Consider the following 121,896-nt stretch of genomic DNA (forward strand, 5'->3'; position numbering starts at 1 on the left):
TCTGCCATTTCCCGCACGCCGGCTCCTTTCTATAAACCTGTAACCTCTCCCCCCCGCCCCCACCCCCCACCCCCCCTTGGCCTTCCTGACCCTGGGCCGAGTTCCTTCCTCTGTCCCCAGTTCTTACCCCTTTTCCCTGACGTGCCGTCCACCTTCCAGGTCTTTCTTTCTCATACAGGCTCTCATCCCCACCCCCACCAAAGAGAAACCACAGTTAAAAGCATATCAAAACTCCAAAGGCTTCTTATTATTCATCTCTTAACCTCTACTAACATTTATTGTTTTATTGTTTTTAAATCTACCAGAATAAATAGAGGAACTTACATCTATCTGTCTACGTGTGGAAGCTTATCTGTCTACGTGTGGAAACATATCTGTCTATCTACGTGGGGAAACGTATTATCTGTCTGTCTACAGCTGGTAACCAAAGTGGCACCAACAGTCCTATCAGCTCTTACATGACGTAGCCATAGTAGTCGGCTGTTCCCATTTCCTTTTCCCTCCCGACGAAAAACTGTAGTTTCCCCGCACAGGTGTATTTGGCAGCATCCTCCCGCTCTCGTTGAGCCCGCCTCTTCATAGCCTCCCGCTCTGGCCTCTGCTCTTCGGGGTGATGGGCTTTGACATGAGTGGTCCAGAAATACTGGGTTTCCTCCATGGACGGGGTTGGAAGCAGGGTTCTTGGGGTGGAAGCTGGGTTTGAGGCTTGGGTGGAGGCTCGTGCTGGGGCCCAGCAGTGGGAAGGGGCTCCTGCTGGAGGGAAGTGCGAGATAATGTTCTGTAGGGTGCAGGTCTAGAGGCAGCGGTCTGGGTGACCCTGGGCCGGGTGGAGTCGGTCCGGTGTGGCTGGGTTGAGTTGGTCTGGACTGGACCCAGAGATGAGCAGGCAGGACCCGTCAAAGATGCACGTGCTTGCCGGGACGAACCGACTGCAGTAGGTTGAGCGGCGTCAGTAGACCCAGGCCGGGCAGAGGAAGGCAAAGCTGGCCGGCGTGAGGCCAGAGACTGTGGCCTCCGAGGAACTCGGCGAGCTTGAGGCCTGTCCTCAGTCAGAAAAGGCAGAGGCACCAACTTGACCTTCCCAGGAGGTGGCCGTTCATCCTGGGATGGAGATGGACACTCTCTTTTGACACTGCCATCTGGTTTCCGGGCTCTGGCATGAGTCTTCCCAAGGCCTTTACCGTCATGTGGAGTGTTCAGCCACGGTTTGCTGGCCGGGGGTGGCTGGGGGTCTTTGGGGTTGCTTGAATTTCCCAAGGCCTGGGAAGAAGAGAATCGAGTTTCCTTATCAGCCGCCTTCCCCAGTGCATGAAAAACCTGCACAGGCTCCAGCAGGTGCATGCCCAGCGTGCTTCGATGTTTTTTAAAGTTCTCTTGGCTGAGCTCAGGTTGGTTTTTCTTGCGCTTCATCCTGGGCATGGTCGGCTTTTCCTCTGCCCGGACTTTGCTCCTGGACGGCTTACCCTCCTCAGCTTGCTTGGAGTTGCCTTTTCTCTGTCCTCTCCCCCTACTTCTCTTTTCACCTGGTTTAGATAGAACACTTCAGAATGTGTGGATATTACTTTTTAAACATCATTAACTTAAAACATAATAAATTTGAAACACTAATGGAGGGAGGCCACTACAGGTGATACATCTCAGTGTATCCTGCCAGTTTTCTACACCGCCTTGTTTTCTCTGTTTCTGTGGAAACACTTTCAAGATGCCTCTGACTTCATTTTCTACATGGGTGCCCTTTAAGACTCAATATTGGAAAAGAAAGGGACCAGAGAGAACCAATCTGCCATCCTAATGTAACAGAAGAGCAAAATCCAGATTTTCTTGGAGAGTCAGTGACTTGTCCAAAGTCACACAGCTAGTAAATGTCAAAGTCAAAAGTGTAGCTAGGTCTCCAGATTTCTACTTCAACACTTTCTACCATTATTTCATGCTATTTTAAACCTGCTACTAAATTTAGGTTCAAAAACATGTAATGAAAATCTTTTAAGAGTTTCTTTCCTTACCTGACATGGTCAGAGAAGAAGAGGAAACACCAACTGTAGATCCCAGAGATGAGGAGAAGATGCTAGAGGATGTCTGAGTGGCTGAAGCCAAAGAGTACGTGTGTGTCCGGCACGAAGATTACCGGTCACTGGTCACTTGCCGTGCTCCAAGTCTGTTTACAGACAACTCCGTGGAAACCCCAAGGTTCTACTGGTGGTGATAGGTCGGTGGGAGAATGATGTCGCGAGCAGGCAGTTTAAAGGTACGAGGTAGCCAATAGGGAGGTCAGGTTCTCACCAAGAAACCAGGATTGGGTGGAGGCAGTAGTAGGTGAGCTAAAAGAACACCTAAATGGCTGAGCTCTGTGAAGGGGGACTCCGACAGGACAGGTGTGACAGCCCCCCTGTCCCCCAGGATCTTATGTTAGGGAAATCATCCCAACATTTCTTACAGATGTTCATTGATATAAAAAACTAGTACTTATTTATAATGTATTTTATAACATATCGTACCCATTTTTAATTATATGTATGGTAAACTAATGTTCTTAGGAAGGAGCAACGTTTAGGATGAACAGTTACATTTGTTCTGAAATCATATCAGTTGATCCGTTTAATGAACTTGTCCCTTTCTAGGAGCACAAGAAGGGATTAAGGAGGTCTTTTTGTAACTTGGTTCAAGAATCAGGTGAATTTATTGAGTGCACCTTGTGAGGAAAGATGTGGTACGAGGATCTTTCTTTCCATTTGGTTTCCTCTCCTTGACTCCTATCTTCCTTGGGCTGGGCTGTCAAAGCCAGGTTGCACTTGCATCTCTCTTCTGCTTTCCTTATTTTCTTCATTATTGGCATTGTTTGGTGGACAAGCCTTGACCTGGCGTCCCCCATAGCCCATTATTGCAGTCACTGTCCGTCAGCGTAGTACGATTCCACAGAGTCACTGTTTGTCTCACGTGTGCTACGCTTTCTTCCTCATGATCCGCCCCCCCACGCCATGTGTACCCTAATCATAATATGCCCCATCCCCGTCGCCCTCCCTCCCCACCAGCCCTGCCCCACCTCTCCCCTCCCCTTTGGTAACCGCTAGTCCCTTCCTGGGGTCTGTGAGCCTAATGCTCTTCTGTTCCTTCAGTTTTGCTTTGTTGTTATACTCCATAGATGAGGGAAATCATTTGGTATTTGTCTCTCTCTGCCTAACTTACTTCACTGAGCGTAATACCCTCTAGCTCCATCCATGTTGTTGCAAATGGTAGGATTTGTTTTCTTGTTATGGCTGAATCATATTCCATTGTGTACATGCACCACATCTTCTTTATCCCTTCATCTACTGATGGACACTTAGGTTGCTTCCATTTCATGGCTACTGTAAGTAGTGCTGCGATCAACATAGGGGTGCATCTGTCTATTTCAAACTGGGCTGGGCTCCTGCATTCTTAGGGTAAATTCCTAGGAGTGGAAATCCTGGGTGAAACGGAATTTCTATTTTGAGCTGTTTGAGGAACCTCCATACTGCTTTCCACAGTGGTTGAACTAATTTACATTCCCACCTGGGTGTGCAGTGTAGGAGGGTTCCCCTTTCTCCACATCCTCGCCACCATTTGTTGTTGTCTGTCTTTTGGATGTTGGCCATCCTAACTGGTTTGAGGTGGTATCTCATTGTGGTTTTAATTTTCATTCCTCCGATGATTAGCAATGTGGAGCATCTTTTCACCTGCCTGTTGGCCATCTGAACTTCTTCTTCGGAGAAGTGTCTTTTCAGCTCCTCCGCCCATTTTTTAATTGGTTTATTTGCTTTCTTTCTGCTGGTGCGCAAGCTGTTTATATAATTTGGATGTCAAACCCTTATCGGATACGTCACTAATAAATACATTCTCCCGTAGCGTAGGACGCTTTTTTGTTCCACTGATGATGTCCTTTGATGTACAGAAGCGTTTTACTTTGATATAATCCCACTTGTTTGTTTTTGCTTTTGCTTCCCTTGCCCAGGTAGATATGTTCAGGAAGAAGCTGCTCATGTTTATGTCCAAGAGATTTTTGCCTATGTGTTTCTCTAAGAGTTGTATGGTTTTATGACTTACATTCAGGTCTTTGATGGTAGAGCCACACAATGGGGTATTATAAAGTCATAAAAAGGAATGGAAATACTGACAAAATACTGGTATAACATGGATGAGTTCTGGGAACATTAGGCTAAGTGAAAGCAGCCAGACACAAAAGCCACGTACTGTATCATTTCATATATATGAAATGTCCATACAAGCAAATCCACACACCGAGAAAACAGAGTAGAGGCTGCCTGGGTGTGCAGAGAGGAGGGAATGAGGAGTGCCTGCGAATGTGTCAGGGGTGGTTCTTCGGGGAATGATGGAAATGCTGTGGGTTAGATAATGATGATGGTTGCACAAGCTTGTGAATGTGCTGAGTGCCACTGATTTTACTAAAGTTTCTAGAGGTGAATTTTATGGTTCGTGAATTACATCTCAATAACTTTTGTAATGTAAATCACCAATTTTCCCAAGGTGAGATTACCTGCTGTTCTCCTCTCCCCTTCCCCGCACTCCATTCCCTTTTCCTGTCTAGTCCCGTGCCCTCCCTGTGGCTGCCCCAAGGGGGGCCTTCGCCTAAGTAGCGCCTCTGGACCATCCTGAGCCTCGGGCCTCCAGTTGGTGGCAGGGCAACCCAGCACGCGCACACTCCCATCGCTCACACCTGGAAGAAGTGGGTGCTTCCAGGGAGATACTTCTTGTGGGCTTAGGTGGTTAGTGATGTTTAGAGCAGGCTGCGCGTGCCAGGGTTGACGGAGGAGGACTGTTCCTGTCAAGTGAACATTTAGGCCCGTCCGAAGTTTCGTCAGGTCCGCCATGGGGCTCCGGGTGCCGTGCCCTGGAAGCCAGGTTGGCCACCTCAGGGCGCCTGAAATACCAAGGACTTCGGAGGCATATGGGCCTCAGATTGAGGCCCTGCCCCTCCCCATGCAGTGTGACCTCAGTCCATGGCTGAACCTCACTAGTGAAGTGGCACAGTGATACAGACAGTAGTGTGCTCTCGGGCCTGGTGCGCAGGAGTTGAGTAAACGGTGATTTAAATCCCAGGCCCTGCCCTGGCTGGGGCTCCTGCCGCAGCAGTTCGCTGGGCTCAGCCCCTGTTACCAGCTGCCCCCAGGATAGCTCTGAGCCCCTGCCATTCGTCTGGCAGATCCTTCTCTGATTTGTACTCGCCTCTCCTGGATTAGGCAGCCCAAAGTTTTGGAGTTGTGTCCTGAATCCCTTGTTTTCTAAACTACTTACCTGGTGGTCATGAGACATGATGTCAGCCCTCAAGAGAGACTTTTTACATTTCTCCTGGTCAACCTAGACGCATCTCCTGCCATCTTCAACTATTCAAAGGTTGACCCTGACCCTTAGCCCTGATGCGCTTCTTTCTTCTGCCATTTCCCGCACGCCGGCTCCTTTCTATAAACCTGTAACCTCTCCCCCCCGCCCCCACCCCCCACCCCCCCTTGGCCTTCCTGACCCTGGGCCGAGTTCCTTCCTCTGTCCCCAGTTCTTACCCCTTTTCCCTGACGTGCCGTCCACCTTCCAGGTCTTTCTTTCTCATACAGGCTCTCATCCCCACCCCCACCAAAGAGAAACCACAGTTAAAAGCATATCAAAACTCCAAAGGCTTCTTATTATTCATCTCTTAACCTCTACTAACATTTATTGTTTTATTGTTTTTAAATCTACCAGAATAAATAGAGGAACTTACATCTATCTGTCTACGTGTGGAAGCTTATCTGTCTACGTGTGGAAACATATCTGTCTATCTACGTGGGGAAACGTATTATCTGTCTGTCTACAGCTGGTAACCAAAGTGGCACCAACAGTCCTATCAGCTCTTACATGACGTAGCCATAGTAGTCGGCAGTTCCCATTTCCTTTTCCCTCCCGACGAAAAACTGTAGTTTCCCCGCACAGGTGTATTTGGCAGCATCCTCCCGCTCTCGTTGAGCCCGCCTCTTCATAGCCTCCCGCTCTGGCCTCTGCTCTTCGGGGTGATGGGCTTTGACATGAGTGGTCCAGAAATACTGGGTTTCCTCCATGGACGGGGTTGGAAGCAGGGTTCTTGGGGTGGAAGCTGGGTTTGAGGCTTGGGTGGAGGCTCGTGCTGGGGCCCAGCAGTGGGAAGGGGCTCCTGCTGGAGGGAAGTGCGAGATGATGTTCTGTAGGGTGCAGGTCTAGAGGCAGCGGTCTGGGTGACCCTGGGCCGGGTGGAGTCGGTCCGGTGTGGCTGGGTTGAGTTGGTCTGGACTGGACCCAGAGATGAGCAGGCAGGACCCGTCAAAGATGCACGTGCTTGCCGGGACGAACCGACTGCAGTAGGTTGAGCGGCGTCAGTAGGTCCAGGCCGGGTAGAGGAAGGCAAAGCTGGCCGGCGTGAGGCCAGAGACTGTGGCCTCCGAGGAACTCGGCGAGCTTGAGGCCTGTCCTCAGTCAGAAAAGGCAGAGGCACCAACTTGACCTTCCCAGGAGGTGGCCGTTCATCCTGGGATGGAGATGGACACTCTCTTTTGACACTGCCATCTGGTTTCCGGGCTCTGGCATGAGTCTTCCCAAGGCCTTTACCGTCATGTGGAGTGTTCAGCCACGGTTTGCTGGCCGGGGGTGGCTGGGGGTCTTTGGGGTTGCTTGAATTTCCCAAGGCCTGGGAAGAAGAGAATCGAGTTTCCTTATCAGCCGCCTTCCCCGGTGCTTGAAAAACCTGCACAGGCTCCAGCAGGTGCATGCCCAGCGTGCTTCGATGTTTTTTAAAGTTCTGTTGGCTGAGCTCAGGTTGGTTTTTCTTGCGCTTCATCCTGGGCATGGTCGGCTTTTCCTCTGCCCGGACTTTGCTCCTGGACGGCTTACCCTCCTCTGCTTGCTTGGAGTTGCCTTTTCTCTGTCCTCTCCCCCTACTTCTCTTTTCACCTGGTTTAGATAGAACACTTCAGAATGTGTGGATATTACTTTTTAAACATCATTAAATTAAAACATAATAAATTTGAAACACTAGTGGAGGGAGGCCACTACAGGTGATACATCTCAGTGTATCCTGCCAGTTTTCTACACCGCCTTGTTTTCTCTGTTTCTGTGGAAACACTTTCAAGATGCCTCTGACTTCATTTTCTACATGGGTGCCCTTTAAGACTCAATATTGGAAAAGAAAGGGACCAGAGAGAACCAATCTGCCATCCTAATGTAACAGAAGAGCAAAATCCAGATTTTCTTGGAGAGTCAGTGACTTGTCCAAAGTCACACAGCTAGTAAATGTCAAAGTCAAAAGTGTAGCTAGGTCTCCAGATTTCTACTTCAACACTTTCTACCATTATTTCATGCTATTTTAAACCTGCTACTAAATTTAGGTTCAAAAACATGTAATGAAAATCTTTTAAGAGTTTCTTTCCTTACCTGACATGGTCAGAGAAGAAGAGGAAACACCAACTGTAGATCCCAGAGATGAGGAGAAGATGCTAGAGGATGTCTGAGTGGCTGAAGCCAAAGAGTACGTGTGTGTCCGGCACGAAGATTACCGGTCACTGGTCACTTGCCGTGCTCCAAGTCTGTTTACAGACAACTCCGTGGAAACCCCAAGGTTCTACGGGTGGTGATAGGTCGGTGGGAGAATGATGTCGCGAGCAGGCAGTTTAAAGGTACGAGGTAGCCAATAGGGAGGTCAGGTTCTCACCAAGAAACCAGGACTGGGTGGAGGCAGTAGTAGGTGAGCTAAAAGAACACCTAAATGGCTGAGCTCTGTGAAGGGGGACTCCGACAGGACAGGTGTGACAGCCCCCCTGTCCCCCAGGATCTTATGTTAGGGAAATCATCCCAACATTTCTTACAGATGTTCATTGATATAAAAAACTAGTACTTATTTATAATGTATTTTATAACATATCGTACCCATTTTTAATTATATGTATGGTAAACTAATGTTCTTAGGAAGGAGCAACGTTGAGGATGAACAGTTACATTTGTTCTGAAATCATATCAGTTGATCCGTTTAATGAACTTGTCCCTTTCTAGGAGCACAAGAAGGGATTAAGGAGCTCTTTTTGTAACTTGGTTCAAGAATCAGGTGAATTTATTGAGTGCACCTTGTGAGGAAAGAATGTGGTACGAGGATCTTTCTTTCCATTTGGTTTCCTCTCCTTGACTCCTATCTTCCTTGGGCTGGGCTGTCAAAGCCAGGTTGCACTTGCATCTCTCTTCTGCTTTCCTTATTTTCTTCATTATTGGCATTGTTTGGTGGACAAGCCTTGACCTGGCGTCCCCCATAGCCCATTATTGCAGTCACTGTCCGTCAGCGTAGTACGATTCCACAGAGTCACTGTTTGTCTCACGTGTGCTACGCTTTCTTCCTCATGATCCGCCCCCCCCACGCCATGTGTACCCTAATCATAATATGCCCCATCCCCGTCGCCCTCCCTCCCCACCAGCCCTGCCCCACCTCTCCCCTCCCCTTTGGTAACCGCTAGTCCCTTCCTGGGGTCTGTGAGCCTAATGCTCTTCTGTTCCTTCAGTTTTGCTTTGTTGTTATACTCCATAGATGAGGGAAATCATTTGGTATTTGTCTCTCTCTGCCTAACTTACTTCACTGAGCGTAATACCCTCTAGCTCCATCCATGTTGTTGCAAATGGTAGGATTTGTTTTCTTGTTATGGCTGAATCATATTCCATTGTGTACATGCACCACATCTTCTTTATCCCTTCATCTACTGATGGACACTTAGGTTGCTTCCATTTCATGGCTACTGTAAGTAGTGCTGCGATCAACATAGGGGTGCATCTGTCTATTTCAAACTGGGCTGGGCTCCTGCATTCTTAGGGTAAATTCCTAGGAGTGGAAATCCTGGGTGAAACGGAATTTCTATTTTGAGCTGTTTGAGGAACCTCCATACTGCTTTCCACAGTGGTTGAACTAATTTACATTCCCACCTGGGTGTGCAGTGTAGGAGGGTTCCCCTTTCTCCACATCCCCGCCACCATTTGTTGTTGTCTGTCTTTTGGATGTTGGCCATCCTAACTGGTTTGAGGTGGTATCTCATTGTGGTTTTAATTTTCATTCCTCCGATGATTAGCAATGTGGAGCATCTTTTCACCTGCCTGTTGGCCATCTGAACTTCTTCTTTGGAGAAGTGTCTTTTCAGCTCCTCCGCCCATTTTTTAATTGGTTTATTTGCTTTCTTTCTGCTGGTGCGCAAGCTATTTATATCATTTGGATGTCAAACCCTTATCGGATACGTCATTTATAAATACATTCTCCCGTAGCGTAGGACGCTTTTTTGTTCCACTGATGATGTCCTTTGATGTACAGAAGCGTTTTACTTTGATATAATCCCACTTGTTTGTTTTTGCTTTTGCTTCCCTTGCCCAGGTAGATATGTTCAGGAAGAAGCTGCTCATGTTTATGTCCAAGAGATTTTTGCCTATGTGTTTCTCTAAGAGTTGTATGGTTTTATGACTTACATTCAGGTCTTTGATGGTAGAGCCACACAATGGGGTATTATAAAGTCATAGAAAGGAATGAAAATACTGACAAAATACTGGTATAACAAGGATGAGTTCTGGGAACATTAGGCTAAGTGAAAGCAGCCAGACACAAAAGTCACATACTGTATCATTTCATATATATGAAATGTCCATACAAGCAAATCCACACACAGAGAAAACAGAGTAGAGGCTGCCTGGGTGTGCAGAGAGGAGGGAATGAGGAGTGCCTGCTAATGTGTCAGGGGTGGTTCTTTGGGGAATGATGGAAATGCTGTGGGTTAGATAATGATGATGGTTGCACAAGCTTGTGAATGTGCTGAGTGCCACTGATTTTACTAAAGTTTCTAGAGGTGAATTTTATGGTTCGTGAATTACATCTCGATAACTTTTGTAATGTAAATCACCAATTTTCCCAAGGTGAGATTACCTGCTGTTCTCCTCTCCCCTTCCCCGCACTCCATTCCCTTTTCCTGTCTAGTCCCGTGCCCTCCCTGTGGCTGCCCCAAGGGGGGCCTTCGCCTAAGTAGCGCCTCTGGACCATCCTGAGCCTCGGGCCTCCAGTTGGTGGCAGGGCAACCCAGCACGCGCACACTCCCATCGCTCACACCTGGAAGAAGTGGGTGCTTCCAGGGAGATACTTCTTGTGGGCTTAGGTGGTTAGTGATGTTTAGAGCAGGCTGCGCGGGCCAGGGTTGACGGAGGAGGACTGTTGCTGTCAAGTGAACATTTAGGCCCGTCCGAAGTTTCGTCTGGTCCGCCATGGGGCTCCGGGTGCCGTGCCCTGGAAGCCAGGTTGGCCACCTCAGGGCGCCTGAAATACCAAGGACTTCGGAGGCATATGGGCCTCAGATTGAGGCCCTGCCCCTCCCCATGCAGTGTGACCTCAGTCCATGGCTGAACCTCACTAGTGAAGTGGCACAGTGATACAGACAGTAGTGTGCTCTCGGGCCTGGTGCGCAGGAGTTGAGTAAACGGTGATTTAAATCCCAGGCCCTGCCCTGGCTGGGGCTCCTGCCGCAGCAGTTCGCTGGGCTCAGCCCCTGTTATCAGCTGCCCCCAGGATAGCTCTGAGCCCCTGCCATTCGTCTGGCAGATCCTTCTCTGATTTGTACTCGCCTCTCCTGGATTAGGCAGCCCAAAGTATTGGAGTTGTGTCCTGAATCCCTTGTTTTCTAAACTACTTACCTGGTGGTCATGAGACATGATGTCAGCCCTCAAGAGAGACTTTTTACATTTCTCCTGGTCAACCTAGACGCATCTCCTGCCATCTTCAACTATTCAAAGGTTGACCCTGACCCTTAGCCCTGATGCGCTTCTTTCTTCTGCCATTTCCCGCACGCCGGCTCCTTTCTATAAACCTGTAACCTCTCCCCCCCGCCCCCACCCCCCACCCCCCCTTGGCCTTCCTGACCCTGGGCCGAGTTCCTTCCTCTGTCCCCAGTTCTTACCCCTTTTCCCTGACGTGCCGTCCACCTTCCAGGTCTTTCTTTCTCATACAGGCTCTCATCCCCACCCCCACCAAAGAGAAACCACAGTTAAAAGCATATCAAAACTCCAAAGGCTTCTTATTATTCATCTCTTAACCTCTACTAACATTTATTGTTTTATTGTTTTTAAATCTACCAGGATAAATAGAGGAACTTACATCAATCTGTCTACGTGTGGAAGCTTATCTGTCTACGTGTGGAAACATATCTGTCTATCTACGTGGGGAAACGTATTATCTGTCTGTCTACAGCTGGTAACCAAAGTGGCACCAACAGTCCTATCAGCTCTTACATGACGTAGCCATAGTAGTCGGCAGTTCCCATTTCCTTTTCCCTCCCAATGAAAAACTGTAGTTTCCCCGCACAGGTGTATTTGGCAGCATCCTCCCGCTCTCGTTGAGCCCGCCTCTTCATAGCCTCCCGCTCTGGCCTCTGCTCTTCGGGGTGATGGGCTTTGACATGAGTGGTCCAGAAATACTGGGTTTCCTCCATGGACGGGGTTGGAAGCAGGGTTCTTGGGGTGGAAGCTGGGTTTGAGGCTTGGGTGGAGGCTCGTGCTGGGGCCCAGCAGTGGGAAGGGGCTCCTGCTGGAGGGAAGTGCGAGATGATGTTCTGTAGGGTGCAGGTCTAGAGGCAGCGGTCTGGGTGACCCTGGGCCGGGTGGAGTCGGTCCGGTGTGGCTGGGTTGAGTTGGTCTGGACTGGACCCAGAGATGAGCAGGCAGGACCCGTCAAAGATGCACGTGCTTGCCGGGACGAACCGACTGCAGTAGGTTGAGCGGCGTCAGTAGGTCCAGGCCGGGCAGAGGAAGGCAAAGCTGGCCGGCGTGAGGCCAGAGACTGTGGCCTCCGACTCCGAGGAACTCGGCGAGCTTGAGGCCTGTCCTCAGTCAGAAAAGGCAGAGGCACCAACTTGACCTTCCCAGGAGGTGGCCGTTCATCCTGGGATGGAGATGGACACTCTCTTTTCACACTGCCATCTGGTTTCCGGGCTCTGACATGAGTCTTCCCAAGGCCTTTGCCGTCATGTGGAGTGTTCAGCCACGGTTTGCTGGCCGGGGGTGGCTGGGGGTCTTTGGGGTTCCTTGAATTTCCCAAGGCCTGGGAAGAAGAGAATCGAGTTTCCTTATCAGCCGCCTTCCTCGGTGCATGAGAATCCTGCACAGGCTCCAGCAGGTGCATGCCCAGCGTGCTTCGATGTTTTTTAAAGTTCTCTTGGCTGAGCTCAGGTTGGTTTTTCTTGCGCTTCATCCTGGGCATGGTCGGCTTTTCCTCTGCCCGGACTTTGCTCCTGGACGGCTTACCCTCCTCAGCTTGCTTGGAGTTGCCTTTTCTCTGTCCTCTCCCCCTACTTCTCTTTTCACCTGGTTTAGATAGAACACTTCAGAATGTGTGGATATTACTTTTTAAACATCATTAACTTAAAACATAATAAATTTGAAACACTAGTGGAGGGAGGCCACTACAGGTGATACATCTCAGTGTATCCTGCCAGTTTTCTACACCGCCTTGTTTTCTCTGTTTCTGTGGAAACACTTTCAAGATGCCTCTGACTTCATTTTCTACATGGGTGCCCTTTAAGACTCAATATTGGAAAAGAAAGGGACCAGAGAGAACCAATCTGCCATCCTAATGTAACAGAAGAGCAAAAACCAGATTTTCTTGGAGAGTCAGTGACTTGTCCAAAGTCACACAGCTAGTAAATGTCAAAGTCAAAAGTGTAACTAGGTCTCCAGATTTCTACTTCAACACTTTCTCCCATTATTTCATGCTATTTTAAACCTGCTACTAAATTTAGGGGCAAAAACATGTAATGAAAATCTTTTAAGAGTTTCTTTCCTTACCTGACATGGTCAGAGAAGAAGAGGAAGCACCAACTGTAGATCCCAGAGATGAGGAGAAGATGCTAGAGGATGTCTGAGTGGCTGAAGCCAAAGAGTACGTGTGTCCGGCACGAAGATTACCGGTCACTGGTCACTTGCCGTGCTCCAAGTCTGTTTACAGACAACTCCGTGGAAACCCCAAGGTTCTAGGGGTGGTGATAGGTCGGTGGGAGAATGATGTCGCGAGCAGGCAGTTTAAAGGTACGAGGTAGCCAATAGGGAGGTCAGGTTCTCACCAAGAAACCAGGACTGGGTGGAGGCAGTAGTAGGTGAGCTAAAAGAACACCTAAATGGCTGAGCTCTGTGAAGGGGGACTCCGACAGGACAGGTGTGACAGCCCCCCTGTCCCCCAGGATCTTATGTTAGGGAAATCATCCCAACATTTCTTACAGATGTTCATTGATATAAAAAACTAGTACTTATTTATAATGTATTTTATAACATATCGTACCCATTTTTAATTATATGTATGGTAAACTAATGTTCTTAGGAAGGAGCAACGTTGAGGATGAACAGTTACATTTGTTCTGAAATCATATCAGTTGATCCGTTTAATGAACTTGTCCCTTTCTAGGAGCACAAGAAGGGATTAAGGAGCTCTTTTTGTAACTTGGTTCAAGAATCAGGTGAATTTATTGAGTGCACCTTGTGAGGAAAGATGTGGTACGAGGATCTTTCTTTCCATTTGGTTTCCTCTCCTTGACTCCTATCTTCCTTGGGCTGGGCTGTCAAAGCCAGGTTGCACTTGCATCTCTCTTCTGCTTTCCTTATTTTCTTCATTATTGGCATTGTTTGGTGGACAAGCCTTGACCTGGCGTCCCCCATAGCCCATTATTGCAGTCACTGTCCGTCAGCGTAGTACGATTCCACAGAGTCACTGTTTGTCTCACGTGTGCTACGCTTTCTTCCTCATGATCCGCCCCCCCCACGCCATGTGTACCCTAATCATAATATGCCCCATCCCCGTCGCCCTCCCTCCCCACCAGCCCTGCCCCACCTCTCCCCTCCCCTTTGGTAACCGCTAGTCCCTTCCTGGGGTCTGTGAGCCTAATGCTCTTCTGTTCCTTCAGTTTTGCTTTGTTGTTATACTCCATAGATGAGGGAAATCATTTGGTATTTGTCTCTCTCTGCCTAACTTACTTCACTGAGCGTAATACCCTCTAGCTCCATCCATGTTGTTGCAAATGGTAGGATTTGTTTTCTTGTTATGGCTGAATCATATTCCATTGTGTACATGCACCACATCTTCTTTATCCCTTCATCTACTGATGGACACTTAGGTTGCTTCCATTTCATGGCTACTGTAAGTAGTGCTGCGATCAACATAGGGGTGCATCTGTCTATTTCAAACTGGGCTGGGCTCCTGCATTCTTAGGGTAAATTCCTAGGAGTGGAAATCCTGGGTGAAACGGAATTTCTATTTTGAGCTGTTTGAGGAACCTCCATACTGCTTTCCACAGTGGTTGAACTAATTTACATTCCCACCTGGGTGTGCAGTGTAGGAGGGTTCCCCTTTCTCCACATCCCCGCCACCATTTGTTGTTGTCTGTCTTTTGGATGTTGGCCATCCTAACTGGTTTGAGGTGGTATCTCATTGTGGTTTTAATTTTCATTCCTCCGATGATTAGCAATGTGGAGCATCTTTTCACCTGCCTGTTGGCCATCTGAACTACTTCTTCGGAGAAGTGTCTTTTCAGCTCCTCCGCCCATTTTTTAATTGGTTTATTTGCTTTCTTTCTGCTGGTGCGCAAGCTATTTATATCATTTGGATGTCAAACCCTTATCGGATACGTCATTTATAAATACATTCTCCCGTAGCGTAGGACGCTTTTTTGTTCCACTGATGATGTCCTTTGATGTACAGAAGCGTTTTACTTTGATATAATCCCACTTGTTTGTTTTTGCTTTTGCTTCCCTTGCCCAGGTAGATATGTTCAGGAAGAAGCTGCTCATGTTTATGTCCAAGAGATTTTTGCCTATGTGTTTCTCTAAGAGTTGTATGGTTTTATGACTTACATTCAGGTCTTTGATGGTAGAGCCACACAATGGGGTATTATAAAGTCATAGAAAGGAATGAAAATACTGACAAAATACTGGTATAACAAGGATGAGTTCTGGGAACATTAGGCTAAGTGAAAGCAGCCAGACACAAAAGTCACATACTGTATCATTTCATATATATGAAATGTCCATACAAGCAAATCCACACACAGAGAAAACAGAGTAGAGGCTGCCTGGGTGTGCAGAGAGGAGGGAATGAGGAGTGCCTGCTAATGTGTCAGGGGTGGTTCTTTGGGGAATGATGGAAATGCTGTGGGTTAGATAATGATGATGGTTGCACAAGCTTGTGAATGTGCTGAGTGCCACTGATTTTACTAAAGTTTCTAGAGGTGAATTTTATGGTTCGTGAATTACATCTCGATAACTTTTGTAATGTAAATCACCAATTTTCCCAAGGTGAGATTACCTGCTGTTCTCCTCTCCCCTTCCCCGCACTCCATTCCCTTTTCCTGTCTAGTCCCGTGCCCTCCCTGTGGCTGCCCCAAGGGGGGCCTTCGCCTAAGTAGCGCCTCTGGACCATCCTGAGCCTCGGGCCTCCAGTTGGTGGCAGGGCAACCCAGCACGCGCACACTCCCATCGCTCACACCTGGAAGAAGTGGGTGCTTCCAGGGAGATACTTCTTGTGGGCTTAGGTGGTTAGTGATGTTTAGAGCAGGCTGCGCGGGCCAGGGTTGACGGAGGAGGACTGTTGCTGTCAAGTGAACATTTAGGCCCGTCCGAAGTTTCGTCTGGTCCGCCATGGGGCTCCGGGTGCCGTGCCCTGGAAGCCAGGTTGGCCACCTCAGGGCGCCTGAAATACCAAGGACTTCGGAGGCATATGGGCCTCAGATTGAGGCCCTGCCCCTCCCCATGCAGTGTGACCTCAGTCCATGGCTGAACCTCACTAGTGAAGTGGCACAGTGATACAGACAGTAGTGTGCTCTCGGGCCTGGTGCGCAGGAGTTGAGTAAACGGTGATTTAAATCCCAGGCCCTGCCCTGGCTGGGGCTCCTGCCGCAGCAGTTCGCTGGGCTCAGCCCCTGTTATCAGCTGCCCCCAGGATAGCTCTGAGCCCCTGCCATTCGTCTGGCAGATCCTTCTCTGATTTGTACTCGCCTCTCCTGGATTAGGCAGCCCAAAGTATTGGAGTTGTGTCCTGAATCCCTTGTTTTCTAAAATACTTACCTGGTGGTCATGAGACATGATCTCAGCCCTCAAGAGAGACTTTTTACATTTCACCTGGTCAACCTAGACGCATCTCCTGCCATCTTCAACTATTCAAAGGTTGACCCTGACCCTTAGCCCTGATGCGCTTCTTACTTCTGCCATTTCCCGCACGCCGGCTCCTTTCTATAAACCTGTAACCTCCCCCCCCCGCCCCCACCCCCCACCCCCCCTTGGCCTTCCTGACCCTGGGCCGAGTTCCTTCCTCTGTCCCCAGTTCTTACCCCTTTTCCCTGACGTGCCGTCCACCTTCCAGGTCTTTCTTTCTCATACAGGCTCTCATCCCCACCCCCACCAAAGAGAAACCACAGTTAAAAGCATATCAAAACTCCAAAGGCTTCTTATTATTCATCTCTTAACCTCTATTAACATTTATTGTTTTATTGTTTTTAAATCTACCAGAGTAAATAGAGGAACTTACATCTATCTGTCTACGTGTGGAAGCTTATCTGTCTACGTGTGGAAACATATCTGTCTATCTACGTGGGGAAACGTATTATCTGTCTGTCTACAGCTGCTAACCAAAGTGGCACCAACAGTCCTATCAGCTCTTACATGACGTAGCCATAGTAGTCGGCAGTTCCCATTTCCTTTTCCCTCCCGACGAAAAACTGTAGTTTCCCCGCACAGGTGTATTTGGCAGCATCCTCCCGCTCTCGTTGAGCCCGCCTCTTCATAGCCTCCCGCTCTGGCCTCTGCTCTTCGGGGTGATGGGCTTTGACATGAGTGGTCCAGAAATACTGGGTTTCCTCCATGGACGGGGTTGGAAGCAGGGTTCTTGGGGTGGAAGCTGGGTTTGAGGCTTGGGTGGAGGCTCGTGCTGGGGCACAGCAGTGGGAAGGGGCTCCTGCTGGAGGGAAGTGCGAGATGATGTTCTGTAGGGTGCAGGTCTAGAGGCAGCGGTCTGGGTGACCCTGGGCCGGGTGGAGTCGGTCCGGTGTGGCTGGGTTGAGTTGGTCTGGACTGGACCCAGAGATGAGCAGGCAGGACCCGTCAAAGATGCACGTGCTTGCCGGGACGAACCGACTGCAGTAGGTTGAGCGGCGTCAGTAGACCCAGGCCGGGCAGAGGAAGGCAAAGCTGGCCGGCGTGAGGCCAGAGACTGTGGCCTCCGACTCCGAGGAACTCGGCGAGCTTGAGGCCTGTCCTCAGTCAGAAAAGGCAGAGGCACCAACTTGACCTTCCCAGGAGGTGGCCGTTCATCCTGGGATGGAGATGGACACTCTCTTTTGACACTGCCATCTGGTTTCCGGGCTCTGGCATGAGTCTTCCCAAGGCCTTTGCCGTCATGTGGAGTGTTCAGCCACGGTTTGCTGGCCGGGGGTGGCTGGGGGTCTTTGGGGTTCCTTGAATTTCCCAAGGCCTGGGAAGAAGAGAATCGAGTTTCCTTATCAGCCGCCTTCCCCGGTGCATGAGAAACCTGCACAGGCTCCAGCAGGTGCATGCCCAGCGTGCTTCGATGTTTTTTAAAGTTCTCTTGGCTGAGCTCAGGTTGGTTTTTCTTGCGCTTCATCCTGGGCATGGTCGGCTTTTCCTCTGCCCGGACTTTGCTCCTGGACGGCTTACCCTCCTCAGCTTGCTTGGAGTTGCCTTTTCTCTGTCCTCTCCCCCTACTTCTCTTTTCACCTGGTTTAGATAGAACACTTCAGAATGTGTGGATATTACTTTTTAAACATCATTAAATTAAAACATAATAAATTTGAAACACTAGTGGAGGGAGGCCACTACAGGTGATACATCTCAGTGTATCCTGCCAGTTTTCTACACCGCCTTGTTTTCTCTGTTTCTGTGGAAACACTTTCAAGATGCCTCTGACTTCATTTTCTACATGGGTGCCCTTTAAGACTCAATATTGGAAAAGAAAGGGACCAGAGAGAACCAATCTGCCATCCTAATGTAACAGAAGAGCAAAATCCAGATTTTCTTGGAGAGTCAGTGACTTGTGCAGAGTCACACAGCTAGTAAATGTCAAAGTCAAAAGTGTAGCTAGGTCTCCAGATTTCTACTTCAACACTTTCTCCCATTATTTCATGCTATTTTAAACCTGCTACTAAATTTAGGGGCAAAAACATCTAATGAAAATCTTTTAAGAGTTTCTTTCCTTACCTGACATGGTCAGAGAAGAAGAGGAAACACCAACTGTAGATCCCAGAGATGAGGAGAAGATGCTAGAGGATGTCTGAGTGGCTGAAGCCAAAGAGTACGTGTGTGTCCGGCACGAAGATTACCGGTCACTGGTCACTTGCCGTGCTCCAAGTCTGTTTACAGACAACTCCGTGGAAACCCCAAGGTTCTACGGGTGGTGATAGGTCGGTGGGAGAATGATGTCGCGAGCAGGCAGTTTAAAGGTACGAGGTAGCCAATAGGGAGGTCAGGTTCTCACCAAGAAACCAGGATTGGGTGGAGGCAGTAGTAGGTGAGCTAAAAGAACACCTAAATGGCTGAGCTCTGTGAAGGGGGACTCCGACAGGACAGGTGTGACAGCCCCCCTGTCCCCCAGGATCTTATGTTAGGGAAATCATCCCAACATTTCTTACAGATGTTCATTGATATAAAAAACTAGTACTTATTTATAATGTATTTTATAACATATCGTACCCATTTTTAATTATATGTATGGTAAACTAATGTTCTTAGGAAGGAGCAACGTTGAGGATGAACAGTTACATTTGTTCTGAAATCATATCAGTTGATCCGTTTAATGAACTTGTCCCTTTCTAGGAGCACAAGAAGGGATTAAGGAGCTCTTTTTGTAACTTGGTTCAAGAATCAGGTGAATTTATTGAGTGCACCTTGTGAGGAAAGATGTGGTACGAGGATCTTTCTTTCCATTTGGTTTCCTCTCCTTGACTCCTATCTTCCTTGGGCTGGGCTGTCAAAGCCAGGTTGCACTTGCATCTCTCTTCTGCTTTCCTTATTTTCTTCATTATTGGCATTGTTTGGTGGACAAGCCTTGACCTGGCGTCCCCCATAGCCCATTATTGCAGTCACTGTCCGTCAGCGTAGTACGATTCCACAGAGTCACTGTTTGTCTCACGTGTGCTACGCTTTCTTCCTCATGATCCGCCCCCCCACGCCATGTGTACCCTAATCATAATATGCCCCATCCCCGTCGCCCTCCCTCCCCACCAGCCCTGCCCCACCTCTCCCCTCCCCTTTGGTAACCGCTAGTCCCTTCCTGGGGTCTGTGAGCCTAATGCTCTTCTGTTCCTTCAGTTTTGCTTTGTTGTTATACTCCATAGATGAGGGAAATCATTTGGTATTTGTCTCTCTCTGCCTAACTTACTTCACTGAGCGTAATACCCTCTAGCTCCATCCATGTTGTTGCAAATGGTAGGATTTGTTTTCTTGTTATGGCTGAATCATATTCCATTGTGTACATGCACCACATCTTCTTTATCCCTTCATCTACTGATGGACACTTAGGTTGCTTCCATTTCATGGCTACTGTAAGTAGTGCTGCGATCAACATAGGGGTGCATCTGTCTATTTCAAACTGGGCTGGGCTCCTGCATTCTTAGGGTAAATTCCTAGGAGTGGAAATCCTGGGTGAAACGGAATTTCTATTTTGAGCTGTTTGAGGAACCTCCATACTGCTTTCCACAGTGGTTGAACTAATTTACATTCCCACCTGGGTGTGCAGTGTAGGAGGGTTCCCCTTTCTCCACATCCTCGCCACCATTTGTTGTTGTCTGTCTTTTGGATGTTGGCCATCCTAACTGGTTTGAGGTGGTATCTCATTGTGGTTTTAATTTTCATTCCTCCGATGATTAGCAATGTGGAGCATCTTTTCACCTGCCTGTTGGCCATCTGAACTTCTTCTTCGGAGAAGTGTCTTTTCAGCTCCTCCGCCCATTTTTTAATTGGTTTATTTGCTTTCTTTCTGCTGGTGCGCAAGCTATTTATATCATTTGGATGTCAAACCCTTATCGGATACGTCATTTATAAATACATTCTCCCGTAGCGTAGGACGCTTTTTTGTTCCACTGATGATGTCCTTTGATGTACAGAAGCGTTTTACTTTGATATAATCCCACTTGTTTGTTTTTGCTTTTGCTTCCCTTGCCCAGGTAGATATGTTCAGGAAGAAGCTGCTCATGTTTATGTCCAAGAGATTTTTGCCTATGTGTTTCTCTAAGAGTTGTATGGTTTTATGACTTACATTCAGGTCTTTGATGGTAGAGCCACACAATGGGGTATTATAAAGTCATAAAAAGGAATGAAAATACTGACAAAATACTGGTATAACATGGATGAGTTCTGGGAACATTAGGCTAAGTGAAAGCAGCCAGACACAAAAGTCACATACTGTATCATTTCACATATATGAAATGTCCATACAAGCAAACCCACACACAGAGAAAACAGAGTAGAGGCTGCCTGGGTGTGCAGAGAGGAGGGAATGAGGAGTGCCTGCTAATGTGTCAGGGGTGGTTCTTTGGGGAATGATGGAAATGCTGTGGGTTAGATAATGATGATGGTTGCACAAGCTTGTGAATGTGCTGTGAGTGCCACTGATTTTACTAAAGTTTCTAGAGGTGAATTTTATGGTTCGTGAATTACATCTCGATAACTTTTGTAATGTAAATCACCAATTTTCCCAAGGTGAGATTACCTGCTGTTCTCCTCTCCCCTTCCCCGCACTCCATTCCCTTTTCCTGTCTAGTCCCGTGCCCTCCCTGTGGCTGCCCCAAGGGGGGCCTTCGCCTAAGTAGCGCCTCTGGACCATCCTGAGCCTCGGGCCTCCAGTTGGTGGCAGGGCAACCCAGCACGCGCACACTCCCATCGCTCACACCTGGAAGAAGTGGGTGCTTCCAGGGAGATACTTCTTGTGGGCTTAGGTGGTTAGTGATGTTTAGAGCAGGCTGCGCGGGCCAGGGTTGACGGAGGAGGACTGTTGCTGTCAAGTGAACATTTAGGCCCGTCCGAAGTTTCATCTGGTCCGCCATGGGGCTCCGGGTGCCGTGCCCTGGAAGCCAGGTTGGCCACCTCAGGGCGCCTGAAATACCAAGGACTTCGGAGGCATATGGGCCTCAGATTGAGGCCCTGCCCCTCCCCATGCAGTGTGACCTCAGTCCATGGCTGAACCTCACTAGTGAAGTGGCACAGTGATACAGACAGTAGTGTGCTCTCGGGCCTGGTGCGCAGGAGTTGAGTAAACGGTGATTTAAATCCCAGGCCCTGCCCTGGCTGGGGCTCCTGCCGCAGCAGTTCGCTGGGCTCAGCCCCTGTTATCAGCTGCCCCCAGGATAGCTCTGAGCCCCTGCCATTCGTCTGGCAGATCCTTCTCTGATTTGTACTCGCCTCTCCTGGATTAGGCAGCCCAAAGTATTGGAGTTGTGTCCTGAATCCCTTGTTTTCTAAAATACTTACCTGGTGGTCATGAGACATGATCTCAGCCCTCAAGAGAGACTTTTTACATTTCACCTGGTCAACCTAGACGCATCTCCTGCCATCTTCAACTATTCAAAGGTTGACCCTGACCCTTAGCCCTGATGCGCTTCTTACTTCTGCCATTTCCCGCACGCCGGCTCCTTTCTATAAACCTGTAACCTCTCCCCCCCGCCCCCACCCCCCACCCCCCCTTGGCCTTCCTGACCCTGGGCCGAGTTCCTTCCTCTGTCCCCAGTTCTTACCCCTTTTCCCTGACGTGCCGTCCACCTTCCAGGTCTTTCTTTCTCATACAGGCTCTCATCCCCACCCCCACCAAAGAGAAACCACAGTTAAAAGCATATCAAAACTCCAAAGGCTTCTTATTATTCATCTCTTAACCTCTATTAACATTTATTGTTTTATTGTTTTTAAATCTACCAGAGTAAATAGAGGAACTTACATCTATCTGTCTACGTGTGGAAGCTTATCTGTCTACGTGTGGAAACATATCTGTCTATCTACGTGGGGAAACGTATTATCTGTCTGTCTACAGCTGCTAACCAAAGTGGCACCAACAGTCCTATCAGCTCTTACATGACGTAGCCATAGTAGTCGGCAGTTCCCATTTCCTTTTCCCTCCCAATGAAAAACTGTAGTTTCCCCGCACAGGTGTATTTGGCAGCATCCTCCCGCTCTCGTTGAGCCCGCCTCTTCATAGCCTCCCGCTCTGGCCTCTGCTCTTCGGGGTGATGGGCTTTGACATGAGTGGTCCAGAAATACTGGGTTTCCTCCATGGACGGGGTTGGAAGCAGGGTTCTTGGGGTGGAAGCTGGGTTTGAGGCTTGGGTGGAGGCTCGTGCTGGGGCACAGCAGTGGGAAGGGGCTCCTGCTGGAGGGAAGTGCGAGATGATGTTCTGTAGGGTGCAGGTCTAGAGGCAGCGGTCTGGGTGACCCTGGGCCGGGTGGAGTTGGTCCGGTGTGGCTGGGTTGAGTTGGTCTGGACTGGACCCAGAGATGAGCAGGCAGGACCCGTCAAAGATGCACGTGCTTGCCGGGACGAACCGACTGCAGTAGGTTGAGCGGCGTCAGTAGACCCAGGCCGGGCAGAGGAAGGCAAAGCTGGCCGGCGTGAGGCCAGAGACTGTGGCCTCCGACTCCGAGGAACTCGGCGAGCTTGAGGCCTGTCCTCAGTCAGAAAAGGCAGAGGCACCAACTTGACCTTCCCAGGAGGTGGCCGTTCATCCTGGGATGGAGATGGACACTCTCTTTTGACACTGCCATCTGGTTTCCGGGCTCTGGCATGAGTCTTCCCAAGGCCTTTGCCGTCATGTGGAGTGTTCAGCCACGGTTTGCTGGCCGGGGGTGGCTGGGGGTCTTTGGGGTTCCTTGAATTTCCCAAGGCCTGGGAAGAAGAGAATCGAGTTTCCTTATCAGCCGCCTTCCCCGGTGCATGAGAAACCTGCACAGGCTCCAGCAGGTGCATGCCCAGCGTGCTTCGATGTTTTTTAAAGTTCTCTTGGCTGAGCTCAGGTTGGTTTTTCTTGCGCTTCATCCTGGGCATGGTCGGCTTTTCCTCTGCCCGGACTTTGCTCCTGGACGGCTTACCCTCCTCAGCTTGCTTGGAGTTGCCTTTTCTCTGTCCTCTCCCCCTACTTCTCTTTTCACCTGGTTTAGATAGAACACTTCAGAATGTGTGGATATTACTTTTTAAACATCATTAAATTAAAACATAATAAATTTGAAACACTAGTGGAGGGAGGCCACTACAGGTGATACATCTCAGTGTATCCTGCCAGTTTTCTACACCGCCTTGTTTTCTCTGTTTCTGTGGAAACACTTTCAAGATGCCTCTGACTTCATTTTCTACATGGGTGCCCTTTAAGACTCAATATTGGAAAAGAAAGGGACCAGAGAGAACCAATCTGCCATCCTAATGTAACAGAAGAGCAAAATCCAGATTTTCTTGGAGAGTCAGTGACTTGTGCAGAGTCACACAGCTAGTAAATGTCAAAGTCAAAAGTGTAGCTAGGTCTCCAGATTTCTACTTCAACACTTTCTCCCATTATTTCATGCTATTTTAAACCTGCTACTAAATTTAGGGGCAAAAACATCTAATGAAAATCTTTTAAGAGTTTCTTTCCTTACCTGACATGGTCAGAGAAGAAGAGGAAACACCAACTGTAGATCCCAGAGATGAGGAGAAGATGCTAGAGGATGTCTGAGTGGCTGAAGCCAAAGAGTACGTGTGTCCGGCACGAAGATTACCGGTCACTGGTCACTTGCCGTGCTCCAAGTCTGTTTACAGACAACTCCGTGGAAACCCCAAGGTTCTACGGGTGGTGATAGGTCGGTGGGAGAATGATGTCGCGAGCAGGCAGTTTAAAGGTACGAGGTAGCCAATAGGGAGGTCAGGTTCTCACCAAGAAACCAGGACTGGGTGGAGGCAGTAGTAGGTGAGCTAAAAGAACACCTAAATGGCTGAGCTCTGTGAAGGGGGACTCCGACAGGACAGGTGTGACAGCCCCCCTGTCCCCCAGGATCTTATGTTAGGGAAATCATCCCAACATTTCTTACAGATGTTCATTGATATAAAAAACTAGTACTTATTTATAATGTATTTTATAACATATCGTACCCATTTTTAATTATATGTATGGTAAACTAATGTTCTTAGGAAGGAGCAACGTTGAGGATGAACAGTTACATTTGTTCTGAAATCATATCAGTTGATCTGTTTAATGAACTTGTCCCTTTCTAGGAGCACAAGAAGGGATTAAGGAGCTCTTTTTGTAACTTGGTTCAAGAATCAGGTGAATTTATTGAGTGCACCTTGTGAGGAAAGATGTGGTACGAGGATCTTTCTTTCCATTTGGTTTCCTCTCCTTGACTCCTATCTTCCTTGGGCTGGGCTGTCAAAGCCAGGTTGCACTTGCATCTCTCTTCTGCTTTCCTTATTTTCTTCATTATTGGCATTGTTTGGTGGACAAGCCTTGACCTGGCGTCCCCCATAGCCCATTATTGCAGTCACTGTCCGTCAGCGTAGTACGATTCCACAGAGTCACTGTTTGTCTCACGTGTGCTACGCTTTCTTCCTCATGATCCGCCCCCCCACGCCATGTGTACCCTAATCATAATATGCCCCATCCCCGTCGCCCTCCCTCCCCACCAGCCCTGCCCCACCTCTCCCCTCCCCTTTGGTAACCGCTAGTCCCTTCCTGGGGTCTGTGAGCCTAATGCTCTTCTGTTCCTTCAGTTTTGCTTTGTTGTTATACTCCATGGATGAGGGAAATCATTTGATATTTGTCTCTCTCTGCCTAACTTATTTCACTGAGCGTAATACCCTCTAGCTCCATCCATGTTGTTGCAAATGGTAGGATTTGTTTTCTTGTTATGGCTGAATCATATTCCATTGTGTATATGCACCACATCTTCTTTATCCCTTCATCTACTGATGGACACTTAGGTTGCTTCCATTTCATGGCTACTGTAAGTAGTGCTGCGATCAACATAGGGGTGCATCTGTCTATTTCAAACTGGGCTGGGCTCCTGCATTCTTAGGGTAAATTCCTAGGAGTGGAAATCCTGGGTGAAACGGAATTTCTATTTTGAGCTGTTTGAGGAACCTCCATACTGCTTTCCACAGTGGTTGAACTAATTTACATTCCCACCTGGGTGTGCAGTGTAGGAGGGTTCCCCTTTCTCCACATCCTCGCCACCATTTGTTGTTGTCTGTCTTTTGGATGTTGGCCATCCTAACTGGTTTGAGGTGGTATCTCATTGTGGTTTTAATTTTCATTCCTCCGATGATTAGCAATGTGGAGCATCTTTTCACCTGCCTGTTGGCCATCTGAACTTCTTCTTCGGAGAAGTGTCTTTTCAGCTCCTCCGCCCATTTTTTAATTGGTTTATTTGCTTTCTTTCTGCTGGTGCGCAAGCTATTTATATCATTTGGATGTCAAACCCTTATCGGATACGTCATTTATAAATACATTCTCCCGTAGCGTAGGACGCTTTTTTGTTCCACTGATGATGTCCTTTGATGTACAGAAGCGTTTTACTTTGATATAATCCCACTTGTTTGTTTTTGCTTTTGCTTCCCTTGCCCAGGTAGATATGTTCAGGAAGAAGCTGCTCATGTTTATGTCCAAGAGATTTTTGCCTATGTGTTTCTCTAAGAGTTGTATGGTTTTATGACTTACATTCAGGTCTTTGATGGTAGAGCCACACAATGGGGTATTATAAAGTCATAAAAAGGAATGAAAATACTGACAAAATACTGGTATAACATGGATGAGTTCTGGGAACATTAGGCTAAGTGAAAGCAGCCAGACACAAAAGTCACATACTGTATCATTTCACATATATGAAATGTCCATACAAGCAAACCCACACACAGAGAAAACAGAGTAGAGGCTGCCTGGGTGTGCAGAGAGGAGGGAATGAGGAGTGCCTGCTAATGTGTCAGGGGTGGTTCTTTGGGGAATGATGGAAATGCTGTGGGTTAGATAATGATGATGGTTGCACAAGCTTGTGAATGTGCTGTGAGTGCCACTGATTTTACTAAAGTTTCTAGAGGTGAATTTTATGGTTCGTGAATTACATCTCGATAACTTTTGTAATGTAAATCACCAATTTTCCCAAGGTGAGATTACCTGCTGTTCTCCTCTCCCCTTCCCCGCACTCCATTCCCTTTTCCTGTCTAGTCCCGTGCCCTCCCTGTGGCTGCCCCAAGGGGGGCCTTCGCCTAAGTAGCGCCTCTGGACCATCCTGAGCCTCGGGCCTCCAGTTGGTGGCAGGGCAACCCAGCACGCGCACACTCCCATCGCTCACACCTGGAAGAAGTGGGTGCTTCCAGGGAGATACTTCTTGTGGGCTTAGGTGGTTAGTGATGTTTAGAGCAGGCTGCGCGGGCCAGGGTTGACGGAGGAGGACTGTTGCTGTCAAGTGAACATTTAGGCCCGTCCGAAGTTTCATCTGGTCCGCCATGGGGCTCCGGGTGCCGTGCCCTGGAAGCCAGGTTGGCCACCTCAGGGCGCCTGAAATACCAAGGACTTCGGAGGCATATGGGCCTCAGATTGAGGCCCTGCCCCTCCCCATGCAGTGTGACCTCAGTCCATGGCTGAACCTCACTAGTGAAGTGGCACAGTGATACAGACAGTAGTGTGCTCTCGGGCCTGGTGCGCAGGAGTTGAGTAAACGGTGATTTAAATCCCAGGCCCTGCCCTGGCTGGGGCTCCTGCCGCAGCAGTTCGCTGGGCTCAGCCCCTGTTATCAGCTGCCCCCAGGATAGCTCTGAGCCCCTGCCATTCGTCTGGCAGATCCTTCTCTGATTTGTACTCGCCTCTCCTGGATTAGGCAGCCCAAAGTATTGGAGTTGTGTCCTGAATCCCTTGTTTTCTAAAATACTTACCTGGTGGTCATGAGACATGATCTCAGCCCTCAAGAGAGACTTTTTACATTTCACCTGGTCAACCTAGACGCATCTCCTGCCATCTTCAACTATTCAAAGGTTGACCCTGACCCTTAGCCCTGATGCGCTTCTTACTTCTGCCATTTCCCGCACGCCGGCTCCTTTCTATAAACCTGTAACCTCTCCCCCCCGCCCCCACCCCCCACCCCCCCTTGGCCTTCCTGACCCTGGGCCGAGTTCCTTCCTCTGTCCCCAGTTCTTACCCCTTTTCCCTGACGTGCCGTCCACCTTCCAGGTCTTTCTTTCTCATACAGGCTCTCATCCCCACCCCCACCAAAGAGAAACCACAGTTAAAAGCATATCAAAACTCCAAAGGCTTCTTATTATTCATCTCTTAACCTCTATTAACATTTATTGTTTTATTGTTTTTAAATCTACCAGAGTAAATAGAGGAACTTACATCTATCTGTCTACGTGTGGAAGCTTATCTGTCTACGTGTGGAAACATATCTGTCTATCTACGTGGGGAAACGTATTATCTGTCTGTCTACAGCTGCTAACCAAAGTGGCACCAACAGTCCTATCAGCTCATACATGACGTAGCCATAGTAGTCGGCAGTTCCCATTTCCTTTTCCCTCCCAATGAAAAACTGTAGTTTCCCCGCACAGGTGTATTTGGCAGCATCCTCCCGCTCTCGTTGAGCCCGCCTCTTCATAGCCTCCCGCTCTGGCCTCTGCTCTTCGGGGTGATGGGCTTTGACATGAGTGGTCCAGAAATACTGGGTTTCCTCCATGGACGGGGTTGGAAGCAGGGTTCTTGGGGTGGAAGCTGGGTTTGAGGCTTGGGTGGAGGCTCGTGCTGGGGCACAGCAGTGGGAAGGGGCTCCTGCTGGAGGGAAGTGCGAGATGATGTTCTGTAGGGTGCAGGTCTAGAGGCAGCGGTCTGGGTGACCCTGGGCCGGGTGGAGTCGGTCCGGTGTGGCTGGGTTGAGTTGGTCTGGACTGGACCCAGAGATGAGCAGGCAGGACCCGTCAAAGATGCACGTGCTTGCCGGGACGAACCGACTGCAGTAGGTTGAGCGGCGTCAGTAGACCCAGGCCGGGCAGAGGAAGGCAAAGCTGGCCGGCGTGAGGCCAGAGACTGTGGCCTCCGACTCCGAGGAACTCGGCGAGCTTGAGGCCTGTCCTCAGTCAGAAAAGGCAGAGGCACCAACTTGACCTTCCCAGGAGGTGGCCGTTCATCCTGGGATGGAGATGGACACTCTCTTTTGACACTGCCATCTGGTTTCCGGGCTCTGGCATGAGTCTTCCCAAGGCCTTTGCCGTCATGTGGAGTGTTCAGCCACGGTTTGCTGGCCGGGGGTGGCTGGGGGTCTTTGGGGTTCCTTGAATTTCCCAAGGCCTGGGAAGAAGAGAATCGAGTTTCCTTATCAGCCGCCTTCCCCGGTGCATGAGAATCCTGCACAGGCTCCAGCAGGTGCATGCCCAGCGTGCTTCGATGTTTTTTAAAGTTCTCTTGGCTGAGCTCAGGTTGGTTTTTCTTGCGCTTCATCCTGGGCATGGTCGGCTTTTCCTCTGCCCGGACTTTGCTCCTGGACGGCTTACCCTCCTCAGCTTGCTTGGAGTTGCCTTTTCTCTGTCCTCTCCCCCTACTTCTCTTTTCACCTGGTTTAGATAGAACACTTCAGAATGTGTGGATATTACTTTTTAAACATCATTAAATTAAAACATAATAAATTTGAAACACTAGTGGAGGGAGGCCACTACAGGTGATACATCTCAGTGTATCCTGCCAGTTTTCTACACCGCCTTGTTTTCTCTGTTTCTGTGGAAACACTTTCAAGATGCCTCTGACTTCATTTTCTACATGGGTGCCCTTTAAGACTCAATATTGGAAAAGAAAGGGACCAGAGAGAACCAATCTGCCATCCTAATGTAACAGAAGAGCAAAATCCAGATTTTCTTGGAGAGTCAGTGACTTGTCCAGAGTCACACAGCTAGTAAATGTCAAAGTCAAAAGTGTAGCTAGGTCTCCAGATTTCTACTTCAACACTTTCTCCCATTATTTCATGCTATTTTAAACCTGCTACTAAATTTAGGGGCAAAAACATCTAATGAAAATCTTTTAAGAGTTTCTTTCCTTACCTGACATGGTCAGAGAAGAAGAGGAAACACCAACTGTAGATCCCAGAGATGAGGAGAAGATGCTAGAGGATGTCTGAGTGGCTGAAGCCAAAGAGTACGTGTGTGTCCGGCACGAAGATTACCGGTCACTGGTCACTTGCCGTGCTCCAAGTCTGTTTACAGACAACTCCGTGGAAACCCCAAGGTTCTACGGGTGGTGATAGGTCGGTGGGAGAATGATGTCGCGAGCAGGCAGTTTAAAGGTACGAGGTAGCCAATAGGGAGGTCAGGTTCTCACCAAGAAACCAGGACTGGGTGGAGGCAGTAGTAGGTGAGCTAAAAGAACACCTAAATGGCTGAGCTCTGTGAAGGGGGACTCCGACAGGACAGGTGTGACAGCCCCCCTGTCCCCCAGGATCTTATGTTAGGGAAATCATCCCAACATTTCTTACAGATGTTCATTGATATAAAAAACTAGTACTTATTTATAATGTATTTTATAACATATCGTACCCATTTTTAATTATATGTATGGTAAACTAATGTTCTTAGGAAGGAGCAACGTTGAGGATGAACAGTTACATTTGTTCTGAAATCATATCAGTTGATCCGTTTAATGAACTTGTCCCTTTCTAGGAGCACAAGAAGGGATTAAGGAGCTCTTTTTGTAACTTGGTTCAAGAATCAGGTGAATTTATTGAGTGCACCTTGTGAGGAAAGATGTGGTACGAGGATCTTTCTTTCCATTTGGTTTCCTCTCCTTGACTCCTATCTTCCTTGGGCTGGGCTGTCAAAGCCAGGTCGCACTTGCATCTCTCTTCTGCTTTCCTTATTTTCTTCATTATTGGCATTGTTTGGTGGACAAGCCTTGACCTGGCGTCCCCCATAGCCCATTATTGCAGTCACTGTCCGTCAGCGTAGTACGATTCCACAGAGTCACTGTTTGTCTCACGTGTGCTACGCTTTCTTCCTCATGATCCGCCCCCCCACGCCATGTGTACCCTAATCATAATATGCCCCATCCCCGTCGCCCTCCCTCCCCACCAGCCCTGCCCCACCTCTCCCCTCCCCTTTGGTAACCGCTAGTCCCTTCCTGGGGTCTGTGAGCCTAATGCTCTTCTGTTCCTTCAGTTTTGCTTTGTTGTTATACTCCATGGATGAGGGAAATCATTTGATATTTGTCTCTCTCTGCCTAACTTATTTCACTGAGCGTAATACCCTCTAGCTCCATCCATGTTGTTGCAAATGGTAGGATTTGTTTTCTTGTTATGGCTGAATCATATTCCATTGTGTACATGCACCACATCTTCTTTATCCCTTCATCTACTGATGGACACTTAGGTTGCTTCCATTTCATGGCTACTGTAAGTAGTGCTGCGATCAACATAGGGGTGCATCTGTCTATTTCAAACTGGGCTGGGCTCCTGCATTCTTAGGGTAAATTCCTAGGAGTGGAAATCCTGGGTGAAACGGAATTTCTATTTTGAGCTGTTTGAGGAACCTCCATACTGCTTTCCACAGTGGTTGAACTAATTTACATTCCCACCTGGGTGTGCAGTGTAGGAGGGTTCCCCTTTCTCCACATCCTCGCCACCATTTGTTGTTGTCTGTCTTTTGGATGTTGGCCATCCTAACTGGTTTGAGGTGGTATCTCATTGTGGTTTTAATTTTCATTCCTCCGATGATTAGCAATGTGGAGCATCTTTTCACCTGCCTGTTGGCCATCTGAACTTCTTCGGAGAAGTGTCTTTTCAGCTCCTCCGCCCATTTTTTAATTGGTTTATTTGCTTTCTTTCTGCTGGTGCGCAAGCTATTTATATCATTTGGATGTCAAACCCTTATCGGATACGTCATTTATAAATACATTCTCCCGTAGCGTAGGACGCTTTTTTGTTCCACTGATGATGTCCTTTGATGTACAGAAGCGTTTTACTTTGATATAATCCCACTTGTTTGTTTTTGCTTTTGCTTCCCTTGCCCAGGTAGATATGTTCAGGAAGAAGCTGCTCATGTTTATGTCCAAGAGATTTTTGCCTATGTGTTTCTCTAAGAGTTGTATGGTTTTATGACTTACATTCAGGTCTTTGATGGTAGAGCCACACAATGGGGTATTATAAAGTCATAAAAAGGAATGAAAATACTGACAAAATACTGGTATAACATGGATGAGTTCTGGGAACATTAGGCTAAGTGAAAGCAGCCAGACACAAAAGTCACATACTGTATCATTTCACATATATGAAATGTCCATACAAGCAAACCCACACACAGAGAAAACAGAGTAGAGGCTGCCTGGGTGTGCAGAGAGGAGGGAATGAGGAGTGCCTGCTAATGTGTCAGGGGTGGTTCTTTGGGGAATGATGGAAATGCTGTGGGTTAGATAATGATGATGGTTGCACAAGCTTGTGAATGTGCTGTGAGTGCCACTGATTTTACTAAAGTTTCTAGAGGTGAATTTTATGGTTCGTGAATTACATCTCGATAACTTTTGTAATGTAAATCACCAATTTTCCCAAGGTGAGATTACCTGCTGTTCTCCTCTCCCCTTCCCCGCACTCCATTCCCTTTTCCTGTCTAGTCCCGTGCCCTCCCTGTGGCTGCCCCAAGGGGGGCCTTCGCCTAAGTAGCGCCTCTGGACCATCCTGAGCCTCGGGCCTCCAGTTGGTGGCAGGGCAACCCAGCACGCGCACACTCCCATCGCTCACACCTGGAAGAAGTGGGTGCTTCCAGGGAGATACTTCTTGTGGGCTTAGGTGGTTAGTGATGTTTAGAGCAGGCTGCGCGGGCCAGGGTTGACGGAGGAGGACTGTTGCTGTCAAGTGAACATTTAGGCCCGTCCGAAGTTTCATCTGGTCCGCCATGGGGCTCCGGGTGCCGTGCCCTGGAAGCCAGGTTGGCCACCTCAGGGCGCCTGAAATACCAAGGACTTCGGAGGCATATGGGCCTCAGATTGAGGCCCTGCCCCTCCCCATGCAGTGTGACCTCAGTCCATGGCTGAACCTCACTAGTGAAGTGGCACAGTGATACAGACAGTAGTGTGCTCTCGGGCCTGGTGCGCAGGAGTTGAGTAAACGGTGATTTAAATCCCAGGCCCTGCCCTGGCTGGGGCTCCTGCCGCAGCAGTTCGCTGGGCTCAGCCCCTGTTATCAGCTGCCCCCAGGATAGCTCTGAGCCCCTGCCATTCGTCTGGCAGATCCTTCTCTGATTTGTACTCGCCTCTCCTGGATTAGGCAGCCCAAAGTATTGGAGTTGTGTCCTGAATCCCTTGTTTTCTAAAATACTTACCTGGTGGTCATGAGACATGATCTCAGCCCTCAAGAGAGACTTTTTACATTTCTCCTGGTCAACCTAGACGCATCTCCTGCCATCTTCAACTATTCAAAGGTTGACCCTGACCCTTAGCCCTGATGCGCTTCTTACTTCTGCCATTTCCCGCACGCCGGCTCCTTTCTATAAACCTGTAACCTCTCCCCCCCGCCCCCACCCCCCACCCCCCCTTGGCCTTCCTGACCCTGGGCCGAGTTCCTTCCTCTGTCCCCAGTTCTTACCCCTTTTCCCTGACGTGCCGTCCACCTTCCAGGTCTTTCTTTCTCATACAGGCTCTCATCCCCACCCCCACCAAAGAGAAACCACAGTTAAAAGCATATCAAAACTCCAAAGGCTTCTTATTATTCATCTCTTAACCTCTATTAACATTTATTGTTTTATTGTTTTTAAATCTACCAGAGTAAATAGAGGAACTTACATCTATCTGTCTACGTGTGGAAGCTTATCTGTCTACGTGTGGAAACATATCTGTCTATCTACGTGGGGAAACGTATTATCTGTCTGTCTACAGCTGCTAACCAAAGTGGCACCAACAGTCCTATCAGCTCTTACATGACGTAGCCATAGTAGTCGGCAGTTCCCATTTCCTTTTCCCTCCCAATGAAAAACTGTAGTTTCCCCGCACAGGTGTATTTGGCAGCATCCTCCCGCTCTCGTTGAGCCCGCCTCTTCATAGCCTCCCGCTCTGGCCTCTGCTCTTCGGGGTGATGGGCTTTGACATGAGTGGTCCAGAAATACTGGGTTTCCTCCATGGACGGGGTTGGAAGCAGGGTTCTTGGGGTGGAAGCTGGGTTTGAGGCTTGGGTGGAGGCTCGTGCTGGGGCACAGCAGTGGGAAGGGGCTCCTGCTGGAGGGAAGTGCGAGATGATGTTCTGTAGGGTGCAGGTCTAGAGGCAGCGGTCTGGGTGACCCTGGGCCGGGTGGAGTCGGTCCGGTGTGGCTGGGTTGAGTTGGTCTGGACTGGACCCAGAGATGAGCAGGCAGGACCCGTCAAAGATGCACGTGCTTGCCGGGACGAACCGACTGCAGTAGGTTGAGCGGCGTCAGTAGACCCAGGCCGGGCAGAGGAAGGCAAAGCTGGCCAGCGTGAGGCCAGAGACTGTGGCCTCCGACTCCGAGGAACTCGGCGAGCTTGAGGCCTGTCCTCAGTCAGAAAAGGCAGAGGCACCAACTTGACCTTCCCAGGAGGTGGCCGTTCATCCTGGGATGGAGATGGACACTCTCTTTTGACACTGCCATCTGGTTTCCGGGCTCTGGCATGAGTCTTCCCAAGGCCTTTGCCGTCATGTGGAGTGTTCAGCCACGGTTTGCTGGCCGGGGGTGGCTGGGGGTCTTTGGGGTTCCTTGAATTTCCCAAGGCCTGGGAAGAAGAGAATCGAGTTTCCTTATCAGCCGCCTTCCCCGGTGCATGAGAATCCTGCACAGGCTCCAGCAGGTGCATGCCCAGCGTGCTTCGATGTTTTTTAAAGTTCTCTTGGCTGAGCTCAGGTTGGTTTTTCTTGCGCTTCATCCTGGGCATGGTCGGCTTTTCCTCTGCCCGGACTTTGCTCCTGGACGGCTTACCCTCCTCAGCTTGCTTGGAGTTGCCTTTTCTCTGTCCTCTCCCCCTACTTCTCTTTTCACCTGGTTTAGATAGAACACTTCAGAATGTGTGGATATTACTTTTTAAACATCATTAAATTAAAACATAATAAATTTGAAACACTAGTGGAGGGAGGCCACTACAGGTGATACATCTCAGTGTATCCTGCCAGTTTTCTACACCGCCTTGTTTTCTCTGTTTCTGTGGAAACACTTTCAAGATGCCTCTGACTTCATTTTCTACATGGGTGCCCTTTAAGACTCAATATTGGAAAAGAAAGGGACCAGAGAGAACCAATCTGCCATCCTAATGTAACAGAAGAGCAAAATCCAGATTTTCTTGGAGAGTCAGTGACTTGTCCAGAGTCACACAGCTAGTAAATGTCAAAGTCAAAAGTGTAGCTAGGTCTCCAGATTTCTACTTCAACACTTTCTCCCATTATTTCATGCTATTTTAAACCTGCTACTAAATTTAGGGGCAAAAACATCTAATGAAAATCTTTTAAGAGTTTCTTTCCTTACCTGACATGGTCAGAGAAGAAGAGGAAACACCAACTGTAGATCCCAGAGATGAGGAGAAGATGCTAGAGGATGTCTGAGTGGCTGAAGCCAAAGAGTACGTGTGTCCGGCACGAAGATTACCGGTCACTGGTCACTTGCCGTGCTCCAAGTCTGTTTACAGACAACTCCGTGGAAACCCCAAGGTTCTACGGGTGGTGATAGGTCGGTGGGAGAATGATGTCGCGAGCAGGCAGTTTAAAGGTACGAGGTAGCCAATAGGGAGGTCAGGTTCTCACCAAGAAACCAGGACTGGGTGGAGGCAGTAGTAGGTGAGCTAAAAGAACACCTAAATGGCTGAGCTCTGTGAAGGGGGACTCCGACAGGACAGGTGTGACAGCCCCCCTGTCCCCCAGGATCTTATGTTAGGGAAATCATCCCAACATTTCTTACAGATGTTCATTGATATAAAAAACTAGTACTTATTTATAATGTATTTTATAACATATCGTACCCATTTTTAATTATATGTATGGTAAACTAATGTTCTTAGGAAGGAGCAACGTTGAGGATGAACAGTTACATTTGTTCTGAAATCATATCAGTTGATCCGTTTAATGAACTTGTCCCTTTCTAGGAGCACAAGAAGGGATTAAGGAGCTCTTTTTGTAACTTGGTTCAAGAATCAGGTGAATTTATTGAGTGCACCTTGTGAGGAAAGATGTGGTACGAGGATCTTTCTTTCCATTTGGTTTCCTCTCCTTGACTCCTATCTTCCTTGGGCTGGGCTGTCAAAGCCAGGTTGCACTTGCATCTCTCTTCTGCTTTCCTTATTTTCTTCATTATTGGCATTGTTTGGTGGACAAGCCTTGACCTGGCGTCCCCCATAGCCCATTATTGCAGTCACTGTCCGTCAGCGTAGTACGATTCCACAGAGTCACTGTTTGTCTCACGTGTGCTACGCTTTCTTCCTCATGATCCGCCCCCCCACGCCATGTGTACCCTAATCATAATATGCCCCATCCCCGTCGCCCTCCCTCCCCACCAGCCCTGCCCCACCTCTCCCCTCCCCTTTGGTAACCGCTAGTCCCTTCCTGGGGTCTGTGAGCCTAATGCTCTTCTGTTCCTTCAGTTTTGCTTTGTTGTTATACTCCATGGATGAGGGAAATCATTTGATATTTGTCTCTCTCTGCCTAACTTATTTCACTGAGCGTAATACCCTCTAGCTCCATCCATGTTGTTGCAAATGGTAGGATTTGTTTTCTTGTTATGGCTGAATCATATTCCATTGTGTACATGCACCACATCTTCTTTATCCCTTCATCTACTGATGGACACTTAGGTTGCTTCCATTTCATGGCTACTGTAAGTAGTGCTGCGATCAACATAGGGGTGCATCTGTCTATTTCAAACTGGGCTGGGCTCCTGCATTCTTAGGGTAAATTCCTAGGAGTGGAAATCCTGGGTGAAACGGAATTTCTATTTTGAGCTGTTTGAGGAACCTCCATACTGCTTTCCACAGTGGTTGAACTAATTTACATTCCCACCTGGGTGTGCAGTGTAGGAGGGTTCCCCTTTCTCCACATCCTCGCCACCATTTGTTGTTGTCTGTCTTTTGGATGTTGGCCATCCTAACTGGTTTGAGGTGGTATCTCATTGTGGTTTTAATTTTCATTCCTCCGATGATTAGCAATGTGGAGCATCTTTTCACCTGCCTGTTGGCCATCTGAACTTCTTCTTCGGAGAAGTGTCTTTTCAGCTCCTCCGCCCATTTTTTAATTGGTTTATTTGCTTTCTTTCTGCTGGTGCGCAAGCTATTTATATCATTTGGATGTCAAACCCTTATCGGATACGTCATTTATAAATACATTCTCCCGTAGCGTAGGACGCTTTTTTGTTCCACTGATGATGTCCTTTGATGTACAGAAGCGTTTTACTTTGATATAATCCCACTTGTTTGTTTTTGCTTTTGCTTCCCTTGCCCAGGTAGATATGTTCAGGAAGAAGCTGCTCATGTTTATGTCCAAGAGATTTTTGCCTATGTGTTTCTCTAAGAGTTGTATGGTTTTATGACTTACATTCAGGTCTTTGATGGTAGAGCCACACAATGGGGTATTATAAAGTCATAAAAAGGAATGAAAATACTGACAAAATACTGGTATAACATGGATGAGTTCTGGGAACATTAGGCTAAGTGAAAGCAGCCAGACACAAAAGTCACATACTGTATCATTTCACATATATGAAATGTCCATACAAGCAAACCCACACACAGAGAAAACAGAGTAGAGGCTGCCTGGGTGTGCAGAGAGGAGGGAATGAGGAGTGCCTGCTAATGTGTCAGGGGTGGTTCTTTGGGGAATGATGGAAATGCTGTGGGTTAGATAATGATGATGGTTGCACAAGCTTGTGAATGTGCTGTGAGTGCCACTGATTTTACTAAAGTTTCTAGAGGTGAATTTTATGGTTCGTGAATTACATCTCGATAACTTTTGTAATGTAAATCACCAATTTTCCCAAGGTGAGATTACCTGCTGTTCTCCTCTCCCCTTCCCCGCACTCCATTCCCTTTTCCTGTCTAGTCCCGTGCCCTCCCTGTGGCTGCCCCAAGGGGGGCCTTCGCCTAAGTAGCGCCTCTGGACCATCCTGAGCCTCGGGCCTCCAGTTGGTGGCAGGGCAACCCAGCACGCGCACACTCCCATCGCTCACACCTGGAAGAAGTGGGTGCTTCCAGGGAGATACTTCTTGTGGGCTTAGGTGGTTAGTGATGTTTAGAGCAGGCTGCGCGGGCCAGGGTTGACGGAGGAGGACTGTTGCTGTCAAGTGAACATTTAGGCCCGTCCGAAGTTTCATCTGGTCCGCCATGGGGCTCCGGGTGCCGTGCCCTGGAAGCCAGGTTGGCCACCTCAGGGCGCCTGAAATACCAAGGACTTCGGAGGCATATGGGCCTCAGATTGAGGCCCTGCCCCTCCCCATGCAGTGTGACCTCAGTCCATGGCTGAACCTCACTAGTGAAGTGGCACAGTGATACAGACAGTAGTGTGCTCTCGGGCCTGGTGCGCAGGAGTTGAGTAAACGGTGATTTAAATCCCAGGCCCTGCCCTGGCTGGGGCTCCTGCCGCAGCAGTTCGCTGGGCTCAGCCCCTGTTATCAGCTGCCCCCAGGATAGCTCTGAGCCCCTGCCATTCGTCTGGCAGATCCTTCTCTGATTTGTACTCGCCTCTCCTGGATTAGGCAGCCCAAAGTATTGGAGTTGTGTCCTGAATCCCTTGTTTTCTAAAATACTTACCTGGTGGTCATGAGACATGATCTCAGCCCTCAAGAGAGACTTTTTACATTTCTCCTGGTCAACCTAGACGCATCTCCTGCCATCTTCAACTATTCAAAGGTTGACCCTGACCCTTAGCCCTGATGCGCTTCTTACTTCTGCCATTTCCCGCACGCCGGCTCCTTTCTATAAACCTGTAACCTCTCCCCCCCGCCCCCACCCCCCACCCCCCCTTGGCCTTCCTGACCCTGGGCCGAGTTCCTTCCTCTGTCCCCAGTTCTTACCCCTTTTCCCTGACGTGCCGTCCACCTTCCAGGTCTTTCTTTCTCATACAGGCTCTCATCCCCACCCCCACCAAAGAGAAACCACAGTTAAAAGCATATCAAAACTCCAAAGGCTTCTTATTATTCATCTCTTAACCTCTATTAACATTTATTGTTTTATTGTTTTTAAATCTACCAGAGTAAATAGAGGAACTTACATCTATCTGTCTACGTGTGGAAGCTTATCTGTCTACGTGTGGAAACATATCTGTCTATCTACGTGGGGAAACGTATTATCTGTCTGTCTACAGCTGCTAACCAAAGTGGCACCAACAGTCCTATCAGCTCTTACATGACGTAGCCATAGTAGTCGGCAGTTCCCATTTCCTTTTCCCTCCCAATGAAAAACTGTAGTTTCCCCGCACAGGTGTATTTGGCAGCATCCTCCCGCTCTCGTTGAGCCCGCCTCTTCATAGCCTCCCGCTCTGGCCTCTGCTCTTCGGGGTGATGGGCTTTGACATGAGTGGTCCAGAAATACTGGGTTTCCTCCATGGACGGGGTTGGAAGCAGGGTTCTTGGGGTGGAAGCTGGGTTTGAGGCTTGGGTGGAGGCTCGTGCTGGGGCACAGCAGTGGGAAGGGGCTCCTGCTGGAGGGAAGTGCGAGATGATGTTCTGTAGGGTGCAGGTCTAGAGGCAGCGGTCTGGGTGACCCTGGGCCGGGTGGAGTCGGTCCGGTGTGGCTGGGTTGAGTTGGTCTGGACTGGACCCAGAGATGAGCAGGCAGGACCCGTCAAAGATGCACGTGCTTGCCGGGACGAACCGACTGCAGTAGGTTGAGCGGCGTCAGTAGACCCAGGCCGGGCAGAGGAAGGCAAAGCTGGCCGGCGTGAGGCCAGAGACTGTGGCCTCCGACTCCGAGGAACTCGGCGAGCTTGAGGCCTGTCCTCAGTCAGAAAAGGCAGAGGCACCAACTTGACCTTCCCAGGAGGTGGCCGTTCATCCTGGGATGGAGATGGACACTCTCTTTTGACACTGCCATCTGGTTTCCGGGCTCTGGCATGAGTCTTCCCAAGGCCTTTGCCGTCATGTGGAGTGTTCAGCCACGGTTTGCTGGCCGGGGGTGGCTGGGGGTCTTTGGGGTTCCTTGAATTTCCCAAGGCCTGGGAAGAAGAGAATCGAGTTTCCTTATCAGCCGCCTTCCCCGGTGCATGAGAAACCTGCACAGGCTCCAGCAGGTGCATGCCCAGCGTGCTTCGATGTTTTTTAAAGTTCTCTTGGCTGAGCTCAGGTTGGTTTTTCTTGCGCTTCATCCTGGGCATGGTCGGCTTTTCCTCTGCCCGGACTTTGCTCCTGGACGGCTTACCCTCCTCAGCTTGCTTGGAGTTGCCTTTTCTCTGTCCTCTCCCCCTACTTCTCTTTTCACCTGGTTTAGATAGAACACTTCAGAATGTGTGGATATTACTTTTTAAACATCATTAAATTAAAACATAATAAATTTGAAACACTAGTGGAGGGAGGCCACTACAGGTGATACATCTCAGTGTATCCTGCCAGTTTTCTACACCGCCTTGTTTTCTCTGTTTCTGTGGAAACACTTTCAAGATGCCTCTGACTTCATTTTCTACATGGGTGCCCTTTAAGACTCAATATTGGAAAAGAAAGGGACCAGAGAGAACCAATCTGCCATCCTAATGTAACAGAAGAGCAAAATCCAGATTTTCTTGGAGAGTCAGTGACTTGTCCAGAGTCACACAGCTAGTAAATGTCAAAGTCAAAAGTGTAGCTAGGTCTCCAGATTTCTACTTCAACACTTTCTCCCATTATTTCATGCTATTTTAAACCTGCTACTAAATTTAGGGGCAAAAACATCTAATGAAAATCTTTTAAGAGTTTCTTTCCTTACCTGACATGGTCAGAGAAGAAGAGGAAACACCAACTGTAGATCCCAGAGATGAGGAGAAGATGCTAGAGGATGTCTGAGTGGCTGAAGCCAAAGAGTACGTGTGTGTCCGGCACGAAGATTACCGGTCACTGGTCACTTGCCGTGCTCCAAGTCTGTTTACAGACAACTCCGTGGAAACCCCAAGGTTCTACGGGTGGTGATAGGTCGGTGGGAGAATGATGTCGCGAGCAGGCAGTTTAAAGGTACGAGGTAGCCAATAGGGAGGTCAGGTTCTCACCAAGAAACCAGGACTGGGTGGAGGCAGTAGTAGGTGAGCTAAAAGAACACCTAAATGGCTGAGCTCTGTGAAGGGGGACTCCGACAGGACAGGTGTGACAGCCCCCCTGTCCCCCAGGATCTTATGTTAGGGAAATCATCCCAACATTTCTTACAGATGTTCATTGATATAAAAAACTAGTACTTATTTATAATGTATTTTATAACATATCGTACCCATTTTTAATTATATGTATGGTAAACTAATGTTCTTAGGAAGGAGCAACGTTGAGGATGAACAGTTACATTTGTTCTGAAATCATATCAGTTGATCCGTTTAATGAACTTGTCCCTTTCTAGGAGCACAAGAAGGGATTAAGGAGCTCTTTTTGTAACTTGGTTCAAGAATCAGGTGAATTTATTGAGTGCACCTTGTGAGGAAAGATGTGGTACGAGGATCTTTCTTTCCATTTGGTTTCCTCTCCTTGACTCCTATCTTCCTTGGGCTGGGCTGTCAAAGCCAGGTCGCACTTGCATCTCTCTTCTGCTTTCCTTATTTTCTTCATTATTGGCATTGTTTGGTGGACAAGCCTTGACCTGGCGTCCCCCATAGCCCATTATTGCAGTCACTGTCCGTCAGCGTAGTACGATTCCACAGAGTCACTGTTTGTCTCACGTGTGCTACGCTTTCTTCCTCATGATCCGCCCCCCCACGCCATGTGTACCCTAATCATAATATGCCCCATCCCCGTCGCCCTCCCTCCCCACCAGCCCTGCCCCACCTCTCCCCTCCCCTTTGGTAACCGCTAGTCCCTTCCTGGGGTCTGTGAGCCTAATGCTCTTCTGTTCCTTCAGTTTTGCTTTGTTGTTATACTCCATGGATGAGGGAAATCATTTGATATTTGTCTCTCTCTGCCTAACTTATTTCACTGAGCGTAATACCCTCTAGCTCCATCCATGTTGTTGCAAATGGTAGGATTTGTTTTCTTGTTATGGCTGAATCATATTCCATTGTGTACATGCACCACATCTTCTTTATCCCTTCATCTACTGATGGACACTTAGGTTGCTTCCATTTCATGGCTACTGTAAGTAGTGCTGCGATCAACATAGGGGTGCATCTGTCTATTTCAAACTGGGCTGGGCTCCTGCATTCTTAGGGTAAATTCCTAGGAGTGGAAATCCTGGGTGAAACGGAATTTCTATTTTGAGCTGTTTGAGGAACCTCCATACTGCTTTCCACAGTGGTTGAACTAATTTACATTCCCACCTGGGTGTGCAGTGTAGGAGGGTTCCCCTTTCTCCACATCCTCGCCACCATTTGTTGTTGTCTGTCTTTTGGATGTTGGCCATCCTAACTGGTTTGAGGTGGTATCTCATTGTGGTTTTAATTTTCATTCCTCCGATGATTAGCAATGTGGAGCATCTTTTCACCTGCCTGTTGGCCATCTGAACTTCTTCTTCGGAGAAGTGTCTTTTCAGCTCCTCCGCCCATTTTTTAATTGGTTTATTTGCTTTCTTTCTGCTGGTGCGCAAGCTATTTATATCATTTGGATGTCAAACCCTTATCGGATACGTCATTTATAAATAAATTCTCCCGTAGCGTAGGACGCTTTTTTGTTCCACTGATGATGTCCTTTGATGTACAGAAGCGTTTTACTTTGATATAATCCCACTTGTTTGTTTTTGCTTTTGCTTCCCTTGCCCAGGTAGATATGTTCAGGAAGAAGCTGCTCATGTTTATGTCCAAGAGATTTTTGCCTATGTGTTTCTCTAAGAGTTGTATGGTTTTATGACTTACATTCAGGTCTTTGATGGTAGAGCCACACAATGGGGTATTATAAAGTCATAAAAAGGAATGAAAATACTGACAAAATACTGGTATAACATGGATGAGTTCTGGGAACATTAGGCTAAGTGAAAGCAGCCAGACACAAAAGTCACATACTGTATCATTTCACATATATGAAATGTCCATACAAGCAAACCCACACACAGAGAAAACAGAGTAGAGGCTGCCTGGGTGTGCAGAGAGGAGGGAATGAGGAGTGCCTGCTAATGTGTCAGGGGTGGTTCTTTGGGGAATGATGGAAATGCTGTGGGTTAGATAATGATGATGGTTGCACAAGCTTGTGAATGTGCTGTGAGTGCCACTGATTTTACTAAAGTTTCTAGAGGTGAATTTTATGGTTCGTGAATTACATCTCGATAACTTTTGTAATGTAAATCACCAATTTTCCCAAGGTGAGATTACCTGCTGTTCTCCTCTCCCCTTCCCCGCACTCCATTCCCTTTTCCTGTCTAGTCCCGTGCCCTCCCTGTGGCTGCCCCAAGGGGGGCCTTCGCCTAAGTAGCGCCTCTGGACCATCCTGAGCCTCGGGCCTCCAGTTGGTGGCAGGGCAACCCAGCACGCGCACACTCCCATCGCTCACACCTGGAAGAAGTGGGTGCTTCCAGGGAGATACTTCTTGTGGGCTTAGGTGGTTAGTGATGTTTAGAGCAGGCTGCGCGGGCCAGGGTTGACGGAGGAGGACTGTTGCTGTCAAGTGAACATTTAGGCCCGTCCGAAGTTTCATCTGGTCCGCCATGGGGCTCCGGGTGCCGTGCCCTGGAAGCCAGGTTGGCCACCTCAGGGCGCCTGAAATACCAAGGACTTCGGAGGCATATGGGCCTCAGATTGAGGCCCTGCCCCTCCCCATGCAGTGTGACCTCAGTCCATGGCTGAACCTCACTAGTGAAGTGGCACAGTGATACAGACAGTAGTGTGCTCTCGGGCCTGGTGCGCAGGAGTTGAGTAAACGGTGATTTAAATCCCAGGCCCTGCCCTGGCTGGGGCTCCTGCCGCAGCAGTTCGCTGGGCTCAGCCCCTGTTATCAGCTGCCCCCAGGATAGCTCTGAGCCCCTGCCATTCGTCTGGCAGATCCTTCTCTGATTTGTACTCGCCTCTCCTGGATTAGGCAGCCCAAAGTATTGGAGTTGTGTCCTGAATCCCTTGTTTTCTAAAATACTTACCTGGTGGTCATGAGACATGATCTCAGCCCTCAAGAGAGACTTTTTACATTTCACCTGGTCAACCTAGACGCATCTCCTGCCATCTTCAACTATTCAAAGGTTGACCCTGACCCTTAGCCCTGATGCGCTTCTTACTTCTGCCATTTCCCGCACGCCGGCTCCTTTCTATAAACCTGTAACCTCTCCCCCCCGCCCCCACCCCCCACCCCCCCTTGGCCTTCCTGACCCTGGGCCGAGTTCCTTCCTCTGTCCCCAGTTCTTACCCCTTTTCCCTGACGTGCCGTCCACCTTCCAGGTCTTTCTTTCTCATACAGGCTCTCATCCCCACCCCCACCAAAGAGAAACCACAGTTAAAAGCATATCAAAACTCCAAAGGCTTCTTATTATTCATCTCTTAACCTCTATTAACATTTATTGTTTTATTGTTTTTAAATCTACCAGAGTAAATAGAGGAACTTACATCTATCTGTCTACGTGTGGAAGCTTATCTGTCTACGTGTGGAAACATATCTGTCTATCTACGTGGGGAAACGTATTATCTGTCTGTCTACAGCTGCTAACCAAAGTGGCACCAACAGTCCTATCAGCTCTTACATGACGTAGCCATAGTAGTCGGCAGTTCCCATTTCCTTTTCCCTCCCAATGAAAAACTGTAGTTTCCCCGCACAGGTGTATTTGGCAGCATCCTCCCGCTCTCGTTGAGCCCGCCTCTTCATAGCCTCCCGCTCTGGCCTCTGCTCTTCGGGGTGATGGGCTTTGACATGAGTGGTCCAGAAATACTGGGTTTCCTCCATGGACGGGGTTGGAAGCAGGGTTCTTGGGGTGGAAGCTGGGTTTGAGGCTTGGGTGGAGGCTCGTGCTGGGGCACAGCAGTGGGAAGGGGCTCCTGCTGGAGGGAAGTGCGAGATGATGTTCTGTAGGGTGCAGGTCTAGAGGCAGCAGTCTGGGTGACCCTGGGCCGGGTGGAGTCGGTCCGGTGTGGCTGGGTTGAGTTGGTCTGGACTGGACCCAGAGATGAGCAGGCAGGACCCGTCAAAGATGCACGTGCTTGCCGGGACGAACCGACTGCAGTAGGTTGAGCGGCGTCAGTAGACCCAGGCCGGGCAGAGGAAGGCAAAGCTGGCCGGCGTGAGGCCAGAGACTGTGGCCTCCGACTCCGAGGAACTCGGCGAGCTTGAGGCCTGTCCTCAGTCAGAAAAGGCAGAGGCACCAACTTGACCTTCCCAGGAGGTGGCCGTTCATCCTGGGATGGAGATGGACACTCTCTTTTGACACTGCCATCTGGTTTCCGGGCTCTGGCATGAGTCTTCCCAAGGCCTTTGCCGTCATGTGGAGTGTTCAGCCACGGTTTGCTGGCCGGGGGTGGCTGGGGGTCTTTGGGGTTCCTTGAATTTCCCAAGGCCTGGGAAGAAGAGAATCGAGTTTCCTTATCAGCCGCCTTCCCCGGTGCATGAGAAACCTGCACAGGCTCCAGCAGGTGCATGCCCAGCGTGCTTCGATGTTTTTTAAAGTTCTCTTGGCTGAGCTCAGGTTGGTTTTTCTTGCGCTTCATCCTGGGCATGGTCGGCTTTTCCTCTGCCCGGACTTTGCTCCTGGACGGCTTACCCTCCTCAGCTTGCTTGGAGTTGCCTTTTCTCTGTCCTCTCCCCCTACTTCTCTTTTCACCTGGTTTAGATAGAACACTTCAGAATGTGTGGATATTACTTTTTAAACATCATTAAATTAAAACATAATAAATTTGAAACACTAGTGGAGGGAGGCCACTACAGGTGATACATCTCAGTGTATCCTGCCAGTTTTCTACACCGCCTTGTTTTCTCTGTTTCTGTGGAAACACTTTCAAGATGCCTCTGACTTCATTTTCTACATGGGTGCCCTTTAAGACTCAATATTGGAAAAGAAAGGGATCAGAGAGAACCAATCTGCCATCCTAATGTAACAGAAGAGCAAAATCCAGATTTTCTTGGAGAGTCAGTGACTTGTCCAGAGTCACACAGCTAGTAAATGTCAAAGTCAAAAGTGTAGCTAGGTCTCCAGATTTCTACTTCAACACTTTCTCCCATTATTTCATGCTATTTTAAACCTGCTACTAAATTTAGGGGCAAAAACATGTAATGAAAATCTTTTAAGAGTTTCTTTCCTTACCTGACATGGTCAGAGAAGAAGAGGAAACACCAACTGTAGATCCCAGAGATGAGGAGAAGATGCTAGAGGATGTCTGAGTGGCTGAAGCCAAAGAGTACGTGTGTCCGGCACGAAGATTACCGGTCACTGGTCACTTGCCGTGCTCCAAGTCTGTTTACAGACAACTCCGTGGAAACCCCAAGGTTCTACGGGTGGTGATAGGTCGGTGGGAGAATGATGTCGCGAGCAGGCAGTTTAAAGGTACGAGGTAGCCAATAGGGAGGTCAGGTTCTCACCAAGAAACCAGGACTGGGTGGAGGCAGTAGTAGGTGAGCTAAAAGAACACCTAAATGGCTGAGCTCTGTGAAGGGGGACTCCGACAGGACAGGTGTGACAGCCCCCCTGTCCCCCAGGATCTTATGTTAGGGAAATCATCCCAACATTTCTTACAGATGTTCATTGATATAAAAAACTAGTACTTATTTATAATGTATTTTATAACATATCGTACCCATTTTTAATTATATGTATGGTAAACTAATGTTCTTAGGAAGGAGCAACGTTGAGGATGAACAGTTACATTTGTTCTGAAATCATATCAGTTGATCCGTTTAATGAACTTGTCCCTTTCTAGGAGCACAAGAAGGGATTAAGGAGCTCTTTTTGTAACTTGGTTCAAGAATCAGGTGAATTTATTGAGTGCACCTTGTGAGGAAAGATGTGGTACGAGGATCTTTCTTTCCATTTGGTTTCCTCTCCTTGACTCCTATCTTCCTTGGGCTGGGCTGTCAAAGCCAGGTCGCACTTGCATCTCTCTTCTGCTTTCCTTATTTTCTTCATTATTGGCATTGTTTGGTGGACAAGCCTTGACCTGGCGTCCCCCATAGCCCATTATTGCAGTCACTGTCCGTCAGCGTAGTACGATTCCACAGAGTCACTGTTTGTCTCACGTGTGCTACGCTTTCTTCCTCATGATCCGCCCCCCCACGCCATGTGTACCCTAATCATAATATGCCCCATCCCCGTCGCCCTCCCTCCCCACCAGCCCTGCCCCACCTCTCCCCTCCCCTTTGGTAACCGCTAGTCCCTTCCTGGGGTCTGTGAGCCTAATGATCTTCTGTTCCTTCAGTTTTGCTTTGTTGTTATACTCCATGGATGAGGGAAATCATTTGATATTTGTCTCTCTCTGCCTAACTTATTTCACTGAGCGTAATACCCTCTAGCTCCATCCATGTTGTTGCAAATGGTAGGATTTGTTTTCTTGTTATGGCTGAATCATATTCCATTGTGTACATGCACCACATCTTCTTTATCCCTTCATCTACTGATGGACACTTAGGTTGCTTCCATTTCATGGCTACTGTAAGTAGTGCTGCGATCAACATAGGGGTGCATCTGTCTATTTCAAACTGGGCTGGGCTCCTGCATTCTTAGGGTAAATTCCTAGGAGTGGAAATCCTGGGTGAAACGGAATTTCTATTTTGAGCTGTTTGAGGAACCTCCATACTGCTTTCCACAGTGGTTGAACTAATTTACATTCCCACCTGGGTGTGCAGTGTAGGAGGGTTCCCCTTTCTCCACATCCTCGCCACCATTTGTTGTTGTCTGTCTTTTGGATGTTGGCCATCCTAACTGGTTTGAGGTGGTATCTCATTGTGGTTTTAATTTTCATTCCTCCGATGATTAGCAATGTGGAGCATCTTTTCACCTGCCTGTTGGCCATCTGAACTTCTTCTTCGGAGAAGTGTCTTTTCAGCTCCTCCGCCCATTTTTTAATTGGTTTATTTGCTTTCTTTCTGCTGGTGCGCAAGCTATTTATATCATTTGGATGTCAAACCCTTATCGGATACGTCATTTATAAATAAATTCTCCCGTAGCGTAGGACGCTTTTTTGTTCCACTGATGATGTCCTTTGATGTACAGAAGCGTTTTACTTTGATATAATCCCACTTGTTTGTTTTTGCTTTTGCTTCCCTTGCCCAGGTAGATATGTTCAGGAAGAAGCTGCTCATGTTTATGTCCAAGAGATTTTTGCCTATGTGTTTCTCTAAGAGTTGTATGGTTTTATGACTTACATTCAGGTCTTTGATGGTAGAGCCACACAATGGGGTATTATAAAGTCATAAAAAGGAATGAAAATACTGACAAAATACTGGTATAACATGGATGAGTTCTGGGAACATTAGGCTAAGTGAAAGCAGCCAGACACAAAAGTCACATACTGTATCATTTCACATATATGAAATGTCCATACAAGCAAACCCACACACAGAGAAAACAGAGTAGAGGCTGCCTGGGTGTGCAGAGAGGAGGGAATGAGGAGTGCCTGCTAATGTGTCAGGGGTGGTTCTTTGGGGAATGATGGAAATGCTGTGGGTTAGATAATGATGATGGTTGCACAAGCTTGTGAATGTGCTGTGAGTGCCACTGATTTTACTAAAGTTTCTAGAGGTGAATTTTATGGTTCGTGAATTACATCTCGATAACTTTTGTAATGTAAATCACCAATTTTCCCAAGGTGAGATTACCTGCTGTTCTCCTCTCCCCTTCCCCGCACTCCATTCCCTTTTCCTGTCTAGTCCCGTGCCCTCCCTGTGGCTGCCCCAAGGGGGGCCTTCGCCTAAGTAGCGCCTCTGGACCATCCTGAGCCTCGGGCCTCCAGTTGGTGGCAGGGCAACCCAGCACGCGCACACTCCCATCGCTCACACCTGGAAGAAGTGGGTGCTTCCAGGGAGATACTTCTTGTGGGCTTAGGTGGTTAGTGATGTTTAGAGCAGGCTGCGCGGGCCAGGGTTGACGGAGGAGGACTGTTGCTGTCAAGTGAACATTTAGGCCCGTCCGAAGTTTCATCTGGTCCGCCATGGGGCTCCGGGTGCCGTGCCCTGGAAGCCAGGTTGGCCACCTCAGGGCGCCTGAAATACCAAGGACTTCGGAGGCATATGGGCCTCAGATTGAGGCCCTGCCCCTCCCCATGCAGTGTGACCTCAGTCCATGGCTGAACCTCACTAGTGAAGTGGCACAGTGATACAGACAGTAGTGTGCTCTCGGGCCTGGTGCGCAGGAGTTGAGTAAACGGTGATTTAAATCCCAGGCCCTGCCCTGGCTGGGGCTCCTGCCGCAGCAGTTCGCTGGGCTCAGCCCCTGTTATCAGCTGCCCCCAGGATAGCTCTGAGCCCCTGCCATTCGTCTGGCAGATCCTTCTCTGATTTGTACTCGCCTCTCCTGGATTAGGCAGCCCAAAGTATTGGAGTTGTGTCCTGAATCCCTTGTTTTCTAAAATACTTACCTGGTGGTCATGAGACATGATCTCAGCCCTCAAGAGAGACTTTTTACATTTCACCTGGTCAACCTAGACGCATCTCCTGCCATCTTCAACTATTCAAAGGTTGACCCTGACCCTTAGCCCTGATGCGCTTCTTACTTCTGCCATTTCCCGCACGCCGGCTCCTTTCTATAAACCTGTAACCTCTCCCCCCCGCCCCCACCCCCCACCCCCCCTTGGCCTTCCTGACCCTGGGCCGAGTTCCTTCCTCTGTCCCCAGTTCTTACCCCTTTTCCCTGACGTGCCGTCCACCTTCCAGGTCTTTCTTTCTCATACAGGCTCTCATCCCCACCCCCACCAAAGAGAAACCACAGTTAAAAGCATATCAAAACTCCAAAGGCTTCTTATTATTCATCTCTTAACCTCTATTAACATTTATTGTTTTATTGTTTTTAAATCTACCAGAGTAAATAGAGGAACTTACATCTATCTGTCTACGTGTGGAAGCTTATCTGTCTACGTGTGGAAACATATCTGTCTATCTACGTGGGGAAACGTATTATCTGTCTGTCTACAGCTGCTAACCAAAGTGGCACCAACAGTCCTATCAGCTCTTACATGACGTAGCCATAGTAGTCGGCAGTTCCCATTTCCTTTTCCCTCCCAATGAAAAACTGTAGTTTCCCCGCACAGGTGTATTTGGCAGCATCCTCCCGCTCTCGTTGAGCCCGCCTCTTCATAGCCTCCCGCTCTGGCCTCTGCTCTTCGGGGTGATGGGCTTTGACATGAGTGGTCCAGAAATACTGGGTTTCCTCCATGGACGGGGTTGGAAGCAGGGTTCTTGGGGTGGAAGCTGGGTTTGAGGCTTGGGTGGAGGCTCGTGCTGGGGCACAGCAGTGGGAAGGGGCTCCTGCTGGAGGGAAGTGCGAGATGATGTTCTGTAGGGTGCAGGTCTAGAGGCAGCAGTCTGGGTGACCCTGGGCCGGGTGGAGTTGGTCCGGTGTGGCTGGGTTGAGTTGGTCTGGACTGGACCCAGAGATGAGCAGGCAGGACCCGTCAAAGATGCACGTGCTTGCCGGGACGAACCGACTGCAGTAGGTTGAGCGGCGTCAGTAGACCCAGGCCGGGCAGAGGAAGGCAAAGCTGGCCAGCGTGAGGCCAGAGACTGTGGCCTCCGACTCCGAGGAACTCGGCGAGCTTGAGGCCTGTCCTCAGTCAGAAAAGGCAGAGGCACCAACTTGACCTTCCCAGGAGGTGGCCGTTCATCCTGGGATGGAGATGGACACTCTCTTTTGACACTGCCATCTGGTTTCCGGGCTCTGGCATGAGTCTTCCCAAGGCCTTTGCCGTCATGTGGAGTGTTCAGCCACGGTTTGCTGGCCGGGGGTGGCTGGGGGTCTTTGGGGTTCCTTGAATTTCCCAAGGCCTGGGAAGAAGAGAATCGAGTTTCCTTATCAGCCGCCTTCCCCGGTGCATGAGAAACCTGCACAGGCTCCAGCAGGTGCATGCCCAGCGTGCTTCGATGTTTTTTAAAGTTCTCTTGGCTGAGCTCAGGTTGGTTTTTCTTGCGCTTCATCCTGGGCATGGTCGGCTTTTCCTCTGCCCGGACTTTGCTCCTGGACGGCTTACCCTCCTCAGCTTGCTTGGAGTTGCCTTTTCTCTGTCCTCTCCCCCTACTTCTCTTTTCACCTGGTTTAGATAGAACACTTCAGAATGTGTGGATATTACTTTTTAAACATCATTAAATTAAAACATAATAAATTTGAAACACTAGTGGAGGGAGGCCACTACAGGTGATACATCTCAGTGTATCCTGCCAGTTTTCTACACCGCCTTGTTTTCTCTGTTTCTGTGGAAACACTTTCAAGATGCCTCTGACTTCATTTTCTACATGGGTGCCCTTTAAGACTCAATATTGGAAAAGAAAGGGATCAGAGAGAACCAATCTGCCATCCTAATGTAACAGAAGAGCAAAATCCAGATTTTCTTGGAGAGTCAGTGACTTGTCCAGAGTCACACAGCTAGTAAATGTCAAAGTCAAAAGTGTAGCTAGGTCTCCAGATTTCTACTTCAACACTTTCTCCCATTATTTCATGCTATTTTAAACCTGCTACTAAATTTAGGGGCAAAAACATGTAATGAAAATCTTTTAAGAGTTTCTTTCCTTACCTGACATGGTCAGAGAAGAAGAGGAAACACCAACTGTAGATCCCAGAGATGAGGAGAAGATGCTAGAGGATGTCTGAGTGGCTGAAGCCAAAGAGTACGTGTGTCCGGCACGAAGATTACCGGTCACTGGTCACTTGCCGTGCTCCAAGTCTGTTTACAGACAACTCCGTGGAAACCCCAAGGTTCTACGGGTGGTGATAGGTCGGTGGGAGAATGATGTCGCGAGCAGGCAGTTTAAAGGTACGAGGTAGCCAATAGGGAGGTCAGGTTCTCACCAAGAAACCAGGATTGGGTGGAGGCAGTAGTAGGTGAGCTAAAAGAACACCTAAATGGCTGAGCTCTGTGAAGGGGGACTCCGACAGGACAGGTGTGACAGCCCCCCTGTCCCCCAGGATCTTATGTTAGGGAAATCATCCCAACATTTCTTACAGATGTTCATTGATATAAAAAACTAGTACTTATTTATAATGTATTTTATAACATATCGTACCCATTTTTAATTATATGTATGGTAAACTAATGTTCTTAGGAAGGAGCAACGTTGAGGATGAACAGTTACATTTGTTCTGAAATCATATCAGTTGATCCGTTTAATGAACTTGTCCCTTTCTAGGAGCACAAGAAGGGATTAAGGAGCTCTTTTTGTAACTTGGTTCAAGAATCAGGTGAATTTATTGAGTGCACCTTGTGAGGAAAGATGTGGTACGAGGATCTTTCTTTCCATTTGGTTTCCTCTCCTTGACTCCTATCTTCCTTGGGCTGGGCTGTCAAAGCCAGGTCGCACTTGCATCTCTCTTCTGCTTTCCTTATTTTCTTCATTATTGGCATTGTTTGGTGGACAAGCCTTGACCTGGCGTCCCCCATAGCCCATTATTGCAGTCACTGTCCGTCAGCGTAGTACGATTCCACAGAGTCACTGTTTGTCTCACGTGTGCTACGCTTTCTTCCTCATGATCCGCCCCCCCACGCCATGTGTACCCTAATCATAATATGCCCCATCCCCGTCGCCCTCCCTCCCCACCAGCCCTGCCCCACCTCTCCCCTCCCCTTTGGTAACCGCTAGTCCCTTCCTGGGGTCTGTGAGCCTAATGCTCTTCTGTTCCTTCAGTTTTGCTTTGTTGTTATACTCCATGGATGAGGGAAATCATTTGATATTTGTCTCTCTCTGCCTAACTTATTTCACTGAGCGTAATACCCTCTAGCTCCATCCATGTTGTTGCAAATGGTAGGATTTGTTTTCTTGTTATGGCTGAATCATATTCCATTGTGTACATGCACCACATCTTCTTTATCCCTTCATCTACTGATGGACACTTAGGTTGCTTCCATTTCATGGCTACTGTAAGTAGTGCTGCGATCAACAAAGGGGTGCATCTGTCTTTTTCAAACTCGGATGATCCATTCTTAGTGTTAATTTTTATGTGTGGAATTCCTGGATCAAATGGTATTTCTATTTGTAGTTTTTTGAGGAACCTACATATTGCTGTCCACTATGCTTGGACGAGTTTACATTCCCACCAGCAGTGTTGGAGGGTTTCCCTTTCTCCACATCCTCGCGAACATTTGTTCTTGTTTGTCTTTTGAATGGTGGACATCGTAAGTTGTATGAGGTCTCATTGTGGTTTTAATTTGCATTTCTCTGATGATTAGAGTTGTGGATGGTCTCAAATACTTTTATCTGGGGAATATTCAAACGTTCAAGGCCAAGTTGCTCTTCAACTTTTGAACTTGAACTGATTAACTCATTAACTCTGAGGCTTTTCTGGATTTCTTGTTTTCATTTCTTAACTGAGTCCTTTCTAATGCGCTTTACTATCCCTGTTCTCCTTCTACCCAGCTCATATCTATTTTTTTGCCTAACAAAGGTGAAGAGATTCCAGGCTTGGTATCAGATAGTTGTGTGACCATCTACAAGTCAGTCAGTAATTCCGGTCTTTCTTCATCTGGTAAGATTGAAGAGGCGGAAACAAAAGCGAAAACGGCAAAGGACACCATCAGTAGAACAATAAGACATACTACAGGTATGGGAAAATATATTCTTAAATTTCAAATGCAATAAAGTGTTGACATCCAAAATATATAAAGAGCTCATGCACCTCAACAAATGAAAAGCATATAAGCGAATTAAAAAATGGGCAGAGGATCCGAACAGACATTTCTCCAAGTAAGAAAGTCAGTTTGCCAACAGGCATATGAAAAGATGCTGCACATCACTAATCATCAGAGAAATGCAAATTCAAACCACGATGAGATATCACCTCACACCAGTGAGGATGGCCACCATCCAAAAGACAAACAACAAGAAATGTTGGCAAACATGTGGAGAAAGGAGAACCCTACTACACTGCTGGTGGGAATGTCAATTTGTTCAACCATTGTGGAAAGCAGTATGGAGGTTCCTTAGAAATCTAAAAATAGAAATCCCATTTGACCCAGGAATTCCACACCTTGAAATTACCAAAAGAGTGCAGCAGCCCTGTTTGACAAAAGACATTGCACCCCTATGCACCTGCATGTTTATCTCAGCACTATTTACAATAGCCATGAAAAGGAAGCAACCTAAGTATCCATTAGTACATGAATGGATAAAGAAGAGGTGGTACATGTACACAATGGAATATGATTCAGCCATAAAAAGAAAACAAATCCTACCATTTGCAGCAACATGGATGGAGCTAGAGGGCTTTAAGCTCAATGAAATAAGCCAGTCGGAAAAAGACAAGTATCAAATGATTTCATTCATCTGTGGAGTACAAGAACAAAGAAAAAGACTTAAGGAACAAAACAGCAGCAGCGGACTCACAGAACCGAAGAATGTACTAACAGTTACCAAAGTGAAACGGACTGGGGAGGGTGGGAGGGAAGGGAGGGAGAAGGGGGGGAAAGGGGCATTATGATTAGCACACATAATGGGTGGGGAGGGTTTCACGGGGAAGGCAGTACAGCCCAGAGAAGACATGTAGTGATTCTATAGCATCTTAGTACGCTGATGGACAGTGACTGTAATGCGGTATGTGGTGGGTACTTGATGATGTGGGGAGTCTAGTAACCATAGTGTTGCTCATGTAATTGTAGATTAATGATAAAAATGCAGATTCAAGACCAGAGAACGATGAGCCCCAGGAAGAAAAAAAAAGTTTTAAGCGGCTAGCAGCAGCAGTTTGAGCTACTGCCGGGCGTCCTGCTTATCCCCCCGGAGCTGCCCGGTGCTCTGTCGCCGTCGAACCGCAGGGCTTCCTCGCTCTCCTCTTAACGCGCTGCGCCCCACGCTGACCCCGGGTCATTCTCCCACAGCGCCTGCGCGGCAGCTCCGCCGGCCCTTCTGCTAACGCGCACCAGCATGCACCCTCCCGCCCTCTCAACCCCGAGGGAGCGTTGGCTGCCGAGCTCCTGCTGCCTGGGCCCATGTCCAGAGCGAGCTCCGGGCACCTCTAGGCAGGGGCGGCAGCGGAGCGGGGGGCTGGGGGTCAACGGAATGAGCAGGCGCGGGTTCGGGGACCACGCGATGGAAGTCCCCCCGGCCCAGCCTTGCCCAGACGCCCGCGCCTCCTTTCCCAGGAAGGCCGCCTCCCCGCCCGCGCTGCCGCCGCCGAGGTTCCCTGAAGGCCTTCCCCTGTCGGCGAGAGCACAGCCACCGGGGCTTCCCTGCAGCGAGCGGCCGCCCCTCTCCGCAGCTTGGCACCGCCCGGGGCGTCCTCAACCCTGCCCGCGCCCACCTCCGAATGTCGGGCCTATAATTGTAAGTATTCAAGTGCTGCTAGATAATTCTATAATTATGGTTTTTTTCATTGAGATATATTGACATATCTCATTGTGTTAGTTTTTGCTGTAAGACATAATGATTTGGTATACGCGTTATACATTGTGCATTGGTTGCAACAGTAAGTTTAGTTAGCATCCATTACTATGTATAGTTAGGAGTCTTTTCTTCTTGGGAAGAGAACTTTTAATATCTACACTCTCAACATTTAAATATACAAGTACAACATTGTTAACTATATTCAACATGCTATACATTATATCCCAGGACTTAGGCATCTGGTAACTGGAAGCTCGTAACTCTTGACCTTCACCCATTGGGCCTATACCCTACCCCTCACCCCCGCCTTGTCTGGTATTCACAAATCTGTTTTGTATATGTATGAATTCTTTCTTTTTGTTTTGTTTTAGCTTCCAAATGTAAGTGATATCATACAGTATTTGACTTATTTCACTTAAGGTACATCCATGTTGTTACAAATGGTAGAATTTCCATTTTTGTGGAACTGAATAATATCCAATTGTGTGATATATGTACAACATTTTCTTTATCCATTCATCTATCAGTGGGCACTTAGATTGTTTCTATGTCCTGGCTGTTGTAAACAATGCTGCAGTGAACAGAGCCCATATTTTAAGACTGTAATTTCACCTCTTTTGGATAAATACTGAGAAGTGGAATTGCAGGATCATGTGGTAGTTCCATTTTTTATTTTTTATTGAAGCTCCATACTGTTTTAGATAGTAACAGAACCAATTTACATTCTAACAGTGCACCGAAAGGGAACCCTTTTCTCCACATCCTCGCCAACACTTGGTATAACTTGCCTTTGTGATAATAGACATTCTAACAGGTATGAGGTGATACCTCATTGCGGTTTTGATTTGTATTTCCTTGATGATTGGTGATGTGGAGCACTTTTTCATGTACCCATTGACTATTTGTATATGTTCTTTGGAAAAATGTCTATTTACATCCCTGCCCATTTTGTAATTGGGTTGTTTGGTGGGTTTTCTCCCCTACTGAATTGTAATTAATTTTTCCTGTATTTTAGGTATTAATCCCTTATCAGATACGTGACTTGAAAATATTTTCTCTCAATCTGTAGACTGTCTTTATTTTGTTGATTGCTTCCTTTGCTGTACAGAAGTCTTTTAGTTGATATAATCCTACTTTTTCTTTTTACTTTTGTTGCCTTTCACTCTTGGTGTCAAATTCGAAAAACCATCAGCAAGACCAGTGCCAGTGAGCCTACCCTCTATGTTTTCTTCTATGAACTTTATTATTTCAGGTTTTAATGTTTCAGTCTTTGATACATTTTGACCTGATTTTTATGTATGGTATACAGTTTTTCTCTGAGCCCTCTATTCTGTTCCGTGGCTCTCAGTGTCTGTACTGTAGTGTTTTGATTATTATAGCTTTATTAATATAGTTTGAAATCAGGGAGCTTGATGCCTCCAGCTTTGTCGTTCTTTCTCAAGATTGCTTTGGCTATTCAGGCTTTTGTGGTTCCATACGCATTTTAGGTTTGTTCTAGTTCCATGAAAAGTGCCACTGGAGTTTTGATAAGGGGTTACTTTGAATCTGTGGATTGCTTTTTGTGTGTGATGATAATTGTTTCAGGCTATGAGCACAGACTCTTTCCATTTCCTTACATATTCTTCAGCTTCTTTCATCACTGTCTGACAGTTCTCAGAATACAGATTTTTCACCTCATTTGTTAGATTTATTTGTGGGTATTTTATTCTTTTCAATGCAAGTATGAATGGGAGTATTTTCTTAATATCTTTTTCGATTGTTCACTGTTAGTGTGTAGAAACACAGATGAGTTTTGTGAATTGATTTTACATTCTCAGTATTATTGACTTGATTCAGTTGTAACAGCTTTTTGACTCTTCAGGATTTTATTTATATAATATGTCATACACAGATAATGACGGTTTTGCTTTTTTTGTTCTGATTTGGATGCCTTTTGTTTCTTTTTCTTGTCTAAAATTGTCCTGGCTAGGATTTCTAGTACTTTGTTGAAAAGAAATTCAGGAGTGGTGCCCTTGTCTTGTTCCTGATCTTAGAGGAAAAGCTTTTAGTTTTTCACATTGTTGATGATGTTAGGTGTTGTCTTACCACATATGACTATTATGATGAGGTATATTCTGCTATACGTACATTGTTGAGAGCTTTTGTCATGAATAGATGTTAAAGCATTTCTCAAATGCTTTTTCTGTACCTCTTGAGATGATCATATGATATTTATCATTCACTTTCTGAACATGGTGTGTAACATTGATTTGTGGATGTGGAACCATCTTTGCATTGCTGGAATAAATCCAACTTGATTATGCTATGTGATCCTTTTAATGTATAGTTGAATTCATTTTGCTAGCATTGTGGGCGGTTTGCATCTATGTTCATTAGGGATATTGGCTTGCAGTTTTCTGGGTGTCAGGCCTCTTCAAATGAGTTGAGAAGTGTTTCTCCTCTTCTACTTTTGTGGAGTGTGAGAATGTCCTGTATTAATTCTTCTTTAAGTGTTTGGTGGATCTCATCAATGAAGCCATCTGTGCCTGACATTTTGTTTGTCAGGAGGTTTGAGGGTCTTTGATATTTCAGATATGAAAAGAAGATCTCATGTATCCCACTGTATTCTGGTTAAATTCCCTTAGGGATTCCCAGAGTATTTAGAAAATTCTGACAGTCCTTTATAGTGTGGGTAAAAAGGATCCTAGTTACAAGTGTTTCCTTATTGAATCTATATGTCATTGTTTCTGCATATGGCTGAAACTCCAGAAATATGTACTGATACCATATTAGTGTTTACAAATAGGGTTTATGATTTTAATATGTTATTACATCTAAAAATTCCTCTTTGATAAAGATAAATAACCATGAAAATTGAGAATGGAGTTAGACAATAATGCAGTTTCATTCTCTTGCATGTAGCTGTCCAGTTTTTCCACCACCAGTTTTTGAAGAGGCTGTCATTTCTCCATTGTATGTCCATAGCTCCTTTATTGTATATTAATTGAGACTATAGGTGTGGATTTATATCAGGGCTCTCTAGTCTGTTCCACTGGTCTATGGTCTGTTCTTGTGCCACTAGCAAATTGTCTTGATTACTGTGGCTTTCTAGTAGAGCTTGAAGTTGAAGAGCGTAATTCCCCGAGCCTTATTCTTCTTTGTCAGGATTGCTTTGGCTCTTTGGGTTCTTTTGTCGCTCCATATGAATTTTAGAACTATTTTTCCCAGTTTGTTGAAGAATGCTGTCAGTATTTTGATAGGGATTGCATTGAATCTGTAGATTGCTTTAGGCGGGATGGCCATTTTGACAATATTTTCATTCTTCATATCCATGAGCATGGGATGTATTTCCATTTGTTGTTGTCTCACTTAATTTTTCATGATTGCCTTGTAGTTTTCCGGGTATACATTTTTCACTTCCTTTGTTACATCTATTCCTATGTATTTTGTTCTTTTTGAGGCAATTGTGAATGGAATTGTTTTCTTGATTTCTCTTTCTACTAGTTCATCATTAGTGTATAGGAAAGCAACAGATTCGTGTGTATTACTTTTGCATCCTGGAACTTTACTGAATTCAGATATTAGTTCTAGTTGTTTTGGAGTGGAATCTTTAGGGTTTTTTACATACAATATCATGTCATCTGCAAATAGTGACAGTTGGACTTCTTCTTTATCAATCTGGATGCCTTGTTATCTCTTAGTTTTGTTTTATTGCTGTCGCTTAGAACCTCCAGTATTATGTTGAATCAAGGTGGGGAGAGTGGGCATCCCTATCTGGTTCCCGATCTTAGGTGAAAAGATTTCAACTTCTCACTGTTAAGTATTATGTTGTCTGTCAGTTCGTCGTATATGACCTTTATTATGTTAAGGTAAGTGCCCTGTATACCCATTTTCTTGAGAATTTTTATCATGAATGGGTGCTGAATTTTGTCTAATGCTTTTTCAGCATCTATGGAGATGATCATGTGATTTTGTCCTTTTTATTGATGTAGTGGATGATGTTGATGGATTCTGCAATGATGTACCATCCTTGTATCCCTGGTATGAATCCCACTTGATCATGATGTATGAACCTGTTTTTGTATTTGGTTTGGTAATATTTTGTTGACTATTTTGCATATATGTTCATCAGGGATATTGGTGTGTAATTTTCTCTTTTTTTGGTGTCTTTGCCTGCTTTTGGTATTAGAGTGATGCTGGCTTCATAGAATGAGTTTGGAAGTATTCCGTCCTCTCCAATTTTCTGGAAAACTTTTAAGGAGAATGGATAGTATGTCTTCTCTATGTGTCTGATAAAATTCAGTGTTGAATCCATGTGGCCCAAAGTTTTGTTGTTGGGTAGTTTTTTGAGTACCGATTCAATTTCCTTGTTGCTAATTGTTCTGTTTTGATTTTCTGTTTTATCCTTGGTCAGTCTTGGGAGGTTGTATTTTTCTAGGAGTTGTCCATTTCTTCTAGGTTTTCCAGCTTGTTAGCATATAGGTTTTCATAGTATTCTCTAGTAATTCTTTCTATTTCTGTTGTGTCCATCATGATTTTCCTTTCTCATTTCTGATTCTGTTTATGTGTGTAGATTCTTTTTTTCTTTTAATAAGTCTGACTAGGGATTTGTCTATTTCACTTACTTTCTCAAAGAACCAGCTCCTGGTTTTACTGAATTTTTTCTCTTGTTTTATTCATCTCAATTTTATTTATTTCTTCTCTTATCTTTGTTATGTCCCTACTTCTACTGAATTTGGACCTCATTTGTTTTTCTTTTTCCAGTTTCAATAATTGTGAATCGAGGCTATTCATTTGGGATTGTTCTTCCTTCTTTAAATTGGCCCGGATTGCTATAGACTTTTCTCTTAGAACTGCCTTCACTGTGTCCCACAGAAGTGGGGGCATGGTGCTGTTGTTTTCATTTGTCTCCATATAGTGTTTGATCTGTTTTTTAATGTGGTCATTGATTCACTGATTATTATGAGCATGTTGTTATGCTTTCATTTTTTTGTGGGCCTTTTGTTTTCTTTGTAAATTTTTTCCCAGAGTCATACCTTTGTGCTCTCTGAAGTTGGTTGGTATGATTTCAATCTCTTTGAATTTGCTGAGGCTCTTTTTGCATCCTAATATGTGGGCTCTTATGAAAAATGTTCCACATGCATTTGAGAAGAATGTGTATCCTGCTGCTTTTGGTTGGAATGTTCCATAGATGTCTCTTAGGTCCATCAGTTGTAGTATGTTGTTCAGGGCCTCTGTCTCCTTACTTATTTTCTGTCTGGTTGATCTATTCTTTGAAGTGAGTGGTATGTTGAAGCCTCCTAAAATGAATGCATCCAATTCTATTTCCCCCTTTAATTCTGTTAGTATTTGTTTCACATCTGTAGGTGCTCCTCTGTTGGGTGCATAGATATCCATAACGGTTATATCCTCTTGTTGAACTGACCCCTTTATCATTGTGCAATGTTCTTCTTTGTCTCTTGTGACTTTCTTTGTTTTGCAGTCTATTTTGTCTAATACAAGTACTGCAACTCCTGCTTTTTCTCCCTGTTAGTTGCATGAAATATCTTTTTCTGTCCCTTCACGTTTAGTCTGTGTATGTCTTTGGGTTTGAAGTGAGTGTCTTGTAGGCAACATGTAGACAGGTCTTGTTTTTATTTAACCATTCAGTGACTCTGTGTGTTTTGATTGGTGCATTCAAACCATTTACATTTAGGGTGATTACTGATAGGTATATGAGTATTGCCATTGTGGCTTAAGGTTAGTGGTTACCAAGGGTTTGGGGGTAACTTCTTTACTATTTAACAGTCTAATTTAACTTACTTAGTATGTTATTACAAACACAATCTAATGGTTCTTTTTTCCCCTCCTTTTTCTTCCTCCTCCATTCTTTGTATATTAGGTATCATATTCTGTACTCTTTGTCTATCCCTTGACTGACTTGGGGGTAGTTGATTTGATTTTGCATCTGCTTAGTACTTAATTGGTGTACTTCCATTACTGTGGTTTTGTTTCCTCTGGTGACAGCTATTTAGCCTTAGGAGCACTGCTATCTATATCAGTCCCTCAAAAATACACTATAGAGATGGTTTGTGGGAGATAAAATCTCTCAGCTTTTGCTTATCTGGAAATTGTTTAATCCCTCCTTCAAGGTTAAATGATAATCGTGTCAGCCAGAGTATTCTTGGTTTGTGGTCCTTCTCCTTCATTGCATTAGATGTGTCATGTCTGTTGAGAAATCTGATGATAGTCTGATGGGTTTTCCTTTGTAGGTGGTCTTTTTTATCTCTCTGGCTGCTTTTAATATTCTGTCCTTATCCGTCATGTTTGCCATTTTAATTATTCTATGCCTTTATGTTGTCTTCCTTGGGTTCCTTGTGTTGGAAGATATGTACACCTTCATGGGGACTTATCTCCTTCCCCAGATTGGAGCGGTTTTCAGCATTTACCTCCCCAAAGATACTTTCTATCCCTTTTTCTCTCTCTCCTTCTCCTGGTACCTCTGTAATGCGAATATTATTCCGTTTGGATTGATCACACAGTTTTGTCTCTATTCTTTCATTCCCAGAGACCCTTTTTTTTCTCTCTGTGCCTCAGCTTCTTTGTATTGCTTTTCTCTAATTTCTGTTCCATTTACTGTCTCCTCCACTATATCTAATGTGCTTTTCAGTGCCTCCATTGTATTTTTCTCTTCAGATATTGCATTCCTTAATGATTGAGTCTGCATCCAGAATTCTTCCCTGAGTTCTTGAATGTTTTTCTGTACCTCCGTGAACATGCTTATGATTTGTATTTTGAAATCTCTTTGAGGAAAATTGATGAGTTCAGTTTCACTTGGCCCTTTTTTCTGGTGTTTATGGGATTTGGCTTTGTACCTGGTTCCTTTGACGTTTCATATTTGTATGTGGCACCCTCTCGTGCCCAGAAGCTCTACTCTCTGGAGCTGCTCAGCCCCTGATGCAATGTCTGGGGTAGCAGGGCAGCGGCGCTGGTGCCCTGTTCCGTGAGGTCTGTTGTTTTCTCTAGGTTTATGCAATGTGGTGCAGCGTTCTTTCCTGGTTGCTGTTTCAGGATTTGTTTTATTAATTATATTTTCATATTCTAATTTATATTTTCTGTGGTTTGGGAAGGAGGTCTCTCTCTCACCTCTCATGCCACCATCTTTACTCCTGAAAAAGCTACTGTTTTTAAATTTAATTTCTCTATATATTTTAAGTGATAGACTAAGTAATACGCTGGCATACTTAGAGAAATCTTAGATTTGATTCTAGTCTTTGTTCTGTTTGCCTACAGCGTAGCTTGCACCTACATTTTTCCAAGTCTTGGGTTTTCATCATAAAATAGTAAAAGGGGTATCCACTTGGATACTTCTCGGGGCACAGGGGTCTCTGGCGGTTTGGGAGCTGCTGGTGAGAAGAGGAGTGGGAGCACCTTGGGGCCTGAAGGGAGCACTGCAGGAGCTGTTATTTTTAACACTCAGCATCAAAAGTGAGGGCATTCCATTTGTGTCACTAACAGTATTTCATTCTTCTTCTAGCTTGTTTGTTTTTCTCTAGTCCCTTTTCCTCTTCTTAAATCAATTACTGATGGACAATCCCTATTAAGACAGATGGGTTTGTCTCAGTATGGTTTAGCTGTGTGGACTGGATCAGGCCTTCCCCCGTCTATACACTTGAATCTAACTGGGGGCTCTGCACAATTTCCCACAGGCAGGGAATTTTGACTTGCGTTAAATAATTCTTTATAGTATGTTTGTTAAAAAATACACTCCTCTTCAAAGGTGCTCCTTTTCATGATAGTGGTAGTATTGTGTGACTAAGAAACATTACCTCAGAAAAGTGCGTCACTTGTTGGTAGTGTGTCGACTCGACTTTTTTAAAATTCTGTTCCCTGTTTTAGAGACAAACTTACTGGTGTCCACTGTACCCATGGTGTAAACAGGACGGGCTACCTCATCTGCAGGTGAGTTGCCAACTGTGAGAGGCAGACCCTATTTGAGTTGTTTGGTTTGCAATAGTAATGTAAGCTAGTTGCAAAACCCAGTGGAGAAGTTTATGAAGGAGAAAGCAGTCTTAAGCCCACCCAGAGACACTACCAGTGATTGTTTCACCTGTTTTTTAGACTTTAAAAATGCCTACATAAGCATATACATGTTCTTAGATAATTATTTTTTATTGAAGGGTAGTTGACGCACAGTATTACATTACATTAGTTTCAAGTGTACAACACAGTGATAAAACATTTATATACATAATTCTAGGTTCCAGCTATCACCCTACCAAGCTGTTACAGTATCTTGACTATATTCCTTATGCTATACATTACATCCCGGTTACTTATTTATTTTACCATTGTAAGTCTGTCCTCTTTTTTTTTTTTTTTGTGAGGGCATCTCTCATATTTATTGATCAAATGGTTGTTAACGACAATAAAATTCTGTATAGGGGAGTCAATGCTCAATGCACAATCATTAATCCACCCCAAGCCTAATTTTCATCAGTCTCCAATCTTCTGAGGCATAACAAACAAGTTCTTACATGGAGAACAAATTTTTACATAATGAATAAGTTACATAGTGAACAGTACAAGGGCAGTCATCACAGAAACTTTCGGTTTTGCTCATGCATTATGAACTCTAAACAGTCAGTTCCAATATGAATACTCATTTGGTTTTTATACTTGATTTATATGTGGATACCACATTTCTCTCTTTATTATTATTATTTTTAATAAAATGCTGAAGTGGTAGGTAGATACAAGATAAAGGTAGAAAACAAAGTTTAGTGTTGTAAGAGAGCAAATGTAGATGATCAGGTGTGTGCCTGTAGACTATGTGTTAATCCAAGCTAGACAAGGGCAATAAAACATCCACGTATGCAGAAGATTTCTCTCAGAACGGGGGGGTGAGGTTCTAAGCCTCACCTCTGTTGATCCCCAATTTCTCACCTGATGGCCCCCTGCGACTGTGCCTGTCTTAGGTTGTTCCTCCCTTGAGGAATCTTACCCGTCTCTGGCTAACCAGTCATCTTCCGGGGCCATACAGGGAAATGTGAAGTTGGTAAGTGAGAGGGAAGCCTTATTGTTTGAAAAGGTTAGCTTTTTACTTCTTTGCATATTTATGCCCTGTGGCTTCTATGCCCAGCATTTGTCTTGAGGTATCTTTACCACTTGGAGGAGTTATGATACTCGGTAAATTTGATATGAGGCACGAATTCTATTTAAGGGTTGTAATTAGGAAGGAAGAAGAAAAGCTATAGAAGTAGCAGGTGGAAGAAAACATGGGAAGATTGATTATTTCTTTGACATATCTTCTTGTAGAGTAACTTCAGCATATATAGGTTTTAAGCTACTACTTAAATTGCACACACACATTAACATAATAGGAGTATAGTTACATAACCAAAGCATATCTGTAATTACCAGCCATCTCCAGTGAAACCAAGAAAACCATTAAGGCACCTTAGGCATTTGTGAGAACTTATCTATGATATGGTGGATATTGTCCAACTGAACTTGAACAGTCTGAGAGAAATCAGACAAATTAAAACAACCCATTCCTGGGGACTGTTCACATCCCATATATTCTTTTAACAGTAAATAGTCTGTAGTTGTAAGATTTTGGAGCGCTACAATTTGCACTTCTCCTAATTCTTGGTTGAGTTCCAACAGTATAGATCCAGTCAAATTTGTTGTTTTACTGTATGCACAGGCCAGCTTAGATATCTCCTTCTTCATTCCCATGGCAAGTCCAGGAACCGGTGGGATGAGTGCATCTACAGCTGTAGCAGTGCGTGGATCTTTGTTGGGGTTTTTTGATGATCATCTTCTGGCATGAGTCTTCCAGAGAGTGCTGATGTTGGAAGTTCTCTTTCATATCGTATCTTAGTTCATTTTCGGGGTAGCCCAATTAGGCTTTGATCTTCTGTATAAACGCAAACAGACCCTTTGCCTACACTTTTATATGCCCTTTATACCCTTGTGTAGAACTCATTGGAGGTTACCACACAGGAACTGCCTTTTTTTTTTTTGGTATCACTAATCTACACTTACCTGACGAATATTATGTTTACTAGGCTCTCCCCTATACCAGGTCCCTCCTATAAACCCCTTTACAGTCACTGTCCATCAGCATAGCAAAATGTTGTAGAATCACTACTTGCCTTCTCTGTGTTGTACAGCCCTCCCCTTTCTCCCACCCCCCATGCATGCTAATCTTAATACCCCCCTACTTCTCCCCCCCCTTATCCCTCCCTACCCACCCATCCTCCCCAGTCCCTTTCCCTTTGGTACCTGTTAGTCCATTCTTGAGTTCTGTGATTCTGATGCTGTTTTGTTCCTTCAGTTTTTCCTTTGTTCTTATATTCCATAGATGAGTGAAATCATTTGGTATTTCTCATTCTCCGCTTGGCTTGTTTCACTGAGCATAATACCCTCCAGCTCCATCCATGTTGCTGCAAATGGTAGGATTTGCCCTTTTCTTATGGCTGAGTAGTATTCCATTGTGTATATGTACCACATCTTCTTTATCCATTCATCTATCGATGGAAATTTAGGTTGCTTCCAATTCTTGGCTATTGTAAATAGTGCTGTGATAAACATAGGGGTGCATTGGTCTTTCTCATACTTGATTGCTGCATTCTTAGGGTAAATTTCTAGGAGTGCAATTCCTGGGTCAAATGGTAAGTCTGTTTTGAGCATTTTGATGTACCTCCATACTGCTTTCCACAATGGTTGAACTAGTTTACATTCCCACCAGCAGTGTAGGAGGGTTCCCCTTTCTCCACAGCCTCGCCAACATTTGTTGTTGTTTGTCTTTTGGATGGCAGCCATCCTTACTGGTGTGAGGTGATACCTCATTGTACTTTTTTTTTTTTAAATAATTATTTTTTATTAAAGGGTAGTTGACACACAGTATTACATTACATGAGTTTCAAGTGTACAACACAGTGGTAGAACATTTATATACATAATTCTAGGTTCCAGCTATCACCCTACCAGGCTGTTACAATATCTTGACTATATTCCTTATGCTATACATTACATCCCGGTTACTAATTTATTTTACCATTGGAAATCTGTCCTTTTTTTTTTTTTTTTTTTTTGTGAGGGCATCTCTCATATTTATTGATCAAATGGTTGTTAACGACAATAAAATTGTGTATAGGGGAGTCAATGCTCAATGCACAATCATTATTCCACCCCAAGCCTAATTTTTGTCAGTCTCCAATCTTCTGAGGCATAACAAACAAGTTTTTACATGTAGAACAAATTCTTACATAATGAATAAGTTACATAGTGAACAGTACAAGGGCAGTCATCACAGAAACTTTCGGTTTTGCTCATGCATTATGAACTATAAACAGTCAGTTCAAATATGAATACTGATTTGGTTTTTATACTTGATTTATATGTGGATACCACATTTCTCTCTTTATTATTATTATTTATAATAAAATGCTGAAGTGGTAAGTAGATACAAGATAAAGGTAGAAAACATAGTTTAGTGTTGTAAGAGAGCACATGTAGATGATCAGGTGTGTGCCTGTAGATTATGTGTTAATCCAAGCTAGACCAGGGCAATAAAACATCCACGTATGCAGAAGATTTCTCTCAGAACGGGGGGGGGGGGGTGAGGTTCTAAGCCTCACCTCTGTTGATCCCCAATTTCTCACCTGATGGCCCCCCTGCGACTGTGCCTGTCTTAGGTTGTTCCTCCCTTGAGGAATCTTACCCGTCTCTGGCTAACCAGTCATCTTCCGGGGCCATACAGGGAAATGTGAAGTTGGTAAGTGAGAGAGAAGCCTTATTGTTTGAAAAAGTTAGCTTTTTACTTCTTTGCATATTTATGCCCTGTGGCTTCTATGCCCAGCATTTGTCTTGAGGTATCTTTACCACTTGGAAGAATTATGATACTCGGTAAATTTGATATGAGGCACGAATTCTATTTAAGGGTTGTAATTAGGAAGGAAGAAGAAAAGCTATAGAAGTAGCAGGCGGAAGAAAACATGGGAAGATTGATTATTTCTTTGATATATCTTCTTGTAGAGTAACTTCAGCATGTATAGGTTTTAAGCTACTACTTAAATTGCACACACACATTAACATAATAGGAGTATAGTTACATAACCAAAGCATATCTGTAATTACCAGCCATCTGCAGTGAAACCAAGAAAACCAGTTAGGCACCTTAGGCATTTGTGAAAACTTATCTATGATATGGTGGATATTGTCCAAATGAACTTGAACAGTCTGAGAGAAATCAGACAAATTAAAACAACCCATTCCTGGGGACTGTTCACATGCCATATGTTCTTTTAACAATAAATAGTTTGTAGTTGTAAGACTTTGGAGCGCTACAATTTGCACTTCTCCAAATTCTTGGTTGAGTTCCAACAGTATAGATCCAGTCCAATTTTGTTGTTTTACTGTATGCACAGGCCAGCTTAGATATCTCCTTCCTTATTCCCATGGCAGGTCCAGGAACTGGTGGGATGAGTGCATCTACAGCTGTAGCAGTGCGTGGATCTTTGTTGGGGTTTTTTGATGATCATCTTCTGGCATGAGTCTTCCAGAGGGTGCAGATGTTGGAAGTTCTTTTTCATATCATATCTTAGTTCATTTTCGGGGTAGCCCAATTAGGCTTTGATCCTCTGTATAAACACAAACAGACCCTTTGCCTATACTTTTATATGCCCTTTATACCCTTGTGTAGAACTCGTTGGAGGTTACCACACAGGAACTGCCCTTTTTTTTTTTTTTTTTTTTTTTTGCTATCACTAATCTACACTTACATGACGAATATTATGTTTACTAGGCTCTCCCCTATACCAGGTCTCCCCTATAAACCCCTTTACAGTCAGTGTCCATCAGCATAGCAAAATGTTGTAGAATCACTACTTGCCTTCTCTGTGTTGTACAGCCCTCCCTTTTCTCCTACCCCCCCATGCATGTTAATCTTAATACCCCCCTACTTCTCCCCCCCTTATCCCTCCCTACCCACCCATCCTCCCCAGTCCCTTTCCCTTTGGTACCTGTTAGTCCATTCTTGAGTTCTGTGATTCTGCTGCTGTTTTGTTCCTTCAGTTTTTCCTTTGTTCTTATATTCCACAGAGAAGTGAAATCATTTGGTATTTCTCATTCTCCGCTTGGCTTGTTTCACTGAGCATAATACCCTCCAGCTCCATCCATGTTGCTGCAAATGATTGGATTTGCCCTTTTCTTATGGCTGAGTAGTATTCCATTGTGTATATGTACCACATCTTCTTTATCCATTCATCTATTGATGGACATTTAGGTTGCTTCCAATTCTTGGCTATTGTAAATAGTGCTGCAATAAACATAGGGGTGCATCTGTCTTCCTCAAACTTGATTGCTGCGTTCTTAGGGTAAATTCCTAGGAGTGCAATTCCTGGGTCAAATGGTAAGTCTGTTTTGAGCATTTTGATGTACCTCCATACTGCTTTCCACAATGGTTGAACTAACTTACATTCCCACCAGCAGTGTAGGAGGGTTCCCCTTTCTCCACAGCCTCGCCAACATTTGTTGTTGTTTGTCTTTTGGATGGCAGCCATCCTTACTGGTGTGAGGTGATACCTCATTGTAGTTTTAATTTGCATTTCTCTGATAATTAGCGATGTGGAGCATCTTTTCATGTGTCTGTTGGCCATCTGTATTTCTTTTTTGGAGAACTGTCTGTTCAGTTCCTCTGCCCATTTTTAAATTGGGTTATTTGTTTTTTGTTTGTTGAGGCGTGAGAGCTCCTTATATATTCTGGACGTCAAGCCTTTATCGGATGTGTCATTTTCAAATATATTCTCCCATACTGTAGGGATCCTTCTTGTTCTATTGATGGTGTCTTTTGCTGTACAGAAGCTTTTCAGCTTAATATAGTCCCACTTACTCATTTTTGCTGTTGTTTTCCTTGCCCGGGGAGATATGTTCAAGAAGAGGTCACTCATGTTTATGTCTAAGAGGTTTTCGCCTATGTTTTCTTCCAGGAGTTTAATGGTTTCATGGCTTACATTCAGGTCTTTGATCCATTTTGAGTTTACTTTTGTATATGGGGTTAGACAATGGTCCAGTTTCATTCTCCTACATGTAGCTGTCCAGTTTTGCCAGCACCACCTGTTGAAGAGACTGTCATTTCGCCATTGTATGTCCATGGCTCCTTTATCAAATATTAATTGACCATATATGTCTGGGTTAATGTCTGGATTCTCTAGTCTGTTCCATTGGTCTGTGGCTCTGCTCTTGTGCCAGTACCAAATTGTCTTGATTACTATGGCTTTATAGTAGAGCTTGAAGTTGGGGAGTGAGATCCCCCCTACTTTATTCTTCTTTCTCAGGATTGCTTTGGCTATTCGGGGTCTTTGGTGTTTCCATATGAATTTTTGAATTATTTGTTCCAGTTCATTGAAGAATGTTGCTGGTAGTTTCATAGGGATTGCATCAAATCTGTATATTGCTTTGGGCAGGATGGCCATTTTAACGATATTAATTCTTCCTAGCCACGAGCATGGGATGAGTTTCCATCTGTTAGTGTCCCCTTTAATTTCTCTTAAGAGTGACTTGTAGTTTTCAGAGTATAAGTCTTTCACTTCTTTGGTTAGGTTTATTCCTAGGTATTTTATTTTTTTTGATGCAATTGTGAATGGAGTTGTTTTCCTGATTTCTCTCTCTGTTGGTTCATTGTTAGTATATAGGAAAGCCACAGATTTCTGTGTGTTGATTTTGTATCCTGCAACTTTGCTGTATTCCGATATCAGTTCTAGTAGTTTTGGGGTGGAGTCTTTAGGGTTTTTTATGTACAGTATCATGTCATCTGCAAATAGTGACAGTTTAACTTCTTCTTTACCAATCTGGATTCCTTGTATTTCTTTATTTTGTCTGATTGCCGTGGCTAGGACCTCCAGTACTATGTTAAATAACAGTGGAGAGAGTGGGCATCCCTGTCTAGTTCCCGATCTCAGAGGAAATGCTTTCAGCTTCTCGCTGTTCAATATAATGTTGGCTGTGGGTTTATCATAGATGGCCTTTATTATGTTGAGGTACTTGCCCTCTATTCCCATTTTGCTGAGAGTTTTTAACATGAATGGATGTTGAACTTTGTCAAATGCTTTTTCAGCATCTATGGAGATGATCATGTGGTTTTTGTCTTTCTTTTTGTTGATGTGGTGGATGATGTTGATGGACTTTCGAATGTTGTACCATCCTTGCATCCCTGGAATGAATCCCACTTGGTCATGGTGTATGATCCTTTTGATGTACTTTTGAATTCGGTTTGCTAATATTTTGTTGAGTATTTTTGCATCTACGTTCATCAGGGATATTGGTCTGTAGTTTTCTTTTTTGGTGGGGTCTTTGCCTGGTTTTGGTATTAGGGTGATGTTAGCTTCATAGAATGAGTTTGGGAGTATCCCCTCCTCCTCTATTTTTTGGAAAACTTTAAGGAGAATGGGTATTATGTCTTCCCTGTATGTCTGATAAAATTCCGAGGTAAATCCATCTGGCCCGGGGGTTTTGTTCTTTGGTAGTTTTTTGATTACCTCTTCAATTTCGTTGCTGGTAATTGGTCTGTTTAGATTTTCTGTTTCTTCCTGGGTCAATCTTGGAAGGTTATATTTTTCTAGGAAGTTGTCCATTTCTCCTAGGTTTCCCAGCTTGTTAGCATATAGGTTTTCATAGTATTCTCCAATAATTCTTTGCATTTCCGTGGGGTCCGTCGTGATTTTTCCTTTCTCGTTTCTGATACTGTTGATTTGTGTTGACTCTCTTTTCTTCTTAATAAGTCTGGCTAGAGGCTTATCTATTTTGTTTATTTTCTCGAAGAACCAGCTCTTGGTTTCATTGATTTTTGCTATTGTTTTATTCTTCTCAATTTTATTTATTTCTTCTCTGATCTTTATTATGTCCCTCCTTCTGCTGACCTTAGGCCTCATCTGTTCTTCTTTTTCCAATTTCGATAATTGTGACATTAGACCATTCATTTGGGATTGCTCTTCCTTTTTTAAATATGCTTGGATTGCTATATACTTTCCTCTTAAGACTGCTTTTGCTGTGTCCCACAGAAGTTGGGGCTTAGTGTTGTTGTTGTCATTTGTTTCCATATATTGCTGGATCTCCATTTTGATTTGGTCATTGATCCATTGATTATTTAGGAGCGTGTTGTTAAGCCTCCATGTGTTTGTGAGCCTCTTTGCTTTCTTTGTACAGTTTATTTCTAGTTTTATGCCTTTGTGGTCTGAAAAGTTGGTTGGTAGGATTTCAATCTTTTGGAATTTTCTGAGGCTCTTTTTGTGGCCTAGTATGTGGTCTATTCTGGAGAATGTTCCATGTGCACTTGAGAAGAATGTATATCCCGCTGCTTTTGGATGTAGAGTTCTATAGATGTCTATTAGGTCCATCTGCTCTACTGTGTTGTTCAGTGCTTCCGTGTCCTTACTTATTTTCTGCCCAGTGGATCTATCCTTTGGGGTGAGTGGTGTGTTGAAGTCTCCTAGAATGAATGCATTGCAGTCTATATCCCCCTTTAGTTCTGTTAGTATTTGTTTCACATATGCTGGTGCTCCTGTGTTGGGTGCATATATATTTAGAATGGTTATATCCTCTTGTTTGACTGAGCCCTTTATCATTATGTAGTGTCCTTCTTTATCTCTTGTTACTTTCTTTGTTTTGAAGTCTATTTTGTCTGATATTAGTACTGCAACCCCTGCTTTCTTCTCACTGTTGTTTGCTTGAAATATGTTTTTCCATCCCTTGACTTTTAGTCTGTACATGTCTTTGGGTTTGAGGTGAGTTTCTTGTAAGCAGCATATAGATGGGTCTTGCTTTTTTATCCATTCTGTTACTCTGTGTCTTTTGATTGGTGCATTCAACCCATTAACATTTAGGGTGACTATTGAAAGATATGTACTTATTGCCATTGCAGGCTTTAAATTCGTGGTTACCAAAGGTTCAAGGTTAGCCTCTTTAGTATCTTACTGCCTAACTTAGCTCGCTTATTGAGCTGTTATATACACTGTCTGGAGATTCTTTTCTTCTCTCCCTTCTTGTTCCTCCTCCTCGATTCTTCATATGTTGGGTGTTTTGTGCTGTGCTCTTTCTAGGAGTGCTCCCATCTAGAGCAGTCCCTGTAAGATGTTCTGTAGAGGTGGTTTGTGGAAAGCAAATTCCCTCAGCTTTTGTTTGTCTGGGAATTGTTTAATCCCACTGTCATATTTGAATGATAGTCGTGCTGGATACAGTATCCTTGGTTCAAGGCCCTTCTGTTTCATTGTATTAAATATATCATGCCATTCTCTTCTGGCCTGTAGGGTTTCTGTTGAGAAATCTGACGTTAGCCTGATGGGTTTCCCTTTATAGGTGACCTTTTTCTCTCTAGCTGCCTTTAACACTCTTTCCTTGTCCTTGATCTTTGCCATTTTAATTATTATGTGTCTTGGTGTTGCCCTTCTTGGATCCTTTCTGTTGGGGGTTCTGTGTATTTCCGTGGTCTGTTTGATTACTTCCTCCCCCAGTGTGGGGAAGTTTTCAGCAATTATTTCTTCTAAGATACTTTCCATCTCTTTGCCTCTCTCTTCTTCTTCTGGGACCCCTATAATACGGATATTGCTCCTTTTGGATTGGTCACACAGTTCTCTTAGTATTGTTTCATTCCTGGAGATCCTTTTGTCTCTCTCTATGTCAGCTTCCATGCGTTCCTGTTCTCTGATTTCAATTCCATCAATGGCCTCTTGCATTCTATCCATTCTGCTTATAAACCCTTCCAGAGTTTGTTTCATTTCTGCGATCTCCTTTCTGGCATCTGTGATCTCTTTCCGGACTTCATCCCATTTTTCTTGCGTATTTCTCTGCATCTCTGTCAGCATGTTTATGATTCTTATTTTGAATTCTTTGTCAGGAAGACTGGTTAGGTCTGTCTCCTTCTCTGGTGTTGTCTCTGTGATCTTTGTCTGCCTGTAGCTTTGCCTTTTCATGGTGATAGGAATAGTCTGCAGAACTGGGACGAGTGACGGCTGGAAGGACTTCCTTTCTTGTTGGTTTGTGGCCCTCCTCTCCTGGGAGAACAGCGGCCTCTAGTGGCTTGTGCTGCGCAGCTGCGCGCAGACAGGGTTTCTGCTTCCTGCCCGGCTGCTATGAAGTTAATCTCCGCTGTTGCTGTGGGCGTGGCCTGGCTCGGGCAGCTACTCCAAAATGGTGGAGTCGCGTTGGAGCAGGAGCTGCTGGGAGGCTATTTATCTCCGTAAGGGGCCTCCCTGCTCCCTGCAGCCCAGGGGTTAGGGTGCCCAGAGATCCCGGATTCCCTACCTCTGGATTAAGTGGCCCGCCCTGCCCCTTTAAGACTTCCAAAAAGCACCCGCCAAAACAAAACAACGACCACAAAAAAAAACAAGAAAAAAAATTTTTTTTTAATTAAAAAAAAAAAAAAAAATTTTTAATTAAAAAAAAAAAAAGGTGGTCGTTCGTTTTTCTTTATTCTCCGGTGCCAGCCTCAGGCCTCTGCTCACCGGTCTTTCTGCCCTGTTTCCCTAATATTGGGGTCCCTGTCCCTTTAAGACTTCCAAAAAGCGCTCGCCAAAACAAAGCAGCAAAAAAGCAAAAAAAAAAAAAAAAATGGTCGCGCGCTTTTCTTATGTCCTCTGTCGCCCAGCCTCCAGTGCCTTCTCACTGTTCTTGCTGCCCTGTTTTCCCAGTATCGAGGGCCCTGCACTCTGGCCCGGATGGCTGGGGCTGGGTGTTCGGCAGTCCTGGGCTCCGTCTCCCTCCCGCTCTGCCTGCTCTTCTCCCGCCGGGAGCTGGGGGGAGGGGCGCTCGGCTCCCGCGGGGCCGGGGCTTGTATCTTACCCCCTTCGCGAGGCGCTGGGTTCTCTCAGGTGCAGATGTGGTCTGGATATTGTCCTGTGTCCTCTGGTCTTTATTCTAGGAAGGGTTGTCTTTGTTATATTTTCATAGATATATGTTGTTTTGGGAGGAGATTTCCGCTGCTCTACTCACGCCGCCATCTTCCGCCCCTCTCTCATTGTACTTTTAATTTGCATTTCTCTGATAATTAGCGATGTGGAGCATCTTTTCATGTGTCTGTTGGCCATCTGTATTTCTTTTTTGGAGAACTGTCTGTTCAGTTCCTCTGCCCATTTTTAAATTGGGTTATTTGTTTTTTGTTTGTTGAGGTGTGTGAGCTCTTTATATATTCTGGATGTCAAGCCTTTATCGGATCTGTCATTTTCAAATATATTCTCCCATACTGTAGGGTTCCTTTTTGTTCTATTGATGGTCTCTTTTGCTGTACAGAAGCTTTTCAGCTTAATATAGTCCCACTTACTCATTTTTGCTGTTGTTTTCCTTGCCCGGGGAGATATGTTCAAGAAGAGGTCACTCATGTTTATGTCTAAGAGGTTTTTGCCTATGTTTTCTTCCAAGAGTTTAATGGTTTCATGACTTACATTCAGGTCTTTGATCCATTTTGAGTTTACTTTTGTATATGGGGTTAGACAATGGTCCAGTTTCATTCTCCTACAAATAGCTGTCCAGTTTTGCCAGCACCATCTGTTGAAGAGACTGTCATTTCGCCATTGTATGTCCATGGCTCCTTTATCAAATATTAATTGACCATATATGTCTGGGTTAATGTCTGGATTCTCTAGTCTGTTCCATTGGTCTGTGGCTCTGCTCTTGTTCCAGTACCAAATTGTCTTGATTACTATGGCTTTATAGTAGAGCTTGAAGTTGGGGAGTGAGATCCCCCCTACTTTATTCTTCTTTCTCAGGATTGCTTTGGCTATTCGGGGTTTTTGGTGTTCCATATGAATTTTTGTACTATTTGTTCCAGTTCATTGAAGAATGTTGCTGGTAGTTTCATAGGGATTGCATCAAATCTGTATATTGCTTTGGGCAGGATGGCCATTTTGACGATATTAATTCTTCCTAGCCACTAGCATGGGATGAGTTTCCATCTGTTAGTGTCCCCTTTAATTTCTCTTAAGAGTGACTTGTAGTTTTCAGAGTATAAGTCTTTCACTTCTTTGGTTAGGTTTATTCCTAGGTATTTTATTTTTTTTGATGCAATTGTGAATGGAGTTGTTTTCCTGATTTCTCTTTCTGTTGGTTCATTGCTAGTGTATAGGAAAGCCACAGATTTCTGTGTGTTGATTTTGTATCCTGCAACTTTGCTGTATTCCGATACCAGTTCCAGTAGTTTTGGGGTGGAGTCTTTAGGGTTTTTTATGTACAGTATCATGTCATCTGCAAATAGTGACAGTTTAACTTCTTCTTTACCAATCTGGATTCCTTGTATTTCTTTGTTTTGTCTGATTGCCGTGGCTAGGACCTCCAGTACTATGTTAAATAACAGTGGAGAGAGTGGGCATCCCTGTCTAGTTCCCGATCTCAGGAAATGCTTTCAGCTTCTCGCTGTTCAATATAATGTTGGCTGTGGGTTTATCATAGATGGCCTTTATTATGTTGAGGTACTTGCCCTCTATTCCCATTTTGCTGAGAGTTTTTATCATGAATGGATGTTGAACTTTGTCAAATGCTTTTTCAGCATCTATGGAGATGATCATGTGGTTTTTGTCTTTCTTTTTGTTGATGTGGTGGATGATGTTGATGGACTTTCGAATGTTGTACCATCCTTGCATCCCTGGGATGAATCCCACTTGGTCATGGTGTATGATCCTTTTGATGTATTTTTGAATTCGGTTTGCTAATATTTTGTTGAGTATTTTTGCATCTACGTTTATCAGGGATATTGGTCTGTAGTTTTCTTTTTTGGTGGGGTCTTTGCCTGGTTTTGGTATTAGGGTGATGTTAGCTTTATAGAATGAGTTTGGGAGTATCCCCTCCTCCTCTATTTTTTGGAAAACTTTAAGGAGAATGGGTATTATGTCTTCCCTGTATGTCTGATAAAATTCCGAGGTAAATCCATCTGGCCCGGGTGTTTTGTTCTTTGGTAGTTTTTTGATTACCGCTTCAATTTCGTTGCTGGTAATTGGTCTGTTTAGATTTTCTGTTTCTTCCTGGGTCAATCTTGGAAGGTTATATTTTTCTAGGAAGTTGTCCATTTCTCCTAGGTTTCCCAGCTTGTTAGCATATAGGTTTTCATCGTATTCTCCAATAATTCTTTGCATTTCCATGGGGTCCCTCGTGATTTTTCCTTTCTCGTTTCTGATACTGTTGATTTGTGTTGACTCTCTTTTCTTCTTAATAAGTCTGGCTAGAGGTTTATCTATTTTGTTTATTTTCTCGAAGAACCAGCTCTTGGTTTCCTTGATTTTTACTATTGTTTTATTCTTCTCAATGTTATTTATTTCTTCTCTGATCTTTATTATGTCCCTCCTTCTGCTGACCTTAGGCCTCATCTGTTCTTCTTTTTCCAATTTCGATAATTGTGACATTAGACCATTCATTTGGGATTGCTCTTCCTTTTTTAAATATGCTTGGATTGCTATATACTTTCCTCTTAAGACTGCTTTTGCTGTGTCCCACAGAAGTTGGGGCTTAGTGTTGTTGTTGTCATTTGTTTCCATATATTGCTGGATCTCCATTTTGATTTGGTCATTGATCCATTGATTATTTAGGAGCGTGTTGTTAAGCCTCCATGTGTTTGTGAGCCTCTTTGCTTTCTTTGTACAGTTTATTTCTAGTTTTATGCCTTTGTGGTCTGAAAAGTTGGTTGGTAGGATTTCAATCTTTTGGAATTTTCTGAGGCTCTTTTTGTGGCCTAGTATGTGGTCTATTCTGGAGAATGTTCCATGTGCACTTGAGAAGAATGTATATCCTGTTGCTTTTGGATGTAGAGTTCTATAGATGTCTATTAGGTCCATCTGCTCTACTGTGTTATTCAGTGCTTCCGTGTCCTTACTTATTTTCTGCCCGGTGGATCTATCCTTTGGGGTGAGTGGTGTGTCCAAGTCTCCTAGAATGAATGCACTGCAGTCTATATCCCCCTTTAGTTCTGTTAGTATTTGTTTCACATATGCTGGTGCTCCTGTGTTGGGTGCATATATATTTAGAATGGTTATATCCTCTTGTTTGACTGAGCCCTTTATCGTTATGTAGTGTCCTTCTTTATCTCTTGTTACTTTCTTTGTTTTGAAGTCTATTTTGTCTGATATTAGTACTGCAACCCCTGGTTTCTTCTCACTGTTGTTTGCTTGAAATATGTTTTTCCATCCCTTGACTTTTAGTCTGTACATGTCTTTGGGTTTGAGGTGAGTTTCTTGTAAGCAGCATATAGATGGGTCTTGCTTTTTTATCCATTCTGTTACTCTGTGTCTTTTGATTGGTGCATTCAACCCATTAACATTTAGGGTGACTATTGAAAGATATGTACTTATTGCCATTGCAGGCTTTAAATTCGTGGTTACCAAAAGTTCAAGGTTAGCCTCTTTAGTATCTTACTGCCTAACTTAGCTCGCTTATTGAGCTGTTATATACACTGTCTGGAGATTCTTTTCTTCTCTCCCTTCTTGTTCCTCCTCCTCGATTCTTCATATGTTGGGTGTTTTGTGCTGTGCTCTTTCTAGGAGTGCTCCCATCTAGGGCAGTCCCTGTAAGATGTTCTGTAGAGGTGGGTTGTGGAAAGCAAATTCCCTCAGCTTTTGTTTGTCGTAATTGTTTAATCCCACCGTCATATTTGAATGATAGTCGTGCTGGATACAGTATCCTTGGTTCAAGGCCCTTCTATTTCATTGTATTAAACATATCGTGCCATTCTCTTCTGGCATGTAGGGTTTCTGTTGAGAAATCTGATGTTAGCCTGATGGGTTTCCCTTTATAGGTGACCTTTTTCTCTCTAGCTGCCTTTAAAACTCTTTCCTTGTCCTTGATCTTTGCCATTTTAATTATTATGTGTCTTGGTGTTGTCCTTCTTGGATCCTTTCTGTTGGGGGTTCTGTGTATTTCCGTGGTCTGTTCGATTATTTCCTCCCCCAGGTTGGGGAAGTTTTCAGCAATTATTTCTTCTAAGATACTTTCCATCTCTTTTCCTCTCTCTTCTTCTTCTGGGACCCCTATAATACGGATATTGTTCCTTTTGGATTGGTCACACAGTTCTCTTAATATTGTTTCATTCCTGGAGATCCTTTTGTCTCTCTCTATGTCAGCTTCTATGCGTTCCTGTTCTCTGATTTTAATTCCATCAATGGCCTCTTGCATTCTATCCATTCTGCTGATAAACCCTTCCAGAGTTTGTTTCATTTCTGTGATCTCCTTTCTGGCATCTGTGATCTCCCTCCGGACTTCATCCCATTTCTCTTGCGTATTTCTCTGCATCTCTGTCAGCATGTTTATGATTCTTATTTTGAATTCTTTTTCATGAAGACTGGTTAGGTCTGTCTCCTTCTCTGGTGTTGTCTCTGTGATCTTTGTCTGCCTGTAGCTTTGCCTTTTCATGGTGATAGGAATAGTTTGCAGAGCTGGGACGAGTGATGGCTGGAAGAACTTCCTTTCTTGTTGGTTTGTGGCCCTCCTCTCCTGGGAGAACAGCGACCTCTAGTGGCTTGTGCTGCGCAGCTGCGCGCCGACAGGGTTTCTGCTTCCTGCCCGGCTGCTATGGAGTTAATCTCCGCTGTTGCTGTGGGCGTGGCCTGGCTCGGGCAGCTACTCCAAAATGGTGGAGTCGCGTTGGAGCAGGAGCTGCTGGGAGGCTATTTATCTCCGTAAGGAGCCTCCCTGCTCCCTGGAGCCCAGGGGTTAGGGTGCCCAGAGATCCCCGGATTCCCTACCTCTGGATTAAGTGTCCTGCCCTGCCCCTTTAAGACTTCCAAAAAGCACCCGCCAAAACAAAACAAAAACCACCAAAAAAAAAAAAAAAAAAAGGTGGTCGCTCGTTTTTCTTTATTCTCCGGTGCCAGCCTCAGGCCTCTGCTCACCGGTCTTGCTGCCCTGTTTCCCTAGTATTGGGGTCCCTATCCCTGTAAGACTACAAAAAAGCACTTGCCAAAACAAAACAGCAAAAAAAAAAAAAATGTTTGCTCGCTTTTCTGGTGTCCTCCTGCGCCAGGCCACCGGTTCTCGCTCACTGTTCTTGCTGCCCTGTTTCCCTAGTATTGGGGTCCCTATCCCTTTAAGACTTCCAAAAAGTGCTCGCCAAAACGAAACAGCAAAAAAGCAAAAAAAAAAAAATGGTCGCGTGCTTTTCTTATGTCCTCCGGCACCCGGCCTCCAGTGCCCGCTCACTGTTCTTGCTGCCCTGTTTTCCTAGTATCCAGGGCCCTGCACTCTGGTCCGGATGTCGGGGGCTGGGTGTTCGGCAGTCCTGGGCTCCGTCTCCCTCCCGCTCTGCCTATTCTTCTCCCGCCAGGAGCTGGGGGGATGGGCGCTTGGCTCCCGCCGGGCCGGGGCTTGTATCTTACCCACTTTGCAAGGCGCTGGGTTCTCTCAGGTGCGGATGTGGTCTGGATATTGTCCTGTGTCCTCTGGTCTTTATTCTAGGAAGTGTTGTCTTTGTTATATTTTCATAGATATATGTTGTTTTGGGAGGAGATTTCTGCTGCTCTACTCACGCCGCCATCTTCCGCCCCTCCCTCTACATGTTCTTTAATGGTGTAATATTTACTTATTTACTTTGAGAAGGGATTCTATTTTTTATTTTTATTTGTTGAAAAATTTTTCATTGAAGTATAGTTGACATACTAGTTTCACGTTAATTGTATAATATTTAGACATCCTGCTGTATAACTTAATGTATAGTAGATATATTTCTGTAAAAGTTTTTGGACCCGGAAGCGGCGAGTGATGCCACCGCGCCTCCCCCACCAAACCCGCTTCCCCGCGGGCCTGCCTCCCTGCAGGTCCCCACCTACCCCCAACATGATGCCCGGGGCCTCCAGGCCAGAGGACTGCAGGGAGGTAGGAGCGAGTGCGCCGAGGGCTCGGTGGCGGGGCAGGTGCTGGCGGGTGGGGGGAATCCAGGGGGCGCAAGGCTGCCCCCTGCTGCCGCCTCAACAGTTCCGGGTCAGCGCGGCCCCCCAAGCCCGCGCTCAGCGGCCCCGTCGGGGAAGAACATGAACCAGAGCCACTGCAGGGCCATGTGGCAGGAGACAGGCGCGTCAGCGAGCTGGAGCGGGAGGCCAGGTGGTGGGCAGGCCCCGGAGGGAGCAGGGCGGCGGGCAGGGGGCATCAGACGCATCTGCGAGAGGAAGCCCTTCCTCAGAATGAACGTCATGAGCTTGAAAAACAAATAGCATCTGTTTCTGCAGAAACTAAAGAAAGAGAAAGGCAAATCTATCAACAAGATGCTGCCATAGAAAATACCAAGCTTCAGTGTGGAAACCTGGAAACTCAAATCAAATCTTTACATACAGAAAATGTTAAGCTTAAATTTGACATAGAAGCAGCCCAAGAAGACTTTGAGGAACATATGCTAAGATATAATGAATATTATGCAAAAATGAAAGTACATAAAGATAGTTTGGGGGAGATAGAAAGCAAATGGTTATTCATGACTGAACTCCATGAAAAACGAGATCTTTTTAAAAAACTAATGACAATGAAAGAGGAACTTACACAAGATTCCCAAAATCCAGAGGGAAACCAGATGAAACAAGTACAGGAAGACATTACAAAGCTAAAGCCTCAAATTATAACTGTAAAAGAATCTATCATTGAAAAAACTTGTTTTCTCAAGTTCAAGGAAGAAAAAAATACCCATGATAAATTAAGAGAAGAAATATAGGTACAACGTAAGAGATATGGTGCAATTCTTAAGCATTTGCACCCTCTGGTGAACAAACTTCAGTCAAACAGAAGACAATGGCAATGGAACATTGAACAACTGGAAAAAAACGCAGCTGAACTAAGAAAACGCATTGGAATGAAACATTAATATGGCCATAGAGCAATGTAGAGCACAGACTGCCTGCAAAAATTATGGGACATAAGGATTAGCAAATCATTTGGATTCTTAACAACCAGCATTCACTGTCAGCGGTCTGTCTGAATGAAAGATGCATTTTCTTTTTTTTTAAATCAGTCATCTGTTTCAAAGTGCCTTCCAACCCTACAATTGATAGCAGGTAGATAGACAATAGTTATATGTTTACAGAAGAATCATGGAAGACTGTGAATATTTTGTGTGTAAGATATCCTGTACTCATGAATGCCTGTTTATAAACATACAGCCTTCACTATCATATCAAGTAAAAATTTAGAAGAAGAAAAACACTTGAATTTACAATGATTTTAAAATTGTTAAGATATTTTAAGTGATTGTTTCAAACTTTGTTGCAATGTACTTTTTTACCACTGCCTTCATAATAGTCATAAATATTGGCATTTACAATAATGTTGTTGTATGTTCAATGCTTCAGATATTTTACTCAGTTTTCTCCTTTATGCATAAGGTAACAATAATTTTTTATTAGGTAACATTTTTTAAGTGCATAAAAATTTTTATTCATTTAAAAAAAAAGTATTTGGAGACCTCATTCTTTTTTAAGGTTGCATTGCTCCTTCACTTGCTGATGAACATAAGAAAGTCACAAGTTGTTATAAAATATTGAAGTAATGAATATTCCTATGAACATATTTGAATAAATATTGTCTTCTCAGAGACTGTTTCACTCTGATTGGAATTTCTGAATAAGAGAATTTATACCCTTGTGTTTTTGTGGATGTTGCTACACTGTGCCTATTTATGTTCATTCAGAAAATGTTTTTAGACATCTATGTGTAATGCTTGTGAGACTTTTTGGACTAAGAGACTTGACCAGCCTTCTTTGAATCCTACAAGTTTAGGGAGGGACTGGATACTTGAGAATCCCATAATTGCTTATAGAAATACAACCCTAACAAGTACGAGGATGGATCGGACATGGTACTGTGAGAGCATGTTCATAGGAGGATTTGGCCTCATCACAGAGATTAGAGGTTTCCATACAGATATTTGAGCTGATACCTGACAGACGAGTAGGTATTAAGCAGACAGGGACACTGGGGAGCGAATCCTGGGTGGAAGGAAGAGCAAAGACTGACAGCAGGAAGGCATGTGCTGTGTTGGAGGGACTGGCCAAGGGCCTGGGCCTGGGCAGTATGGCATTAAAATGGAGCTGGAAGTATGGAGCTAGGTCATGCACGCCCCTCTTTAAGGTTTTTAGACTTTGTCTTAAGAGTAAGAGAAAACTGTTGAACTGTTTCTGTTGTGGGTGAGTGTTTGGAGCCTGATCAAATATGCATTTTCCACCTATCGTTTTGTCACCGAGTGGAGAATACATTGTAGGGAAAAGAGTGGAAGCAAAGAGACAAGTTAGGAGGTTTTTGTAGAAGAGACATAATGGTGGCTCGGGTGTGGGGCGGTTGGTCATTTTGGTGGAAAGATGTGAACATATTCTAGGGATACTTAGGTAATACCCTTGTTCCAACTTGGTGGTGGGTTGAGGAGGAGGGTAAGGAAGAAATGGCTGACAGTGGTGGTGACTTCCAAGTTTCTGGCCCGTACAGTTGGTTAGATAGTATTTTTTGATAAGATGTTAATATTTTTCCCAGTTTACCTTTTGGTGTTTGTTGGTTCCTGATAAATACGCCATGAGAGTAAGTAAGTCTTCTGTTTTTAACATATAGCATTTTGATAAAATAATGACTCTTGTATTTTTCTTTCTTTTTCTTTCTTTCACTCTTTCTCTCTCTCTATTTCTTTCTCTTTCTTTCTCTCTCTCTCTCTCTCTGTCTCCTTTTCTTTCTTTTCATATCATTAATGTACTATTATGTAAGTCACATTATGGTTACTAGACTCGACCTATTATCAAGTCGCCACCACATACCCCCCATTACAGTTACTGTCCATCAGCATAGTATGATGCTATAGAATCACTGTTTGTCGTCTGTGTGCTATACTGCCTTCCCCATGGCACCCCCACCACCACATTGTGTCTGCTCATCGTAATACCCCTTTTCCCCTCTTATCTCTTCCTTCCCACCCCTCCTCCCCAGTCCCTTTCCCTTTGGTAACTATTAGTCCATTCTTGGGTTCTGTGTGTCTGCTGCTGTTTTGTTCCTTCAATTTTATCATTGTTCTTATACTCCACATGTGAGTGAAATCATTTGATACTTGTCTTTCTCTTCCTGGCTTATTTCACTGAGCATAATACCCTCTAGCTCTATCCCTGTTGTGGCAATGGTAGGATTTGTTTTCTTCTTATGGATGAATCGTATTCCATTGTGTATATGTACCACATGTTCTTTATCCATTCATCTACTGATAGACACTTAGGTTGCTTCCGTTTATTGGCTATTGTAAATAGTGCTGCGATAAACATAGGGGTGCTTATGTCTTTTTAAAACTGGGCTCCTACATTCTTAGGGAAAATACCCAGGATTGGAATTTTGGGTCAAATGTTTTTTGTTTTAGTTTTTAGAGGAACCTCCATATTGCTTTACACAATGGTTGAAGAAATTGACATTCCCACCAGTACTGTAGGAGGGGTTCCCCTTTCTCCACATTGTCACCAACATTTGTTGTCGTTTGCCTTTTGAATGAAGGCCATCCTAACTGATGTGAGGTGATATCTCATTGTGGTTTTAATTTGCATTTCTCTGATGATTAGCAATGTGGAGCATCTTTTCATGTGTCTGTTGGCCATCTGAATTTCTTCTTTGGAGAAGTGTGTTGAGCTCGTCTGCCTAGTTTTTAATTGGCTTACTTGCTTTTTGTTTGTTAATGTGTTTGAGCTCTTTATATATTTTGAACATCAACCACTTATCGGATATGTTATTTATGAAGATATCTTCCCATACTGTAGAATGTCTTTTTGTTCTACTGATGGTGTATTTTGCCATACAGAAGCTTTTTAGTTTGATATAGTCCCACTTGTTCATTTTTGCTTTTGTTTCCCTTGCCCGTGGAGATGTGTTCAGGAAGAAGTTGCTCATGTTTGTGTCCGAGAGAGTTTTGCCTATGTTTTTCTGTAAGAATTTCATGGTTTCCTGACTTACATTCAGGTCTTTGATCCATTTTGAGTTTACTTTTGTGTATGGGGTTAGACAATAATCCAGTTTCATTATCTTGCACGTAGCTATGCAGTTTTGTCAACACCAGGTGTTGAAGAGGCTGTCATTTCCCCATTGTATATGTTCATGGCTCCTTTATCATCTATTAATTGACCGTATATGTTTGGGTTAATATCTGGACTCTCTTTTCTGTTCCACTGGTCTGTGGGTCTGTTCTTTTGCCAATACCAAATTGTCTTGATTACTGTGGCTTTGTAGTAGAGCTTAAAGTTGGGAAGCAAGATCCCTTCTCTTTGTTGTTCCTTCTCAGGATTGCTTTGGCTATTTGGGTTCTTCTGTGGCTCCATACGAATTTTAGAACTATTTTTTCCAGTTGGTTGAAGAATGCTGTTAGTATTTTGATAGGGATTTTATTGAATCTGTAGATTGCTTTAGGCGGGATGGCCATTTTGACAATATTAATTCTTCCTACTGAAAATCATGGGATGAATTTCCATTAATTAATGTTCTCTTTAATTTCTCTTAAGAGTGTCTTGTGGTTTTCAGGTTATAGGTCTTTCACTTCCTTGGTTAGGTATATTCCTAGGTATTTTATTATTTTGGATGCAATTCGGAATGAAATTATTTTCCTGATTTCTCTTTCTGCTAGTTTATCCTTAGTGTATAGGAATGCAACAGATTTGTGTGTATTCATTTTGTATCCTGCAACTTTGCTGAATACAGATATTCTAAGTAGTCTTTCATTGGATTCTTTAGGGTTTTTTATGTAGAATGTCATGTCACCTGCAAACAGTGACAGTTTGACTTCTTGCTTACCAATCTGGATGCCTTTTATTTCTTTGTGTTGTCTGATTGCCATGGCTAGGACCTCCAGAACTATGCTGGATGAAAGTGAGGATAGTGGGCATCCTTGTCTTGTTCCCAATGTAAAAAGAAAAGGCTTTCCGCTTTTCGCTGTTAAGTATGGTGTTTGCTATGGGTTTTTCATATATGGCCTTTATTATGTTGAGGTACTTGCCATCTATATCCATTTTGTGGAGAGTTTTTATCATGAATGGATGTTGAATTTTGTCAAATGCTTTTCAACATCTATGGAGATGATCATGTGGTTTTTGTCCTTCTCTTTTTTGATGTGTTGGATGATGATGATGGATTTTTGAATGGTGTACCATCCTTGCATCCCTGGGATGAATCCCACTTGATCATTGTGTATGATCCTCTTAGTATTTTTGTGAATTCAGTTTGCTAATATTTTGTCTAGTATTTTTGCATCTATGTCCATCAGGGATATTGGTCTGTAGTTTTCCTTTTTTGTGGTGTCTTTGCCTGTTTTGCTATTAGAGTGATTCTGGCTTCCTACAATGAGTTTGGAAGTATTGCCTCTTCTATTTTTTGGAAAACGTTAAAGAGAATGGGTATTATGTCTTCTCTAAATGTGGGATAAAATTTAGCGGTTAATCAATCTGGTATGGGGATTTTGTTCTTGGGTGGTGTTTTGATTACCAATTCAATTTCATTGCTGGTAATTGGTCTGCTTAGATATTCTTTTTCTTCCTGGGTGTGTCTTGGAAGGTTGTATTTTTCTAGAAAGTTGTCTATTTTTTGTAGGTTATCCAGTTTGTTAGCATATAGTTTTTCATAGTATTCTCTAGTAATTCTTTGTATTTTTGTGGTGTCCATAGTGATTTTTCCTTTCTTATTTCTGATTCTGTTTATGTGTAGAATCTTTTTTTTTGTTAATAAGTCTGGCTTAGGGTTTATTTGTTTTGTTTACTTTCTCAAAGTACCTTCCTTCTCTTGGTTTCATTGATTTTTTTCTATTATTTTAATCTCAAATTTATTTCTTCTCTGATCTTTATTATGTCCTTCTTTCTGCTGACTTTGGGCCTCATTTGTTCTTCTTTTTCCAGTTTCAATAATTGTGAATTTAAACTCTTCATTTGGGATTGTTCTTCCTTCTCTAAATAGACCTGGGTTGCTATACACTTTCCTCTTAGAATTGCCCTCGTGGTGTCCCACAGAATTTGGGGTGTTGTGCTGTTGTTTTCATTTGTCTCCATATGTTGCTATATCTCTGTTTTAATTTGGCTATTGATCCATTGATTATTTAGGAGGATGTTGATACAGCTCCATGTTTTTGTGTGCCTTTTGGTTTTCTTTGTACAATTTATTTCTACCTTTATACCTTTGTGATCTGAGAAGTTGGTTGGTATAATTTCAATCTTTTTGAATTTGCTGAGGCTCTTTTCGTAGCCTAGTATGTGGTCTGTTCTGCAAACTGTTCTCTGTGCACTTGAGAAGAATGTGTATCCTGCTCCTTTTGGGTTTAGAGTTGTGTAGATGTCTGTTCGGTCCATCTGTTCTAGTGTTTTGTTCAGTGCCTCTGTGTCCTTTCTTATTTTCTGTCTGGTTGATCTATCCTTTGGAGGGAGTGGTGTGTTGAAGTCCCCTAAAATGAATGCACTGCATTCTCTTTCCTTCTTTAATTCTGTTGGTATTTGTTTCACATCTGTGGGTGCTCCTGTGTTGGGTGCATAGATATTTACAGTGGTATATCCTCTTTTTGGACTGACCTCTTTATTATAATGTAATATCCTTCTTTGTCCCTTGTGACTTTCTTTGTTTTGAAGTGCATTTTGTCTGATACAAGTACTCCAAAACCTCTTTTTATCCCTGTTGTTTGCATCAAATATCTTTTCCATCCCTTCACTTTTAGTCTGGGTATGTCTTTGGGTTTGAAGTCAGTCTCTTGTAGGCAGCATATAGATGGGTCATGCTTATTAATCCATTCTATAACTCTGTGTTTTGATTGGTGCATTCAGAGCATTTATATTTTGGGTGATTATCAATAGATATGTACTAATTGCCTTTGCAGGCTTTAGATTCCTGGTTACCAAAGGGTCAAGTGTAATTCCCTTACTATCTAACAGTCTAATTTATCTCACTTCTTATGCTATTACAAACACAACCTAAAGGTTCTTTTTTTTTCCTCCTTCAGTCTTTGTATGTTATTAATCATATTCTGTACTCTTTTTCCATCCCTTGGGTGACATCTGGGTGACATCTATTTAAACTTAGAAATACTTCCATCTATAGGAGTCCTTCCAATATGCACTGTAGAGGTGGTTTGTGGGAGGTAAATTCTCTCAGCTTTGGCTTATCTGAGAATAGTTTAATCCCTCCTTCAAATTTAAATGATAACCTTGCTGGGTAGAGTATTCTTGGTTCAAGGCCCTTCTGCTTCATTGCATTAAATACATCATGCCACTGCCTTCTGGCCTGTAAGGTTTCTGCTGAGAAATCTAATGATAGCCTAATGGGTTTTCCTTTGTATGTGATCTTTTTTTCTCTCTCTCATGCAGTTCTTAATGCTGTGTCCCTCTCCTTTATCTTTGCCATTTTAAATATTATGTCTTTGTGTTGTCTTCCTTTCCATGGCCTCAGAGAATATTTCGTTCCCCAGAAAGCGGAAGTTTTCAGCAATTACCTCCTCAATGACACTTTCTCTCCCTTTTTCTCTCTCTTCTTCTGGTATCCCTATAATGCACATATTGTTCCATTTGGATTTGTCACACAGTTCTTTGAATATTCTTTCATTCTTAGAGATTCTTTTTTCTCTCTGTGCCTCATCATCTTTGTATTCCTCTGCTCTAATTTCTATTCCATTTACCATCTCTTCTACTACATCTAATCTGCTTTTAAATTCCTCCATTCTATGTTTCATTTCAGATATGGAATATCTTAATGATTGAATCTCTGACTTAAATTCATTCCTGCGTTCTTGAATATTTTCCTGTACCTCCATAAGCATGTTTATGATTTTTATTGTGAACTCTCTTTCAGGAAAATTGGTGAGTTGTTTCATTTGACCTTTTTTCTGGGGTTTGTGAGATTTTGGTCTGAACCATGTTCTTTTGACATTTCATATTTCTATGTGGTGCCCTTTAGTGCCCAGAAGCTCCAGTCTCTGGAGCTGATTAGCCCCTTGAGTGAGTTTGGGGGTCATCGGGGAGCGGAGCTGGTGCCCGGGGGGAGAAAAGATCTGTTTCCTGATTCCTGTCTGTGGTGCCTGTCTCCAGTGTCAGAGCCAGTGGGCTGAGCAAACAGTTGTAAGCCTCGGTGCTTTGCGTCTCTAGTTGTCGTAGGCAGGGCCTCTCTGTGGCTGTCCTGACATCAGCACAGTGACTGTCGGTTTGCGAACTGGTGCTGGCAGGCTAGGAGGGAGGCGTAGCAGGCTGCGTATCACAGTGGGGGGCCTCAGAGCTGGGCAGCCAGCCAGGAGAATGGAGTGCCTGAAGCTCCTCAAAGTTCCCAACCAGCTGGGCAGAGCGCACTCAGACAACCTTGTCCAGCTATCCCTTCTCCTGTGCGGCAAGCTCCATGCAAACCCTGCCCCTTCAGCAGCCCTCTCACTGCTAGGAAGCCTCTCAGCCCGCCTGCCTTTCCTCTGACACAGAGCGGCGGGTTCAAGCACTCTGCCTGTCTGAGCTCCCCAACGTCCAGAGCACCACACAATACAGGTTTCTGCTCACAAAGCAGATCTCCAGGGCTAGGTGTTCAGCAGTCCCAGGCTTCCACCACCTCCCCACTCTGTTTCTCTTCCTCCTGCCAGTGAGCTGGGGTTGGGGAAGGGCCTGTGTCCTGCCAGATTAAGGCTTTCCTACGTTACCCTGTTTTGTGAGGTCTGCTCTGTTTGTGAAGTCTGTATGCAGTCTGGTTCAGCCTTCTTTCCTGTTGCTGTTTTAGGGTTAGTTGTATTAATTAACTATATTTTCATACTATTTGTGGTTTTGGGAGGAGTTCTCTGTCTCACCTCTCACACTGTCATCTTGAATCTTTGCACCTGGCAATTTATTCTCAATTCCTTTATGAGCATCAGGTCCTTGGTGAGATGATGAGATCTTGGACTTAAATCCTGAGCCTGTTGCTGTAATTGTATTACATTTGGGATTCTTCAGAGAGGGATCAGTGCTTTTTGTATGTGGGAAGTGTGACAGTCACTGGGTGGAACTGAATCTAGTCTCCAAGGATTACTTCCCATGAACCACAAGTCACAGTAACCATGCCGTAATCTAGTCTCCTCCTTGTGATTCTGACTGTCTCTCTGACTTGACTTTGAACAATAAGATGTGGCGAGAGTGACTCTGCTTTGCCTTCCAGAAGTAGGTCCTATTATCCCTTAAACCTTCTGCTTGAGCCTTTTCAAGGCCTCACTATGGTGGAAGCCAGTCACGAGTCATCAAGTCCAAAAATTTTGAGTCCTCCATGACTTGAGGATGTCTAAGACAGCCATGAAGGTCATGTAAGGAAAGAGAATCAGCCAGCTCCCAGCTATGTCAGCCACCCCAGATGGAGTATCAGACATGAGGAAAGCCCAGACCAGTTTATCCTTCAGAAAACCCACTCCCCCCACCACAATCTGATGAAAGCCATATGATACGCTACCCACATGAGTGCAATAAACCTGAAAAACTAGGAGAGATAACAAATTGTTGTTTTAAACCAATCTATTCAGGAAAGATTTATTATTCTGTAATGCTTAACTGGAGCAACATAAAAAATCACTGTGTATGCCGCATTCCATGTGTATACATTGTGCTTGTTCCAACAATAAATTCTATCCTCCCTGGTATAAAACCGAATGAATTGGACACTTCATCTCCAAACATATGGCCCAGGTTTGTGCCCACATAAATTGGAAAAATCTTGCAAATCTTGGATACAAGACAAGAATTGTTTGAGGGCAATTTTCTGTGGTTTTCCAACTGTTCCTTGGATTAAAATTTTCAAGTGCTCGCTTTGTCATTTCCTGTCTTTAATTTCTCCACTGCATCTTGACAAATGACAAGGCTGTGTCAATATGCAATGAATATCCTTAAAATGAAGGAAGAATTAAGACATTTCACCTGCTTTTCCTCAAATTACAGTTTCTTCCCCAAACCACCCTTAGAGCTCTGTGGCTGTAGATGATGTCTAATACCTTGGTTTCGTTGATAGGGAAGGATTTTAGTTCAGAGTGTTTGACATAATAAGAATTATATAAGGCTATTGTTATGCATGTCTTAGTTCAGTGACCCTGTTGCTCACTGCTTGTATCAGAGAAATATTCATTCTCTTTGACCCCTCGATCTCTTCCACAGTACCCTCATACCAACCTAGGTAATGACTGCTTATTCTTTTTCCCCCTGAAGCAAGAACCAAATCCTGTTAAGTTTCCAGAAGTTTTAATGACTAAGTGTGGGGGAAGGATGAGAAAGAACCATTTTGCTAACAAGTTCTGGAAATCACACAGTCACTCAGATGGAGGGATCTCTGAAGATGGGGAGTCCGATCTCTCTCTAGCAGACACACACCGAGGTCAGGGAAACATCTCTCCACACCTGCACCATCTTCACAGATCCTGGCTGGAGTCGATGAGCAAAACTCATAATAGTGTTAGCCATTTATCATTACCTGGAATGGAAAATGTACCAGAAATACAATATGTCACTGAACAAAAAAAAGGCTTCCTTTCTATTTCTGCTCTAGTACACACACCATCCACCCAGAAAACTCCTATTCACATTTCAAAACCCAGTAGACATGCTTCATCTCATAGACTACCTTTTGTGACTATTACAGAGAGTTGTTCAATCTATTTTCTGTGTTTCCCCCATTCCTCCAGTGAGGTTTTATCACTCTCTGTTGCACAGTCTGTATTTGCTTGGCCTTCCCTCTAGCCTAGAAGATTCTCACAGCTATGAACTGTGTCTCATACATCTGGAATCTTTGTATCTTGCATAGTGGTTGTTAAGTGTTCATTAAAAGCATAAGTTTCAGTTCTGCAAAACTTTGCTGCCATTTACTCCTCATGACCCAGTTTTTTCTTTGAGTAGTTCCCATTTAGGGTGATTGTGGTAAAGAATGAAACTCAAGTTCTAAGGAGGTAGACTAGTACAGACGGTTAAGAAATAGGATATTATTTTTTAATGGCTTATAAGCATCTGAAAAGATGCCCTATTTCAATCTTTTTTTTTCTATTTTGTTAGTAGTGTTTTATTTCTAATAAATAGAATTTTGGAAGCCACCAGAATGTCCAACAATAGACTGATTAAATGATTTTGCCCCACCTCTTGATAGAATTTTTGCATCCATTAAAATGAATAAATGTGAAAACTGTGTACTAACATGGGAGATTGTTTCTTACATAAGGGGAAAATTCAGGTTGTATAATTGCATACATACTCTGATTCACTGTATGATAAACATATTTATGAAGAAAGACAAGTAAGAATGCCCAGAATGATAACTGGATTATCATAGAAGGACAATGGTTGGTTTTTTTTTATTTTTCCTTCTTTATTTACAAAATATTCTCTGTGGTTGGTATGTTACATTAAAAAAACACACTATTATCTTACAGTTGCTGTGGTTCAAGAGGCCAGGCATGTCTCATGTAGAAATGGTAACCGAAGACCCTGCGCTCAGGGTCTTACCAGGCTGCAGTCTAGGTGTTGGCTGCTTGGATGGGGAAGAAACCACTTCCAGGCTCACTCAGGTTGTTGGCAGAGTTCAACTGAGGGCCTGAGTTTGGGTGGCTGTCATCTGGGGTCCGCCCGTAAGTCCTGGAAGCTGCTCCTATCTCAACCTAATAAAACAATTTATTTGCTTCTCCATTTAAAAAGGTCAGAATATTTGAACATACTCTTTACTGGTGAGGCTGTGGAGGATCAGTCACTTTTCAGGTGGTAATTCGTCAGACCGAAAATGCATGTAACTTAGAACCAGTTATTCCTGTCTCTGAAATTTTCCTCCAGTATAAGAACTGAGAGGCTAATAATGACAAAAGCATGGTATAGAAACCTTAATGCAGTATAATTCGTGAGAGAAAAATATTGGAAACAATCTCATGTGCATTAATAAGGGTCAAGTTCTGTCATTTTTGTTAACCTCCTATTGGAATATTCTGCAAATACCAAATAATGAGGGAGCATCATGGATAGAACAATTCCCCTAAGATACATTCTTTGACAACAAAAAGACTCTCATCCTCTAAATGTTCTGTATATAGAAAGTCATAACCCCATTAGTTTTAAAAGAAATGAAAGCAGACTAACAGTTACCAAAGGGAAAGGTTCTGGGGAGGATGGGTGGGAAGGGAGGAATAAGGGTGGGAAAAAGAAAGGGGACATTACAATTAGCATGTATAATGTGGGGGTGGGGGCGGTACGGGCAGGCTCTACAGCACAGAGAAGACAAGTAGTGATTTTATAGCCTCTTACTACGCTGATGGACAGTGACTGTGAAGGGGTATGTGGGGGGGACTTGGTGAAGGGGGGAGCCTAGTAAACATAATGTTCTTCATGTAATTGTAGATTAATGATACCAAAAAAAAAGAAATGAAAGTTAATATATGGATAGATATACTTGGATAAACATATATTATTTCTGGAAGGAGTGTAAAGAAACTAGTAACTGGTCCTGGAGAGGAGCACTGGGTTTCAGGAGTGACAGAAAGCCTTAATTTTGGATTTATTACAATCAGTCATATGCATGTTTTAACCATGTAGCTACATAAACATTTACATGATAACAGTGTATGTAGAAATGATAGCTGTGGTGAAGACAGAGGATATTGTCCACCTTGGGGGAAATGACTTGTGGATTGATCTTGACCCTGGTTAGATGTGGGAAAAGACATGAGGATGGCAGTACACACAGAGGATGCTCTGTCATTAAAGGGGCAGGAGCAGTTACGGGAGATGGACCCCTCAGGACCCCTGGGGCAAGGCCAGGGAGAACCGTGCCCTCAGAGAGCCACAGTGGCCGTGCAGCAGATGTTTGTGCACACTCCACTCACACCTGGTACTCTTTGCAGCACCAAGATGTGCAGGTCAAATGGTTTGCCATCCACAAAGGGCATATAGGAGGATTTCTTCTCACATTTCCAGCCCCTATTCTGATGGCTGTTCCTCACCACACATTGGCCAAAGTACACTTGGAAATAAGGTGGTGTCTAACTTCTCATCAGTTCCAGTGTGGAAATCCACGTGCATCTGTGGGTTCTTGCTGAACGGCAAAGCACACAGCATGTTGAGCAGACCCCTTCTTTGTGGGGGAACCCACATTTGACGTACATACATATCCTTTCCCAACTCATCCTGGGGAGGAAGGAAGGCCTTCCTCAGTGAGACTGTGGCCCCTGTCCCTGGGGGGATGCTTCAGCTCCTCCTGCCCTGCATAGTGAGAATCAGTGTTTCCTTTAGCCCAAGACTGAAATTGAGCAGCAGTCCCTGGCCTGAGCCTACTGGTTGCTCATCCCTGGATATTCTATGCCCCTTGATAAGAAGTCACAGCCCCAGACCCTGTATGACCACATCCCCCAGACCCCAAGACCTGCCCACAGGCCTGCAGCTGTGGGTTTAGTGGCTGGTACTGGAGGGTCTTCAGGCCCTATAGGTGCATTGTGCTGCCATCATGCTAATTACTCCTTTTAACCTCACTCATGTATAAGTGACCCCTGGAGCTCTAGTGTTCTCACTTCTTCACCTCCCCACTTGCCTGAAAGCAGTGGCAGGTTTCCCTCTGACTGTCACGTAGGGGCACATGGAGGAGGACACATGCCTTGTGTACAGGGCCTGCCTGGGAGGATGCGAGTGAATGGGAGATGAGGGCCCGGTGAGGGCTCCTCTCCTGCAGCAGTTCCCAGGAGAGCAGCAGGTTAGACATCAAAGGACAAACTGAGGACCCCTTTTTCCCACCTCACCACAGTAGGTCCCTGTGTCCTTGAAGAGACGAAAGGGTCAGAGTTAAGTGCAAGGGTTCAAGAGCCAGGTTGCCTGGATTCAAATCCTGATTCTGCCTCTTAATGGCAGTAAGATCTTGGATCCATTATTTGAGATCTTCCTGCCTCAGTTTCCTCAGTCCAAGGAGGATTCTCAGAAGAACTGAATTCAGAGTGTTTTCAAGAATAGATGAGCTAATGTATGTAAATTCTTTAGCCTATACAGACCAATCAGTGGGGGGAGGGCCCTCAGATCATTTTTTATCTGAAATTATGAAGACAGGGCTTAAGGATGCAAAAAATATAAAAATATAAAAAATTGCTCCAATGAAAAACACTTGTTTAGACAGAGAGGGAAATAATAATGGAAAAAAGAAATCCCTCTGTGTGGGAAGTATATGCATCAAAATTATCAAGGGCAATGCACGCCCTTTCAAGAATGTGTACGAGTTGCTGGGAACGGCCTGGACAAACAACAGGTGTGCAGCAGGAAAGTAACTGAGCCAATCCACAAGCTGTTGACTCATATCTACTGTAAGCTCTGTCTGGACTGAGGCTGACTGTTCTTCCAGCTTCGGGTGATTCAGTTCTCTGAAATCGCCTTCTCTCGCGGTTCAGGATATGCACACCACCTTCCTGGAGCACAATGGGAAAGACTGGGTGAGGCGGGAGTGGGTGGTCACTGTGTGTGGAGCCTGTCTGGACACCCAGTGCCCCAACAGTCTGTTTATCTTTCCCTGCTTTTCTTGAGAAAAGGCATCTAAAGACTCTCATTCTGCTCTCGTGCATACTTAGAGATGAGTAACTCACAGTCCCCAAGACCACCAGTTCTTCCAACCAGGATCCGTACATGCAAAGACCCCCCAGTCACTTACACACTCACATGTAGGCAAAGTCACACACAGATTCAGTTCAATACCCAGTCGCAGATTAACACACAGACATGCAACTCACCGTGTTACACATAGTTCTTCATCCTCCTGCTCGTCACAACGCGAACAGCTGCATGACCAGTTCCCAACTGTCACACGCTCAGAATCATGAAGACATATGAGCAGTCTCACCCCCTCGCACTCGCTCATCCCAGACAGATGCCCACCTTTCCTGCAAAGTCACACTGTCTCAGTAGAGTTCACTCTCATTTAGACACCATCATATGCTTCATGGGATTACACTGCCCCAGGGTCAGCACACGAGTCTCTTCAAGGATCCCCAGGTCTCTCTCTTCCATAGTCACAACACCCTAGAAAACAGTCCAGATAGAAATGCACGTGTTTTTTCATTTTCTGCAATCTCCCACTGCATTTTTCAGTGACCTGGGACCACTGAAGTCTGTGTCCTTTCAACTCACCTGTTGCTCTGACATGGTTGTATCTTTTGCTGGACAGCTGCTCTAGTCTTGCGTGTGAGCCCCTTGGAGTCACAGAACGTGGTCGAACCTCTGAGGCGCTGCCCTTGGCTTCCTTCTAGGGTCCCAGCAGTGTGAGAGGAGGTGGGGTGTCAGAAGTAGACTCAATCACAACTGTGCCTGTGGACACACAAACTATGTGTCTGTGATATAGCAGAGCCATCAATAAGGAAAATGTTGGAGGAGGAATGAGTAGCAGGGGTGATGCACAAACAGGTGATGAGATGAGGGAGTGATTCTAAAATCCAGCCTACACGCCTCTCACCAAGTCTTTACCCCACGGGGCAGCAGCCACCCAAAAGTGCGCTATTTTCTAACTTGCACAATGGCCAAGAAGTGGTGGTCTTAGGATAAGCTTTTGGCCCTAGAAGGAGATCCTCCTCTTTCCTCTTCCAGAGATTCTGGGAGAGCATAGATAAGGATCCTCAGCAGCTCCAGAGATAGAGGTAGAGAAAGTCTTTGTGTCATGCCCATTTCACACCAGGTCCCTTGCCTCTGCTAATGCCAGCTGTGTCAGGTGAGGGCCACTCAAACCTGTTCTCCCACATGCTGGGGTTCAGCCACCCCTCCTCCATCTGGGTCTCCATATGCATCAAAATCCCAGAGACCCTGATTCTCCTTTAGGTTCTGGGAAAAATGTGAGATCCTTAAGTTTTACTCCTTGATTTGTGTGCTCCTTGCTTCCAGGCTTGACTGAAGACGAGTGAAGGTACAGTATGATGGGTCTAAGCCGTAACAGGGCGGAGGACTGCGGGCACCCCCTGGCAGGTTGTCCTTTTGGGGTGAGAGGAGACATCTTCAAGACCTAAGTTAGGAATTTGAGGAAGAATCCAATCGAATTGTATTAGAATCCAATCATCATTGACATGAGATGGTGTTTGCATCATCTGTATGTGAAATTGTTGATTAATCCAATCAAGGGAAGCCCCCCCCCATGGCTCTGTAGATTGAAACCAGAGGTCTTTCAGCCCTTCCGGGCAGCAAACCGAGCCATTTCCTGCCTCCCAGGGGCTCTGCCTACTGGTTGTCCTTGAACATCCTCTGAAGTTTTTCTGAATGACTCTCATATCCCTGAACATCCTCAAGACTGCTGATGTTTATGTGATAATATAAGACACTTGCTTTTATGTATTCTATTCATTTATTTGTTAAGATGGGGGACTATGTTTATGGAAGCCACACAAGATTATAATCTAAGGAAGACCTGTGAAGGGGCTATTTTTCAGTGTTGCTTGCAAAGTGGGGCCTCATATGCTGTTTGTGGGCGTTTGGGGAACTGGGAGGAAAGAGCTCAAATCTGTGGTTTTCAGGTCATTATAAGGAAGGATGTTTCTTCTTGGATTGAGCAATGGGTAACGACCTTTGTTCATACCATGTGGAATCTGATGATCTCTTTGCAGACTCCATGAAGAAATCATGACTGGTTGGGGTGGAGAAGGTTACTTCCTGCTTTGAGACATTATAGTCATAGCAGGGACGTCTCCACAAGTGGGATCATGTGAAACTCCCACAACAAACTTCAATCTGACTGGAGAAGCCATAAAGTTGTCCTTTAATCCTCTTCTCTTGCCAGAGCAAAGAGGAGCAAAATTGAGGTGGGGGAGAGGTGTAAACATTCTTGCATCAATGGCAAACCTTGGATAAGTTATTATTTAACCAAAGGGAATTAATTCAATAAATGTAGCACACCAATTAATGACATGTTTTTAGAGTTACTAAAAGGAGTGAGATCATAACATTCTCAAACATTGAGATTTCCCCATGGTATTATGGGTTAAAAAAATCAAACTAAATTGTGAAAATATGTGGAGTATAATCTTTATTGTCAGTTCTTGTCTTTTAGCAACTTCATTTTAGCTCTGGAAAGACAAGAAAAGTTATCAACATGGTTCCTCTGAGTAAAGGAAGATTTTGATTTCAAGTTCTCTGAACCACAAAAAGTTTAAACATAAGCATCTGTCAATTTTCTTCTGAAAGTTTTATTTCTAGCATGGAAACAATAAATCTTTTGAGACAGTTTGTCTCTTCTTCCTTCCTTCCTCCCTCCCTTCCTTCCTATTTTCTGAAAATTCTATGGTTTTACCTTTATAAAAGAACTGTGAATCAACCACTTTTGATCACCTGCCAATTCATCCAGGGCAGACATTTTATCTGTTGTGTTTACTGCCAAGTGCCTTGCTCATAGCAGATTCTCAACGACTCTTTATTTAATAAACAAACAAGCAAATAAATATCTTTTTCTATAACTTCTTTCTGAATACAAACAAGTTAACATTTCTCAGAAATAAGTGATGTGAGCAGTGAAGTATATCTGGGCAATATGTTTTTTCAGAATCTATTCCTGGTTTCATGACTAGAAGAGAAAATGAAGCAAAACCAGATTTTCAGTTGGGTTTAAAAGTCCAGTCAGTAATTATGAAAAATTATGTGCCAGCAAATTGGAGAACATAGAAGAAATGGATAAATTCCTAGAAACATGCAATCTTCCAAGACTGAACAGGGAAGAAATAGAAAATCTGAATGGACTAATTACTAGTAATGAAACTGAATCAGTAACAAAAAACTCCCAACAAACAAAAGTTAAATACTGGATGACTGCACAGGAGAATTCCACCAAACATTTAAGGAAGAGTTAATACCTCTTCTTTTCAAGCTATTCCAAAAACTTTAAGAGGAAGAAAAGCTTCCAAATTCCTCGTACAAGGCCAGCATCACCCTGATACCAAAACCAGACAAAGACACTACAAAAAAAGAAAACTACAGACTAATATCCCTGATCAAAGTTGATGATAATTTCCCTTACCATGTAGGCAAAAAATGAAAAGGTGAATCATTTGCTGTGTTGCTGATGACCTATTTGTTGGGTGCCATTGTATAATATTGGTGGAAGTAAAAATGTGTATGGCATGTTTTGGAGGTCATTTTGAGGAATCAATCAGCACTTATAATGCCCATAGAGTTCCCATAGAGGCTGGTCATGTGTGGATTAGGGTTAATGGAAAATAGGTAGCAGGGAAACAACCTCATGAAACCCAGATATTTTGCATGTTAATTCCTTAGTGCCGGTTCTGCCCTGAATATGTGCTCAATCAATGGCTGCAGGGATAATTAATTGCCCTCCTGTTCATTGTCAAAACCACCCTCTTCCTCCATAATAAAATTGCTTGGCATGGGGTCTCGTAACCCGGGTAATAAATCTGTTGTGAAGAATCCAGGCCCATTTCCTTCTTTTCTTCTCAACTGAGCAATGGAAGGTCAGCCCTAGCTAGTCTCTACTTCTTGTAGAGAACCTCTTGTTCTGTTGAACCTTTTCCACCTACTGAGATGTTTCAGGACCTGAGTTTAGGCCAACAGTAGGGCCAGTAAGGTCCTGTACAAATGGTGCCTCTCTGTGAATTTCAACAAGGTACCTGCTTCAGGATGGATGAATCTCTAAGTGACGTCTTTTCTGGGTGGATTACTTACAACAACGTGCCCCTTCTGCAATGGGATGCATGCCACCCTACCTCTCCTCGGACGCTCCTTGTCATATGCAGCCTCTCTGAATCCCACTTCCCTTCTATGCTGCTCACGTTCCACCTCACGGTGTCTCTGACCTTCCATTGTCCTGCGGAATTGCTGACACTGAGACATAGGACCCACCTGCCTCTGGATGTCTCTGTCCCTCATTGAGAGCTCTGAAAATTGATGCTTTGTAGTTCAATCCTAAGCCCTGGGGGAGTCTGAGCATCTCCAGTAACTTTATGTTCTGTTCATCTCATTGAAGAAAAATTTTCATGACCCTTGTTAAAGATGGTAAGAAAGACTTTATTCAAGAGGAACCACAGCAATGGGGTTTGTGTTAGTGGGGAGAGACAGAGCTCAATACAATATGAGGACAAGTGGGGATTAAGGAGCACAGTGTGATCAGTGGATAGAAAATCACTAGAAGGAAATATTGTGGGTAGGAGAACTCTGGCTAACCTGACTTGATAGGATTCTTGCCAAAGGCATTTTAAGGTGACAAGATATCAAGGTGGGGGATGAGGTATTTGGTCAGTTCTCAAGGGTGACTAACTATTAGGGGTGTGGAATGAGGAGTTTGATAAGATATTGAGCATGGGAGCTAAATATCTTGCTAAGGGGACCATCAGGATTCTTGTTAAAATTGGACCAGCGAGGCCAAGACAGAGACCAAGGTTCAGGCCTGACCAGTAGGAGGGCTCAGAGGGGCCTGACTGCACTTTGGTCCAGGCGAGTCTCTGTCATCACTCATTTATTTCACTATTGTTTTAATTTGCCTTGCTTGTGTCCTTAGTGTTGTGGAGTATATTTCTGCATGTTTAAAAGCTGTTCATTATTTTTTAATGAATATCTTTTTTCCTGCTCAATTTTTATGTTGAGTTTTTGCCTTTCTCTTAGTGATTTTAAAGAGCTGTTTATAGATGAAGCATCTAAATCTTTGTATATCATTTATGTTGTAGCTTTTCTCTTTGATGTCTTAATTTTTTGAATTTCATCACACCACATTTTGCCTTTAAAATGTTTAGATGTAATGTGTTCACTTATTAACTTTTGGTGGATATTATTGAAAAATTTTACTTAATTGTACTTGACCACTTTATTATTATTTTTAAATCTAACCTATCTTAAACTATGAGTGAGTATTGAATTTTAGCAAAGGAATTTTCATCCTCTATTCTGACGTCTCCTAGGCCCTGAGTTTTGATGGTGAACAAGGCAGGCTGGGTCTTGGCTCCCACGGAAGTGCATTCAGTGGAGGGAGATGTGAAGCTCATCAGTGACCCACAGCACAGTGACAGAGCAGCTGGGTGATTAAGAGGAGAGAGGCTGATGGCGTGAAAGAGCACGTTGTTTTGTATCAGGTAGTCAGAGATGGCGTCCAGGAGAGGCATAAATTTGACCAAAGACGGGAAGGGTAAGAGAGACTGATACTTGGACACTCGGGTCAGGGGTCCCCGGGAACGAGAACGGTGCGTGCTGACGCCCTGCTATGGGAAATAATGTGCTTTGTTCAGCAGGAATAAAGGGACCCAGCAAGGATGTCACACAACTAGTGACAGTGTTGCAATTGTAGGGAAAAGCCATTGAAAAGAGTTAGAGTCTATTCTAAATACAGTAGGTGAACCATTTTTGAGCACTCATGGAGAGTTACACAATCCAACACCTCTGACTAATATTTAGAGAACAGATTATATCAGCCAGGAGAGATTTGTAGTGCTAAAAGGAAGCCTTAGCGGTGCTTGGGGATGAGGCCACCATGTTAATTCTTCTTTAAACGTTCGGTGAAGTTCTCCAGTGAAACCTTCGGGACCCTCCCAGTCACCCCGACACACACACACATACCAGGAATTTGTATGGATATGGAGGCGATTTATACACAGGCACCAGTAAATAAGAAATAAAATCTATTACCCATACAGTAAACAGTAAAGAGATGTGCCAAGGAGGAAGGTTCAGGTCATTCCGGGTGGATTCGGCTTTTATTGGTTAAAATTAAGAGGTGGGTTAAGGGTGTGGGTTCCCTCCTGGCCTAGAAGCTGCTCTGTTTGAAATGCCCCTGGGGTGACCTCCAGCTTTCAGGTATGCGGCAGGAGGAAGCTTAAGCAGGGAGGGGACAGGAGAGCCTGTCAAGAGCCGGATGCTAAGGACAGAGTCAGCCTCCTTATGACACTTTCCCTCACACCCGCATCAGGCCTTCCTGAAGTTTCCAACTTGTCCACCTTTATATCTCTGTCTATCTCAGCAGCTCAGGCCAAAAATCCTGAGGTACTGCTCATCTTTCTGTCACACCAACTACATGCTTTTGTTCCAAGAAGGCAGGAATTTTAACTAATGCATTTACTATTGCATTCCCATGACCCAGAAATGGGCCTTGCTTATAGCACATTCTTCAGAATTATTTCATAATCATTTGTTTAAATTTATGTCTCCTCTTCCTTTGTCTAAGAAAAAGAGCCTTAAACAGCATTTCTCAGAAATCAGTGGTCATTTCCATCAGTTAAGTAAATCTCAGTTGAGGATTTCTTCAGAATTCCTTTGTGATACCACAGCCTCAAGAAAACAGTGAATAGATTTCTGCAGTTGTGTTTAAAAGTTTAATCAGCATGAGGAAATGAAAGTTTGCATTGAACACAGGCTGGATATCTTAGTTCTTAGTGTAAACAGTAGTTAGCAGCGGTGTCAACCTTTGTTGTAAAGCAAAGCCAGGAGGAAATGTTCGCAAACGATATTATACAAAATCCTGAATATGTGTGATAGATACTTTGAACAGATGTATAAAAGATTGTACAAGAGGAGAACTGGCAAAACACACAGACCAGTTCACAGAATTAACCATCGTGTCAACTGGGAAGCTATCCTTAACCTCACAAGTGATGAGGAAATTGCAAAGAATCGCAACAGCGATGACAGGTGCCTCACCTTCTAGAAGAGGTGACTAAAATCCTGTTTATTGGGTTGGTGGGAATGATGGGACGGACAGGCTTCTTGGGGGTAGCTGTGAAAATTCAATAAAAATTTAAGGATCATACAGTTCACCTCATGTGGGGCACCGGAAGTATGTGGGAAGTCGGGAGAAAATTGTAGACATAGGGCAAATCTGTCTTAAGATGCAGAGAATTATTTGCTGGAATTGAACTGAGGATGGGAAAATGAGTAAAACGGCAGACTTAACGACTTAGGCATGTACCACATTTCATTCATTTGCCTACTGTGACGGTAAGGTTGTTTATAGTTGGGGCTAATGCAGAGGAAGCTGCTACAACATTTGTCTACAGATTTTTTCATATCTCTGGGATAAATATACAGGTGATTCCTGAATCATGGTAACCATACGTGTAACTATATAAGAAAGTGCCAAACTGTTTAGCAGGGTGGCTTCACCATTTTAGGTTCTTGCTGGCCGCACAGGGGAAATCCGGCTGTTGCACGTCCTAGGAGATTTGTCGGTCTGCTCTACCTGAGCCGTTCTGATGGGCATCCAGCAGTCCCTTCTCACAGCTTTGATTAGCATTTCTCTGACGGCTACAGATGTTGAACGTATTTTCATGTGCTTATTTGTCACATGTGCATCCTCTGTAGCGAAGTGTACAAGTTTTTGCACATTTTTAAATAGAATTACTTGTGTTTTTGTTGAACTTAGAGAGTTTTTCAAATATTCTGGATACAAGTCCTTTGTCAGTAATATGTGGACTGCAAATATTTTCTCCTATTCTATGGCCTGTTTTTTTATTGTGTTAACAGAGGACAGTCATTGGCATAGGAGAGTTTGAAATTTTGATAAAGCCCAATTTATCACTTTTTCTCTTCATTGGATTGGGCTTTGGTGGTTATGTCTCTTTACCGGCTCCTATGTAATAGAGAATTTGTCTAATATTTTCTTTCAGAAGTTAAAGACTTTTATATTTAGACCTATGAACCTATGATCTGTTTTGGGTAATTTTTCTGTTTACAGCATGAAGTTTAAATGGAGGCTCATTTTTTCCTCCTTTGGCCAAGTTGGAAGTACAGCTCCTCCAATGTTAATTATTGAGAAGAAATGGAGAATTCTTCTTCCATTGAATTACTTTCACACGTTTGTCAAAATCAGTTGGGTGTGCTTAATTATGTCAGTTTATTTCTTGAATTTCTATTCTATTTCATGTTCTAAGTGAGTGTCTTCCCTCCAGCAACCACACCATATTGATTACTATAGCTTTATAGTAAGTCTTAAAGTCAGGTAACATGATTCCTCTGATTTTCTTTTTATTAAAAATCTTTAAGCTATTTTTGCTAAATGTTTAGCTAGTTCCTTTGCCATATATGCATGTGCCACCTATCTACCATCTACATAAAGCTTACTTAAATCTACAAAAGAGTTTTTGGTATTTTGAAAGAAATTGTGTTCAACTGAGAGGTGCTTTGGGGAGAATTACATCGTTGTTATGTGTGGCTTCTGATCCATGAACAGAGAGATAGGTGTCAGTTTTGTTAATGTCTTCTTTGATTTCTTAAATCAGCATTTTGTAATTTTCAGCATAAGTCATCTGTACACATTTTGTTCTATTTACATCTAAATGTTTCATTTTGATATGAGTGTAAATGCTGTTGTCTTTTTAATTGCAATTTCTAATTGTTCATCACTTGTTTATAGAGAGAGGATGCTTGTGTGCTGTGTTGACCTTGCATTCTGTGGCCTTCCTGAACTCATACAAAAAAAAATTTATGGTATATTCCTTGGAATTTTCTACATAGACCATCTGCAAATAATCACAGTTTTATTTCTTCTTTTCTGATTCATATGCATTTCATTTCCTTTACTTGCCTTAGTGTGTACTGACTAGAACTTCCAGTACAGATTTCCCCTGATACCCCAAAGTAGAGAGCTCCCTTGAAAACTTTTGTTAGCAGAAATGGCACCCGTAAAAGCAAGAATCCCCTTTGGATTTCTGTTGGAAACTGAAAAACGAGGTCTTTTGTAAAAGCGAAGTGCCGCCACGCAAACTTTCCAGAAGCGCGGGATACCTGGCTATGCTGGGTAGCGGAGGTGATAGCGAGTCTTGCCTTGTTTCTGATCTTACAGTGAAAACGTTCAGTCTTTCACTGCTAAGTATGATGTTGGCTGTAAATTTATTGTAGATGCTTTTTATCCCATTGAGGAAGTTCCCTTCTGTATCGACTTTGCTGAGAGGTTTTTTTTCAACTTTTTATTTGGAAGTAATTACAAATTCTCAGGCAGTTTGCAAAGGCAGTACAGAAGGGTCCCATATACCTTCATCCAGGTTCTCCAAGTCCAGGGAGAATTATAGTCCAATAGTTATAGTCCAATGTCAAACCCAGGAATTTTACATTGGTGCAAGTTCTATGTCATTTTATGACACGGATAGATTTGTGTCACCAGCACTACATCAAGATAGAAAATTATTCCATCACCAGGAGAACCTTTATACCACAACACACCACTCCTTCACGGTAACAGCCAACACACTGGCCTGAGCACCGTCTGTTACCCATGACTGCCTCTAATCTGTTTTCCATCTACACTTTAAATGTTTAAGAATGTTATATACATGCAGCCTTACAGTATGTGTGACCTTTTGTAATTGGCTTTTTCACTCAGTAAAATGCCTTTGAACTCTCTGGGTTTCTTCCAATTCACAGGTTGTTCCTTCTCAATGCCCTTTACTACTTTCTCCTTTTCATTTCATAAATCTTGGAATGCCAGTGTTAATTCTCTTCTTTTTTTTTTAGCTGCACCCCCTCCCTTTGTGATCTTAACCCCTCATGATCTTAAATGCCATCTATATGTTAAAACCTCAAAATTGAACTACATCTACAATTCACACCACATTACATTTAGTTTTCATGTCCCCTTAGGTTCCCCTGGACTGTGACAGTCTCCCAGACTTTCCTTCTTTTTGATGACCTTGATAATTTTGAGGTGAATCAGCCATGCATTTTATACAGTGCCTCTTAGGATTTCTCAGGATTAGCAGGTAGATATAGAGGAAACCTCACTGACATGGAGCCAGGTGGCCAGCAGGGGGAGCTCGCACACCACCACTCAGAAATCTCAGACCCACAGAAAGAGCCGGATGTCACATTTATTGTTCCAGCAGGAGGAAGCAAGGTTTCCATCTTCCACCATCCCGCAATGGCCCAGCCAATGTGAAGCTGTCACAACTCGGCCAATGAGCAGCCATGACACACGGGACTCCCGGTTTTCTCTGAGGGACTTCTTGCTCAGAACAGTACACGCAGTTTGGCCCTTTTCCTCTATGAAAAGCATTCTCTTTGGTTCTCTGGACTTGCCTATGATTTTGCAGTAGCTTGCATGCCCCAAATTGAAATTCTCTGCTGTTCCCTAATAAACCTGTTTTTGTTGGTAAAGGACTGACAGTTTCATTTTGTTAACATTACCTGGTGCTCAGCAGTGGGATCCAGAGGAGACCCCCAGCCACTCTGAGGCTGGTGAGCAAACAGGTGGTGATGCCCACAGGGCCTGTGGAGCTCACGGCTATCGTGCGGACCCTGGAGTTTGAGGGTGACTTTTCTCCTGGGTGTTGAGCTCCGCTGTCTGTGTTTTTGAGCTCTTCAGGCTTTATCCAGGATCTGCCTTAAGGTCTCCTTCCCGAGAGTACTCGTTTGGCCTTTGACCCCTGTCCTTTTGGGGACTGGACTGTTCCGGGTGGAACTGCACTGGTGGAACTGTCGGCCTTTGGCTTGATTCCTTTTGGAACCAGACTGACATGTTGAAACTGCTGCTCGGAATTTTTCATTCGCCCTAGAGGAAAGCCTCTAAGCAATGAGGTCTCAGTCATCACAATGCTGTGCAGGCGGCCCCTCTCCTGGGACTCTGGCTGGTTTTACGTTTAAAACCAATTGTTGCTCCTCATGTGAATTTCTAACTGAACAGACCGACCTAACCAAAAGTAATTTAGAACACCAAATAGCTGTTATGGGGAAACTTTGATCTCCCTAAACTTGTTTTTCTCAAAGTTAGAAAGCCTAAGCTCAAAAGAAAAAGAAGAAAAACAAAAATCACGTGGGATGACTATACTATTTTAACTGACACCTTCAGGCTTCCAAATGTTCTCAGGATTCTAAGTTTGCCTCTTTGCAAAATACTATTTCTAAATTAACTGAGGCAAACAGTTGAAAGAGGCCGCAGTGGCTCCTGAGCATCCCCCCATACCCAACCTTTTTTGTCTCCAGGCACGGGGCAGCTGCCTTGTGCTCAGGCCCCGCCTCTGACACCATTTTCCTCTATTCCCATTGCACTGTCCTACCTCCTCTACACCCTCCATTCCCTCATTCTAATCCCTTTGCTAAACTTCTTATTTATTCCTCTGAATCCCTCTCTGCTCCCTCCTCTCCTGAACCCATGAAAACCTATCCCTTTAAAGTTAAGTCTTCTGAGGATCCAAATTAACACTTGGGGTGGGCATGAGATTGCAAGTACTTTTGCCCAATAAGCAGAGTTCTGTGTCCTTATTCAAGCTTAGATGTTAGTCAATGGGGAAAACTGCAAACATGCATACTGATAATCAGTATGCCTTTGGGGTACCTCATGGCTTTGGAATATTGTGGAAGCAATGAGGTTTCCTCATCTCCAAAGGGGATAAAATTGAAAATGCCTCCTATGTCCAAAATTTACTAGATGCCATACATTTGCTAGGAGCTGTGATGCTTCAGTTTCCCAGGTGTTCCAGCACGGACTCCCTACAGGCCAAAGGAAGCCACCTTGCTGATATTTCCACCAAAAATGCTGATCTTAAAGAAGCCAGTAGCCAAAGCACAAGTCATTCTCCAAAGGGATGTTCTCCCTAATGATAATTTAGAAAACTGACAGGTGGCTCCAGAAAGGGAAAAACAAAATGTGAATCTAATAATTGTTGGTTGGATAAAAGGGGAAAACTCTGCCTTAGACAAAATAATAGTCCGACTCTACCAGAAATTCTGAAATTTCCTCCTTACCACTGTACGTGCACTAAACCACTCGTCTACAGACAAAATGATAGTGTTCATGAACAGTCTTGGTGGGAAAATATTAATAAGGCTGCAGAAAGTGTCTGTCTCACTTCTCACCTGTCCACATGGCCCCTGGACATTTTTAATTGCCCAATAGGCCATTTAAGATTTGACAAAGGAATTTCAAACAGCATCCCCATCTCGTGGATAAAAATGGCTTAGTCATGGTTTGTATGTTTTCTCACTGGACTAAAGCTTTCTGTTGTAGACAGGCCAGTGCTTCCTCTGTGAATAAAACTTCGGTTAGAAAAGATTCTTCCTACTCAGAGAACCCCTCTCAAACTAATTAGTGATCAGAGACCCCCCCCTATCGGTTAGGTACTGTGACTACGCTGTGCTTTCTGGCAGGTTTTACCATACTTTCCTTATGCATACCATCCTTAATCCTCAGGGTTAGTAAAATGCATTAATGGCACTGTTAAGACTCCATTGGCGAGGTACGTAGAGACCCTCCAAGTACACTGTCCAAAAATGGTTAGTCCTTGTAAATTTCAGATTCACCCCTTTGGAACTAATAGACTCCAACCCTTTGTGATAGTCCCATGCACTTGGTCCCTGCCTCCCTTGACCCACAGCTGATAAAAGGAGTTATGCTTCTGTATTTAAAGGCCTAACAAAAATAACCATGCTTTGGTGAAGTAATCTCTTCACTGCCAGGAGATAATGACCTTAAGCATCACAGTTGACCTAGAGAGTCATCTACTGGGAAAGACACCTCCAGAAAGACTCCTCAACCTCGCTGAAAGGTCCTCATCACAAACTGCATACCAACTCTTGTGCTGCCAGACTTCAGGGAACAGACTCTTGGGTTCATGTGACATATCTAAAGAGAGCACCCAACCCTCACGGAGCCTACACTCCACCTGGTGATTTGAAGATAAAGATTTCCCCAAACCGAGGCAGACCTCAGGTTAGACAGCTTTCCCAAGGTGTCTGGACCAGGCCTGTAAACATTTTCTCACTGTTTCCTCCTTCCATCTCTTTTCGTGGAAAGAAAATGCCCTTATTTGCATTTCCCAAACCCTTGCAAAGAGGAAACTTCTTTATGGCCTTTTGGAAACAGCTTCATCATGATCCCATGAGCCATTTGACGGGTTAGTTGGTTCAGAATTCACAAAAGTCTGTCTTTTATCTGAACTACCTGCTGACTTTGGATGCTTCTCCATGCGGAGACCAGCTCCGCAAACCAGCTGAACCTGAGAGGACTGGGTGGGAGATAAGAAAAACAGAGAGAGATACAAGAAAGACACAGAAACCACTGCAGGGGTCAGGAGGTTCACTGACTGCTGGTGGCGGAGAAGTGATGCAGTTTCATTTTTGATACAGTGATACCACTTCCAGGCTGATCTCATATCCAGTGATCTCAGTTCTGGTTCTCTCTTTTCTGGATCCGGTGATCTCACTTCCTGGGTGATATCACTTCCAGCCCTCCACAGCTCCACGTTCTTGGTCTCTGAGCTCCATGTTCACGGTCTCTGAGATTGCAACCTTACAGGCTGTATCACTGATAATTGGTTCCAAACAGTTCTTTTGAGATAACAATACTGTTTTAATATATCTTTGAAATTTGCTATGCTTTCAAAAAATGCATCCACTATTTGCTTCATGTTTATACCTCTGCCGTATCTACCCACGTGCTCTCGGTTATGTTGTTCAGTGTGCTCTTGCAGTGTCACTATTCTGCTCTTATGACTGCTTTCGTGTAGGGACTTCAGGAGGCATATGTGACTCCAGGTTTTTCTGCTCGAGAGGCCTTTCCACCTTGGGTCAGAATAAATGTCAGTAAATATTTTCAGTTGGTTACTTTCAGACTCAGGGTCCTGGTTTAGGACCATCATGTGGTCTGGAATTGTCATGTTACTTCTTCTGTTTTGTATAATTATTTGAACTTTTATGCTTTTTTGTCTGTCATATTTTTGTAAAAGTGATGTATCCAATAGGGAGATAATCTCCAATGCTCACAATCTTAATAATGTGGCCTATAGATGGGAGGTGCCTGGGAGCTCTTCCATCTGACCTTATTCTTTAAATGTGGCCTTAAGCGGTTTCCAACTACCGTGCACTTTTTCTCTGGCATAGGACATGGAAGCCAGGAAAGGTCTTTCCTGAGAGGTCCTGCTGAGAGAGGAAAACACTAAACAGAGCAAACCTAACTCTAAAGATCAGCAATGCTTTCAGAAAAAGATCATTAAAAGAGGGGACGTGATTGGAGCCAAGATGGCGGCGTGAGTAGAGCAGCGGAAATCTTCTCCCAAAACCACATATATCTATGAAAATATAACAAAGACAACTCTTCCTAGAATAAAGACCAGAAGACACAGGACACCATCCAGACCACATCCACACCTGCGAGAACCCAGTGCCTCTTAAAGGGGGTAAGATACAAGCCCCGGCCCCGCGGGACCCGAGCGCCCCTCCCCCCAGCTCCCGGCGAGAGAAGAGCAGGCAGAGCGGGAGGGAGACGGAGCCCAGGACTGCTGAACACCCAGCCCCAGCCATCCGGGCCAGAGCGCAGGCACAGTGCGTGCACGGGGGCCCTGGGTACTAGGGAAACAGGGCAGCAAGAACAGTGAGCGGGTACCGGAGGCCTGGCGCTGGAGGACATAAGAAAAGCAGTGGCCATTTTTTTTTTTTTTTTTTGCTGTTTTGTTTTGGCGAGAGCTTTTTGGAAGTCTTAAAGGGATAGGGACCCCAATACTAGGGAAACAGGGCAGAAAGACCGGTGAGCAGAGGCCTGAGGCTGGCGCCAGAGAATAAAGAAAAACGAGCGGCCATTTCTTTATTTTTTTAATTTTACAAATTTTTTTTTTTTTTGTAGTCGTTTTGTTTTGGCGGGTGCTTTTTGGAAGTCTTAAAGGGGCAGGGCGGGACACTTAATCCAGAGGTAGGGAATCCGGGATCTCTGGGCACCCTAACCCCTGGGCTGCAGGGAGCAGGGAGGCCCCTTACAGAGATAAATAGCCTCCCAGCTGCTCCCCCTCCAACGTGACTCCACCACTTTGGAGCAGCTGCCCGAGCCAGGCCACGCCCACAGCAACAGCGGAGATTAACTCCATAGCAGCCGGGCAGGAAGCAGAAACCCTGTCTGCGCGCAGCTGCGCAGCACAAGCCACTAGAGGCCACTGTTCTCCCAGGAGAGGAGGGCCACAAACCAACAAGAAAGGAAGTTCTTCCAGCCATCACTCGTCCCAGCTCTGCAAACTATTCCTATCACCATGAAAAGGCAAAGCTACAGGCAGACAAAGATCACAGAGACAACACCAGAGAAGGAGACAGACCTAACCAGTCTTCATGAAAAAGAATTCAAAATAAGAATCATAAACATGCTGACAGAGATGCAGAGAAATACGCAAGAGAAATGGGATGAAGTCCGGAGGGAGATCACAGATGCCAGAAAGGAGATCACAGAAATGAAACAAACTCTGGAAGGGTTTATCAGCAGAATGGATAGAATGCAAGAGGCCATTGATGGAATTAAAATCAGAGAACAGGAATGCATAGAAGCTGACATAGAGAGAGACAAAAGGATCTCCAGGAATGAAACAATATTAAGAGAACTGTGTGACCAATCCAAAAGGAACAATATCTGTATTATAGGGGTCCCAGAAGAAGAAGAGAGAGGAAAAGAGATGGAAAGTATCTTAGAAGAAATAATTGCTGAAAACTTCCCCAACCTGGGGGAGGAAATAATCGAACAGACCACGGAAATACACAGAACCCCCAACAGAAAGGATCCAAGAAGGACAACACCAAGACACATAATAATTAAAATGGCAAAGATCAAGGACAAGGAAAGAGTTTTAAAGGCAGCTAGAGAGAAAAAGGTCACCTATAAAGGGAAACCCATCAGGCTAACATCAGATTTCTCAACAGAAACCCTACATGCCAGAAGAGAATGGCACGATATGTTTAATACAATGAAATAGAAGGGCCTTGAACCAAGGATACTGTATCCAGCACGACTATCACTCAAATATGACGGTGGGATTAAACAATTCTGACAAACAAAAGCTGAGGGAATTTGCTTTCCACAACCCACCTCTACAGAACATCTTACAGGGACTGCTCTAGATGGGAGCACTCCTAGAAAGAGCACAGCACAAAACACCCAACATATGAAGAATCGAGGAGGAGGAATAAGAAGGGAGAGAAGAAAAGAATCTCCAGACAGTGTATATAACAGCTCAAAAAGCGAGCTAAGTTAGGCAGTAAGGTACTAAAGAGGCTAACCTTGAACTTTTGGTAACCACGAATTTAAAGCCTGCAATGGCAATAAGTACATATCTTTCAATAGTCACCCTAAATGTTAATGGGTTGAATGCACCAATCAAAAGACACAGAGTAACAGAATGGATAAAAAAGCAAGACCCATCTATATGCTGCTTACAAGAAACTCACCTCAAACCCAAAGACATGTACAGACTAAAAGTCAAGGGATGGAAAAACATATTTCAGGCAAACAACAGCGAGAAGAAAGCAGGGGTTGCAGTACTAATATCAGACAAAATAGACTTCAAAACAAAGAAAGTAACAAGAGATAAAGAAGGACAGTACATAATGATAAAGGGCTCAGTCCAACAAGAGGATATAACCATTCTAAATATATATGCACCCAACACAGGAGCACCAGCATATGTGAAACAAATACTAACAGAACTAAAGGGGGAAATAGACTGCAATGCATTCATTCTAGGAGACTTCAACACACCACTCACCCCAAAGGATAGATCCACCGGGCAGAAAATAAGTAAGGACATGGAAGCACTGAACAACACAGTAAAGCAGATGGACCTAATAGACATCTATAGAACTCTACATCCAAAAGCAACAGAATATACATTCTTCTCAAGTGCACATGGAACATTCTCCAGAATAGACCGCATACTAGGCCACAAAAAGAGCCTAAGTAAATTCCAAAAGATTGAAATCCTACCAACCAACTTTTCAGACCACAAAGGCATAAAACTAGAAATAAACTGTACAAAGAAAGCAAACAGGCTCACAAACACATGGAGGCTTAACAACACGCTCCTAAATAATCAATGGATCAATGACCAAATCAAAATGGAGATCCAGCAATATGTGGAAACAAATAACAACAACACTAAGCCCCAACTTCTGTGGGACACAGCAAAAGCAGTCTTAAGAGGAAAGTATATAGCAATCCAAGCATATTTAAAAAAGGAAGAATAACCCCAAATGAATGGTCTAATGTCACAATTATCGAAATTGGTAAAAGAAGAACAGATGAGGCCTAAGGTCAGCAGAAGGAGGGACATAATAAAGATCAGAGAAGAAATAAATAAAATTGAGAAGAATAAAACAATAGTAAAAATCAATGAAACCAAGAGCTGGTTCTTCGAGAAAGTAAACAAAATAGATAAGCCTCTAGCCAGACTTATTAAGAGGAAAAGAAAGTCAACACAAATCAACAGTATCAGAAACGAGAAAGGAAAAATCACGACGGACCCCACAGAAATACAAAGAATTATTAGAGAATACTGTGAAAACCTATATGCTAACAAGCTGGGAAACCTAGGAGAAATGGACAACTTCCTAGAAAAATACAACCTTCCAAGACTGACCCAGAAAGAAACAGAAAATCTAAACAGACCAATTACCAACAACGAAATTGAAGCGGTAATCAAAAAACTACCAAAGAACAAAACCCCCGGGCGAGGTGGATTTACCTCGGAATTTTATCAGACATACAGGGAAGACATAATACCCATTCTCCTTAAAGTTCTCCAAAAAATAGAGGAGGAGGGGATACTCCGAAGCTCATTCTGTGAAGCTAACATCACCCTAATACCAAAACCAGGCAAAGACCCCACCAAAAAAGAAAACTGCAGACCAATATCCCTGATAAACGTAGATGCAAAAATACTCAACAAAATATTAGCAAACCGAATTCAAAAATACATCAAAAGGATCATACACCATGACCAAGTGGGATTCATCCCAGGGATGCAAGGATGGTACAACATTCGAAAGTCCATCAACATCATCCACCACATCAACAAAAAGAAAGACAAAAACCACATGATCATCTCCATAGATGCTGAAAAAGCATTTGACAAAGTTCAACATCCATTCATGATAAAAACTCTCAGCAAAATGGGAATAGAGGGCAAGTACCTCAACATAATAAAGGCCATCTATGATAAACCCACAGCCAACATTATATTGAACAGCGAGAAGCTGAAAGCATTTCCTCTGAGATCGGGAACTAGACAGGGATGCCCCCTCTCTCCACTGTTATTTAACATAGTACTGGAGGTCCTAGCCACGGCAATCAGACAAAACAAAGAAATACAAGGAATCCAGATTGGTAAAGAAGAAGTTAAACTCACTATTTGCAGATGACATGATACTGTACATAAAAATCCCTAAAGACTCCACCTCAAAACTACTGGAACTGGTATCGGAATACAGCAAAGTTGCAGGATACAAAATCAACACGCAGAAATCTGTGGCTTTCCTATACACTAGCAATGAACCAACAGAAAGAGAAATCAGGAAAACAACTCCATTCACAATTGCATCAAAAAAAATAAAATACCTAGGAATAAACCTAACCAAAGAAGTGAAAGACTTATACTCTGAAAACTACAAGTCACTCTTAAGAGAAATTAAAGGGGACACTAACAGATGGAAACTCATCCCATCTGAATCCCAGGAAGAATTAATATCGTCAAAATGGCCATCCTGCCCAAAGCAATATACAGATTTGATGCAATCCCTATGAAACTACCAGCAACATTCTTCAATGAACTGGAACAAATAGTTCAAAAATTCATATGGAAACACCAAAAACCCCGAATAGCCAAAGCAATCCTGAGAAAGAAGAATAAAGTAGGGGGGATCTCACTCCCCAACTTCAAGCTCTACTATAAAGCCATAGTAATCAAGACAATTTGGTACTGGCACAAGAGCAGAGCCACAGACCAATGGAACAGACTAGAGAATCCAGACATTAACCCAGACATATATGGTCAATTAATATTTGATAAAGGAGCCATGGACATACAATGGCGAAATGACAGTCTCTTCAGCAGATGGTGCTGGCAAAACTGGACAGCTACATGTAGGAGAATGAAACTGGACCATTGTCTAACCCCATATACAAAAGTAAACTCAAAATGGATCAAAGACCTGAATGTAAGTAATGAAACCTTTAAACTCTTGGAAGAAAACATAGGCAAAAACCTCTTAGACATAAACATGAGTGACCTCTTCTTGAACATATCTCCCCGGGCAAGGAAAACAACAGCAAAAATGAGTAAGTGGGACTATCTTAAGCTGAAAAGCTTCTGTACAGCAAAAGACACCATCACTAGAACAAAAAGGATCCCTACAGTATGGGAGAATATATTTGAAAATGACACATCTGATAAAGGCTTGACGTCCAGAATATATAAAGAGCTCACACGCCTCAACAAACAAAAAACAAATAACCCAATTAAAAAATGGGCAGAGGAACTGAACAGACAGTTCTCCAAAAAAGAAATACAGATGGCCAACAGACACATGAAAAGATGCTCCACATCGCTAATTATCAGAGAAATGCAAATTAAAACTACAATGAGGTATCACCTCATACCAGTAAGGATGGCTGCCATCCAAAAGACAAACAACAACAAATGTTGGCGAGGCTGTGGAGAAAGGGGAACCCTCCTACACTGCTGGTGGGAATGTAAGTTAGTTCAACCATTGTGGAAAGCAGTATGGAGGTACATCAAAATGCTCAAAACAGACTTACCATTTGACCCAGGAATTGCACTCCTAGAAATTTACCCTAAGAATGCAGCAATCAAGTATGAGAAAGACCAATGCACCCCTATGTTTATCACAGCACTATTTACAATAGCCAAGAATTGGAAGCAACCTAAATGTCCATCAATAGATGAATGGATAAAGAAGATGTGGTACATATACACAATGGAATACTACTCAGCCATAAGAAAAGGGCAAATCCTACCATTTGCAGCGACATGGATGGAGCTGGAGGGTATTATGCTCAGTGAAACAAGCCAAGCGGAGAAAGAGAAATACCAAATGATTTCACTCATCTGTGGAATATAAGAACAAAGGAAAAACTGAAGGAACAAAACAGCATCAGAATCACAGAACTCAAGAATGGACTAACAGGTACCAAAGGGAAAGGGACTGGGGAGGATGGGTGGGTAGGGAGGGATAAGGGGGGGAGAAGAAGGGGGGTATTAAGATTAGCATGCATGAGTGGGGGGGAGAAAGGGGAGGGCTGTACAACACAGAGAAGGCAAGTAGTGATTCTACAACATTTGCTATGCTGATGGACAGTTACTGTAAAGGGGTTTATAGGGGGGGTGTGGTAAAGCGGAGAGCCTAGTAAACATAATATTCGTCATGTAAGTGTAGATTAGTGATACCAAAAACAAAACAAAACAAAACAAAAAAACAAAAAAAAAGGGCAGTTCCTGTGTGGTAACCTCCAATGAGTTCTACACAAGGGTATAAAGGGCATATAAAAGTGTAGGCAAAGGGTCTGTTTGCGTTTATACAGAAGATCAAAGCCTAATTGGGCTACCCCGAAAATGAACTAAGATACGATATGAAAGAGAACTTCCAACATCAGCACTCTCTGGAAGACTCATGCCAGAAGATGATCATCAAAAAACCCCAACAAAGATCCACGCACTGCTACAGCTGTAGATGTACTCATCCCACCGGTTCCTGGACTTGCCATGGGAATAAGGAAGGAGATACCTAAGCTGGCCTGTGCATACAGTAAAACAACAAATTTGACTGGATCTATACTGTTGGAACTCAACCAAGAATTAGGAGAAGTGCAAATTGTAGCGCTCCAAAATCTTACAACTACAGACTATTTACTGTTAAAAGAATATATGGGATGTGAACAGTCCCCAGGAATGGGTTGTTTTAATTTGTCTGATTTCTCTCAGACTGTTCAAGTTCAGTTGGACAATATTCACCATATCATAGATAAGTTTTCACAAATGCCTAACGTGCCTAACTGGTTTTCTTGGTTTCACTGGAGATGGCTGGTAATTACAGGTATCCTTTGGTTATGTAACTATACTCCTATTATGTTAATGTGTGTGCGCAATTTAATTAGTAGTTTAAAACCTATACATGCTGAAGTTACTCTACAAGAAGATATGTCAAAGAAATAATCAATCTTCCCATGTTTTCTGCCGCCTGCTACTTCTATAGCTTTTCTTCTTCCTTCCTAATTACAACCCTTAAATAGAATTCGTGCCTCATATCAAATTTACTGAGTATCATAATTCTTCCAAGTGGTCAAGATACCTCAAGACAAATGCTGGGCATAGAAGCCACAGGGCATAAATATGCAAAGAAGTAAAAAGCTAACCTTTTCAAAGAATATTGCTTCTCTCTCACTTACCAACTTTACATTTCCCTGTATGGCCCCGGAAGATGACTGGTTAGCCAGAGACGGGTAAGATTCCTCAAGGGAGGAACAACCTAAGACAGGCACAGTCGCAGGGGGGCCATCAGGTGAGAAATTGGGGATCAACAGAGGTGAGGCTTAGAACCTCACCCCCCCTGTTCTGAGAGAAATCTTCTGCATCCGTGGATGTTTTATTGCCCTTGTCTAGCTTGGATTAACACATAGTCTACAGGCACACACCTGATCATCTACATTTGCTCTCTTACAACACTAAACTATATTTTCTACCTTTATCTTGTATCTACCTACCACTTCAGCATTTTATTTAAAGTAATAATAATAAAGAGAGAAATGTGGTATCCACATATAAATCAAGTATAAAAATCAAACGAGTATTCATATTTGAACTGACTGTTTATAGTTCATAATGCATGAGGAAAACCAAAGGTTTCTGTGATGGCTGCCCTTGTACTGTTCACCATGTAACTTATTCAATATGTAAGAATTTGTTCTCCATGTAAGAACTTGTTCGTTATGCTTCAGAAGATTGGAGACTGACGAAAATTAGGCTTTGGGTGGATTAATGGTTGTGCATTGAGCATTGACTCCCCTATACAGAATTTTATTGTTGTTAACAACCATTTGATCAATAAATATGAGAGATGCCCTCACAACAACAACAAAAAAAGTACACACTTCCAATTCTAAAATAAATATGTAACCAGGATGTAGTGTGTAGCATAAGGAATATAGTCAAAATATGGTAACAACTTGGTATGGTGATAGCTGGTACCTAGAATTATCATGTATATAAATGTTGAATCACTGTGTTGTACACCTGAAACTAATGTAATGTAATACTGTGTGCCAACTACCCTTCAATAAAAAATAATTATCTACAAAAAAAAAAAAAAAAAAAAGAGGGGACGTGAAAATTAACAAAGGGAAACCTCCCTGACCTGGCCTCGGGAGGCCAGCACAGGGAGCGCCCACAGCCACCACTCAAATCTCAGACCCACTGGAGGAGGCGCTTAGCTCGCCAGTGGGAGCAAGAAAGGTTTCCTCCTTCCACTACCCCAAAATTGCCCAGCCAAGGACAGACTGTCACAATTCAGCCAATAAGCAGCTGCAATAGGTGGGGCTCCCAGTTTATTCCAAGGGACTTTTTGCTCGGAACAGCCCTCCCTACTCTGCCGTTTCCTCTGTAAGCGAGCGAACCTCTCCGCTCACGGGACATGCCTATGGTTCTGCTGTAGCTTGCATGTCCTCGATTGCAATTCTCTGCTGTTGCCGAAGCAACCTGTTTCTGCTGGCAAATAACTAACTGTTTTGTTTTTAAGGTTAACAAAACTAAGGCCATGTGTTTTAGGAGGAAAAACGGTAGAGATAAAATGTCATTTTAATAACTTCATATCAGGTACATACTATCAACACGACATGTCACTGTTGATGTGGACCTCGATCCCCTTGCGCTAAGGTAGTGTCTCTTCACTATAAAGTTGCTCCCCAGCCCCTTCCATCCTGTACGCTGGAAGGAACTCTCTGTGTGCAGCCCACACTTAAGGAATGTGGAGTTTATCTATGTGAATTACTTAGAATTTATCTTATCTCTTCTCCCCCATTTGTTTATTTATTCAATCATCTATTTATATCAGTATAGGCTCATGGGTATTTATTTTATACTTTGAGTTAAAATCTGATATAATAGCCTAGACGTTATTTAATTTTCTTTTACAAATTGTTCTGGCTTTGGCCAGTGGGAGCTCTTTCAGTTGGTTTTTATGTCCCTTTGACCTACCCCATCATTGTAGGGTTAGTATTTGTGAGGGGTTCTTTATATATTATTCTTTCTTCTTCGGTGCAGTTTTGAAATTTTTTATTAAAAAGTTGGGGAAAGTAGGTAGGATCCCTGCTGTCCTGGTCTTAGAGATGGAAACAGTTGGCCAACGATGCCTGTAAAAATGATTCAAATGTGATTGTTAGCAAAGGACGGGTACCAGGCCTTGAGGGCGTGTCCCGGGAAGGACTGATGGGGCCAGGCAGGCCAGGGAAGATTTTCCTGAGGAAGAATCCCTAGGACCTGAGAGAGGAGTAAGTTACCTAGGATGAGAGAGGACAGAAGAGTTTCCAGTGGAGAAACGGCGTGGACAGAGGCATAGCAGCACAAGGACCTAAAGACAAGAACAGCAGGAGTAGACATGGCGGGAGTGGTCGTGAGGACGGACACACGCAGAGTTGAATGCTATTGTGAAGGGTTTGACCTTTTTTTTTATGATTTTGAAAAATCATTTATTAACCTTTATTACAGATCATAGCAATAAACCGTACTTTATGCAAATGCTGATTTGGGTGATACATGAAAATATATTTAAATTGATAATTATAAACTAATAGTAATAGATATTTCTTTTTTAATTGCAGTATCGTTCATATACAATCTTATATTTGCTTCAAATACACAACATGGGTTCAGCAGTTGCCCATGTTGTTAAATCCTCACCCCCTCTAGTGTGATTACTATCTGTCAGCATAGAAAGATGTTACAGAATCATTGACTATATTCTCCGTGTTGTACTACCGTCCCTGTGACCAACTTACGTTGTGACTGCAAATTGCTGTGCCCCTTTATCCCCCTCACCCTCCCTCCTGCCCAACGCCTCCCTCTTTGGTAACTGCTCATCATGAAGGGTTTAATCTTCACCTGAGAAGATTCCTGGGAAACCAGTGGTGAGTGATAAGGGAGTTTGACATCATTAGACCTGCGTTTGAGAGGATGCCTCTTGCTACATCCTGAAGAGAGGAGAGCAAGGGGAAGGGAATCGAGTCGGATACCGCTGTTGCCCAACTGAGAGACGATGATAACTGGGGCCAGGGTTTGACAGAAATGGAAAGAGGACACCCCTGAGGGATGTTCAGGAGGAACCCTTGGCTTGGACTGATGGAAGGGGGTTGGTTTTCTTACCTGCTCAGCATGGATGGATGGCACTGCCGGTCACGAAGGTGGGAAACACAGGAGGATGTTAGTTTGGAAGAACAAAATCAGAAGTTTGGCTTTGGAGATGCAGAGATCCTTGGCAGCAGTCAAGAGGGGATCACAAGTCAGGACGTACCAACCCATCTCAAGTTCAGAAGAGGGGCTGGTAACAGTACCACCGCAACCAAAACAGGAAACTTTCAACTAGTTACTTCAATTCTCTGTCCTCATCTGTAAAACAGAGACTGCAGACCTGAGTCACAGGGTTTCTGTGACAATTAAAAGAAATACATGAAAAGCACCTTAGAACCATGCCCGGCACAAAGTAAACCCAGTAAATAGGAACTCTTACCGTAGAACTGTGAGGCTGTTGTCTCCCCAACTCGATCAGATAGTCATAGAAAGCTGGTTTCAGAGCCTTTGTGACCTCACAGGTAGCCCCCTGCTGATGAAGCCCTTCAGACTTCGTATCAGCAATGAGAAGCCCAGTTCCTTAATCGTGACCCAGACTGTGGGACTGGACCTGGTGGTTAGAGATGAAAGAAAATGGAAGCTTGCAAACCACAGGAAAGCAAACCAAACAGACACAGGCCTGAGTCCCCCTCACAAACTCCTGACACATGTGTCCTTGAGATGTTCTGCAGGACCTTAGACCCCCACCAGCTGACCACCTGCTGGCCAAGCACTAAACCCCAGACTGAATGGAGCCAGAAGACTGCTGACTAAGACTCCTGAGCCATCCTGTCGGCTCACCACTGACCCATCAGAACAGTGGGCACCCGCTGCTCACACCCTACAACCTTTCCCATCATCCTGCCTTAAAATCCCCTGCTTGTAAGCTAAATGGAGGTCGGGGACCTTGAGCATTAGCCACCCGTTCTCCTTGTGTGGCACCTGCAATTAAACACCCACTGTGTCTCACTACCGTCCTTCAGTGTTTGGCTTTGCTGGGCAACAGGCAAGTAAACCCAGGTTTGTTTGGTTCAGTAACACTTTGAGGTCAGTTGTCCCATGCAATTAAATCTTACAAATCAAATTTGTGCCAGTAGACGTGCACAGGTAGATCTGGTATGCCTGCTAAATTTTTATTGAGGGCAGTCATTTATTTTTTTAATGTGAGCATATTAGAGCTTTAAATGGTGATATCTTCCTCAAGAGTGGATTAGCTTTTTTTCATCAGCAGAATGGGGGACCCATTATTTAATCCAAATAGAGACTGAGCTGATCAGATTCAGTCTCTGATTGGTTGTGACTGATGAATTCCTTTAGGGTGTATCCCTTTTATGGCTCCTACTTCAGCTTAAGGTGTTTACCAGAGGCCCTCTCACCTGGAAGGCATTAAACTCAAATTGTTGTACTTTAAACAAGACCTAGAAGTTCTGCTCTGTGCTTAAGAACTGGCAGCTAATAGAGAGTCCATATTTAAATTTACCCAATTTCCAAACACATGTCCTTTATAGCAGTTTTAAAGTTCAGAATCCAATCAGGCTCCATGCATTCCACTGGATTGCTACATCTCTTTAGTCCCTTTTAATCTAGAACATTCCCCATGCCTTATTACGACATTCTGTAATGTTCTCAGGACAGTTGTCATATAAAAGGCTCCAAACCAGCAATAAGTATGGTGTGTATAATGACCTAAAAGACAGGATCCTCTCAGGACCCCCTTCATGCCAGCCATTACAGAGGTGCCCAGGTAACTCCAGTGCACCCCGATGGTGACTTCCCTTAGTACCGTCTCCTCCCGACACTGGGCCTCTCTGACATGTGGCCCAACAATCTGTGGGAACCCTCTCAGCAGCCATGCATTTGCAAACCCCAGTGGCAACCCCAGGAATTGGATGTTGCTAAAATTTCTAGACTCCACAATGTCCTAAAGTAAAAAGATTATTTGAAACAAAAAACTACCACAAAACTTATGTTGGTAACATTTATAACAGATAAAGAGTTGGCCTGAGGCTTCACAGTTCATCCAAGAAGTCACCAAGAGGTCTCAGTGTCTATGAAAAGCCTACCCTGGGGCTGCCAGGAACAGTGCTTCTCTAAGTGTAGCTCCCAGGTGGACAGAATCAGCACACCTGGGAACTTGTTAACATGAGTATTTGTAGGTTCCAGCCCATACCTCTACTGAATCATAAACTCCGGAGAGGGCCCCAGCCTTGTGTGTATTTCTGCAAGTCCATGCACCCATAAGATTAGAACCACTGCCACTGGCCAGACAAGATCCTCCATCTTCAGGTGAAAAAAAAAAGCCCTACAAATTCTCAAGAGAATGGGGAGACAAGCCACAGACTGGGAGAAAATATTTGCAGAAAACATATCTGGTAAAAGATGGTTGTCTAAAGTAAACAAAGAGCTCTTAAAACTGAACAATAAGAAGATGAACAGGCTGATTTTAAAATGGGCCAAAGACCTGAGCAGACACCTCACCAAACAAGGTATACAGGTGTTGATGAGCATATGAAAAGAAACTTAACATCATATGTCATTAGGAAATTATAAACTAAAACAATGAGATACCACACTAACACTTATTAGAAAGGCCAAAATCTAGAACACTGATGACAACAAATGCTGGTGAGAATGTGGAGCAAGAGGAACTCTCATTCTTTGCTGGTGGGAAGCTGAATGGGACAGTCACTTTGGAAGACAGTTCAGTGGTGTCTTACAAAACTAAACATATTCTTACCATATGATGCAGCAGTGGTGCCCTTAAATATTTGCCTTAAGGAGTTGAAAACTTATATCCACACAAAAACATGCACAAGTGTTTATTTATTTCTTTAGGTGTCATTGATATACAATCTTATGAAGGTTTCACATGAGCAACATTATGGTTACTGCATTCCCCCCTATTATCCTGTCCCTCCCATACTCAATTACAGTCGCTGTCCATCAGCATAGTAAGATGCTATAGAGTTACTACTTGTCTTCTCTGTGCTATACTGCCTTCCCTGTGCCCCCTCTACATTAATTGTGCTAATCATAATACCCCATAATCCCCTTTTCCTTCCCTCCCCACACACCCTCTGCAACCCCTTTCCCTTTGGTAACCGCTAGTTCATTCTTGGGTTCTGTGAGTCTGCTGCTGTTTCATTCCTTCAGTTTTGCTTTGTGAATGAGGGAACTCATTTGGTACTTGCCTTTCTCCACCTGTGTTATTTCACTGAACATAATACCCTCTAGCTCCATCCATGTTGTCACAAATGGTAGGATTTGTTTTCTTCTTATGGCTGAATAATATTCCATTGTGTATATGTACCACATGTTCTTTATCCATTCATCTACTGATGGGCACTTAGGTTGCTTCCATGTCTTGGCTATTATAAATAGTGCTTGATAAACGTAAGGGTGCGTATGTCTTTTTGAATCAGGGATCTTGTTTTCTTTGGGTATATTCCTAGGAGTGGAATGACTGGGTCAAATAGTACTT

The 121,896-nt window shown here is 44.3% G+C and overlaps 2 protein-coding genes and 1 long non-coding RNA gene across 4 annotated transcripts; 1 reads left to right on the plus strand and 2 right to left on the minus strand.

Annotated features, from left to right (window-relative positions):
• Positions 1 to 54,031: 54,031 nt before the first annotated feature.
• Positions 54,032 to 80,799, plus strand: LOC118929807 (uncharacterized). The gene is given in 3 exon segments (XM_057493363.1): positions 54,032 to 54,430; positions 79,240 to 79,331; positions 79,397 to 80,799. Coding segments are annotated over 3 exon segments (1,368 nt in total). The 3' UTR covers positions 80,274 to 80,799.
• An 8,824-nt stretch (positions 80,800 to 89,623) lies between these two features.
• On the minus strand, positions 89,624 to 93,100 carry CLC (Charcot-Leyden crystal galectin). The gene is given in 6 exon segments (XM_057493364.1): positions 89,624 to 89,817; positions 89,819 to 89,845; positions 92,232 to 92,379; positions 92,381 to 92,440; positions 92,933 to 93,013; positions 93,069 to 93,100. Coding segments are annotated over 6 exon segments (435 nt in total). The 3' UTR covers positions 89,624 to 89,730.
• A 539-nt stretch (positions 93,101 to 93,639) lies between these two features.
• Positions 93,640 to 119,116, minus strand: LOC130681126 (uncharacterized). Of its 2 annotated transcripts, XR_008994164.1 has the most exons (4): positions 118,816 to 119,116; positions 118,452 to 118,708; positions 94,507 to 94,683; positions 93,640 to 94,398 (listed from the first exon to the last, which is right to left on the minus strand). It is a non-coding gene; the product is annotated as an uncharacterized LOC130681126 (long non-coding RNA). The 2 variants fall into 2 exon arrangements; XR_008994163.1 differs by having other exon boundaries at positions 118,452 to 119,116.
• Positions 119,117 to 121,896: the final 2,780 nt, after the last annotated feature.

Source organism: Manis pentadactyla, chromosome 15, assembly GCF_030020395.1.
Source record: "Manis pentadactyla isolate mManPen7 chromosome 15, mManPen7.hap1, whole genome shotgun sequence".
In the NCBI taxonomy this organism is placed as follows: Eukaryota; Metazoa; Chordata; class Mammalia; order Pholidota; family Manidae; genus Manis; species Manis pentadactyla.